At 40.6% G+C, this 144,179-nt stretch overlaps 4 protein-coding genes and 1 non-coding gene across 7 annotated transcripts; 3 read left to right on the forward strand and 2 right to left on the reverse strand.

The window, feature by feature from the left end:
- Positions 1 to 27,604: 27,604 nt before the first annotated feature.
- On the forward strand, positions 27,605 to 40,772 carry cbx1a (chromobox homolog 1a (HP1 beta homolog Drosophila)). Its single transcript, XM_070847394.1, has 6 exons — positions 27,605 to 28,055; positions 28,204 to 28,257; positions 35,425 to 35,686; positions 35,934 to 36,105; positions 36,201 to 36,295; positions 36,964 to 40,772. Exons 1-6 carry the CDS (start codon positions 27,605 to 27,607, stop codon positions 37,112 to 37,114), a joined length of 1,185 nt encoding a protein of 394 aa, XP_070703495.1. The 3' UTR covers positions 37,115 to 40,772.
- Positions 40,773 to 51,839: 11,067 nt separating this feature from the next.
- On the reverse strand, positions 51,840 to 63,037 carry nfe2l1a (nfe2 like bZIP transcription factor 1a). The gene is made up of 9 exons (XM_070848282.1): positions 62,962 to 63,037; positions 62,581 to 62,929; positions 61,810 to 62,004; positions 56,539 to 56,724; positions 55,613 to 55,678; positions 55,396 to 55,530; positions 55,096 to 55,267; positions 54,027 to 54,713; positions 51,840 to 52,940 (listed from the first exon to the last, which is right to left on the reverse strand). The coding sequence occupies exons 2-9, from the start codon at positions 62,860 to 62,862 to the stop codon at positions 51,964 to 51,966; spliced, it is 2,700 nt and encodes an 899-aa protein (XP_070704383.1). The 5' UTR covers positions 62,863 to 62,929; positions 62,962 to 63,037; the 3' UTR covers positions 51,840 to 51,963.
- A 7,811-nt stretch (positions 63,038 to 70,848) lies between these two features.
- On the reverse strand, positions 70,849 to 74,051 carry praf2 (PRA1 domain family, member 2). Its single transcript, XM_070848285.1, has 3 exons — positions 73,870 to 74,051; positions 72,698 to 72,915; positions 70,849 to 71,697 (listed from the first exon to the last, which is right to left on the reverse strand). Exons 1-3 carry the CDS (start codon positions 74,046 to 74,048, stop codon positions 71,558 to 71,560), a joined length of 537 nt encoding a protein of 178 aa, XP_070704386.1. The 5' UTR covers positions 74,049 to 74,051; the 3' UTR covers positions 70,849 to 71,557.
- Positions 74,052 to 76,897: 2,846 nt separating this feature from the next.
- On the forward strand, positions 76,898 to 94,599 carry copz2 (COPI coat complex subunit zeta 2). 3 transcript variants are annotated; one of them, XR_011585582.1, is made up of 10 exons: positions 76,898 to 76,958; positions 83,662 to 83,730; positions 84,702 to 84,786; positions 85,629 to 85,720; positions 86,702 to 86,757; positions 87,835 to 87,912; positions 88,020 to 88,071; positions 88,323 to 88,439; positions 88,928 to 88,966; positions 93,337 to 94,599. XR_011585582.1 is itself a non-coding variant. In XM_070848014.1 (10 exons), exons 1-10 carry the CDS (start codon positions 76,941 to 76,943, stop codon positions 93,382 to 93,384), a joined length of 570 nt encoding a protein of 189 aa, XP_070704115.1. In that variant the 5' UTR covers positions 76,898 to 76,940; the 3' UTR covers positions 93,385 to 94,599. The 3 variants fall into 3 exon arrangements, 2 of the variants coding, with proteins under 2 accessions (XP_070704115.1, XP_070704116.1); XM_070848014.1 differs by lacking the exon at positions 88,323 to 88,439 and adding an exon at positions 91,230 to 91,262; XM_070848015.1 differs by lacking the exon at positions 88,323 to 88,439.
- A 1,082-nt stretch (positions 94,600 to 95,681) lies between these two features.
- trnak-cuu (transfer RNA lysine (anticodon CUU)) lies at positions 95,682 to 95,754 on the forward strand. The gene has a single exon. It is a non-coding gene; the product is annotated as a tRNA-Lys (tRNA).
- Positions 95,755 to 144,179: the final 48,425 nt, after the last annotated feature.

The raw sequence follows: 144,179 nt of genomic DNA on the forward strand, positions 1-144,179 counted from the left end.
TCAGATGGACAGACTAACTTTTTTCAGAAGTGTGTGGACAGCTTTACATTGTTTTCAAGAGAAACAGAAAACGCAAGAGGCTTATCTTTACATTTAATCCATAAATTCCTTACGTTTATTTGGATGTTTTGGAAATGAGGATGTGCAGAAAAGGTTTCAGGGCTGCAATCACTTAGCAACAATCATCAGGCATGAGGGAGATGGAGGAAAAGGACAGAAATGTAGTGGGTTCAACAGCAGGGCAACGACTCTCTTCCCATTCTCCATCACACACACACACACACTCACACACACACACACACACACATATACACACACACCCTGGGGGTACGCAGCACAGCATGCTGCCGTGCATTAAGGTGCGAGTGTGTGTGGATGCTAGTGTGCGTCTGTGTGCAGATATACCCAATGAGCACGTTCTGGTAGCTCTGCTTCAAAAAGAGAAGTGAGCATGGAGGGAAAAACTGCACAATACACAGTGTTAGGATACATCCAGTTCCTTTGTATTAACTTCATATTCATCACAGAGAAAACAAGAAGAGGAAGAGAGATGTGATATGTAATGCAAGTGAGTAGATGAAGCCAGAGAAATTCACACATTGACTTTGTATGTGTGGATATGATACATGCAGTACAACTACAAATTACACATCATCATAATGAGCCTATGTATAGTTGATATAACACATTACTGAGCTTTTTGAAATATCAGTGGAGTTTGAATCGAAATGTTCGAAATATAAATAATTGAACAACAGTTGACCTATCAGACTGTAGGAGGAGAAGCATTCCAAAATTGTCTTTAAAACATTTTTCAGAAATAGCACAGTTAATGAATACATTTATGCAAATTTGAGAAAATCTGAGAAACAACATAGGCCGATGCACATACTGATGGATGATGCATTTACAGTTACAGGTGAGAAAATTAAAGCATAGGAGAATGGCCTAATTAGAAAAAGAGGTTGTTCATGACATCATAATAACATAATAATAACAACATAATACCGCATCTGTTAACAAACTGTATGTTCATGAATTATATTCCAGAGATGGCCATATGAATTTTATTCCATGCAACTGTCTGAGTGTATAAATCCAAATTTCCTGTAACTACGTGTTTGCTAAAACCACTGACAACGTACCGATGTCTTATTGGATCTTAACAACGGTTAACACAGGTCTAACTTTGGATTTCTCCACGCACTCCCCCTTTTTTTTTGTCCTCTTCTCAAACAATTCCAAGCATTACTCCTTAAGACAAAGAACACATACTTATCTACATTAGTTAGATAGTTACAGGACATTTGGATATCAACACACACACAGTTGCATGGCATACAATTTTAGACGTATACAAAATGAACTGAAATACATGGACACACACAAACACACAGTAACCATCTCCACAGGGCTAAACGCATGATGTCACGTGTGTTGTCATGGTAACTTGTGAAAGACTGACATGCCCCTAAGCTCTCTCTCTCTCTCTCTCTCCTCTTCCCCTCTCTGTCTTTCTCTCCATCGTCAGGTCACTGTGAGGTCGGCAGGAAAAATGAGCTGCCTCTCAGCCACTGATGAAAATCTCTCTGCTTCTCTCTATCTCTTTCTTTCTTTCTCTCTCTCTCTCTCCCTCTCTCTCCTTCTCTCCATCACTACCAAGTACACCCCCTTGGATTCTTCTTCCTTCCATGCTACTCAAAGAAAAACACATTATTTGAAAATGCAGAAATATTTCATGTGAATCTGGTTTCAATTGTTTTAAATGTGTATAGGATTAAAACTGGGCTAGAAAAATCCAGGTATAAAATGCAAGTGAAGAGCATTGGTTATGTTTTCAGTCAAAAGCATAAAATTGAAAGCAGGCGTCAGTATTCTTGAAAAGCACTTGTTCTTATGATCTGACCACATCAGAAGGCAAAAGTGTAGCATGTACCTGTTGGTCATGCATCATCGTGGGTGGGTGTGATTTGGGTCACTTGGTGCACTTTTAAATATTTAACTTTTTAATCTATGCTGAGTTAAAGTACTGCTGACCTTAACCATAACCCATAATGACATTATTTGTCATTTTTGCTGTTCACCAAGGGCCCAGAAATGATTGCAACCCGCATAACTAAAAAGTTGAGAAAACCCACAATTGAAACTAAATTAAATAACAGTACAATAGTTCAATAGAGTTCTTTTTTTTCAGTACTGACTTTGAGTCTATTCAGCTGCAAATATTTACTTCTAGTAATTTACTACTTTTGGCCCTGCGATTGGCAGTGGATGAATTGACGATGGATGGATGGATGGATGGATGGATGGAATTTAGTTCTTTAAGGGGGCAAGTGGAGACATTGATAGGATGGTGTCACATCTGTTTGTCACACACCTTAACTTCTCTGCTTACTCCTCCTGTTCTCTTCTCTTTAAACAAAACATTTGAGAAGTAGCTAGCTAGCTAGCTAGCGAGGTACATCCAGGTCTTGCCATAGCAAATTGGCTACCTAGCTACCACCAGATGCCAACACTGACTGTATAAAATAAGTCGATGTTGCTTCCTGGTTTGAAAAGTGAAGCCAATGCATAAGTGCCTTCAACCTGCATTTTTTCTAATGGCCAGCAGGGCAGCGCTAAAGGTTGCAAAAAGATGTCCAGAGGTACAGATGTGTGAAAAAATTGCCCTATTTCTCACTTAATTTATTACCTCAGTAAACATTTTCTTAGTGAATTTATGGTCTTCTTCAATACAGTGTCATGTACAGTTTGTAAATTACGGTCCCATTAAGAGTAAAATGGATAATTAAGCAGAGTATATTTTACCTCGAAAAACCCACTGGGCACATTTGCATCCTATTCCAGCTGCAATTTGGTTTTGCTCCGTCCTCAGAGCGACTTGAAATCCCATCGGGAGCATTTCAGAAGAATTTCAGACGCAGAGCATTTTGCCTGGCTGGTTGACTGACTTGTTCAGATTTTGTTGATTTGGTCATTGTCCCATGATTTTCATGCTTCTAACATGAGCAAACAGGCTATGTTTAATTTTTTTTGTGGTTTAAATGTGTTTCTTCAATGTATTTACAGCTGGTTTCACGGTATTAAAAAAAACCCTCTGACTGGTTAACGTCTGGCCTGGTGCCACTGATTATAAGATGATAATGATGTGGTTGTAGAATATATGATTGAAAGTCTGCACGGGGGCCATTCTCTTTGCCATTTGTTTGCCTGAAGGGAGCCAGGCCTGCCTCATATGTTCTGTGCTGCTTGACACGGTCGGGCCACAGCTTCCATCAAAAATAGACCTGGAGCATATCTTTTGCAGAGCAGAGCGCTGAGCTGCTCCTAGTGGGTTTTAAAGCATTAATTAGAGTGGGCACGAGCAGCTTCAGCAGCCATGTCGCAGCCGGAATGCACACAGGCACAGATTTGTTCACAGTTTTGTGAGTTTTAGCCTTTAGGACCAGACTACCTTGTGACTCACCACTCAGAGGCGGTCTTTGTGGAATGAACATCACCTCTGGCTCCAAAAAACCAAGATGGCGACGACCAAAATGCCAAACTTGAGGCATCAGTCCACAAACTAATGGGTGACGTCATAGTGGCTTTGTCCACTTTTTATTGTATAGTATGGATGCGCAATGACAAGCTCTATAATCAAGCCTCTCAGGACAGAACACAAGCTGTGCTTTTATTTCTCATTTTCTATTTGTTTTTAAAGTATAACTGCTACATTACAGTCTAATAAACGAAGTGGTTCGACTGTTTCTATGAAGGCTGGGACGCTATGTTTTTCCACACTGTCACTGCTTCCTGTTAAACATTTTTCAACATAAAAATACAACAGTGTCCTTGACAGCTCAACAATATGGCAGACTACTGTTGAGGCCGTCAGTCTGAATTATTTCCTCCTCAATTCTAAAAACAATCAAGGTTATTATAGAGGTTATAGAGGATAGGATAGATTTGACACATATCAGCATTGCAGTTGTAGTTCTCAGTATAGTCTCAATTCTCAGTGTAGTTCTCAGTTAAGTCTGTCCCTTGTAGAGCTGGTAGAGGTGGCTTGGACATCTGGTCAGGATGCCTCCTGGGCGCCTCCCTTTAGAGGTTTACCAGGCACGTCCCAGTGGGAGGAGACCATTGGGCAGACCCAGAACTCACTAGAGGGATTCTATATCTCATCTGGCCTGGGAATGCCTCAGGATCCCACAGGAGGAACTGGAAAACATTGCTCGGGAGAAGTGCGTCGGAGTGTCCTGCTTGACCTATTGCCGCTGCGACCCGACCCTGGATAAGCTGAAGATAATGGAATGATGGATGGATGGAGGATCTGTAACTCCTGCAGAAAGCAAATTTCCAAGACTGCCTTTTTTTGAAACATGTAACATTACTAAAATCAGGAGCATCCTGTCTTTGAGTGATGCACGCATTTGTTACTTCCAGGTTGGATTATTGCAATTCCTTACTATCAGGCTGCCCCAATAAGTCCTTAAAGACTCTCCAGCTGGTCCAGAAAGCTGCTGCGCATATACTGATGAGAAATCCTTCTTCTCACCTACAAAGCTCTTAATGGTCAGGCTCCGTCATTCCTTAAAGAACTCATAGTACTGTACAACCCCCACTAGAGAAGTGTGAATCCCAGAATGCAGGCCTACTGGTGGTTCCTAAAGAACAGAGAGAGAGAGAGAGAGAGAGAGACAAAGCAAACAGCAACCAAAATAACAGCAACTATAGTACTGACAGCAGGAATAAGACTAATAATGAGCAATATGGTAACAGTGAAAAACATGACAATAGTTAATATGTGAATAATAATATGACTAATATCAGTAAAAAGTGGCAGTGGCTGACGATCTGCAGCAGGAGAACCAGGACCAGGATCCACAGGAATCAGAGAACCACAGCAGGAGAACCAGGACCAGGATCCAGGATTGTACTGGCTTCTCTTCATTGGCTTCCAGTAAAATCTAGAATAGAGTTTAAAATCCTTCTCCTTACTTACAAGGCTCTTAAGGGTCAGGCTCCATCATATCTTAAAGAGCTCATAGTACCCTACTTCCCCACTAGAGCACTACGCTCCCAGAATGCAGGTCTACTGGTGGTTCCCAAAGTCTCCAAAAGTAGTGCAGGTGGCAGAGCTTTCAGCTATCAGGCTCCTCTCCTGTGGAATCTCCTTCCAGTTTGGGTTCGGGGGGCAGACACCCTCTCTACATTTAAGAGTAGACTAAAAACCTTCCATTTTGACAAAGCATATATTTAAGGGCTGGATCAGGCCTTAGACCAGCCCCTAGTTATGCTGCTATAGGCTCAGACTGCCGGGGGACTCCTATGGTGCACTGAGCTCCTCTATTCTCTATCCTCCTCTTCCTCTCCATCATTATGTCTCATGTCAGTCAAATGTCTGCCTCTAACTTGCTATCTTCCCCGGAGCGTTTCTGTGCTTTCTCATCTCTCAGGGTCCTGTGGATCCTGTGGATCCTGTGGATCCTGGTCCTGGCCCTGCTGATGTGGTTCTCTGGTTCCTGTGGATCCTGGTCCTGGTTCTGCTGATGTGGTTCTCGGGTTCCTGTGGATCCTGGTCCTGGTCCTGCTGATGTGGTTGTCCATCAGCCAATGGATGTGCGTCTGTCCAAGGCTACAGCCTGTCCGTCCTTGGGAGCTGGATCTCTCCTTCACTGTGGTGCTCCCGGAGGTTTCTCTTTTCCCACTGGGTTTTTTGAGTTTTTCCTTCCCGAAGAAGGAGGGTCATAAAGGGCAGGTGATGCCTCGGACTGATCCATCGGACTGATCCATTGGCCTCATCGACTGCTGGACTCTTTATTAGATTGTTTGTTCGCTTACACTTCTTGTTTATTTCAGTGAACTTTGTAAAGCACTGTGAGACAACTCTGTTGTGATATTGGGTTATACAAAATAAATTGAATTGAATTGAATTGAATCCACAGGAACCAGAGAGGTGAGAAAAGCACAGAAAGGCTCCGGGGAAGATATCAAGTTAGTAACAGACATTAAAGAGACATGAAGCATCAGGATGGAGAGGAAGAGGAGGAGAGAGGAGCCCAGTGCATCATGGGAGTCCCCGGGCGGTCTAAGCCTATAGCAGCATAACTAGGGGCTGGTCCAAGGCCTGAGCCAGCCCTAAACTATAGACTTCATCACAAAGGAAAGTTTTTAGTCTACTCTTAGATGTAGAGAGGGTGTCTGCCCCCCAAACCCAAACTGGAAGGAGATTCCACAGGAGAGTAGCCTGATAGCTGAAAGCTGAGTTAAAAATGGCTGTAATTTTACATGCTGCAAGTTTAAAGAGATCATCAACTGAATTAGTCAAGAGTTAATAATGATAATAATACACACACACACAGCCAGTCTCACGATACATCCAGACTCCAACACACTTTGGGAACACACAAAACCTAATACCCTGAAATACACTTTAAAAAATATAATATATAAATGAATTTTGCTTTTGCTAAAGCAACCACTTCTATCTTTCTAACCATCAATTAAGGCAGAGGAAAGAAAAGGAACTGAAAAAGGCACAGAGAAATTGCAGGACACGAAAGATAGACCTTGATGAACTGCACGCACAGGAGCTAAGACATCAGGCAAAAAAAAGCTGTGTCACAAAGATAATTAATTTGAAGAACCAGCTGGAGGATATCGTCAAGAGCAAACACTACAGGCAGAGAGAATTGGAAAAACGTGAGAGGAGCAAAAAAATCAAGTTTGTTCAGTTGGAAAGAGAGGAAAGGCTGCTGCAATGGCAAACTGAACAAGCAGAAAGGTTCAGGAAGCTCCAGATACCCTAAACAGATTGTAAGGAACAAACTGGCAGTAATAAAGAAGGAGCAGACTACCAGGACAGCTCTGAGGGAGGAAAGGATATTAGTTAAGGACGTGGCTAAGAGATGTGCTCAACTGGCAAAGCAGCAGAAATAAGAAATGGAGAAGAAGGCTGCAGTGCTTCAGTCTATTTCTGACCACAGATTGACTAAGATCCAGGAAAAAGAGCTGATGGAAAAGGTTGAGCGTCAGAGCAGCGTGGACTGGCTTCAGGCTCAGAAAGAGACAAGTTGTTTCTGGGAAATGAAAAATCTCAGGATCAGAAGACCAGAGAGGACAGAATCAAAGTAGATGACTTCAGTGCCACTCTGATAGCTGAAAAACGTGCTTGCCTTCAGCAGGTGAAGGTGAAGAATGGAGAACAGATTGCTGTGAGGGAAAAACACCTCCATCAGGATGATCAGCGTGAGCTTAAGAAACGCCACAAGCTGATGCTCAGCTATAAAGAGACCAATACCATCACCCTGAGGATTACAACAAACTGGAGTTTAAATATGAAGAGACCAGGGTGATGGACCTGTGACAGACATGTCTCCCTTGTGCATCTGCTATGTCTAAGCTCTAGCATTTCCCCCAATCACTCCGCTTCCCATCCATTTGAAATGCAGTCAACCAGTGCGAACACATGCAGGTTAGGTCAAATGGAAACTTATTTAACTTGTGAAATTATTAAAATGAAATTAAACAATGATAATAAATAAAATGGATAAAGAACGCGTGTCACCCAGTGTCAACTGGAATTGGCTCCGACCTTCTAGTGACCATCTAAGGATGAATGGTATCGATAAACCAAGGATGGACAAACAAGTACAGTTTTGGTTCTTTTTGGATTTTCACAGACCTATTAGAAATCTGTTTGTTAGAATAAAACCACTTTTCTGTAAATTTCTAAAAATCCTACGAGACTTTTTATACCTTTTCTAAGAAAAACGTTTGGTTCTTGTAGGATTATCACAGCCCTTTTGAAAATCTGACTATATGTGTCTCCATCTTTGATCAGATGCATGTAGTGGTTTTAAATAAGTGTGAACAACACTTAAGGAATTTTCCTGAAGACTTTTGAATATATGCTATAATGGGTCTGTTAAAGATTAATCTCTTAAAGATCCCGTCCACATGTGCTCTGCATACATATAAAATGGTCTGCTTGAACTACTAACTTACATCTAATATGTTTTTGCAGGGACAATATTTGCTTTGATGCCAACACAATACCTGCCGTTATTTTTGACACCAAAATCTAAGGACACTGTTCTGGGACTATGTCTCACGCTCACACAAGATTGCTTGATTGAAACTCACTTGTCCCAAAATGTATTTGCATTTTTGATCAATGATATATCATTATCAAGGGCTTTAATGCATAATCAGAATGACAGATGAATAGAGGCTATTTTATTTGACTTACTTTTGTAAAAACAACAATAATAATGATAATAAGTTTTAAAACTGTCCTTTTTATTGATGATATTGAGGCTGCAGCTTCAGATGTCTTGGCCTAACAATAACACCAGGTTCAACTAATGTATTCATCGTGGTTTGAATTGTTTTCATTTTATCATAGAGTAAATCATCTAACTCCTAAGACACATAATGGCTTCCATCATGTATATGATTTTTTTTTTCATATCAAAGAAAAAACGGATCTTATCCATAATGCAATGTATGTTGGGAGGTATATGTGGGTAAAGGATCCATTGGACACTTAGTCAAGTGAACTAATTCTAAAACCATTTAAACTTTAAAATGACAAACATGTCTAATTATACTGCATTAATGATAGAAGAAAAGGTTTTGGTCTTTGGTTGGGAATGCAACCACAAAAGTTAACACAACTTTCTGGCTTTATAATGAATCACAGATGAAGATTCAATGGGACTCTCCCACTTCTGTTGACACAAGAGGCTGGTTTCATTTGTTGTGCCAAGTTTCTAAGGTCTGACAACTTGTACTTGTTATTTAAAGCCAAGCATCTTCTTTTGTTCTTAATCTGTAACATACTCAAACAAGTCTGCAAAAATACTTTGTTACAGCATCAAACAGGAAATGTAATTTATTGTTTCCCATCCTGAAAAGTGCTTTATTATTCTTACTGATTATATCTAATTGATCGTACTGCTAATAGGAAGGAGAGGAGAGACAGACAGAGGGAATGGCAAAAGATGAGAGAAGAGACAAAATGAATGGTTCCCCTAGATACACAGTCCCTCTTAATTCTCTGTTTGCAGCTGCATGGTCAAGGTTCAAGTCAAGTGTGTGTGTACACTGCGTGCACAATTATTAGGCAAGTTGTATTTTTGAGGATACATTTTGTTATTGTACAACTACAGTGCTCTTGGTCAATCCAAAATGTTAACAAACCCTCAAACCTGAACATTTAAGTAGTAAAAGTGAAGTTTTGGCTTTCTTAAGAGAATATCTATACGTACACCATTATTAGGCAACTATTAGTGTGCAGAATTATTATGCAACTAAATGAAAAACAAAGATTTTCCCATCTCACTTGTTTATTTTCACCTGTTAAAGTGAGAATAATAAACAAACTCAAAATTTACAAATAAACATTTCTGAAATTTAAAAAAAAAAAACCCTCAGTGACCAATATAGCCACCCTTCTTTTCAATAACAGTCGCAAGCCTTCCATTCACGGAGTCAGTCAGTTTCTTGATCTGGTCAGAATCAACTTTTTGTGCAGCCGCAACCACAGCCTCCCAGACACTGTTCAGAGAGGTGTACTGTTTACCTTCACTGTAAATTTCCTGCTTAAGAAGGGCCCAAAAGTTCTCAATAGGGTTTAAGTCAGGTGAAGAAGGGGGCCATGTCATTAGTTTTTCATCTTTAAGGCCTTTACTGGCCAGCCACGCAGTGGAGTACTTTGATGCGTGTGATGGAGCGTTGTCTTGCATAAAAATCAAAGTCTTCTTGAAAGATGCAGACTTTTTCCTGTACCACTGCTTGAAGAAAGTGTCTTCTAGAAATTGGCAGTAGGTCTGAGAGTTGATTTTGAGTCCATTTTCAACCCGAAAAGGTCCAACTAGCTCATCTTTAATAATACCTGCCCATACCAGTACCCCACCTCCACCTTGCTGGCGTCTGAGTCGAAGTGGAGCTCTGTGTCCGTTACTGATCCAACCACGGGTCCATCCATCTGGTCCGTCAAGAGTCACTCTCATCTCATCAGTCCACAAAACCTTTGAAAAATCTGTCTTCAGATATTTCTTGGCCCATTCTTGATGTTTCAACTTATGTGTCTTGTTCAGAGGTGGTCGGTTTTCAGCCTTTCTTATCTTGGCCATGTCTCTGAGAACTGAACACCTCGTACTTCTTGACACTCCAGGTAGGTTGGAGTTGTGGAATATGGCAGCACTGGAGGATAATGGGTTCCTGGTAGCTTCACGTTTGATTCTTCTCAAATCTTTGGTGGTTAATTTGCGTCTTTTCTTCTCAACACGTTTCCTGCGACCTTGCTGACTATTTGCAACAAAACGTTTGATGGTTCTGTGATCACGCCCCAATATCTTAGATATTTCAAGAGTGCTGCATCCCTCTGAAAGACTTTTTACAATATTTGACTTTTCAGAGTCAGTTAAATCTCTTTTTTGGCCCATTTTTCCTGAGGAGAAGAATCTGCCTAATAATTATGCACACCTTGATATAGGGTGTTGATCTCCTTAGGCCACACCCTCCCTCGTTACACAAATACACATCACCTGATATGCATTAAATCCAATAAGCATTCAAGTTTATACAGCTTGGAGTTGGAAATTATGGATAAAATGATGATATGGTCAAAATAATCACTTGCCTAATAATTGTGCACACAGTGTATGAATGTGTGTGTGTGTGTGTGTGTGTGCGCATAGGCAAATGTTTGTTGAATATAGAGACACACTATATATAATACACACCATTACACATGTCAATATTCATAGCACCTCTCTCACACGCACAGAATGTGTTGTGTGTTGTGGTGAGCTGATGGTGCAAATGATGTTTTGATGGTCAAACTGGTTCTTAATATTGATCACACTGTTAGAGGTCAAATATGGGCAATTGACTGAGTGTGTGTGTGTGTGTTTATTAAAGGTTATACATCATGTCATGCAGTGGTTCCTCAAGTGCTATTGTCTGAGGTATTTGTACTTTACTTGACTATTTCCATTTTATGCTGCTTTATACTTCTACTTCATTATGTATTCAATCTTCAATCATTACTATTATTATTATTATTATTATTGTTGTTGTTGTTTTGCCCTTCAACCAACTTAGGTCCACGTAGACATTTTGTTTACTGTACAATCAACACGCGCAGCACCCTTTATACATCATTAGTTGTTTTACTACTTCAGCTACAACATGTAGTTGCAGCATGCAAAGATTTCAAGACATTTTAACTGTATTTGCAGTATAGGGTCATTCTTTTCTAGTTATACTTGCAACGCTCTAATTACACATTGTTGATAATTGCGTACTTATACTGTGCATTTACTGTACAACATTTTGAATGGGGGACTTTGACGTATAGTGAAGTATTTTTAGCATCATGGTACTAATACTTTGTTGTAAATAAACAGTCTTACAGAAACCTCTGAAGTTTATTTTCCTTTGTTAAGAAATATTTAACTCAGAGGACAGACTGGAGCTGTGCTCCGCTGCACCCCCTGCTGCCTGACAATGACACCACACCTATCTGCTGTCACTAATGCTACAAGCTGGAACTTGCAGGAAAAGGTAACATGATACACACACACTCACCCACACACACACACATAGGCATTCATCAAGAGGAAAAGGGAACAAGAAAGCTATTTGAATTTAATAAACGTTCACTCATATTTACTTATTATATTTATATTATTTATGTATTTAATGAGTGTGTTGTGTGTTAAGTTAAAGTATGTCCACATTACGTACTTTGTAAAATGTCAGTAAGTGTGTGTGTGGGTGTGCGTGTGTGATGGCCTAGTTTTTCTGCAAAAATGAATAAAATGTTCTACATTATTACGTCTATTACATAATAATTGTGCTATAATAAATAACAAATTCTAAAGAAATTAACGAAAACATTGCACTATTGTAATTTGGTTGATTATCTTTTCATTCATTAGAAGTTTTTTCATAAAATAAAAGCATTAAAAGACTTTATGATATAGTATAGGTATAGTATATTTTTTTTTGGGGGGGGGGGGGGGGGGGGGGGGCAGATTTTACCTTCCACTGAGCATGATGGAAATAAATCCATGTACTTACCATGAGTCAATATACATCATATTTTCAAAAGTTACCACAAAGTACTTTTTGTGAATGAAATCAAGTGTGTGTATTTCCACACATTTCATATGGCAGCGGTAACCCTTTAATCAGGTTGTTTTATAGTGTGAAAATCCCTTGCTGATTTTCTGGTACTGTTACATACAGCACCAGCAGTTATTTAATGCTCAGCATTCTCACTGATTTTATTACCTCAGAGCACAGCCTCTAACACATGTTACATGCTGTGGTGTTCAGCATTCAAAAACAGGTACTCAAGGCATGTGAGCAGGAATAAAGAGTCTTTTAGCAGTGGTAGTAGTGGCGTTATTACTAAAATAATTCTGATAGTTGTTAAGTACTGTAATTGCTAGTGGTGAGAGTAATGGTATTTAACAGCATTAACTTTATATTCCATTCTGTGGTGATTCACTGTAGAATGGAAGATAAACTGGCTCCCAAGTCCCATCTGGTGGCTAATAGCAGCACTGCAGTCACAAGGCATGACATCACGTGTCAGTATCACCATAGAGCTTGAAAAAAGTAAGGGAACAAAATAACAACTACAATCATAATAATCATAAATACAATTGGAAAAAGAAAATGTCATCCTGCTTGTGCTGTGCACCACTATCAATATACAAAACAACCGGTACCCAGGAGTTTCAGCAGTATATGTTTTTGAACGAGAGATGATAATGTTATGTAGTGTATATGGTGTTATATAGTGGTAATGTGCTTTACTAGTGAATACATCACCAGAAACACACACACTGTCCAAGTCATGATAAATGTCAGTATAATAAAGATGAAATCCAGTTCATGGCATAATGGATTCTGCATGATTTCAATCAAATGTTAAAGTGATTCTTCCATATGTTCACATGAAACTTGTCTTTACCAATAGTAGTTTTATTATATTATGACAAAATACAAATCTTTTTAGTTATTGTTTACCTTTTTAAGGACATAATTCTTTTTTCAGGTTGACCTCTGTCTTCTCTGATCATCTGTGAACAACAAAGCATACAAGCAAACAGACCTCCACTGGTGTTCTTACTTAAAACAGTCATTATGGCTCATAACTAATTGTTTAGGATCATATTTAAGAGCAATTCTTGGATTTTGCCCAGATTTTGTGAAGGGGCAGACTTTCTCCTAAAATCTGCACCTTTTCCATTTGGCCACATGATGGCAGGCTGGTAGCATATATGTTTTCTTCCAGCCAAATGTCAGCAGAATCATTGGCTTTGGGAAGTGCTAAAGAAGTACACTTTATTGTATTGTATTTATTGGATTACACTGATGTATTATTACAGAACTTTTATTCAATCCCCCCCATACAGAGCTTATGCTAATTTAAATTGTAATATTGAGTATTCAAGACATAATGAATGCTAAGTGTTGGCAGATACACTGTTGCCCAAAAAGTTGGAATAAAAGGTTTTTTACCTCTTCTCGTGAAATGATTGTGACAATGTGATTTATTCTTGATAAATAAAGTGTATATCTTTGCAACTTTATTGATCAAACTCTTCCAAACATATCACAGTGAAACTTAAACCACAATTAACCTTTGCAAACTGTGTATTCAGGCTTTAACAAAATTGGGGGTATTGAACAATAATTCCAACTTTATGGGCAACAGTGTATAAGGGCATTAATGTGCAATATTTAGTTCAACAACTCCTATGAAGACATATTATTACAATCACATTTTAATGTATTGTTATTCATTATCTGTGTATGCAGGAGTCTCCACTCGTGGGTGTCCTCAGAAGCAGTTAACATTTGGCCACCTGTCCCAAATAAATAGATGGGAAGCATTTCGCCTCCTCCCCCTGACCTCATCTTCCTCTGATAAACCTAAATACAGTATAGCCACTCAGCATTCAAGGTTCACTTATATCCCAATGAAATGAAAGTCCCTTCATGCGAAGGTACACATAGAACATGCTGTATATACAGGTAATTAAGTTTAGAATGGACCAATATACAGTTACATACAAATGTACACCCAGGAAATATTTCTTTTGTGATTTTTTGGAATTTGCATCTTGGGGAATGTAAGTGACAGAAAAAGGCATAGTGATGATTATCTTCACATTAAAAGGTCAACATCTGGGAAACACTGTCCTTCAACCTCAATGCAATTCTGTGTTCTCAGCCTCCCCCTGTCCCCCAACTCTGCTTGCTCAGAACACGGCCCGTCCGTTAAGCAGCAGCTTGATCCACGGTGCTGAGATGAAGTCAGTTCACTGTAAAGATGTGTGCACAAAAAGTCTCTAATTTCCTATTACGTGGACAGCACGAGTCCCATTTCCACCATCTCGCAACGAGCAGCCAGGGCCTAGCTGGGTTAGCTTGGCTCTCACTTAATCTCTCTGTCCCCTCTCCTCTGGGGGCAACACACCTCCAACTGCAGTGTTTGTGTTATGATTGTGCCAAAGTCCGCTTCTCATAATCTAAACTGAAAAATATAATAGCTTGGAACAAAAATGTTGCAATGTTTGTAACTGCATATGGAATTTTTTTTAGCATTGGTTTGTGTTGTCATTAGTAGCATTAAAGATACGATGTTAGTGGTTAGCTGGGGCAGCATTACTTCATCTTCTATTAAGATTCAGACTGTACGCAACAGTGGCTCACTGTTGCCCCTGAGGTACAAAGAGGTATTATGAGACAGGTTGTTGGCTAGCTGATTAGCATACGAAATTTGGTAGATTTCCCCAAAACTCAGTACGCAGATGTCTATGACATGATGCAGTTATTTCACATTCTGTTGGTACTGTTTGTTGATTTTTGAATGTTCTGAACTAAAATTCCAGCTGCATCTTACATATTGTATCTTTAACCAGACAGGACAGACCAGGAGTGTTATTGACCTCACAGAGAGATGTGTGATTATCATCCATGGACCAATGAAACGCAACACCATGTCTGCTTATGATGTGACTGAAGAGAAACAAATAAAAGGAAAATAACATTGGGGGCATGTGGGGAATATAATATTTGTGAAGAATATAGTGTTACTATTCCAAGAGTGAAGAATATAGTATTAGTGAAGAATATAGTGTTATTACTCATAGTGCCTTATTTTGTACCTTATTCACTGCTTTGTATTAACAGGGACAGACACATATTGCTTAAATGTATTGCTATAGAGTTGGCCAACTTCATAATGTTAAAGACAGGATACAAGCACTGATCCCAGGTTCTGAAGGGTTAGACACATGAGAGCAAAGAGAAGTCTGGCAAGAGGGCACACAGCTTACATGCACCACACTAACAACTCCATATAAGGGAGCTCCAAGGACAAGAGATGCTCTCTCTGAATGCCACTATCGTAGAAGTTAGACAAGATAGACACACTAGGGATAGGTTGCACTGAAGGATGATCATGCATGAGACCAGAATAGGGAGGGTACTTTTTCCCAGATTCGGCTTTACTGGATTGGAGGTGGTGATGCCAAGAGGCTGGGACCAGCCAACAAGGGAGAGCCAAGTCTAAACCATGGTCTCCCCCCACCTAATCTAAACCAATCACAATTTTCCGAGAACAGACTGGTCTATGGCCATGGCCATGCTTATGTTTTATTCTTACAAACATTAAAACACCTTAAATGAGAGAAGTTGCCTGTCTTCATTCGAAAGAAATGAACACGACAGGCACTGATGAAAACCACTGTGAGGCTATATCAGATATTTCCACTGATGGGATGTATGATAATATGTTATATAATAAGAATATTTTAGATACTTATGTTTACTTAAGTATCTCCATTTTCTGCCCCTTTATACTGGGAACTGTTGCACTAAATGCTGGAGTGCATTTATTTGACAGCAATAGAAATTGCAAGATCAAGAAAGACATTTTTTTTTATTTCTGGCTATGTGGAGTAAAATTTTTACTCAGGCTCTTAATTATCAGAAAATAGTCAATAGTAGGAAAAGGTTCAGTACACAGGTGAGCTGTCAGGAGATTTGAGTAAGACTTTTGTCAGTATTTTTTCCATTTGTGTTGTCATTACCATTAAGTCATGAACTAAATTGACAAAATTAACACTGGTTAGCAGCTTTGTAAAGTTATATTCGAGCTTTACTTGAGCACAGTAATGCTTTGAGCAAAATGCTAATGGTACGCTGCTCATTGTGGAATAACACTCATGCACAAAAAACATCACAAATTCAATTCAATTCAATTCAATTTTATTTGTATAGCCCAATATCACAACAGAGTGTCTCATAGTGCTTTACAAAGTTCACTGAAATAAACAAGTGTAAGCGAACAAACAATCTAATAAAGAGTCCAGCAGTCGATGAGGCCAGTGGATCAGTCCGATGGATCAGTCCGAGGCATCACCTGCCCTTTATGACCCTCCTTCTTCGGGAAGGAAAAACTCAAAAAACCCAGTGGGAAAAGAGAAACCTCCGGGAGCACCACAGTGAAGGAGAGATCCAGCTCCCAAGGACGGACAGGCTGTAGCCTTGGACAGACGCACATCCATTGGCTGGTGGAGAACCACATCAGCGGGGCCAGGACCAGGATCCATAGGAACCAGGGAACCACATCAGCAGAACCAGGACCAGGATCCACAGGAACCAGAGAACCACATCAGCGGGACCGGGACCAGGACCCACAGGAACCAGAGAACCACATCAGCAGGGCCAGGACCAGGATCCACAGGATCCACAGGAACCTGAGAGATGAGAAAGCACAGAAAATTCTGCCCATTCAAACTTTGCCTGCATGATGGATTAGACCCTCGAAACTGACACAGACAGTGAACCCACTGTTAATACTATATTGCAATTGCAGAACCCAAATTATGTAAAATGTCTAACTTGGTGTTGCCCTCTTTTTTGTTTAGTTGAATTATTTGAACAATATCAAAACAAAAAAGATCTATCTATTGTATTTATTTGTACTTTATTAGAAACAACCAGAACATTAAATGATAACATGACATAACATTGTATTTCTCTCAGTTACTGCTTTGCTCTTGCTAGGCCCTATCCTCCTAAATTCCCAAGACTAAAGATACTTTGGGAAGAAACACAGCTTTAGGATGCAAAGCCTGTGTTTGAAGAACAAAGATTGTGGACCCACCACAGAGACTCAGATGGACTCTTCAGTGTCACATCAGAAGTGCAGGTGTGTAGGCTGAAATATTAGTACTACTTTGAGCTACAGTGAACTGTTGCTCCCCAATAACAAACACTGAATCTGAGCAGGAACACTATTCCCTCCCAACTCTTACTCCGGGAACTGTGCTCCCATCCATACAAATTATACAATATTCTCCACAGTATTGTGAATGAGTATCAAATAAAAAACATTTAGATAGATAATTTTTCAAGCTTTTCAAGCAATCCTGAGTGACGCCAACTTCTTCCTGATGTTGGTGTCACTCAGGATTGCTACATCCATCACTACTGCCTTCTTCTGTTGTTTGTCAATCAACTCGATGTCAGGTTGGTTAGCCATCACCAGCTTGTCAGTCTGGATCTGGAAGTCCTAGATGCCATTGTTAACTAGAAACTCTGATATTGCAACAAAATGTTCTTCTGGTGTTAAATTAGAACTTTAAATCAAGTGTTTCATACAGTGGGGCAAAAAAGTATTTAGTCAGCCACCAATTGTGCAAGTTCTCCCACTTAAAAAGATGAGAGGCCTGTAATTTTCATCATAGTTGCACTTCAACTATGAGAGACAAAATGAGAAAAAAAAAATCCAGAAAATCACATTTTCTGATTTTTAAAGAATTTATTTGCAAATTATGGTGGAAAATAAGTATTTGGTCAATAACAAAAGTTCATCTCAATACTTTGTTATATACCCTTTGTTGGCAATGACAGAGGTCAAACGTTTTCTGTAAGTCTTCACAAGGTTTTCACACACTGTTGCTGGTATTTTGGCCCATTCCTCCATGCAGATCTCCTCTAGAGCAGTGATGTTTTGGGGCTGTCGCTGGGCAACACAGACTTTCAACTCCCTCCAAAGATTTTCTATGGGGTTGAGATCTGGAGACTGGCTAGGCCACTCCAGGACCGACGACTGATTTTGACTGAGATTTTGAGTGAAAACCTCCTTCCATCAGCAAGGGCATTGAAGATGAAACGTGGCTGGGTCTTTCAGCATGACAATGATCCAAAACACACCGCCCGGGCAACGAAAGAGTGGCTTCGTAAGAAGCATTTCAAGGTCAGTCTGGCCTGACAGACTGGTGTCTCCTCTATTGTTTTAAGAAGCAGATGTAATATCTTGATTGTAAGAAAGAGAAAGTTCTTGTTTTGTAAACATATTCCTGCTAGATACATGCCTACGCAGACAACACTGACGGCTGGTGGAGACTGACGTACGGACCTTAGCGTCCAATCAAACAATGGTTACGTGTGATATTGTGATACTCTACCCTTTAAAATCTGTTGGAAAACCCAGTTCTTGGCTCCTCTGGCCAGAACCTCCCCCCAAGGTCTGTCACGAGCCCAGCGCTGCCTGAACCCCAGCGTTGTATTGCATTGTATTATTCCACCTGTGAACCTGAATTAAAGGCGCTTCTGAGACCTGACTGAACCCTCCGGCTGATCTGTATATCATGGAAAAGTTTATTTATTTCCATAATTCCATTCAAAAAGTTAAACTTTCATAGATTATAGATTCAGGGCCCACAATTTAAAATGATTTTAAGTATTCATTTGTTTATTTTTACATAATTTGGGCTTCCTCATGAAACCCACGAAAACAGGAATTCAAAAAATTAGAATACTGTGAAGAAATCACCATTTACTTCTCAGTTTTTGCAGAAAAAAAAGAAAGAAATTAGGATCACATCAAATCAATCAAAATATGGTATTTTCAAAACGATATGTCAATCTTCAATACTTGGTTGGGAATCCCTTTGCCTTAATCACTGCCTCGATGCGCCGTGGCATTGATGCAATCAGCCTGTGGCATTGCCTGGGAGTTATGGAAGCCCAGATTTCCTTGATGCTTGCTGTCAGCTCTTCTTTGTTTTTGGGTCAGGTGCCCCTCATTTTCCTCTTGATAATATCCCATAGATTCTCAATGGGGTTTAGGTCCGGTGAGTTGGCTGGCCAGTCAAGCACTGTGATGGCATGGGCATCAAACCAGGTTTTGGTGCTTCTGGCGGTATGGGCAGGGGCCAGGTCCTGCTGGAAGATGAAATCTGCATCTCCATACAGATCCTCAGCAGAAGGAATCATGAAGTCCTCTAAAACATTCTGGTAGACCTCTCTATTTAAGAAAGCAGAGTTTACCAACACCTGCACTGGACATTGCACCCCAAATCATGACTGACTGGATATTTCACACTGGACCTCAAGCAGCTTGAGTTCTGTTCCTCCTCAGATTCTTGAATCTTCTGTTTGATAATACGCTGAAGCCCACGGTCATCTCTTTTGCTGGTGCATCTTCTCCTGCCACATTTTGCCCTTCCACTAGACTTTCCATTGATATGCTTGGACACAGCACTCTGTGACTTACCCATCCTATGGAGGGTATCAATGATGGTCTTCTGGCCAGTTGTCAAGTCTGCAGTCTTCCCCATATTGAACCGAACTGAGACAATTGAACCAAACTGAAGCAATTTAATGACACCTGGGGAAACCTGTGCAGGTGCTTTGAGTTTAGTAGATGATTAGTGTGTGATACTCCACAGTATTCTAATTTTTTGAATTCCTGTTTTCGTGAGTTTCACGAGCTGGAAGCCCAAATTGTATCAAAATAAACAAATAAATACTTGAAATCGTTTAAATTGTGGGCCCTGAATCTATAATCTATGAAAGTTTAACTTTTTGAATGGAATTATGGAAATAAATACACTTTTCCATGATATTCTAATTTTTTGGAAAGGGTCTGTATATATATATATAGTATAACTCATAGTGAGGAGTTTCTAGTACTGTATTATATATAGTACAGTGCATTTCTTTGCATTTTTGCGTTTCAGGCAGGTGTGCAGGAAAGTAGGAATGCTTTCAAAAATATAAAATGTAATTGTTTATTTTTATCAATTTACAAAATGCAAAGTGAAACAGAAGACAAATCTAAACCAAATCAGTATTTGGTTTTGCCTTCAAAACAGCATCAGTTCTCAGCATCAGCATCTTGGAGAACTAACCGCAGATCAAATCCTTCCGTCTCTTCATGTAATGCCAGACAGACTCGATGATGTTGAGATCAGGGCTCTGTGGGGGCCAATTCATCACTTCCAGGAGTTCTTGTTCTTCTTTACGCAGAAGATAGTTCCTAATGACAGCTGATGACCCCAGGAAGCCTGCGGGTCCAGATGGAGTACCTAGGAAGGTGCTCAAGGCATGCGCCCACCAACTCTCACAGGTCTTCACTGACATTTTCAACCTGTCTCTGGAACAAGCTGTCATCCCGCCCTGCCTGAAATCAGCCACAATCATCCCAGTCCCAAAGCAGTCACGTACAGCCAGCCTCAACGACTATCGTCCCATAGCACTCACCCCAATCATCACCAAGTGCTTTGAGAGACTGGTTCTACAGCACATTAAAACCTGTCTCCCTCCCACCCTGGACCCGCACCAGTTTGCCTACCGGGCAAACCGATCCACCGAGGACGCCATAGCCATCGCTCTCCATTCAGCACTGAGCCACCTGCAACACCAGGGGAGCTATGTCAGGATGCTCTTCGTTGACTTCAGTTCAGCGTTTAATACAATAATCCCGGACATTCTGGTCTCCAAGTTATCTAACTTGGGTCTCCCACCACCCGCCTGCGCCTGGATAAAGGACTTCTTTATCAACCGACCCCAGCGCGTGAAACTTGGCCCCCACCTCTCCTCCACCCGCACTCTCAGCACTGGCTCGCCCCAGGGCTGCGTGCTGAGTCCACTACTCTACTCCCTCTACACCTTCGACTGCAGTCCCACCCACCCAGAGAACACCATTGTCAAATTTGCAGATGACACAACAGGGGTGGGGCTGATTTCAGGGGGAAACGAGGCGGCCTACAGAGATGAGGTCCTGCAACTTGCTGGTGTTCAGTGAATAACCTTGCACTGAACATCACAAAAACCAAGGAAATCATCCTGGACTTCAGACGGAACAGTTTCGACCCCGCCCCCTTGTACATCAACGGCGAATGCATAGAGAGGGTCCAGTCCCTCAAGTTCCTCGGCATCCACATCTCCGCAGACCTCTCCTGGACAGAGAACACCACAGCGTTGGTCAAGAAGGCCCAGAAGCGGTTACACTTCCTGAGGGTGCTCAGGAAGGAACATCTGAACACACAGCTGCTGGTGACCTTCTATCTTTCCTCAATTGAGAGCCTGCTGACCTAGTGCGCATGTGCGGAAGTATATGCAGCCTGTTACGATTGCTCCTGCTCGTTTTCTTATTTTTTCTTACTTTTAACTATCTTTTTAATTATTTGTTTTACTTTTTTGCTGGTAATATGTTTTTAAGACGTTCCCTCTCCAATACATGCTGGTGGAGAGAGCTCTTGTCATCTTTTTGCTGTGAAAGTACTACTTTAACTCTGCTGGGTGCAGTAAACATATGGCCGTTGGTAGCCGTTGGTAGCTGTTTTGTCTACACGAGTGATCAGCTGATCGCTCTGAAACCTGCTGGCATCTTGACCACGAGATCTTCAAAAATTCCAGAAGAATTGTGGAGGAAAACACACCGAGGTTGCGGAGGAGAGAGGAACCAGCGGAGGAGAGAAACCAGAAGGAGACAATGGAGGTGTATGGAGGAAAAGATATATAAACCCTGTCTCCCCATCGTTACTATGTGCAACGTGAGATTGCTGGTAAACAAGATGGAGGAGCTAATAGCGTTAGCCTGGAGTCAGATGGAGTACCGGGAGTGTAGTCTGGTGTGCTTTTTGGAGACATGGCTGCATCAGGACATTCCCGACGACAATGTTTCCATTGGTGGCTTCCAAACTGTTTGAGCCAACAGGGATTGCACCAGGAGCGGTAAACGGAAAGGAGGGGGGCTTGCCGTTCTGGTGAACAACAGGTGGTGCAGTCCTGCTCATATTACTATCAAGGAGCGCATCTTCAGCCTGGACATTGAACTGTTTGCTGTTGGTCTTCGTCCACGTTGCCTGCCACGGGAGTTTTCACATGTTGTCATGGTGACTGTTTACATTCTTCCTTCTGCCAACCCAACTTCGGCGTGACGTCATCCACTCCGCCATAGCCAGGGTACAGACTCTACACCTGAGTGCACTCACTGCTATCTCTATTTTCAACCATGTCACCATGGCAAAGGCACTGCCCAACTTCACCCAGTGCGTGAACTGTTCCACCAGAGAGGAGAGGATCCTGAACTCACCTGATTATTATTATTATTATTATTATTATTATTATTATTATTATTATTATATAATACAGCTCCTCACTCGGAGTGTACATGTTGTTATAGATTATTGTTGGTAATGATGGTATTATTTGTATCATTATTATCATTATTATTATTATATAATACAGCTCCTCACTCTGAGTGTACATGTTGTTATATATTATTATTATTATTATTATTATTATTATATGATACAGCTCCTCACTGTGAGACACTACACTGAGTGTACATGTTGTTATATGTTATTGTTGGTGTTAGTAGTAGTGGTAGTAGTATTATTAGTATTATATAGTACATCTCCTCAATCTGAATGTACATGTTGTTAAATATTATTAGTAGTAGTAGTGGTATTATTTGTATTATTATTATTATTACTTTCGTGTTTGAAGTTTATTCTTATTCTTTTGGAGCTGTGTGTAACAAAAAGCAATTTCCCCCTGGGGATTATTAAAGGAATTCTGATTCTGATTCTGATTCTGATTCTGATTCTGATTCTGATACGCTGTCTTGGTGTGGTACTCCAGCTGCACTGAGGCCGACAGGAAGAGACTGTAGAGGGTGGTAAACACGTCGCAGAAGATCATCGGCTGCCCTCTGCCCTCCCTGACTGACATTTACAACTCCCGCTATCTCAGCAGGGCCAGGAACATTACGAGGGACACCACTCATCCCGGTTCCCACCTCTTTGACCTGTTGCCCTCTGGCAGGCACTACAGGTCCAAATAGACTCAGAGACAGTTTCTTTCCCAAAGCTGTTACCTCATTAAACTCAAACCTGCACTGATGTAACCTGCACTGATGTTACCTCATTACTGTATTCCAGCACTGATGTCACTTTCTTGTGCAATATTCTATCCCATACCTGTGCAATATAAACTTCCTCATATCTGTGCAATATCCACGTATTTATACTAGGTTACCACTTTTATATTATTTCTGATGTCACTCTCTTGTGCAATATTCTACCTCATACCTGTGCAATATCCACGAATTTATACTAGGCTACAACTTTTTCTGCTACCTTTTTGTATACTGTGTTTTTTATACTGTGTGCACTTTAAGGAGCTGATCTTTTAATCTCGTTGTACCCAGTAGAATGACAATAAAGGCTTTCTATTCTATTTTATTCTGTATGTTTGGGGTCGTTGTCTTTCTGCAAAATAAATTTGGGGCCAATCAGGCGCCTCCCTGATGGTATTGCATAATGGATCTGCCTGTATTTCTCAGCATTGAGGACACCATTAATCCTGACCATATCCCCAACTCCACATGAACACACACATGAAACTGTATTCCACAACCTCACCTTGGTGGAAGAGTTTGGCTGTTCCTCACCCAGTTTTCAGCCTCCTACACAGCTTCTGTTTCAGTTAATGACTCAACCAGCATATGAAACTGATGATCATCATTAGCACCTGTTTGGTATAATTGGCTATGATCCTATAAAATCCCTCACTTTGTGCAAATGTACCTAGAAGAATTTATGCTACACACCAAATACTGATTTGACTTAGATTTTTCTTCTGTTCGCTCACTTTGTATTTCGTAAATCGATAAAAATACAATTAAACAATTAAATTTCATATTTTTGAAAGCATTCTTAATTTACAGCATTTCTTCACACCTGCCATACATACACGGTACAGCATATACAGTGGATATAAAAAGTCTACACACCCCTGTTAAAATGCCAGGTTTTTGTGATAAATTATTTCAGAACTTTTTCCACCTTTAATGTGACCTATAACCAGTACAACTCAATTGAAAAACAAACTGAAATCTTTTAGGGGGGGAAGTAAACATAAAAAAACAAAAATAATGTGGTTGCACTCAGTCTTTTTGGGTAGGAGTTTATCAGCATGGCACATCTTGGCTTGGCAATATTTGCCCACTCTTCTTTGCAAAAACGCTCCAAATCTGTCAGATTGTGAGGGCATCTCCTGTGCACAGCCCTCTTCAGATCACTCCACAGATTTTCAATTGGATTCAGGTCTGGGCTCTGGCTGGGCCATTCCAAAACTTCAATCTTCTTCTGGTGAAGCCATTCTTTTGTTGATTTGGATGTATGCTTTGGGTCGTTGTCATGCTGAAAGATGAAGTTCCTCTTCATCTTCAGCTTTCTAGCAGAAGCCTAAAGGTTTTGTGCCAACATTGACTGGTATTTGGAACTGTTCATAATTCCCTTCACCTTGACTAAGGCCCTTGTTCCAGAAGCAGCCCAAAACAGCCCCAAAGCATGATGCTGCCTCCACCATGCTTCACTGTGGGTGTGGTGTTCTTTTGGTGATGTGCAGTGTTGTTTTTGCGCCAAACATACCTTTCGGAATTATGGCCAAAAAGTTCAACCTTGGTTTCATCAGACCATAACACATTTTCCTGCATGCTTTTGGGAGACGTCAAGTGTGTTTTTGCAAAATTTAGCCAGGTTTGGATGTTTTTCTTTGTAAGAACAGGCTTCCTTCTTGCCACCCTACCCCATAGCCCTGACATATGAAGAATACAGGGGATTGTTGTCACATGTACTACGCAGCCAGTACTTGCCAGAAATTCCTGCAGCTCCTTTTTGTTGCTGTAGGCCTCTTGGCAGCCTCCCTGACCAGTTTTCTTCTCATCTTTTCATCAATTTTGGAGGGACATCCAGTTCTTGGTAATGTCACTGTTGCGCCATATTTTCTCCACTTGATGATGACTGTCTTGGCAGGTGTGTACTGACTCCTATTTAACATGATTCTGAATGTGATTGGTTAATTCTGAACACAGCCACATCCCCAGGGTGTGCACACTTATGCAACCACATTATTTTAGTTTTTTATTTTTACTTTCCCCCCCTAAAAGATTTCAGTCGTACAGGTTATAGGTCACATTAAAGGTGGAAAAAGTTCTGAAATGATTTATCTTGGTCTAATTTTTTTACATCACAAAAACCTGGCATTTTAACAGGGGTGTGTGGACTTTTTATATCCACTGTAAATATATATGTAGTATATATACACTATATGGACAAAAGTATTTGGACGTCTGCCTTTACACACACATGAACTTTAATGACATCCCATTCTTAATCTGTTGGGTTTAATATGGAGTCGGCCCACCCTTTGCAGCTATAACAGCCTCAACTCTTTCCACAAGGTTTAGGAGTATGTTTATGAATTTTTGACCATCCTTCCAGAAGCGCATTTGTGAGGTCAGGCACTGATGTTGGACGAGAAGGCCTGGCTCTCAGTCTCCGCTCTAATTCATCCCAAAGATGTTCTATCGGGTTGAAGTCAGAACTCTGTGCAGGCCAGTCAAGTTCCTCCACACCAAACTTGCTCATCCATGTCTTTAAGGACCTTGCTTTGTGCACTGGTGCGCAGTCATGTTGGAACAGGAAGGGGCCATCCCCAAACTCTTCCCACAAAGTTGGGAGCATGAAATTGTCCAAAATGTCTTGGTATGCTGAAGCATCAAGAGTCTCTTTCACTGGAACTAAGGGGCCAAGTCCAACCCCTGAAAAGCAACCCCACACCATAACCCCCCCTCCACCAAACTTTACACTTGGCACAATGCAGTCAGGCAAGTACCGTTCTCCTGGCAACTGCCAAACCCAGACTCGTCCATCGGATTGGCAGACGGAGAAGCGTGATTTGTCACTCCAGAGAACACGTCTCCACTGCTCTAGAGTCCAGTGGTGGCTGCTTTACACCACTGCATCCAACGCTTTGCATTGCACTTGGTGATGTAAGGCTTAGATGCAGCTGCTCGGCCATGGAAACTCATTCCATGAAGCTCTCTACGCACTGTTCTTGCTAATCTGAAGGCCACATGAAATTAGGAGGTCTGTAGCTATTGACTCTGCAGAAAGTTGGCGATTTCTGCGCACTGTGCGCCTCAGCATCTGCTGACCCCGCTCCATGATTTTATGTGGCCTACCACTTCGTGGCTGAGTTGCTGTTGTTCCTAAACACTTCCACTTTCTAATAATATCACTTGCAGTTGACGGTGGAATATCCAGCAGGGATGCAATTTCACAAACCGTCTTATTGCAGAGGTGGCATCCTATCACAGTACCACACTTGAAGTCACTGAGCTCTTCAGAATGACCCATTTTGCATCACAAATGTTTGCAAATGGAGACTGCTGTTCCTAGAATTGCGCTCCACTGGACAGAAACCTCAGATGGAATCTGCTGGAGCCGCTCTCCCAGTTTGTAGGTCACAGCTCCCACTGGTCCAATCACCACTGGCAACACTGTTTCCTTTTGTCGTGACTCAGGTCAATAATACAAATGAAACAGGAACTGTGCAAGAGTATTTGAAGACAATATCTATCTGATAAAGTCTGATTTTTCAGATTCCTCTTCCTCAGAAGTGTATCTGTGTGTTTTGTTGGGTCATTTGCCTGTTGAAAAGCAGATTGAGTTGGCTGAACTGATAAAAAGTTATCCAACCTTTTTGGGAACACACCATCAAAAACAAAATCTGATGGAACAGATTCTATCGACTCTGCAAATTTAAGTACATGCTGGATAATAACATTGCTGTACCCTCGATGTCCCCACAATGTTGTGCAGACTTTCACAAAGTAAATGTTGTGACAAAGCCTGATTCCTATCCATTGACTCTTGTTGAGGATTGTATTGACCATGTTTATGCAGCAAAGTTTCCGAGTAAACTTGATCTATTAAAGGGATATTAGGAAGTATCATTAACCCCAAGAGCTCAAAAAATATCTGCATTCATAATACCATATGGCCTATTCTCTTATACAGTGAAAATTCATTTGGTTTAGCTGTTGTCAGCAAACTTTTGGAAATATTACAGCTTTGCTGTGTTCTGCTCCAGTTCTGTTAGCTTCTCCACTGGATTAGACTTTCAAGCTTCATGTGGCTGCAAGCCATATTGGAACAGGTGCTGTACACCTACAAAGTGACAACTTCTTTTCCAGGAAGTTCAACTCCTAACAGCTGAATTATTCAATTATCAAGAGGGAAGCGTTTGCATTAATCTAGGGTTTGTTACACTTCCAAGTTTACCTTGATTCCAGAACCCCAATCAATGTATTTACTGATCAAAACCCACTTATCTTTTTGAACTATATGCAGAAACCAAATCAGAGGCTGATGAAATAGGCTCTGTTTTTGCAGCCTTACAACTTGGACATTAAAGGCAAAAAAGTTTCATGTCTATGAATCAGAGGAAGAATGAGGCATACGCTGAGAAGAACATCCTGCCTACAGTGAAGCATGGCGGTGGCTCAGTGATGCTCTGGAGCTGCTTTGCCTCTTCTGGCATTGGAAACCTGCAGGGTTTGGAGGGCAAGATGGATTCAGTCAAGTATAAGGAAATCCTGGGAGAAAGCGTCATGCTGTCTGTGAGGAAGCTGAAGCCTGAGCGTCATTGGACCTTCCAAAAGGACAATGAAGAGTCCTGGAAGATAGTAGAGTGGTCGTCACAGTTGCCTGACTTGAATCTCATAGAAAATCTCTGGTGGAACTTGAAGAAGGCGATTGAAGCAAGCAAACCCAAGAATATTAGAGAGCTGGAGGTTATTGCCCATGAGGAATGGGTTCAGATTCCTCAGAAACTCAGAACTGAGAACCTGATGTCTGGCTATGCAGCACGTTTGCAGCAAAAAGGTGCTCTACTAAGTACTAAAGATGCTTATCAAGAAGGGGCTGAATAATTTGGAGACTGCAGTAGTCTTTTAAAGTGACTTTTCATAGTCAATTTGGAGAAACCACCTGTAATATTAGTTGTGTTGAGCTATTTTGTGCTATTGTGTAGGCAGGCTGCAGGTGTGGAGCTTCGGGGCAGACCAAGCAGTGTCTCCGTCTCTTCGTAATAAGTCTAGATCATGTTGGACTTGATATATTTAGGCTATTTCAAACCAATCTTGGTGTTTACTAAGGGGCTAGCATGCAGCTGCTTGTTGTATAAGATTCTATTGAATCTTATACAACAGAGAAGCAAGCGTAGCTTCTTAGCCTAGCTTCTCAGCCATAACTAGCTTGGTGGCATAGAGCTAGAAGGGCATGTTTCTGCAAGCAGGATTTAATTGGCCCACTGCAGCTCTACCTCTTTTTTTTTTTTTTTTTTACAATGACAAGAGAAGGGGCTTGTACAGACTCTGCAAGAACAAAGCTGCGAGAAAAAAATGACGTCATTCTTTTCTCGCAGCCCTGGTTTGGGAGTTCTTGCAGCTTGTTCTCGACACATCATCTGGACAGAACTTTTTTCTCGTGTATTGTGTGATTGGTCAGAAATTTTAAGTGGGCGTGGTTAGTGCGGAAAAGCGGAAATATTGTCATTCCCACGCCCGACGTGTGCTACAGTGAGAGGGCCCTATGAGGACTTCCCAGGAGTTCTGCACTTGAGTTTCCCGTGAAGTATGAAATGTCCTGGCCAGAACGAACTTTGTTCTTGTTCTTGCCACCTCTAGAACACTAACACATTTTTCTTTAAGTTGTTATTAGCACGGGTGCTAATATGTATGTATGTATGGGTCCATGTCGTAACAGCAGCAATTGTTGTATTACCAAAGGTGGAAGGTAACTGAACTGAATTTCCATGGTCTTACCTAGTAATAAAATATTTCTATTTTAACTTAATTTAGTATGCAAAATGTTATTCGGTGTACTGTAATTTAGTACCATTAGCTGTTGTAACTTCATTTCCCACAATGCTTTGGCCACCATATCCACTGACGTAACGTCCGGTGGTGCTGTTGGCGGGCAGAACGGGATCGGTGCTGGTTGTTAGCGGCGCTGGGGCTATTGTTTTATCCAGCAGCGAAGCACATTAAGAGAAAGTCAGTCCAAAGCGCGCCGCTCAGGCCGTGGGTAGTTTTTTTTTTGTCGCCACGGACACGTCTTCAGGTTGTTACACGTCTACAACAAACGGTCAAATAACTGTTTTTACTCGGGCCTACCGTAACTCCACACCAGCGCTCCCAAGCATTCTCTGTTAAGGTAAGGCTCATGTTAGCCAGCTAGCTGTTGAGGGAAAACACGCCAGCCATGTTGCCCTCTCGTTTTAGGGGCAAGGCCGCTCGGCTCGTCTCCGTCCTCAGGTGGTGGTCAGTTGTAAGATAATGTGGCCAAATCAAGTTCAACGAAATTGGCAGAACTTACATTTGCATTTGTCTATTATTTATTGTAACGCACGAGGCTACATGCGCGTGCTGGTATACTGCTAAGAACGATGTGCAGCACGGTGGCTTCCACACTTCCATCAATCAGTGTACAGACACCTTCATTTACTGTACTGTTATTCTCAAATTGTTGTCCGACATGCCCACGTGTGCAAAGTTGCAGGCACCACAGTGTGTGCACTTCTGCGAATGCATGCACACACACTGTTTGCAGGGAGGCATGAAGGGGGCGTTTTTCTCTTGCTGCTTGAGCTAGTTGAACGACACAACACATGCCGTCAGATGTTGGATTTGCAAAATGAGCGGTATTGATCTCTCACTCATTGTTGACTCTTATTGTGACTGTTATAAGTTAGCAGAAAGAGATGCACACTGGACTCTGCAGAGGTAAACTTGTTACATTTGGAGAACAACCAATGTTCCCTGCTATGGGACTTGCATGAAAAGAACTTTGTTGATTGACACAAGTAACGTTGGCAATAGTAGCTGTAGTTGTTGCCTCATACTTCATTATGAGGAAAATAAGGGGGTGATGTGGTCTGGAACCCCAACTCCATCCCTATCCCCAAAAAACATGAGCACAAGTTGTCCCTCTCTGAGTAAAATGTGAATATATAAATTTAAATAATATAACATGCTTTGAAAACCTTGTGCTAATTACAGAAGCAAAACTATGCATTCAAGTTTTGAAAGACCCTCCTCCTGGCAGTGGTCTGGTCCACTGGTTACCACCTCCCACATTAGGGAGCAGTGCAAGTGTCTGTAAAGAGAAGAAGCTCAGTGTGCCAGTGGTGTCTGGCCTCCGGTAAGTAGCTACTTCAAATAGGTTAACTTAAAACAAAGAATGTGTCGGACATGAATTGTCTTCTTGTGAAGCTCAGAGGAGTTTTCAGAGATTTAAAGATTTGTGTGGCTGAGGTTGGTAGCAGGCCTGGCATTGTCATTTTAGGGAGAGGCCACTTTGGATTTTGTTAAATACAAATTAATTGGGGCATCATGGGTAAAATGTAGGGCATCAAGGTGAAGATCAAGTGATTAGAATTACTGTGAGTGATATTACGTTCTATCAGGACAAAACCGTATAAAACCAACAATTCGGAATTGACATAACACATTTAACATGAATATATATGAACACGAATAACATTCAGCAGAACATGGAAGACATTTTGTATTATTGGATATTACAATGTGTCGATATGAAGTAAAAATAAATTTCATTTAAAAAGTATTTAAACATGATAAATAATTACAATTAAGTGCTCTCAGTAGGGTGTAGATCTCTGCCAGGCGATCTCTGCTATGCCTAACCTGACCTAAACCTCTTAACCCCTTAACTTTAGTCAGAACACATCAGGTATGGTATTAATCTGGAAGTGCTCAGGTTCAAAACGAGCTAACATCAATAAAATTAAATATTTCTTATTCATGACAATGGTGAATGTAGTTAGCTTGCCATGCTAGAGGCAAGGCTCCTTGAATTATAAGTGTTGCTCTGCACCATGGATCACCCAGCCCTAAGTAATGTCCAGGTAAAGTTCAAAACACATGTATGCTTGCACTGTCTAGTCGCTTGTGTTTATCACATATCATTTGATAACTAGTGAGTTGATATTAAATTAACGGGACACTATTTTTTTCACTATAACAGAGAAATCTAGCACTACTGTTGATCTCCAGCGTGATGACATACACTGAGAAACCTGAATGTACTCACTGTATGCATGTAGTTTTAAATGTGGAACTCTACATTTTTTAAGAGCACAATGTTCAAAACAGGGCATGCCCATCTGTCCATGTGAGTAGTTAATTTTAGAAGGGGCATTCACTGGCCATTTGGCTGTGGTATAATTCCTGCAGTAGGAGCGGTCCTCTACTGGCCAGTGTTGGTGGTTTGACCCCCCCACCACCTGCATCTCCAAATTGCCCTTGGTGTCTTTGTATAATGCCAAGAATAAAATTAATACCAAGGTTTAATTAAGGGGGTTGAATGTAAGCCCAAGAGCCAGAATTTGAGTAACATGTAAAATTGATTGTTTAGCTTAGCAAGCTGCCTTATATTTCATGTGGTACGTTGTAATGAGTTAGCGTTTTTGTAAAGGTTACAAGCTTTATATGACTGTCGTATTCAAGTAAATGTATAACGATAACACATTTAGCAAGCGATTCATCATTATATTTTGTCAAATTTCCAAGAGATGGAATATTTCCAAATATTTTATTTTGACTATCATGTTTGCTGGTTCTGTCTTTCTTTCTGGTGGTTGCATTTGAATGATTTGGCTTTCTGAGTTGGTTCTTGTCACTGCTGCAGCACACAATTTTAATTTGGATAAAGTATGACTTTAAATGGCCTTAACAGTGGTTTTGTCTGCAGGGTTAACCTATTAACTCAAAATTGTGTATATTTCATTTTGTTGAAAAGTTGGTTTAATTAACGGTGAAATTCTGTATCCTTTCTATGGTCAGAAAATGTCCTAAAGATCAACAATGCCTTAGTTCATCTCTTCATTACTTTTGACATCCCTACCCTTTCTATGAAGACATAAAACTTTTAAAATGGGTCACCAACTACTCAGTTGGTACTCACTGGTCCTTTATTATTATCCAGACAGGTTTTTCTTTTATTGACCCTACCATCATTAATATCGTTGTGGTGGACAAAAAATGGAAACACGTGCCAGTGTAACAAATTGAATCGGATAAGGCTGAAACCAAGTCATGATAGCATCAGTACCTGTGCTGATGTGCATGTGCTTGTAGTTCTTTCATGGGAGATGTAGATTTTTCTGTGCTCATTCTGTGTGCTGCATTTAGTAAGAGACACTACTGCAACAGAGCCTTGCCCAAGCATGACATTGTGACTTAAGCTCTCTTTAGTTAGGTTTCATGCCAAAATTGCTGCTGCAATGGAACCACTCAGCAGACATTCTCTAGTTGTAATAGTCAAAGGCTCTCACTGTGTTTGTCAGAGGCAGTCCTTTGAATGGCAAAGCTCTTTATCTGGTGACCCCTCCTCCTTTCTTTCCCTGTACACTCAGGTTTCAGTATCTTTTCTCTCACTGGTCTAAGGAGGAGGAGTTATACCACAGACAAACAGCCAGTTCTGTGGATGCCCTGAAGTGTGGCTCTAATGCCCATTCTAAAATTAATTACCCACACGGCCAACTTGGCATGCTCGACTTGGAACTGGTTGTTGTGCCTGTGAAAGAAAGTTGCATATTTCCTCCATCATCAATCTGGGCATCAACAGTAGCACATTTTCTCCCACTCTGTCAAATACCCGTGTAACGTGTAAACCTGTATAAAGTGGACCACGATGTTGCATAGTGGTAGGTGATCTGTGGTGCGGTGCTGTGCAAGCAACTACAAGTAGATCTTAACAACATGTAAACTTTGAGATTAGCGAGAAAGTTGTTAGGAGAGACCTGTGAATGCTGGAGCAGAACTAGTGTAAGTTTAGAAGTACAGTTGGTGATTAGCCGCTGCAATGACAAATATAGCAAAATGAACTGGATTCAGATGACAGCAGCAAAAACGCTTGCAGTAACAGCAGCAACCAGGAATTTGACAACACAATTAATGCAATGCGTCAGGACATCTGGGCAGAGGGTTATATTTTAGAGAATTATTTCCTGTAGCCTCTGATTAAGATCCATGGACAGCTGAATATATCTATATTCAAAATGTTAACACTGACTCCTAATTGTTGATTCCATAGTGTTTTGTCTTCATACAATGTATTATCACTTATTATAACTGAACCACTGGTTTTGTCCTTGATGCACTTGGCTGCAATTCCCCAATTAATTTCTGTTTATCAAAGGCCAAAGTGGCCTTGACACATAAAAAGACTTAATATCAGGCCTTATATCGTCAGTGTTGTACTATTTTGCAACTTTTTTCAATTCAGTTTATTTTGTATAGCCCAATATCACAACAGAGTTGTCTCACAGTGCTTTACAAAGTTCACTGAAATAAACAATGGTTTATTGAGGGATTTGATGCATAGGCTTCCTTGTTTTCCTTGTCCTGGGCCTTAGCACAGCGGTATTACTATGGTTAAAGACGAGGCAGTTACACATTTCTGTATGTGCGTCAGAATTGCTGCTGCTGATCAAATCACCAGTTAAAGACATTTAGCATCATTTCAGTTTTAATGCAGTTTTGGCCACCTCATTGGGCCTTTAATTTTCTCTATTCAAGCAGATCATTCCAATATTACACGCTGAACTGGTATATAAGTCAGCACGGTGGTGTGGTGGTTAGCACTGTTACCAGCAAGAAGGTTCCAGGTTTGAATACATTTTTTGAACCTGGGGTCTTTCTGTGAGTTTGCATGTTGTTCTCATGCCTGTGTGGCTTTTCTCCGGGTACTTCGGCTTTCTCCCACAGTCCAAAGACATGCAGGTTAGGTTAATTGGTCACTCCAAATTGCCCGTAGGTGTGAATGGTTACATACATTCAATTAACAAGTGGTTTAAAATAACCATACGGTTCCTGGTTATCAATCAATCAATCTTTATTTATATAGCGCCAGTTCACAACAGCGTTATCTCAAGATGCTTTACATGAAGAGCAGGTCCAGACCAAACTCTTTAACTAAGAGAGACCCAACAATTCAGGAATTCAGAATTCAAGAATCCCCACATGAGCAGCATCAGATATTATATTAGGCAACAGTGGCAGGAAAAACTCCCCTTTAACGGGGAGAAACCTCAAACAGAACCAGGCTCAGAGGTGGGCGGATTTCTGTCGGGGTCTGTGTTGGGTGGGGGTAGAACAGAGAGAGGGAGAGACAGACAGACAAAACAAACAGCAACTATAGTACTGACAGCAGGAATAAGACTAATAATGAGCAATATGGTAACAGTGAAAAACATGACAATAGTCAATATATGAATAATAGCACGACTAATATCCGTAAAAACTGTCAGTGGCTGACTATCAGCAGCAGTGACTCATGAAGCCAGAGAACCACAGCAGGAGAACCAGGACCAGGATCCACAGGAACCTGAGAGATGAGAAAAGCACAGAAAGGCTCCGGGGAAGATACCAAGTTAGTAACAGACATTAAAGAGACATGATGTGTAAGGATGGAGAGGAAGAGGAGGAGAGAGGAGCCCAGTGCACCATGGGAGTCCCCCGGCAGTCTAGGCCTATAGCAGCATAACTAGGGGCTGGCCCAAGGCCTGAGCCAGCCCTAAACTATAGACTTTATCACAAAGGAAGGTTTTTAGTCTACTCTTAAAAGTGGAGAGGGTGTCTGCCCCCCAAACCCAAACTGGAAGGAGGTTCCACAGGAGAGGAGCCTGATAGCTGAAAGCTCTGACTCCTGCACTACTTTAGAGGACTTTAGGAACCACCAGTAGATCTCTTCTCTTAGTTCTCATCAGTACACGAGCAGCAGCGTTCGGACCTGCTGGAGAGTCTTTAAGGACTTATTGGGGCAGCCTGATAATAACGAGTTGCAATAGTCCAACCTAGAAGTGACAAATGCGTGGACAAATGTTTCTGCCTCATTCATAGACAAGATGGGTCTGATTTTAGCAATATTATGTAGATGGAAAAAGGAAGTCCTGGAAATATGTTTTATGTGGGAGTTAAAGGACAAATCCTGATCTTGATTATATTTGATTTTTTTTTTTATTATTTGGAACTTCCATACAAACAAAAATTGCCTAATATGATACACCTCAAGCTAAAAATAAGACAACAGTGAAATTAATATTGTTTCAAAATGAAAGCTTTGAGGTTCCAAATGAGTGAGATAGTGTACACCGTCTAGTCAGTCGATTAATTATTCTGATCATCTTTCTTATTATTATCTGTTATCCTTATGTCATGTTTCTCAGAGGGACCCTCAGCAGACGTCAAGCTGGCGGCCGTTGCAGGAAAGAAGGGCAAGAAGGCTGAGGAGGAGGAACAGCCTGCAGCACCCGCAGCAGTACCAGCAGCACCAGCAACACCACCAGCCGCAGCCACAGCAGCAGCAGCAGCTGCAGCAGCAGCGGCAGAGGAGGAGGAAGAAGAGGAGTATGTGGTGGAGAAGGTTTTGGACCGCAGAGTGATGAAGGGCAAAACTGAGTTTCTGCTGAAATGGAAGGGGTTCTCAGAGTGAGTGTGTCTCCACTTAGGTAACACTTGATGTTCTTTCCCCTGACATATTTTTCTCATGTTCATTTGAGGATTAGTTTGGGTGTTTACAAAACTTTTGTTATAAATCCAACATTATGTATGCAAATATCCTTACAAAATGGTATCCGTAAGAGAAAGAAAAAGAATTTTGAATTAATTCAAGTCAGATGATTTTGCATCTTAAACATCTTTCATTCGTGTGTGCTGCCTGCAACCACATTTCCAGTGAGGATAACACATGGGAGCCTGAAGATAACCTGGACTGCCCTGACCTGATCGCAGAGTACATGCAGAAACACAAAGAGAAAGAGGAGAAAAAGAAGGAGGGTAAGAGGAAAGCCACCAGTGAGGCCTCGGGTTTCTCAGAGGAGCGAGGGAGCAAGAAGAAGAAGGAGGAGGTGAGTGGATGCTGAATCCTAACAGTCAGTCAGCATTATCTCCTGTCTGTTTTTTCTTCTATTGTCATGTGTTCTCTTGTTCTTCCTGCCTCCAGGGTGAGAAGGCCAGAGGTTTTGGCAGAGGTCTGCAGCCAGAAAGGATTATTGGAGCTACAGACTCCAGTGGAGAGCTGATGTTCCTCATGAAGTGGTGGGTCTTCATTATCAGTTCATAAAGGTCCAGTGAGATGGCTTTGAGCCATACACATGGCCAAGTAGTGTGGACAAAACATGGGCAGCATGCTTGAAATGATGCTGTTTGCTTGAGCTTCGGTAACACTGTCCAAAGTGAGCATAACTGTGGTGTTTATTTATATGGACCAGCCACAGCAGTGACACACTGATAATGGTGCATCGTAAAATGCAGTGCTTTCAGCCCTATTCTCAACTCTGCAACTTCTACTACTAATGGCAGAGACACTGGAATGTCCACTACTGTTAACAGACAGGTGAAGGTCAGTTGCATTGTCAACAGACAGGTTGTACCACTGCTCTTTACCGGTAGAAAGTAGTGTTTCAAAATGAAAGTGCTGTTCTAGAATTTCACTGCGTAATACTTCTTAGAATTGACCTTCCAATTGGGAACCACTGTCCTTTAGAATGATCTTGGGTGGTTAGCATCAGTTGCTTTGCTTATTGTTGGAACTAGATGAATGTCTTGTTCTCTCTTTTGCTTCTTTTCCCTTTCCCTCCCCTCTGTCCCTTTTTTTGTCTCTCTCCCTCCCCTTTCTTTTCTGCTCTGTCTTTCTGCCATCTGTGTCTTCTGTGTTGCTTTTCCTGCTCGCGTTCTTTAATAGTTTTTCTCTTTAATTAAATCAGGAAGAACTCAGACGAGGCTGATCTCGTCCCAGCCAAGGAGGCCAACGTCAAATGTCCCCAGGTGGTCATTTCATTCTATGAGGAGCGCCTCACCTGGCACTCTTACCCCACAGAGGAAGAGGAGAAGAAAGAGGAGGAGAAAAAAGACTAGATGAATGGAGGAGGCAGAGGAGAAGAAAGGAAGTGTGGAGGTGCAGGGTGGGAAATCAACTATATGCTGGTGAACTGTTGTCCAGGTAATTGATTCTAACAGCCACTTTGGCAGCAAAAGTGGAGAAATCCCAGATCATTGGGATTGCATTGCCAATGTAGCTGACAGAGAAAAGTAGAAGTTTGTTTTCCTGCCCTGCAAGGAGATGGGCATCCTTTCCTCCAAAAGATGCTCCCACCTGTATCTCGACTGTAATTTTTTAATTATTATTTTTAAAGAGGTATGTTGACACTTAGTCTCTTATTTTAATGTTTTTCCTTCACCAAGAACATGTCACTTGAAGGGAGTTGGTGCCTTTGTTCTGCTAGTATTCCTCCTTGGCATCACAAGCCAAATATTTGCGTGAATACAGTGAAATGACTATAAAAGTGTTTGTCCTACATTTGGTGACAGGTGCCTGGTGCTGGAAATGCAGGAATACAATACAAGCTGTCAAGCTACCTCTTAAATGTTGTATTAATGTCAGAGCAAGCTGGCAAGCCATTTTTTGCTCAACTTTACCACCCCCAATCACCGGTCATGACGTAGAAGTCCTGTTTTTAAACAAAATGTTTTGTCTGTTAAGATAGTTGGCAGGTGAATTGTAACAGCTCAGAGCCCAAACTTCCCATTCTGCTTTGTCAGGATACATTGGAGGGAACGTCTTTTGGAAGGGAATTAAATGAGGTAAGGTATTCTGGAGGAGGGAACGAATGGACAGACACCATTCATTTCTTTCAGTATCTTTTTATCTTTGTGCCACCTCAGTTCTCATTCATACTTTTTCCCAATTGAAACTTTCAAATGCCAAATGACGACTGTAAATTTCACTCTGGCATGGACAGATTAACAAAAGAGGGGTTACAGTCTACACGAAAAGACCACCAGTTATTGGCTTTGGCTTTACATGTCCTACCAGCCAATGCAGCAGCCAACCAGCCAGTGTTCAGATGTCCTGCAGTTGTTTGCTAAAACAGTAAAAGCTGATGAACTTTTCTGTCATTCCAGCCATGGATGATGCTGCTGTCCAAAGCTTGTACTTAGCTTCCTGTTTGATTTTTTTAATTCAAATTAATGAACTTGTCTGTATTTTATCCAACTTTAAGTTGAAGGTTTTTGTGCTAATGTAGTGGAAGTTTGGACAAAATCCCTGTTTTTCTGTGAATGTAAAACTGTCCATCTGCCGAATTTTCTGTGAAACAGTCATATGCGTTGTAGATATTAAGGATTATACTAGGATGTTGCAGTCCCCCTAATGTGAGTTAGTCTTGGTCTTTTCTTGAACACAATAATGCCTATCATACACTAGAAGACTTTGAAAAGACTTAATACTGACACCATTTCAGATTTTATAAAGACTGGGGATCTTGCAGGATCAGTATTTGGAAGACTACAGATGGATTCCTTTTTAAGATTATGATTTATGGCTAACAGAAGACAGTAAATTTATGTTTTGCTGTTTATGGTTCGCAAATGGTTTCAGAAAGTCCAAATTTCTCTTTTGCAACAGCTGTTTTGAAGTGAGGGGTTTATCTCTACTTTGACTCGGCAGGGGTTCTACAGACAAATAGTGTCCTCAGGATTGCAAATGTATTGGTTTTAGTAGCAGACATCTTCCTGTTTGGTCCTGGAGAAAGCTATTGGTTGCTGACAATGTTCACGTCATTGAAATTTTCTATTTGCATGAGCCGGAACGTCAAAACTAGAAATGGGCCTTATGATGGCTCGGACTGAGTTTTGTTACGACCTTACACCAAACAAGATGACAGGAGTATGGCACGATTCTAGCATACTTCTCATGGTCGAATTATGACATGGAAAAATTGCAACAGTTAAATTACTTGGTGTAAGACCGTCAAACAGACTAGTCTGTGGAACGAGCTCACCAGCCATTACCAGCTACTATTACTAGCCCACTGTAGGAGGCACGCCAACAAGGCTAGAAAAAATGACAACTTGTAAAAGTAGTGAACCATAGTTGTCCTTTTTAATCTGTAGGTAAGAGGGGCAAAGTGTCAAGAACCAGCTGATCATCATTGAGACAGACGCATTATACAACTCCAAGGATCAATGTTCTTGTCTGAGAATCGAACAGTTTCCACTAATGCCAAATGCAGTCGAAGGTGTGTTAGAGACCAGCTGCCTGGTGCTCAGTTGGAATAACATCCTGCGGACTGTTGGCCTTTCTATACAGTTTCCTTTCACTGATGTAACCCTACCAGAGCAATGGTAACAAGCTTTTCTGATGGGTTATTATCAAACATGTTTCCTTGGGAAATAAAGATCCAGGGTGAACCAAAAGTTAACAGTCGCATACTGAATTAACCGGTGTTGGACAAGCCACAACCAGCCACATGTCTGTAACTTGTCGGTTGTAGTTTGTACACATCTTTTCTGCCTGCCACGGTGTCATGAAACCTGCCAACAAACTTGTCTGGCCAATAGTGAAAGTGGCTTGTTCATTCTTATGCTCCTGCTACTTTGGCTGGTAGATGGAAGTTTCCTGATCCGGGTCACTCAATAGATACATACTCTAACAAACTGAGATGGTGAGCTAAGATTCACTGCTAATGGAGGAGGTGTTTGAAAGTATGTTTAGAATAATCATTTCCACTCTTTGTTTTTAACCTTCACACACTCAGACACACACTTTTTGTTTTATTTTAGGCTGTATTATTTTAGCTTGCACTGGCTGGGCAACACTCAAGACATGATCATTCAGTATTTTTAGAGTATTTCTTGGTTCCTCTTACTTACAGACCGTCCTATGTTTAAGATGCGTTTTTACATTTCCATAAATAAAACGGGATAGATCTTTGATTAAGATGGCCGCTTAATATGGGAGGTCTGTCTCTGTTTTTTTTCTCTGCTACCTAATGTTTCCTTGTCTTTTATGTGTTGAATGTAGCCCGGCTGTGCTTATTTCTATGTATACTGTATTGAAGCTAGCATAGTAGCTTCCTCTGTTAGCAGACCCGGTTTAGCTAGTTCCAATTCCCTTTCTCTGAACTGTTTACTTTGGATTACCTCTTGCTGACTTTAAAGAGAATTTAATTCTTCAAATATCTTTTCTTTATTGTATTTCAACTTCATTCAGTTCCAGCAGTTGTTTTTTTGCGTCACAACCAAAATTCACGCAAAACCTCAACCCACCAATATGAGTGATGCTGGCTGCTGGTTTTAATAAGTACTGTAAGTAAGTTGGCTTAGCTGTGAATAGTTTCTCACATTTGAAGTCTAACCTCTCTTACTCTGAAATAACTGTGCTAATGCTGTTACTACTCTATCAGTATCTGTATGCTGGGTCTAAGCCTACTGCTTGTACCTGTATTTTCACACCATTAAATATATAATTTAACAAGGTTGCTGAAAGATATTATGTGAAACATCTGGCCGTGTGATGTTTCTTCACTGTAAACATCAGTATTACAAGTCAAATGTCTGGTATTGACAGGAAAGGATTTAATTAGCTGCACCAGGGTCTGCCAATTAGCTCTTCTATCATATCTCTGAAACTTCTGTGTATTTAGTGGATTAGCTTGTGTTGTCCTGTTGCATGTATATTGTTTATTGGTCATGGCTGTCTGTTTTGGACAATAAAGGTTTTTCGTTTTCATAAGTGTTTCTCACTTAACACTTTTTGTATTTTAATGGCACAAAAATATATGAGAGGCTGCCCCCAGCTGAGGTGGTGTAGCGTTGGATGTCTGTGGGGACAAAGGACTGTCTGTACTGCTCAGAGCCGTCCACTGCAGCAGCTCCTGTCAGGCTGTGGTGAGGAGGGTGGCTGACGTTGTCCTTGATGGCCTGCAATGCTCTGTGTGCATCCCTCCACCTTCTCCAGTGAATCCAGGCTCCTACCCAGCACTTGTCCAGCCGCCTGGTGTTCTCAGCTGTCGTGCTGCCTCCCCAGCAGCCTGCAGCATAAAACGGTACACTTGTAACCCTCAGCTAGTAGAACATGTGCAACATTTCACTGCAGACATCAAAGGACCTGAGCCTCCTGAGGAAAAATAGCCTGTGGCTCTGTCCCTTTCTGTAGAGGGCATCAGTATTCACAGACCGGTCTGGTTTGTTGTACAGGTGCACACCAACGTGTTCATAGGATCGCACCATCTTGATGTCCTTAGATGTGTGACTGGGTGAGGTGGGTGCTCAGACCTTCATGAACATGTCCAGGAACACCTCTACTCCCCTCCCTGTCTCTTCCACACACACACGGTATAATAGCTGTGTCGTCATAATATTTCTGGCAGCACTGGGAGTTCTATTTCCAAAGTGAACAGGAGAGACATGTCCTCAGCCTGACTTACTGTGGCAGTCCTGTCAGGTAATCACTGATCCAGGAAGTGAAGGAGGGATCTCTCACCCCCCCCCCATTCTTTCACTTGATGAAATATGTCAGTCTTGATTTTGTTACTTGAACACCACATAGCTGAGTTATAATGAAATGTTTGTATTTGATGAACCTGTGTCATAACACCTCAAAATACGTTTGAAACTAATGGAATATTATAACCCTCATAATATGTAGAATTTATTGCATGGCTGTTACATTCGATGAGACTGGTTTTAGTTAGGTGGGCGTAATATTTGGACAGAGTGGGAGAAAGGGGGTGATTTGAGGGGGTGGGGGGTGATTCTGTAAGTGTGAAATACATTCACATCGTGCAGATCTTGTTAAACACGGCGGCACTGATGAACAGAAAGCACATCAGTGTTGTCATCAATGAGGCTTGCGGTACATTTTATTTCACCATACTAGGCTTTGTTTCACAGGCGAACAAGATATTGTTTTGCCTTCACCGATATGAACAGTTTGTTATATGCAGCTTCTTCACTCTCATTTTCATTCATCTCTTATATATCGTGGTAAGGTATGTTTTTTTCTCCAGAGAGAGCCAAGTTGCTTCCTTTGGGCGTGGTTCTCTCGTGAGATCTGGCAACACTAAGATGGGCTCATTGTGTCCTCTTTGAGTTTGACAGTTACACAGACTGGACATTAACTGCTCCAACCTGCTGCTGTGATATGTTGGCTGTCTCCCTCTCCATTCTTGTTTCTCCAGGTGGGTTTTTTTGGCCGAGCCAGGTGACAAGGGACTTGAAGTATTCAAGACAGGGCAATGTAAAAGCATCAGTTAATATCTCCATCTCTGCTTGAGACACAGTGGGCTGGAAAAAATGAGCAAATTAGACTTGGTATGTTGGCCCAGAGTCAGGGCCTGGTCTATGTCGACGCCTACATTTCTTAGGGAGGGACTTTACTGACAAGGTAGGAGACACAAGACCATTAAAAGGAAAAACTAGATAGAAACGAAGACTTCTGTTTCCTCTGCGTTGAGCTTTAAAAAATGGTTTTTATAACATTTAATATAATTTAGCTACACTATATTGCCAAAAGTATTGGCTCACCTGCCTTGACTCGCATATGAACTTTAGTGACATCCCATTCTTAATCCATAGGGTTTAATATGACGTTGGTCCACCCTTTGCAGCTATAACAGGTTCAACTCTTCTGGGAAGGCTTTCCACAAGGTTTAGGAGTGTGTTTATGGGAATTTTTGACCATTCCTCCAGAAGCACATTTGTGAGGTCACACACTGATGTTGGACAAGAAGGCCTGGCTCTCAGTCTCCACTCTAATTCATCCCAAAGGTGTTCTAGCAGGTTGAGGTCAGGACTCTGTGCAGGCCAGTCAAGTTCATCCACACCAAACTCTCATCTATGTCTTTATGGACCTTGCTCATGTTGAACAGGAAGGGGCCATCCCCAAACTGTTCCCACAAAGTTGTCCAAAATGTCTTGGTATGCTGAAGCATTCAGAGTTCCTTTCACTGGAACTAAGGGGCCAAGCCCAGCTCCCGAAAAACAACCCCACATCATAATCCCCCCTCCACCAAACTTTACACTTGGCACAATGCAGTCAGACAAGTACTGTTCTCCTGGCAACCGCCAAACCCAAACTCGTCCATCAGATCGCCAGATGGTGAAGCGTGATTCGTCACTCCAGAGAACACGTCTCCACTGCTCTAGAGTCCAGTGGTGGCTGCTTTACACCACTGCATCCGACGCTTTGCATTGCACTTGGTGATGTATGGCTCAGCATCTGCAGACCCCGCTCCGTCATTTTACGTGGCCTACCACTTCGTGGCTGAGTTGCTGTTGTTCCCAATCGCTTCCACTTTGTTATAATACCACTGACAGTTGACTGTGGAATATTTAGGAGCGAGGAAATTTCACGACTGGACTTATTGCACAGGTGGCATCCTATCACAGTGCCACGCTGGAATTCACTGAGCTCCTGAGAGCGACCCATTCTTTCACAAATGTTTGTAGAAACAGTCTGCATGCCTTGGTGCTTGATTTTATACACCTGTGGCCATGGAAGTGATTGGAACACCTGATTTCAATTATTTGGATGGGTGAGTGAATACTTTTGGCAATATAGTGTATATTATGATGTTGACATGAGATGATTGACTGCTAGAGCACCAGTGTACACTGTGATAGTCATGTCTTTCCCCAAGAAAGGGAAATTGGGACACCAAAAAAAGTAAAGAAAGAAAGCCAATGGAAACACAACGGCTGATGTTTCCTTTCAAAAGTAAGGTGAGCACAACTTTCCCTCAACTCAACTTTGGAGCGATATTTTCCAGATTACGCAACAGCTGTCAGTCTCAAACAGTCCTGGCATCGTCACACCACTGAATATAATCCTCCTGTTTAAAATGAGTATCTCTGAATGTAATTCACTCTGACTGACAACCATCTGTTACTGCACGTTGACATGAGACATGGGTGTTCTGCTCTCGGTTTAAATGGCACATAACAAGCAATTTGAAGGTGTATACCACCACCTACTGTACAGGAGTTCGTAACATCATCAACATCACATCATTTCACCCTATTCCTAATATTAATGAACAACGTTTCTGCTGTATGCACCCATACCTGGCCAGACAGCCTTTTGGAGATAGATTTACCTGAATAAACACCAATTTCTGTACTTACTTTTGTGTTCTTAGACCTGTCTGTGAAGATTTTAAGATGACTGTGATTACCGTTCTTAAGGTGATCACTGTCACTGTTTCAGCTCCTCCTATATTGCTAAGGCAGAGACAAAGACACTAAACCCCCTTTTGTTATATAACCTGAAGCAATGTTATAAACAAAAGGCATTTTCGAACATTGCTAAAAATGTTAACGTTTTGCTCTGAATTTCTGTCCCCATGTCTTATAAAACATTAAATCCTGCATTAACTTGTCATTTTCAGAAAAGGTTTAAGTATAAATGTTTCTTTTTCACTCTTAAAATTATTAAAATTTACTATTCAGTATATACATTTTTTAAAATTATTTGTTTGTCCATCCATCACAGAAGGGCTGGCATCTGTCCTTAAATAGAACCTGGCTGTGGGGCACCAGTGCTAACCACTAATGCCCCCACGGTGTTCTAAAAAGGGAAATGGGAGAAGATGATCACGCTGATCAATCCCGCCGGAGGTGTTTCTCTCTTGCAGTGGTCTGTCCTCCGGTCTTCACCTTCACCTGCGAGCACGTTTTTCAGCCATCAGAGTGGCACTGAACTCGTCTACTTTGATTCTGTTCTCTCTGATCTTCCGAGCCTCAAGTTTTTCATTTTCCAGGAACAACCTGTCATCCTCTTTCTGAGCCTGAAGCCAGTCCACGCTGCTCTGACGCTCAGCCTTTTCCATCAGCTCTTTCTCCTGGATTTTAGTCAATCTGTGGTCAGAAACAGACTGAAGCACTGCAGCCCTCCTCTCCATCTCTTCCTTGTGCTGCTTTGCCACTTCAGCCCAGCTCTTAGCCGCTTCCTTGACTATTATATCTTCCGCCCTCAGAGCTGTCCTGGTAGTCTGCTCCTTCTTTATTACTGCCAGTTTGTTCCTTACAATCTGTTTAGGGTATCTGGAGCTTCCTGAACCTTTCTGCTTGTTCAGTTTGCCATTGCAGCAGCCTTTCCTCTCTTTCCAACTGAACAAACTTGATTTTCTGCTCCTCTGGCCTCAGTTTTTCCAATTCTCTCTGCCTGTAGAGTTTTACTCATGACAATATCCTCCAGCTGGTTCTTCAAATTCATTTTCTTTGACACAGCTTTTTTCCCTTCAATTTCTCTGCGTTTTTCAACAGTTTCTTTTCTTTCATCTGCATTAACTGATAGTCAGCGACAGCGAGGCATTGAAGCTTTCTCTGAAGGGCCTCCTCCTGCTCCTGTCTGAGAGCTTCTACCCGTCGAGGCTCCATCAGTGCTTCATGCTTTCTGTCTTCCTCTTCAGCCATTATTTGTTTTCTGTTGTTCAGTTGAATCAGAGCCTCATTCTCCCTGTCTGTTTGTGCCCTTGAAACTGCACTGACACTCACACTGCCACTCTGGTGAAACTGCTGAATAGGTTTTGTCCTGTCTCTCATATTCCACCACCTCTGCAGCAAATACATTGCAAGCATTGGCATGGTCCTTAACAATAGTAAGCTCCTGCATCTTCAGCCACCGTGCCTTAGTGGTCATTTGACCACTTTAAAATTGCAGCAGGTAAAAGTGAGGCTAATTTTAATCTATTAACATATATTTGATGTAATTATTCACATACTGTTGGGTTGCTTGTGAATTTACCGTTTGGGACCAATGCTCACTGATGCCCAGGCCTGGTGTTGTCCATTAATGGGTAGCATGCAAGCTCCGAAAATGTGTGTAAAAAGTGTAGGCCTTTGCACCACCCATTCTAACTATACAACCTAGTCTCACGGAAGTTTCGTGAAATAGTCACGAAATCTATTCTATGAATTTGTGTCCATGGACATGACATTTCTTCGTTTTTTGTGCACGAATTTCAAAACAGTGTATTTCTTTGGGATTATCTTTTCATGTCTGTTTCACGCCTTTTTTTCCCTATCAGTAGGACTTCTGTTAGACTTAGACTTAGACTTAGACTTCTTTATTTTAAGACCTGGGAGCACAAAAGCTGTGCTCTTATACCTTTTTATATTCATTTTCAAACAACCGCTACATTATTCAACATTTGATGACAAAATTTTATTCTCGTTTTCCTCTGTTTATTTCATCTGTTTGTTTTATCAATCCGCGGAGGTCCGGGGCTCCAGTCAAAAATGGCCAGCCAATTTAAAAGATTTCTCCTTCCATACTGAATAATCATGTTATGTGTCTGTTTTTAATAGCGGAAACGGCTCGACTGTTTCTATGGAGGCAAAGACGCTCCACTTCTCCTCACTATCGCCACTCAACATAAAAACATGGCTGTGTTCTTAACAGCTCAACAGTACGGTGGACTACCCTTGCTGCCAACAGTTTTAATTATTTCCTCCTCGATTCTAAAACTAATCAAGTTCTTTATCAGCTTTTCATAGTGGAAGCGATGAAATGGTCAATGAGGCTTATAATCAATGATAACAGTTCAGGAGAGGGGAAGAACCCTTATAAGGAAATAGCCCTCGATCTGAAAGAGCTGATTATAACCTTCGGCATGAACGCAGGGTTCAGCCTCAAAAGGGCTGAACTCCCTTCCTCTCTGATGGTGAGACAGGACGGAGGGACCGAGAGTGCACATAACTCACTTACTCTTTTTGCCGAGGTCAGGGCTAAGAGAAGAGCTGTCTTTAACGACAGCAACTTGAGGGAGCTCTGCACCAGCGGTTCAAATGGGGGCTTGCAGAGAGCAACTAAAACCAGTGGTAGACCCCATGTCGGTGACAAGGAACACATGACGGGCTGCTGTCTTCTGATGCCCTTTAAAAAGCCAGAGATGGCCGCAGCATGTGTTTTAACAGTAAATAGAGCCAAAGTTCTATCTACTAACAGCTGGAGGAAGGTTAACATGTTCCATTTCTCAGAGTAAGATGGCGTAGTTGACAAGCACACTCTTCTTTCCCCAAACTCTTGGCAATTTCCCTACATAAACTGTTGCGCACCATGTTGTCTTTATTTTGTTTTAAAGATGGATTATATACATGCAGATAGTGACAGATCACCCCGTAAAAGCCTCGCTTCAAATTTCATACCAGGTCATTGCTATGCATCAGTGAGTGGATAAAACACAGCTGGCTAACCAGTAAGTTCAGACTTCTAACATCATCATTTGCAACATGGATAAGAAAAACTGGTAATTGTTCAGTGTTTAAGAAGCCAGAGTGTTTGCTAATGGCATTGTTTGGGCAAGTTACTTCAATGCTCTACCACCCAAGCTATGAATTTGCAGTTGTCAAAAAGAACACGTGGGTATAGTTTTCTTTTTATCAGGCAGACCCATCAAGATGTCAAGGCTGGGTCAGTGAGAGAGCTGCGGCAGAGGAGGACATGGATGCTGTTGTGTCACTTTCATATGCAGTCTGTCACTTTACACTTGTGAGACATTATTATGTTGCTTTATTTTAATATGAAAATTTGTAAAAAAAATAATTCATTCATAATTAATTGTCTTTTCTACTCTAAACAGGACTATAATTTATAAAATGGGCATTATACTGTATTGAATACATTAAGCTCAATTCAAAGGTTGCACTCAAATGCAGACTCCTGAAAGCCAAAGGAGTGTTTTAAACAGGGTTTGTATTGTATGAGAGGGGTATGACTGATGAGGAGATTCCAAGCAGTGGAAAACAGGGCAGGCAGAGGAGAAGACTGGGAGGCAGCGGAAGGCAGAGCAACCGGCAGAGGCTGGATATCCCAGAATCCTAACGTGAGAGGAGCTGACAGATGACGAGGATCCAGAGTGTGGTGTGTGTAGCTGGTAAGGACAGAGGACTTGCTGCACAGGAGACAAAAGGTAAGTATTACTGGTATAAACTACAAGATTGGCTGTAGCGTCTGTGCCCCTGGGAGACAACTGACAAATTGGCGATGAGTGGAGTGCTGAGCGGGGGTCAAGTACTGTGTATGTTGGTTGATTGGTTGATTGGTGTGCAGCTGAATGGCTCTCAGCTGAGTGATCCTCCAGAGAGAAGCTGGCAGCTCCGCCAATAAACACACATACAGGAGACACAAGGGAGGAGGGAGAACAGGAAAAGAGGGAGATGAGACCGAACCATAACAGAATAAGACTTGCAACTAGGTACTGATACCATAAAATGATGGTCCAACAATCAAAGTCCAGGTAGTTACTCCAAGACACAAATTCAAATGATGTGATTCAAATTCATTTTTTTTTTGTATGTGTGAGCAACTAAAGACATTCTACTGTTTCCTGGATCATTTTGGCATTATCTCTGCATTATCTCTCTACGTCTCTTGGCCCCATCAAATTCATTTGAATTGTGGATATTCTGTTGGACACATGGTGTTTCAAGTTTCATACTTTTGTAATAGGCACACTTTTACTAGAATAAAGGATCTGTATACTCCCTCGCTGTAAATTAGATATGAATATGCAGCATATGGAGCCACTACTGAAAAGGAATAAAAAAAAAAAAAAAACAGAAATAAATCGGCCTCCAGAACAAAGTGGCAGCATCTGTCACTTTGATCTGGAGGACATAATTTCAGGACATTATGTGGAAGTTAAATTGTAATTTTTTTTCAAATTATTTCTAACTGAATAAAATTAGTTTGTTTCAGCAGGGGCAACACATTTATAAATTATTAACAAATGATAGGTAGGATGGGTAGAAGTGTAAGCAGAAGAAGTAGGATTCATGAATGTGTGTAGACACCAGAGAAGGAACTCAACAGACTCCAATGAAATACATTGTTGTTGTTTTTTAATATTAAAGAAGATGAGGTCCCAAGTCGTCGAATACCAGCGAGCACATTGGGCATTCACAAAATATAAACACCAATAAACGATTAATACGATCTTGTTCCATCAGTGGTGGTGATGGGCACACAGGTCATTATATGATAAAAAAGGCAGACAGTCCTCTGTGTCTCTTTGCTGTACAGATATCTGCAAGGGACAGGCATATATACAGTAATTTAATTCTAAAATGAGGTATCCACCATGTGAAACTCTTAATACCCACTCTGACGAGTTCTTGGCATAAATAATCCAACATTACAAATCAATGTTTAAATAGCATGATCTTCTGGCTGTGTTCATTTCTGAGAAATTCTAAATTTACTTTGCCAACATCACACAAATTATTTATTACTAGCTTGACATTATCAAAACTACTACTTCTGAAGAGAAAACTTTCTCAACCACAAACAAGAATATTGAAGATTTAGGTCAAATCTGTAAATATGTTCTGGCATCAAGAGATCAAATAGCAACCATGTTTAATTCCTTATGTGTACTTATAGCTCAGCCTGTCCTCATACTGAAAACGACAATATCATCATTTTTTTCAAAGGGACTAAAACAACCAATATTTACATAATCGATCTAGTGGCCATATTAATTATGACGAGAACAAAGGAGGAAGCCAGATCATGTCATCAGGCAGGAGGCCAGGGTGGAAGGATGAGTCAAACACATGACTCTCACCAAGGAGGCTGCTGTTTGTGTCCTGTGTGAAACAAAAAGTCAATGTTGACTTATTTCAAAGTCAAATTACGCACGTTACATCTTCTGTCACTTCCGTCAAGTGTCTAAATCTAATCAAGGCAGTACCTAAACCTAACCAAATTATAATTGTTTCACAATGTTAAGTTCTGTTTGTATGTAACTTACATCATTTACAGATGCACTCAAAAGTGTTGAGCCTCGATTGCAAATTAGGTGTATTGGCAACCTGTACAAACGTTCAACTGTGTTCAATGAACAGCTCAAACAAGAACAACTGAAATAGCTCGACACAGCTAATATTACAGTTGGTTTCTCCAAATTCAACACAATATGACACTTATTCAATTCAATTCAAATATTCAACTTCCTGAATAGAATCCTACATCAAGGTGTTGGTTCAAGCAAAATCAGGCCCTTGATTAGTTGCATCAGGTTTGCTTGAGACAGAACACATCAAATACCCAGACTGGCTGGGGGGGGGGTTATTCACACTGATGTTCGGTTGCATGTTAGAAATATGGGTAAGTCAAGAGAATTGTCATATAAGTTAAGAGAGGAGATGACTGCTTTGCACAAAGAGGGAATAGGATACAAAAAGATAGCAAAACTGCATCTTCCCAGAGATACTGTTGGACGCATAGTTCACAAGGTCAAAGCTCAAGCAACACTGGCTGCACTACTTGGGCGTGCTAGAGAGAGAGGAAGCTATCAACAGCTGCCACCAGATCTCTGAGGAAGCAGGTGGCCAAAAACTCTAAAGTGACTCAAAAAGACCTGCAGCAAGACCTGGTGGCAGCAGGCACTGAGGTTTCAGTTTCTACAGTAAAGGCCATACTAAACGCTGAAGGCAACTGTACTTGTAGCTTGTCCCCATCCGTCACACATAAAGGGCCCTGAAAATGCTCATATGTGTTGTGTGGAAACCCTAATTCTGTCGTTTCAGTATGAGGACATATTGAATAGTTTCATCAGAAGTTCTATGGAGTTGTGTGTTTCCGTGCGATGTGCACAACGACCACAGGAACAATCACAGCTCAGCCTCGAGGTTGGAGAAATGTTGGAATCCAGGTTTATCAATGTATCAATTAAAGGTACATTGACATACATTTTGACCTGTCAGTCTTGGAAGCTTAACAACTTACCTCAGTTGTTGTCTGGTGGGATTTTAGCTTAAGCTACAAGGAAAATAGATTCCTACATATTGTTTGAAGTAGACAGTATTTCACAGTCCACAGTTCCATAGACACAAAGATATGTAAAAACAGAAAATATCTGTTGAAGGCATGGATAAAACCTATTGCATTGCTTTCAGTTCACCACAAAAAGTCATTCCTTAGTCACATTGGTAACAGATTGTTGTCAGGTTGTTACAATCTCAAATCAAATCAAAAAAGTCTTATTTTGCCTTCTACTCCCCCCACACTTGAAGCCAGTACACGAGGTGAGGGAGATTTCCTGAAAATCAGCAATCCGACAGCCATGCCAGTTTCCTGCAGTGAGTGGCCAGGTGTGCACAGGTGGGAAAAGTGGTGAGGAGGGTGTGGAGTTCCCTATCCACCAAATTCTTCATCCCTTCATATTCTGATCCCAAGTCTTAAGCCTGCTGGCATGCTGCACCCCTGCTAGCTCAAGGGGGCGTCCTTCCTGACAGCCAGGACCCAGCCTGCTATCAATGTGTTGGCTTGTTTAACTCAAGAGTTTCAAGTCTCCGAGGTAGTCTCTGGGCTGATGTAGGACAAAGCAGAATTACACATGGGCCCTGGTCCCAGGGTGTCTATCATCCATTGTTTTCATTCCACCATGTAGTAGGTCAGAATTGTTTGTTGACGGGTGACTGTCACTCAGGAGGCGTGTCATCCACCGATGAGAAGATTGGTGGCTCCTCCAGTCTGCGTGGAACTGCACCCCAAATTGCTCCCAGAGCTGTGCATCAGTGTGTGAGTGTGTGTGTGAATAAGTGAATGTTGTGTTAAAGCACTCTGACTGGTCAAAAAGACTAGAAAGGCACAAAAAAAGAGTGCAGCAGAGCAACACATCCTGCAGTAAATGATCATGACAGTCACCTTCTGCTGATAACTTCTCTTTCTCCCGTCTTGATTTCCTGTCCATCCAGCCATACACCCATTCTTTAAATAAAACCATCTTAGTGAGGGGTATCTGTTTTGAGTGTTTGAGGGTTTCGTGGTACCATATCGCACCTTCCATTGACACCACACACCAATTCCTGTGTTCCCTCATATTCACCAGTGTTTTCCAGGTTTTGTGGTTTCGATCACACTGCTTTTAAGGAACTTCATCACCGTTCCTACATTTTCTGATGGCTTATCCACCTCCTCACTTTTTCTTGTCCCTCTGTTTCTTGCTGTATTTTGTCACTGCCTGTTGTTGCCGTGAAATCAACCTGATGCTACCATTGGGCTCAAAATGAAGCAGGTATTCCATTGCATCAAGCGGCCTCCCCTCCTCGTCCCTCAGCCTGGAAAAGACTTCCTGGTACAACGTACCCAGTTGGTGCTTCATTTCCTGGAGATTCCTCAGGGCTTCCTGTTTCTCTCGGAGCAGCCGTGAACGGTAGCGCCTCAAACCTGACAGATCATTCTTCAGTCCCAGCACTACGTCCAGTTTCCTCTTCCTGCAGTTCTGGGCAGCTATCTTGTTCTTACCACGGCGCCGTATGTCTCTGATGAGGGAAAGCTGATCATCATTGAGTTGGCAAGTGGCCAGTAGGTTATTAAACTCCTCCACTGGCAGATTAACAATCAGCTCATTGGAGAAAGGGACTCCCAGGGCTTGTGCACGCCGTTCATCCCGGCCCCACATTTTACTCTCGGAGATATGTCTGGAAGAGGTGTGGTGGTAAGGCTTGGCACTGTCATGTCGAGAGGATTTGGTGTGTTTGGTGGGGATCTTGCCCCAGGATGGAGCAGAGGCAGGTGACCGGGGCTGGTTGTATGTGTGATCGTGGCCAACATGCTCCAGATGAGGAAACCCATTAAACAGCTTGTGATCCCCATAGTTGGTAGGGAAGGGTTTCATAACATCTTCAGGGTACCCTCCTCCTACTGCCCCCATCTCTTCTTCGTCCATCTCCTCCTGCTTTATGGTCACCTCCACTTCCATATCTGAATCCGCTAATCCTTCCTCATCATCTTCGTCCTCATCTTCAGTGATGTGACTTCCCACAGCTGACAGATAGGAAGAGGAGGAGGAGGAGGAGGAATAAGAGGAGGCCTCAGAAGCACACGGAGAAGCAGGACTGTGGCTGAAATTCAGAGAAAGACCAGAGTCTGAGTCTGCCGCATTCTCGCCATCTAAGAGAAAGAAAAGATAGTAGACACTTGAATTTAGTATTGGTGTGCTATTAAAAGAAAGGAACATAGTTACACTTTATTTAATATGTAATAATCTCATTTTTTGCATATATTTGTTAAATATTTTTTCTTGTGTTGTATCTTTTTTTTTGTTCTATTTATTGTATCTGATACTTTAAGTCAAGTACTGGAGGGGGCAACAAAGTATGTAACTGCACAATGCAGAGTATGTGACAATTAAAAACTATGTAGGAATGTAGGAAGTCGCATTGTGGAAACAGGTGAAAAACATAAAGATAGAAGCTACAGATCACAGTGTACCTGGTGATTGATACAGAAGACAGTGAGATTAAAGGGATACTTTGCTGATTTTCATGCAGCTTTGTATGATACTATGTGGGAGGTGTGCACAAATGAACAATGTTTAACTTTCCTCTGTGTTGCCTGCACTGAGAGCTCCCTGCTCATCATCCAATTCATTGTCCGCATCATCTGGCAGACATTTACTGGCTCCAGGGCTGCTGTTCTATTGAATAACCGTGTTACCAGTAAAATTACAGTAATAATTTCATTGTGAGTCAATTACACAATAGCCATAAATAAATGTCTGAGCTGGATGATGAGCAGGGAGCTACACTGTTCCTGTAAAGTGGGGTAGGTCTTTATTCACTGTTACAATCAATTAAAAAGAAAAAGCAGCATACCTTCAGTAACTAGCGTAGCATTGAAGCGTTAAGATCATTACACTTCTTGTTTATTTCAGTGAACTTTGTAAAGCACTGTGAGACAACTCTGTTGTGATATTGGGCTATACAAAATAAATTGAATTGAATCAGTTAATGATCGATGTGCTGTTATTCTCCTAATGCTAGCTCAAAATCTAGAAACGTATATCTCTTTCTAACCTCTCCAGCTAAAGAGAGTCACTGTTACATGTGTCCCAGGCTCAACGTTTAACCATGACTAGCTCGAAATCCACAAAACCAGCCTGTAAGTGAGGAACATATGAAATGAGTGCATTACAGTTAATGGAGCACAGCCATACAGTTGTTGAAGCTGAATTGGCCAGCCTCCTCATTTAATTACCTTCCTGATGACATCTTAGTTGGCCCTGATCATCTGTCACCACCATGCCAGAAGCTGACTGGTCATCATCTCTGCCAGTTTCTTGTCGGGCTAGTTCATGGTTAAGGCAACCCTCCTCTTCCAGCCTAGCTGCCATCTCAGGACTGAATCCTTCCAGCAGCGCCAAGTCCAACAATCTCATCTCATCCATGATGGCAGCATCCTCTAAGAGACCACTGAGTAGGCTTGGGAGATCATCTTCATCCTCAACATCCTCCTCCTCGTCAGTCACAAAGACGCTGGAGGGAGATGTCAGAAGGTCTTGGTTCAAACCATTCCCCTCAGGAGATGGGGTGACACTCGAAGGTGCCAAGTCACGTGAATGAAAGCTAACATCAAAGCTAGGAAGGTTTTCAGGGTAGGGAGCATTCTGTGAAGCCGGACTACTTTCTATGGTATCCACAAGATCTTGTGTTAGCAGATTTATGCTGAAGGTACTCAGGTTATCTTCTGCATTTAGTCCCAGGCAGAATTCTTCTGAGGGATCTTCTGCAAGCAGATCTCTGTGGTCTGGAGGACAATGTAAGGGATTCACATTAGAGTTGTTGAAAGTGTTCCTTGCTGAACTTTGGTCATCCAATTCTGCAGTGGGAGTGAGTGGAAGCAGCGCTGGCTCTAGCTCTAACTGGCTGGTAGGCTGCAGCAAACCTAAAGACAAAGAGTGGACACGCTTGAGTGGGGGAAAAGATTTGGGCATGGTAAGAATTGCAAGACCTTTGGTACAATAATTCATGGAACATTAAGATAATAAAAACAACATTATCATGGTCTTATAGCAATTTTTGAATCTTATTCAACAGTTTTAAAAGGCGTGTGGGACATCATTAGAACTCCTATATCTTTATGTAAATCCCCAACATGTCGCCCTTCAACAGAAGAGGATTAAACATGAATATATTTGTGTTGATGAGCTTCTCAAGAAAAAATATCAACAAAATTTCCAATTTACTTCTTTCCAAAGCCTTCAACCACATCATGTGATTGTTCAACAGATTGAAGAATTCTTACAAGAACTTCTGAATGGAATTACCGTGCTGCAAGGGAGTCTCCAGTAGAAGGACCTCCTGATCAGCCTCTGTTACATCATTGTCATCGTTGTTACAGTATTGCTGTGGAGCTTCAAACTTAACACCCCGAAGAGTCCTAGTTGCTCCTGAATTACAGGTGTGGTCAAATGAAGCCATCATGTCAGCATCTGTGTTCTGGAAGAGAAGTTTAAAAAGTTTATTAAGATTTTTGCTTGATTGATTGATTTGGTTTACTCATCTCATGATTTCACGTTATTTTATTTTGCAGGATGTTATTTCATCTCATTTCATTTCCCAGTCACCTCAGGCTCCATGATAGCCAACAGGTCCTGCCAGTGGAGCTCCAGGTCTAAGGAAGGGTTACTTGTCAGTATAATAGGCTCCATGCCTCGGGGCTGATGCTCCAGGTCTCCTCCTCTGCCGTCAGCATCACTTACCTGAGGGACAGGAAAAATGCTGGGTACTCTTCAAGATCAAGGACACAACAGGGGGAACTGACGAGAAAAGAAGAGACTGTACCTGTTGTTCATCTGTGAAGGGAAAGGTTTCCTCCAACAGCCTCAAACACTCCTGGAGGGAGACAGTCTGAAAAAAGAGAGAGGAAGAGAGGAAGACAAAGACAGGGTGGGAGGTTTAAAGAGAAAAGAAAACAAGCATTTGACTGTAACACTAATTTTGACCAGCAGATTGACTTTCCGTCTTTCCATTTTCTCCAGTCACAAATCAGACAATTCTAAATTCTGACCTGCAAGTGCATTGTGGGAAAGGTGAATTTTTTCACAGGGCAAGCTTCTTTCAAGATCTGCCCTAACAACAAACAGTGTTTCAACATGTGCTATGCATATTTGATATCTTAAAGGCTGTTCTGAAATATGTCAGAAGCTGAACTGAAATAAGCTCATTGTTCACACTTTCATTTCAACTAGCACGTTTCTCTCCCTCTCTCACACACACACACACATATATCTGTGCATGCTAGAAAGTGCATCGTGGGTGTAACAGGCACCCTGTGGTGCAGCTGCTTAAGTGTGTCATCCATACTTTACTTTTTTGCTGAGCTGGCAACAACCCAGCATTTGAAGATGAAGCATCCAGCTCTGATTCCAAGCATGACAGACGCTTTGACCACCTCATCTAACACTCATACAGTGTTACGTTCAGTATACATTATACTAACACAGGATTTTGGTAACTATGAAAGGCTTAGCTGGATCCAAATATACTTCTTCTGACTTTGTCAGAAGGACAGGTCTAAAGGGGTTTAGAACTGTTCAGATATGCCCATTCAGTTAAACTGACAGTTTAGTAATTCAGTCATTTCTACCTGTCACAATTTTCATTTTAACTCAAAGTTACTTCAGAATTTTACCATCTCCAAATGAGAAAAAAAAAAAAACAAATACTGTAGCACAATATCATAAGGATGAAATTATAAGAAATCTTACCTGGTCTACTTCATTCTGTGTTTGCTCTCTGTTGTTTGCATAGTTGTAGGAACCTTCTGGTTGTCCTCCTCCCTCAGCCCTCCTGTAACGCCTAGCCAGGTATCCCTCATCCTCCTCATCCTCCTCTTCTTCCTCCCCTCTTTCATCCTGAGCACCATTTTGATGAAGTTCATGATGTGTTCCTTCCTGTTTGGAGGGACAGAAAAAAGAATGATCTATCATAACTATATATTACACTGCAGGGTCTGGGGATTAATGTGTTACGTTGAGTACTGTATAGTTTCTGTAAAACAGTTTAGCCAGTTTAGTGTCTTAAATCACTGATTCTACTGGATTTTGACCCAAGAACCTTGCGTTTAAAGTAGATGTAACTATATACTATGGATCCTCTGGCTTTGTTCTGCTCAGTCTCATGATACATGGTTTAAAAGCAGAATTCATTCAAAAGTCACATATTACCTGTGACATCTTTGGGTGTTTAGGGTCTCTGCTGGTTGCCTGGCAACAGGCACAAGAATAGTATCAATCTTCTCAATTAAGCATATTTTGCCAAAATGTGAAACTAGTGGAATAAGCTCTGAACTACTGGTTTCATTATATTTTGAACCTAAGACCATCTACATGTAAAGCAGAAGTGATAAGCACTACAATATGAAACATTTGACCTAGCTGTAAACAAGGGTGCCTTCAAAATTGCAAAGAAAAATCCAGTGTTTGATGATTGATATTGTGTCTGTATTGTATTGTGAATATTCAGCTTTCATTTATAATGAAATAATAAATATTAAAAGAGCATTTTTTTTTTTACAATTACTTTTTTTTTACAGCATTCAACAACTACAGATCCCATGAGGCTTTGGCAATGTGCCAGTGGGCAGGCCTCATGGGACATGTTTTGGAATTGATGGAGACTTGATTAAGAGAGGTTCGGTTTGGACACATTTTAGCGGGTAGTGTTTTTATATGCACCAATTATCTTAAAGGTACACACAGGAGAAAATGTTGAGATTTTTATGTGAACTACGTTAAATGCTAAAACACAGAAAAAAGCTTCTTTCATTCTTATTGTGACACCATATTATCTTTATGCAGCCATAAGAAAGGCAGAGAGATTTAACAGAAATAATGTGAGAAGAGGTAACATATCACCATGCTAACCACTACAGTAGTATAATGCTATACTGCCTTCTATACTACCAGTTTGTACAGAACATAAAGACTGCTGTTTCACCCAGAGACAGGCTGCCAGGCTCAGAATAACTTTAACCTTCTCCTGACCTGGATGGGGGCTTACAGACAAACCCAGACACCCTCAACAGCTGGCTAGACACGACAAATATGTGGCTTTGAACATATATGGGTCAACAAGAAAATGTAGACCTGACTTCACTGGGTGAGTCCAAATGACCAAGACCAAGTTTGAATCATGCTCATTTTGTTGACCACAAAAAAAGATTGAAGCATTTTGACATTATCTGCAACAGTCTTCGTACACTTTACTGAGGGACTGACGGACTCAGGATGGATGATAGCTCATGATGCCCTCTCGACATCTCGAGGGGTGAGAACTTGAGCAAAGTGCAATTAATGGTTAACTGTGCAGTCTTAATCCACTCAGCAATTGTGGAAGAATACCACTGGGCATTTGCACTCCGATGCCAGCCTTTCCAACTAAATATTCCAGGAACCATGGAGCCATAGCAAACAACAGTAAGCTAAGGCAAGGAGGAGGGAGCGGGGAGTGATGATACTGGCTACATCCTAAGGTAAATGCTGGAGTGGAGTTTGGGCTTTAGAAGTCCAGTGTGAGCAGCCGTAGCAAATGACAGCATAGTTTTCAGGTGCGCTGTGTAGCAGCAGGCATCGAGGTAAAGGAGCCGGTTTTTGAAAACATCTCCATTGTGCATTTTAATTTAATACAGAAATAGGCTCTGCACGTAGCTGTGCCTGTGGTTCAAAATATATGTGCACATGTGTGCATCAAACTGTGTGTATACTGAATATATCTGAATGTACATTTTCTGGCCTATCAGATCAATAAACAGGCTGGTTTTTCTGCAAAATAGCATATGTTAAGAGCAGATGTTTTTTAAAGTTAGAGCCCTGCTAAAGCATTGCATTGATGCAAGCTGCATACTGCTGCATAACATACATAAGCTGTTCATTGGTTTGCATGAGTGCCTCTGATTCTTTTCATATGTGTGTGTGTGTGTGCATGTGTGTGTGTGTGTGTGTGTGTGTGTGTGTGTGTGTGTGTGTGTGTGTGTGTGTGTGTGTGTGTGTGCGCGCGCGCGTGTTGATGCAGTAAACAGGTGGGATTGCAAAACGGAGGGATGTGTCAGAACGCAAGAGGCCAGCGATCAGGTTTCAAAACAAGTCGGTCGGTCACAAGGCCAGGAAGCTAATAAAGTGTGTGTGTGACTGTTTGTGTACATATGCACCGACTGACACATGAGAATAATTCAAAAACACAGTTGTATTTGCATTCAGTTTGATGGAGAGTAGGTAGCATGTACTTTAGCTCTTTAAGTGTTCTCTGAGTGTGTGCGTGGGTGTGTGTGAGTGTATGTGAGGCTGCCATGCAGATGGCTATATAGGTGTCCAACATATTCTAAAATTACACTGAAATACTAAAATCCAGTAGAGTCAGAGTTTTTCTCATTTGTGTTCCCTCTCTGCTCTTTATCACTGAATAAGGTTTAACGATTGGCAGCCTCTATCTAATACATGTGGTACTGTCACTGTATAAAATAATGATTGCTTTCTCTAATAATTACTTTCTCATCAAATCATTGTAAAGTGCGTCATCTATGAAATATCAGTGTGGTTTCCAGTGGGGTAAGTTAAGCCTCTCTTTATAAACGTCAAAACAAAAAAAAAATTTAATGCACCAAATCAAATAAGTACCAAACACTTCCATCAAACCCGAGTGTGAGGTCCTAAAGTGAGGTGATTCAGTACTGTGGGTTAATTCAACACACTTGTACATAGGGTGTAATTGGTGTATAATTTATGACAATATGCCACAGAAATCAAATTACAGGAGACCCACTGTTACTCTGATGTTACTCTCTAATCCTGATGCACTGCCCCACAAGACTGTTACTCACAGTCTGTGTGTGTGTGTGTGTGTGTGTGTGTGTGTGTGTGTGTGTGTACATGTTCGGACTGGACATGCAGGCCAGTCTGTGAGCTATATATACATTGTACAGTCTGTCCTGTGTGTTGTGTCTGAGTGTGTCTTATGAAGTCTTTGAGACTTTTGTGTGTGATCCAGTGATGGAACTTGTTTATTTGGCCCAACCCAGTAGCGTACATGCCTTAAGCCTGTCTTACAGGCCGAAGCTTGACCTGGCATGTCTGAGGTGTTTCCATTAATAAATGTTGCTCAAAGTTCATGCAGGCATAAACATGAAGTCAGCGTTGTCACACAGATCAGATGATCATTAGCTGATTGCTGATTAGCTGATTTTTGTTAGATAAATGACTCAACAAACACAAATGTAAAAACAGCAAGTTGTGATTTCAGAAGGAGCTGTTTCCACACTACCTTTCCACTAAACAGACACTTCAAGCTGCTTTAAAGCAGTCTCAATTTTTGGCCTGCCCAGGTCAGCCAAAAAAGCTTTAAAAAACTGATGTGTCCTTATGAAGTTGTTGTGGCAGATGTGTTAGCAAACTGCTTATTAAGCAGACACTTGATAAATATAAGTCCAATAACTCACTCTCTTTTAGCTCTCTTTTGTTCTCCGTCGAATCCTGAGATATAAAATATCTATAAAATATCTGGCAGTTGCTTAAAGTTCCAGTTCCCTGAAAACACCTTCTTGCTGCAGACATTCAGAGAGCGCTGAGAGTGAACTGAAACATTAAAGCTGCAGACTTATTCCAATCCGATACCAGTGTTTAACCAATACGCTGTGCGCCTCTCTGTGTCAAAGAGACAGGGATCATTCTTTTAAATAAATAAATAAATCCGGTCATGGATGTGTGGCTACGTTGTAAGCAAGGAGGGCTGCCACTAGGCAAGGTCTCAGCTGGAATAAGCTAATACAGAGTAGTGTGGAAGTGTTTCTGTTCAGAGGTCTGATCAAAGTGAGTCTAGCAGTGTGCTGTTGAGTGCACATTCATAGATATAAACAAGTGAACTGAACTGCATATGTTGGCAGCTGTATGGAACCAGGATACTGAGGTGTTAACACTAGGAATGACCGGCTACAGGCTACTGTGTGTGTGTGTATGTGTATTTAAAAGGTGTATTCTCTCCAGTAGGGTGTTTCTACTGTATTGCAACTGTACTGAGCGTATTGCTTCATCTTCCTACTGAGGTCAGTTGCGGTGAGTTGAGGTTTCCGAGTGACTCATCTAGATCTGACTCATTATCTCACATGACATCACACTCACTTTTAGTGACAGTCAAATACAAAAACAGTCATGTAAATTATACTTTATATATAAATGAATAATTACAATACAGTGGCTTGTGGAGCTGTTTTACTGAAAACATCTGTCCACTGGTGCCGAAAACAATGCTATGAAAGTTGTGAGACTGAGCCAAAACAGTTCAGCTGTGGGCAGAAATCTCTAAGGGATAACATATATTGCACATAGCCATTTGATTCTTATTGTTTATAGCCACTTAAAGTGCCTGTAGCTGAAATTCTGTTATACAGTAGATGTATGTATGTATATAAGTATATGTAGCAGCTCTTGTTAGCTACTTGGAGTGTACAGTATATATAATCCTTAGAATATATGCCCTTCAGTGTTTCCATTCATTCTTCTTGATATAAGGCAATACATCTCATAGTGAAACGGTTTTGGCTTTTGTCTTTAAGCTCTTGCAGTAGTTGTAAAAACCTGTCAAACTGTGCATGAACAAGTTCTTTTCCTCTAGGTCTCACAGGGTTATGTCATGGACAGAAGGTGACAGAGATTGCTCATCTGAACTAAATATAACCCTGAACTGAACTCTGAAGAAATGTGTGACCTAGTAACATACAGTAATAACATAAACATTTGTGTATGCTTTTTGGTAGTTAGACCTCAGCTTCGTTTCCATTAAAACCTGCTGCATCTCCAAAATTTCAATATCTAGGCCTAAATGAAAAGGTTCCTACATTGGAATTATGTCAGATAATCCTATTAGGTAGTTTCAGTCTTGGCTGAACCATGAAGATTCTTGACCAAATCTCCCAATTCTGATGCTGCTCAAGAACAAATTAAAAGTAATCCTGAATGTTCTTAAACGGACTGTGAATGAAACTTTACCTCTTTATCCTCCTCCTTCTCCTCTTCCTCCTCTTCTTCCTGCAGCCCAACTCTGGATCCTACAGACGGAACCGTTTGGTTTCTCTCCACAAGAGCAGGGGTTCTCTCCAGTGGGGAGGGCTGGTCTGAAAGTCCCACAGGGAGAGGGTCTGACTGCCGTTGGACCAGCCATGCCTCCAGCTCTGCACGAGGAACCTGTGGAGAAAGGTATGAACATTTTCAAAATTTAGATTTTGAAGTATTTATAACTTAGTGGTATTCCAACAGATGCACATAACATTTAGTGGCGGAGGGGGGGGGCTTAAATCAAAAACACATGGTGTAAAATATTGCAAAATTTGGAACTGTAACAACTTTTTAGCAGCAAGGAATACTCAATAAAATGTGGGAAAGCAAAGGTATTAGACTCCTTAAAGAACATCCAACCAATAACCCATATATCCATCAATTGTCTATACCACTTATCCTTCAGGGTCGCCGGGGGGCTGGAATCCAACCAATAATTAATTACTTAATGCAGTCCCCTATCAATGTCTCTACATAAAGGAATAGATTGACATTTTAGGAAATACACTTGTTCGCTTTCTTGCTGAGTGTTTGATGAAAAGATCACCACCACTCTCATGTCTGTACGAACAAACATGAAGCTACAGCCAGCAGCTGGTTAGCTTAGCTTCATAAAGACTAGAAATGGGGGAAACAAGACTTCCTGAATGTGATCATATGGATAAAGATATGACTAGATAGGTGAAGATAGACATATTTTCCTACCTGCAGTCTGTCCAGAGATCGGACCCAGCCTAGCAGCCTTCGTGCTGTGAAGAACCCATCCAGATCTACACTCTTGGGGTGCAGGCTATGGCCATCCTCCAGGCGGTTGCGAAGGTTGTGGAACTCAGTCTGCATCAGCGCTGAGGTCGGACCCCGGATCATCTCGTGCCAGGAGGGAAGCAGGTAAGACTCCAGTCCCACATCAATCCTCACTCCACATAAGCTGAGCAGGATGGCCACCTGGATGAGGCCTTCCGTGAAGTATTTCTTTAGGTACAGCATGGTCTCTGGTACATCAGAGACGTGTAAAGGGTCCAGGATTCAGCTCAGTCACCACCACAGCGAGTGCCTCTTCTGTTGTAGTCCCTAGAATATCAAGACAGGGCACAGTTCCACCCACCTTCTCAGTGTCAAAGTGAAGAAGATGTATTGATGGAACTCTACGCTCATCCAGGCTGAGTGTTCCCGTTCTTAAAGGCTTGCCCAAAAAGTCTTGGTCCTCATAACTTCATAATAGTTCTTCCTGTGAATTAAGTTTATAACTTTAGACTTCACACAGTTACTTCTGACACACAAGGCTATACAACATGTATTTTTGATGTCATGTATATGACAATGTATATTATGTACAGTATATGCTCCAACACCTGTAAATAGACTCAGATGTGTAAAATCAGTGCAGTTCCCCCTTAAGATGTTACATCACATTTGTTCAATCCAAACACAAACTGAAGTGTTAAAATATGTCAAGCTAGCCCTTGTTTCCCGTCTTGATGCTAAGCTAAGCTAACCGACTGCTGGCAGTAGCTTTTTATTTGACACACTGACATAAGAGTGGAATTGATTTTCTGATTTAACTTTCAGCAAGAAACTGAATAAGTATTGTAAAGTCATGTTTTACATGTTGTACTTTAACGTAAAGGATCTCACTGCTATTTCTATTACCTAAACATCTGCTCTTACTTGAGCTATAACTAGCAACTACAATATACTTTCAGCTTTGTTGCTCTTGTCTCCCTTGTTGTCTGGTTATGTGTAAGTACACAAGAGCAGTGGAAAAACCAAAGTCAAATTCCTTGTATGGGTTCGCATACTAGATCAATAAAGTTGGTTCTGACTTTTGACTTTGGAACTATTACTACTGTTGCTTTAATTGCTAACAGTTATTGCTAATTTCTAAAAGTATTTCTACCACACCACAATAACACTGTCACCACTGTACTGGTGGCATTGTCAACACTAATCTCGCATTGTCAGTGTGGCCTGACCTGCAGAGAGGCGGCACTTGAGAGGTTTGACAGTTTGTGTGAGGAGATAAGAACAACAGATATGCAGACAGGGCAGGGCTGGGCCGTCCCTCTTGGTAACTTCCATATTCTTCTAGAAAGGCTTTGGTAACCACCTGCCTGCCCTGCACTGCCTCTCTGCAGCCACATGATGTAATCGCCAGCGTCTGCCTGGAAAACCCCCCTCCCTGTCTCCTCCCTCCTGCCTCATACTGGGTTTACTTTTCATTCTATGGTGACCCATTGATAGAAGCTGCAGTGGAACAGCTGACTATAGCTGGAGCCTGAAAACTTTTTCAGTGCCATAAGACCCAGTGATAAAAATAACTAACTATACCATACACTCGTACATGCTTTTACAAGTATAATCTTGTGCTGTGGGGTCTAGAAGGAATTAGGCTCTTAGTATTGTTACATGCCAACACAATCTGCTGTTACATTGGGGTAGGTGGGTACAGCATTATATGATGCATCTGACAATTCTCATGTTTTTCTTTGTTTTCTATTCTTATGTTTTTGCCTGCTTACATTTTGTATATTGTATTTAATTCTTTCATTAGACTACATTAGTGTAGTCTAATAGTTGACTGTGTTGATTAATGTGCTGCTATTACACGCGTTAGATCATTACTATTATATATCGTATCATATAAGCACTTTATTGTTGTAGTTGGTGAAGGTTACATATTATATAATAAATATCAGTGGGTAGCATGAAATTAAAGCACTCAAGTAAAGTAAAAGTGTCTCAGATTTGTAACTATGTCCATTTCCATACTTTAATAAGTGGACTTGGTTCCACTCCAGTGGTGGTCAGGTCCTGTGATACACAACCAGGCAACTAAAGAGTGGAATGGAAAGTGCCTACTTGAGATGAATTATTATCTGCATCATTATCATTATTATTATTATTATTAATGATGGTAGTAGCAGTATTACTGTTATCATTCCTTGGTGACTGATGCTATGTTGTTTTCCTCTCTGAGTGTAAATGATCTGTCTGTGGATCAGCCGGAGCAACAGGTTACACAATATTTTCATCACTCTGTGACACTGAGCCGACACATTAGTGACAGAAACACTGCGCTAAATGCACTATGTCTATAGAAAGCAGGCAGCAGGTTGCTGTCCGTAAATCCGCGTGAAACTCAGTCACAGTGTGGAACACACAGACGATTTGACAGGAATATCACAGAGCCACACCACTATCACACACTACCAGATCACCCCTGGGCTGGAGGGACTCTCTAAAGGCTGCTGGAAGAATATTACAACGTGAGAGTCTTACCAGAGCTCGGCAGAGTTTCGGTCTCCTTCTGTCAGTCACACTGCCGCAGCTTCAGCTGGTGTCCTGACCAGCCGGGGAGGGAGGGGCCTTTATAAAGACACGCCCCGTGATGACGTGCCATAATAACTCCGCCCTGGAAAAAAAAAAGTTGTTGTGTGTGGATGTTAGGAGGAGTCAGTGTTAGTGTGTTTGGAAGCAAACGTGTGTGTGAGGCTAAATTTATTGATGTGTGTGTGAGTGATTCAAAAATAACCTTTATTGAACTTGGAGAGAGAGAACATCAGATCACAAAAACATGAACCATTGTGTTTGTTCTGTCTCCTATCTATGACAAACATTGTGATAAAGAATAGAAAAAAACAAGTTCCTACTTACTTACTACTTACTTACTACTTACACATATATATTTTATATAACTTTATATTTTTCTCATATTTCTATATTTGTATTTATTTCTATATTTTCTTTTATTCTTGTCCTCCCTTGTTTTTGCACTACTTCTTTTACTGACACTATTTCTGCACTTTTTCTGTCTCCTCTGTTGGTGTAAAAAGTAAATTTCCCCAGTGTGAGTTAATAAAGTCTCTCTTATCTTATCTCTTATCTCACATTAAGTACCATTAACACACTGTAAAAATACTCCATTACAAGCAAAAGTGCTGCATTCGAAATCCTACATGAGTGAAAGTACGAGCGTATTATCATCTTCATGTGGTTAACACATCAGCAGCAAAAGTACAGAGTTTTCGTCAGCTTCAATCGAACAGTTCTTGTATTGAAGAATTCTTATAGAATAATCAACAATACCAAAAATACAACAGTCCCATGAACAAGGATAGTGTCCCTCTGTCCGCCATATATTCAATGCCTTGGTCTGGGTCTTTGGATTATTACTGCATGACTACAAATATGTGCCTTTATCATTTCATCTCCAATATCATCGCTGTTTTCTAATGAATGATGAGAGTGAGAAAGCACCAGTGATAAAAGAATAAGGAGTTGGTGATTAGAATAAAAATGGTATTTTTCATGGGTTTTTTTTTTTTTTCCAAACAGGAGAGAGAGGGTTTAGCTGAATATAGCAGATCTATATATAAAAACATAAATACTGAAACACATTAGGGCATCATCAGAATAGTTTGTTCACTTTCTTCACGTGTACAAAGAGCTTCTCTAAATTCATTCAGGGCTGAAATCTTTTGACATCAAAGCCTGGTGATTTTCACCGATTGATCTTTATTTATATAACTCCAATTCATGACATATGTTATCTCAAGACTCTTTTCATATACAGCAGGAATTCAAGAATACCCACATGAGCAAGCACTTGGCATCAATTGCAAGGCCGAACGGCCCTATTATGGGGCTCTTACATGATATCTCTTCATTAAATCTCACATAATTATCCCATACTTATGACTTGTCAAAATCAAAGTTCAAAATTTTACTCAAGAAATGAAATGTAGAGACTAACCACCTCATGTTACATGACTGAACTGTCACATTTACTGTAGGTTATGTGATGACAGCTGAACCATTCATTAGATGAAGACCACGAGATGCAGTTTAAATTTCAGAAGAGCTAGTAAGTTGACCTTTGAGCTTACACCACTTTGTACCACGACAATAATAATAACATCTCCATGAATACCTAAGTCAGACCAACATGCTGCTGTGGTCAGAGAAGAGTCTGGTCTTCTTAATTACAACAGAGTAAGCCTTTATTATCCCTTTAAAAGTTCTGTAGGTGGGCTAACTTTTTTTAAAAAATAGCTTTTGTCATATTTGCTGCAACTGTTACTATATCCTGTCAGTAGTACCTGACACAGGGAATCTGTGAAAACGCTCAAATTCCTTTGGCTCCTCCTAGTGCTCCTAATGGCATTTGTAAGAATCTACCACGCTTGAATGAAAACAAGTTATCAGAGCCAGGAGGAATCTATTACACATTGTCAATCACTGCTCAGTAAAGCTCAAAATCTTCTGCGGCATCTTGAGGAGGAGCTCTGGAAGATATCTGCATATGTCCATTCTAGGGTGAGCAGGAGCCAGGCTGTTCACACCACAAGTGTGTTTCTCTGTGCAGGTCAACAAGTAATTCTGCTCCTTTGTTCTTTATCAATTACACGTGGAGCTGATCTTGATCAATAACCTCGTGAATTTGTAAGGTAAAGTATCTGTCTCCACCTCTCTGTCTGCTTGTGTATGTGCGCCGTCTCTCTCGCTTTCTGTTTAGACACAATTGACAAATATGTGGAATAAGTACGTAATTTAAAAAAAAAAACACACAATTACAGACAATAACCAACTTGTAATAAATATAAACATATATAGTGGATGGGCTTTTAAATTTCATTCTATGCAGGAGGAAAAAAATCAGGAATTGAACCTCCAGGATAATAGCAACCTCCCAGGAGCTGTCTCCTGCCTGCTGCCTGGAGCTCCACGGCCAGCTAGACATCTGCAGTGGTGCCGTTGTGCATGTCACTGTGGTTAGCCTGTGTGTGCATGACAGCCTGCTCTGAGGGGAGGAGCGTGGGGGGGCAGAACTGAAAGGCGCCGCAGAGGGTGGGGGGGAGGGACACGGAAGTTGTACTCAAATTCTGAGGCAAATTCCACGACTGTTGTTCGAACTTGTCTGCAAATAAACAGCATTATGGTTAGGGAAAGTTTACTGTTCATAGGATTTAATATGTATAATGTTTATATTGAATTCAATTTAGTAAATGAATCCACAGTTAAAACAAATTGCATGAATTCCAATACCTGCAGTTTGTGCCTCTCCTGTAGGCTATTACAAACAGGCTTGTAATCTTGTCACAATGCTGGCTGTCTAGTAAAAATAGTTGGCTAGCAAGTCCATGCACACCAAAGTACAGCATACTACTTTAAATTTAGAAATGTTTCAAATAATTTTAATTAACAGCTTTTAGCAAAACAAACAAGACATAGTGTTGGTGATTCAAAATGCAAACGTTTAGCTGAATGGAAGGCAATACTGAACATTCAGGATGAGTTAACTGTGCATCATTATGCAAGAATGTTCTCTCTGTTTACATTCTAGTAATTCAGCGAATACATATGAGTTTAGAAAGTTTTTTCCGCTCAGATTGAAGGGTTCTTCCTGACTTGTGCTTAGTAACGCAGGGTCAAGACAACCCTCGAACAGGACAGGCTGCTCTGGAGACCACAGACATGTAACAAACAGAAGGGGGACATGTTCAAGCACCTAATGGCCACAAGCATGTCAGCTAAATGTCTCAAACATAACTGTACAAAGCAGATTTCAAAACTACCATGGCACATACACAATAAGTATATCAAACCACTTCACTGGGTTATTTTTTCAGCAGAGCGCTGATGCTAACATGGTCTTCATTAGCCAACAATGTAATTAATACTCAAAAATGCATACATAAAAACAAACCATCTGCAATTTAAGAAAAGCTTTGGCGACAAAGACATGTTATGGCGACAGAAGCCTCCTTACATCCAGCTTCACCAGCTGTCTGGGAATCCAGCCAAGGAATGAAAATGATACAGAAGGAACCCCAGTTTGCACAATGTCTGAATAGTGGAGGCAAGGTTACCACATACAGAAGTTCACGACAGGTTTCTCATGTCATTATGTAAAACATAGCAATACAATACGCAGGTCCCATAACAGACTGGAAGTATACAAGAAAGCAAATTTATCAAATACCTTCACTCAGCTTTTCTTGTACAAAAGGACTTCCTATAAAATTGCTGAAAATCCATTCCTTAATATTAAATATTAATATCATTATTTTTTTTTTAAATCAAATTTTCCTTAGCTCATAAGAACAACACAGTAAGGTCTTTTTATATGCTCCTTCATAGAACAGCTGTACAAACACCAGGTCTATAAAGCAGGGAATTAACCATGTGCTATATATTACAATGCAGTGGTGTTTGAAATGGTCTAATGTGTTCAGATTTATGGAAGCGGAGGTTTCTACCCCCTTTTTAATACTGGTTTCGTTGATGGGGATTGTGGACTTTTCAGACAACAGCAGCTGTAATTACATGAAAAAAGGATATATTATGAATATGGAAATGGAAAATAGTGCACAAATCCATCTAGCAGATAAAGCCTTAACCTAATGGTGGCGCTAGAGGACATGTCAGGGTATTAATAGAGTCAGTGGGTATTCTCCTCTAGGCGCCATGGATGTCTGAGCCAAACTGCATGGCAATCCATCCAATAATTGCTAAGATATTTCTGGCTGGACCAAAGTGGGGGACTAACCAGCCATCTAACAGAGCCACCAAACTGGCAAATTACAAGGGGGACATTGCAAACTACAGTTACCACAAGTGTTGGCACTATGATCAACAAACTTTATTGGTTAGTGGTTATTCATCGGTAACAAAGATTTATGTTATACAGGAATTGAGAATAAATTCTATGTTATCCATTTGCTCCAGCACTGGAAGACTGGGCAACTCCCACTGACCAGCAGTGGAGGACTGGAATGGGCAGATGTGTGGGTGAAGCCTTTAATTCTGGATAAATGCAGGTTTAGAAATGTGGTTACTGAAAGGATTAGTTTATAGGGACAGGGAATTTGTTTCCTTCACGTTTGCTCCTAATTCTATTCTGCTTGGTCTCGAATTAAAGGAGTTGATAAGATCTGTTCTTCATGTAAAACCTCCCATTGCATCGAACATCATATCAGCATTTAAGTCACTTTTCAATGCAACACTGAGAAAAAGGAATTCACTTAAAGTCAGTTCAATATCAACACTTTGGTTTTCCACAGTTATACGCAAGTTGAGACCCTGGAGGGGGTCACATAGTAGTAAGGAACTGAAACTGATGAGGAAATCAGGTGGAGTGGGGGTGTTTTTGGATATTTTGAGAAAGAGTTTTGTAATGTTTATGTGAAAAAGTCACACTTTTACAAGAAAAAGTTTAGAATCAAGATTAGAGTTGTAATTGTCTGAGAAGAATTAGCAATATTAGGTTTAAAACAGTAAAAAAGCCATTCCATTATGAGATAACTTTGTAATTCTATGAGAAGGTAAATGGTCTGTATTTGTATGGTGCCACTCAGAGCACTTTGACATCACATCCTCATTCACCCATTCACACATCATTCATTCAGGAGGAATCTAAGTTGGAGGAGACTGTTCTTTCACACACTGAAGCTGCTTCAGGAGCAGGTTGGGGTTCAGTGTCTTGCCCAAGGACACTTCGACATGCTGACTCATAGTAGCTGGGGATCGAACCGCCAACCTTCCGATCGATGACGACCCACTGTACCTCTGCCAATAATAACAATATTGATAACAAGTCATGATATTCTATACTACAGCCATAATTTTACAAGAAAAAGTTGTAGAATTTGGGTAATTAGGTTGTATTTTTACATAATAATAATTACATAAGATTATAAAATAACCACCAGATAATATAATCAAACGTGGAAAATTGTAAGATGAAGTCAGACGATTCAGGATAAATTTGTACTTTCATTAAGAAAAAAGTTATAATATTAGAAGAATGAACTCATAATGTTTGAATACTCTGCCCTAGTAAACAGGTCGCTCAGATTTAACATGTCAAATGAGAGATGTGGACAGACTTGGGTTATGGTTTCCTTATATCAACACGCACTCAATTCTCAAAGTGCATATTAGAAAGATACTGAAATGAAACCGATTGCATAATGTGGGCATCCACAACTCAATGAGTTTTGAAGTCTCAGCTTGAGCACAGCACATATTACAACTTTTTCTTCTCAAATTACAAAATTGTTCTCACAATGTTATTATTTTTGATAGCAAATTACTACTATTTCCAAAATGTCACAGCTTTTTCTTGCACAATTATGACATTGTCAGCGTGATAGCTCTGTAAGCATTGAGAGAAATTGCAGATCAGTGTTTAAATAACAGTGTGTAGGGAGGGTCGATGGGTAGATACACAATGTCATATCAAGGCTAAAAGTGAATATGTCCATATGGCTACGACGCTGCACACTTACAGTATGTGGTGCAAAGGCAGAAATGTGTCATGTCAAAAGAAATGAAACACAACAATGTGTGCGTAAAGTGCAAAAACACACCAGGTGATTTCCTATTTGTTTGTTATAATAATTTCTATGCATTTCATCTGTTCTTTCCAAATGGACCACAGAACAGCTCTCTTCCTTTGTTGTTCTTCATGACAAACCAAAGCAACCCCTTTTGTTCCTGGCATTTTCTCTCTACAACATTTTCCTTTTTATTATTCCTTCTGCTCTGTAACAATTCTCTCCTTCTGCTATGTTTTTCTTCCCTTTTCCCATTTCACACCCACTTCCCATCCTTCTCACTTTCCATTTTCCTTAGATGGAACCTTAACAATTCCCCAGCCCTGCACACCTCTTCTTCTTTTCTAAGATCCAGCCTCCTGTTCCTGTCCAAGGGCCTCTAGCAGGAGTCCCATGGGTGTCCTCTTCAGACCAATGCTCTCCAGTTTGTTCTCCATCTTGTTCTTCAGGCTGCGCGTCCTCACCGACGCATGGACCAAAACCACTGTGGAGGAGTGACAGGCACAGAGGGAAGGAATGAAGTGCTTGTTACACAGCAAGTAGGTAAAGGTTCATTAACTGAGCTGACACAGTTAAGTCATTTCTCAAATACTGGCCATGTCCTGATTTATACTAGATTTATACTACAGAGAGAACCACACCTTAATCTGGATCAAGATCATATTAGAGATGCCGTTATCCCTGTTTTATGAATATATTTCATCATATTGTACTAAGAGGCTCCCTATTTGGTGACCTGCAGTGTTCATTTGCTGTTAATACAAGTGTTTATGTTGTCTTGATGTGATGCACATTTCCACTAACAGTGCTGTGGAAAAGTTCAGCAGCAGTCATGTCACACTCGCCACTCTGCCGCTTCCAGTTCTCTGACAGAAATACTGTTTTCATTCATTATTTTCCATCTCTTCCACTTTGCCGTTTTCTTGACCACTGTTTCATCAAACTCAACATTTCCTGCACAGGTATTTTACAATAACAGTGACAATGTAGCTTACTGAAATTGAAATTTAAATGAACATTATCCCAATTAGATATTTTCTTCTTTTTATGTCATTAGAAGTATTCACGGTTGCACGCGTTCACAGTGTTGATACTGCACAATACTTAACAAACACTGCTCACAATGCACAACTCCATTGTATCAAGATCCCAGCAGAAATATCAGAGATGGATCTCTCAAACCAAAACTGTGTGCATGGCTGGATAATTACCCCTACAGGGAACTCAGAAAATGTGTTTTTGATATGGTTTAAGTGAGTGTTTATCTTAATGTAAAATATGGTGTAAATCCATGTTTGGAGATGACAAGTACAGTCCATGCTGCCCAGTCTTATGCACTAACTGGGCTGGTTCCCAAAACTAATGTCTACAGGCAAATGGGCAAGCTCAATTTCATGCATTGGTGGAAGTTCCGTGTATGTGTGTGTGTGTGTGTGTGTGTGTGTGTGTGTGTGTGTGTGTGTGCATGTGTGTCTCTGTCTCACTCAGTATAGGGAAGGCTATGCCAAACAGGAACACGGCCACGCCTCCCAGTGCAGATATGAAGAAGTAACTAGCCAAAAGAATGGCAAACACAGCAATTGATGGGTGGTTTCTACGGAAACGGCGAATGGGAGCTTGGTTCTCGGCGGCCCACACAAAGCCCAGGAAAAACAGGGTGACCACTATGGCCCCGACACACATCTGGAGGGGCTGGACATACCTGACAGAAAGGAGACATTAACAAACACACATGAAGTGCTGGAAATACCTGGTGACATGAAACTATGGTTGTAGAGACATGGTTTAAGTGGTAGAGGGAAAAGACTGCTGGGTGCTGGTGATACTCAAATCCCATTAGCACAGCCAAACAATGACTGTGTCCAACTAACATTGTGTATCCACAGCTTCATATTTCTTGTTCCTCTGTGACTTCAAGCGTCATTGTTCCATTGGCTTTGCTCCATTTGAGGTTTCCACCTGGTGATCTTTACTGCATTGTGACCATTTCTGAGGGTGCTGTGTTTAAGCATACATTTTACATTCAGAAGTCAGACCCTCAAATTAAATGGAGTAAATGCTGCGTAAATGCAAAGTGGCTCTGGATGCAGCGCTGGCGGGATTTGGAATCATGGGATTTGTTGACAATAAGAAAAATACAGAATAAAGCCACTCTGATTATCCAATCCACTCTGTAGATTACCGAGTGTGTTGTTCCACTCCAGTGGGGTTCTCTTCACACTGACAGAATATACATTTTATTTTTGTGTCACAATTGTATCAGCATCTCAGAACTCTTGACTTTGACATCCCACTCTCATGTCAGCGTGAGGACATAACAGAAATAGAAATGATGTCGATTGTTAAACTGGGTGGAACTCCTTTAATCTGAGTTGTGCCCTGATGAATATCAGATGTCTTCTGATCAGAGAGGCAGCACTGAGGCTGGAGTGAATAAAGACAGAAAGACTGGGAGGAAAAAAGAAATCCTCATTCTGATCTTAATCAGTTCAAACTTGGTGGAGTCTGAGTCGTGCCCACTCTCTCTGCTGCTGCTGCTGCTGCATGCACTGAACAGATGAAAATCACAGCTCACAGTGTTTACTAAAGACCCCCACTATAATCACGAGAGAGAGGGGGGGGCTGATTGTGACCACGTCATTAAAATGAAACTTACCCCACTATGAGCAGGAGGCCCAGCGCGGACAGGAGATAGTTGCTCTGGTAGTACAGCAGGTTGTTGATGATGCGGTTGTTCCAGCGGTCGAGGTCCCGCACGTCGGGCAGAGCGAAGCGGGCCGAGCTCAGCAGGAAATCATCCAGGCTCCGGAGGGGTGGCGGCTGCACGCCTGCCATCTTTCCTAAACGATAATAAACTTGCTTTCCCAGAATGCAACGCGCGGAGAAGGGAAGGGGGGGCGCAAGGGGCGGGGGTGGGGGGTGTCGCTCGCTCAGTTTGTGACGAGGCGCGTGCCCGAGCATCGAGAACGCGTGCAGTTCTGTTTGTGTGACTTCATTTTAAGTTATTTGTTCACTGAATATCAGAAGTAGTTATCCTCACAAGCCTCATGACATGCATCATAAAAGTATCTGTTCACACTCATTAGTGTTCTCCACCATGTGAGCACTGGGTTGGACTTTGCCTTCATTACTGCCCTAATTATGCGTGGCTTGATTCAACAAATTGCTTCACTTTAGTCCATATTGACACGACATCATGCAGTTGCGCCCATTTGTCGGCTGCACACCCATGATGAAAATCTCCTGTTATGTGTCAAAGGTGCTCTTGTGACAGTTGAGGCTATTTGTCGTGTTCAACAAACCAGTTTTAAGATTATTTGAGCTTTGTGACACGGCACGTTGCCCTGCTTGAAGTAGCTATTAAAAGATGGGTTCACTATTCTTAAAGGGGTGGACATGCACTAATACTCAGGTAAAACAATGCTCATTTGGTATAAAGGATCCCAAAGTGCCCAAAGAGATGCTTTTCTACATGTCTTGGTGAAGAATTGTGATGAATTGATTAGTTACTGTTGCCTTTCCATCAGCTTGACCCAGTTTGACCATACTCCTCTTGCCATTTCTGCTCAGAGATCTGCTGCTCACTGGACATTTTCTCTTTTTGACACCATTCTCTCTTCCAACTTCAGGTTGTGTGTGAAAATCACTTCAGTCTCCGAAGTATTCAAATCAGCCCATCTGGCACCAACAACCATGACGAAGACTGATTTGATATTTGCATTTACAGTTGAACAGTAAATCACACTTTAATCTTTAACAAAAAAACGGATGCCGGAATGGTCAAAATCTCGTTAGTCATGATCACGAGTTAATTATCTCGTAATCATAAGAAAACAACTCTTGGTTTTCTCAAGATAATGAGAAATGCATCATAAATGTTTCCCAGGAGAAAACATTTATTTGCCACCTGTTATCCTGAGATTCTGAGATAATTCATATGTGATTGATCTCACCAGTGTACAGAGCTTCTGAAGAGTCACAGTCACATTTATTTCAGATCTACTACCTACATCATATTGTTTCTGCATTCTCCCTGATCCAACACTCACATAGTAGAGAAAAGACAGATGATGTGACGCTTCATAGGGTCCCCCCATGATATCTTTTTTTGGTTTTACAAGACGTTGTATAGGGGAAAATAAAAGAGGAGTACTTCAATTTGCCATGTATTGTTGTACTTTAATATATTTTGATGAGAAGTATTTTTTTATTGGGTATATCATATAAGGTAAAACATACTCAATGTTAGTGATGGTGTTACTAACTGGTAGGTTAGTGTTCTAGGGTTAAAAGGCCGAGCTGGAACAGTAACCAGCCGCTGCCTGTGATCACAGCTGCGGCTGCTCTGCCTTGTCTGTGGAAGTCAACATATCATTTGGTAACCATCATGTAATCTCCAGTGAAATGCAAAAAAGCCTTTGCGATCCTGAAGAACAAAAATAAACACACTGAAAATGGATGCTTGCTTTGCTACCATGGTGCCCAGCATAATGACCCCCCAAACAAGCCTTTTGTCATTCTAAGAGATGATGCAGGATGACCACCATGTCACATGGCCAGATCCTCTCTAAGGTGCTGGAAGCATCAAAAAATGCAAACTGATAAATAGTGTTGATGCATGCTGTGATGAAGGTCTACTAGGCCGAAAGCTTAAAATGGTTCACTGCATAGATGTACGTGCTCAAACACTTTTTTCATCAGTTTGTATTTTTCATCAGTTGTCATTCCAAGAGATCAAAGGGTCTGGAGCGCTGCTCTGTTTGATCCGGGTGCTACCTGATTGGCCAAAATGCCCCTCTGATTAGTTCAAATGCTGCTCTGCCATGCCCTTGAGGCAAAATGAGCCCTGAAGTGGTGTATCAATTGGGTCAGTGCTCATTGTTACTGAGTGCTGGTGTTGTGCCAAATTGTGCTCCCCCATCGATTTGCATTTGCCATATGCTGGTCCCATTTACCACTGCGAAACAATTAGTTTTCTAAAAGCTCTGATACAGCCACCTTTGGACTTTATAATATGGAGGTAGCAGAAAATAAAACGTAATTTGAACAGCTTGCATCAGCCACAGAACATTTTAATGGATATGGTGTTATATCATCAATGCACAGTTCTTTTAATCCTGGCAGGAGCCAGTCCTGTGATCATTCAACCATCTCAGTGACATGAACACTTGCAAGTCCGTGGAAATCCGTCCCATGTCTGCCATCCACTGTGTGATGTGAACCACCAACAAAACCTGAAATCACCTGCAATGCTTGGTGTGTTTGGGTGTGTCATTTATGGCAGGCGTATTTGGGATTCATTCCGTGTGTGTGTTCATGGTAATGAAAGTCACCCAGAGCAACCTGCGGCTCATTGATGTGGTGCTAATAATAGGCTAATAATGATTAACTATATCTGGCCTCACAGCTATTTTTTTATGGGATTTGTTGAATATACTAAAATAAAACAAACATCAGAACATCACAGCCTCGTCCTTTTACACAGTGAACACATATACAATAGAAACACCTCGCTTAACTTTAGAACACAGTGGCCAAAGACTTTTATTGTGAAAGGCCATAGACCGAAAGGAGGAGGAGTGTCGGGAGCGCGCGGTGCTGTAGTCTCTGTATTTCTATCCGGTTGATTGCTGCGGGAGCGGGAGCGCGCGCAAAAGGCAGCAGCGATCTCGGTGTGACAGCTCAGAGCTGTCCACGTCAACACACCGAGCGAGCGCGGCGGCAGCGATGGACTCCACGTCTCTGGTGAGCCTCTCCGCCGCTTCACCGGGCACCGCGACCCGCACCTTCAGTTTGGAGGTCGGGGTTCGGTGCTCGGCAGTTTCTCTACTGTTTTCTCTACTGTTTTTATTGGCCTGCGGGACATTTGTTGCATTATGGCAGTTTCAGTGGTGGGCAACACTGGAGAAGAGGGAGGGAGGGGAGAGAGAGGGGGGGGGGATTGGCTGCAAATTGCTCAAAAATCAGAAAGAGGTTTTATTTTCTTCTTGAATTCCTAAATGTGAGTGTTATCCCGATCAGGTCGTCACGTTCTGTGAGTGCTGACGCGCAGGCCTGATCTAAGCTTAGTGTTTGATGCAGCCAGCGCGTTTAAAAGCCAGTTTCCCCCCCTCTTACGTGTGTAAAAATAGTACAGATTGTGCTGGTTGCAGTGCGACAACTTATTAGGGTGTTAACTTAACTCCACTACAATAGACAGGTTGAGCCACAGCTGTTACCTACTTATCCACGCAGAGTCCGGCGCAGAGCGCAACAGGACAGCGCCACCGTAAAGAAGCCAAAGCTTCAGGTCCTGCAGGATCGTTTGTGGAGAGACACAATCCGGCCTCTGTCACGTTAGGAGAAGTGCTGTGTGAGAGTGCGCGCTCAGTCAAAGCAGGGCTGCGTGTTGAAATGTCTGCTTGTGTTCAGCATATGTGCACAGTTCGGTTGACGTGTAGAGCAGAGTAGGTGCCACGTCCACCGTTCCCTCTCTCTCTCTCTCTCTCTCTCTCCCTCTCTCTCTCTCTCCCCCTCTCTCTTGATTTGCCTCGCGCACCATTTATTCAGCCTCACCCTCACACTCGTTCATCTCCATCGTTTCTTACATTTATTCAAATTGTCTCAACTGGCTGTTTTAAAAGTCTCATTCTTTTTTTTTTTTTCACTCGTTCTTAGAGCTCAAAAGTAACGAAGTACATTTACTCAAATACTGGCTTTCAAAGTAGCCTACTTTACTCGAGTTGTTCCAATTAATGCTTCCTATACTCCACTAATACTGTACCCTTCATCCCACTACATGCATTTGACAGTTTTAGTTACTAATCACCTTGAATTATAATATTTCATAGACAAAATACATGATTGACCTTTATTTTATTCTTATTTAACCCCCAGCAGTGTAAAGCAATGCTGGGAGTTTTGGTTAGAATGACTAAGTAATTTAACCCAAATATTGCGTAATGTAAAAAAAAAAAAAGTACTTTATTTGAACGGTCTGTGATGCGTCTTTGACTCATCTAATATTTGACATACATAACCTATAATCATCTTATAAATTTGATACGCAGTTATAGATTCATTTAACAGTACTTGACTGTAAAGCTAAAAGTAGCTACAACTCGACCAACTGCAATGTCAAATTCTACACACACACACACACACACACATTCACACTCACACACACACAAACATTACTTCTATGTCAACACTAGTAACAATTATGAAACCTTGTACACTAACACTTGGATGGGCCTCATTTCTGCACAAGAACTGATACTATGAGTATATTTTCCTATCAATACTTTACTTTTAACAGGATATTTTCACACTGTGGCATGATTACTTTTAATGAGGTTTACTGAAGTTACAACAAATACCTTTTTTCACCACCGATATAGAGCACTTAAAAACATCTGCACCACAGCCAATAGTAAAATGCTGCTGCCATATTAAAACATTAATAATAACACTCCAATAATGGAATATATGATAATTTGACACTGCATCTGCACAATGAGTACATATACTTAAAAGAGCATTATGTAAAAGTTTGCCACACACACAAAAAAATAAATCCTCCCACCCTTCTCTTCCCCTAATAAGCCAAGCAATGTACATGTAAAAATGTGTAACGACTTAAGGTTCATTTTATAAAACAGGTTTTCCCAATGAAATGAAAGTAGCAGCCCCTTCATGCCACACGCACATAGAACATACTGTATATACAGAGATAAATACATTTAGAGTAGAACAGGATCAAATATGAGATAAAATAAAAACAATATAACGTTATTAATACACACACACACACACATATACACTCGCTTGCAACCATTGGAACGTAAACAGCAGCTACAGGAGACTGATGATAATATAGTCTCCATCGTCACATGAAAAGTTCAACATTTGTTCATCAACTTTGACTGCATTTGAGCACCAGGCATCATTCACAGAGTCCTATCTTACCAGAGTCCTGTACTCTGCAGGTGTGAACACGGTCTACCCATCAAGAGCAGTGGCTTCATCTTGGGCCCTTTGATGAAGTCAGGTCCACTGCTCTTAATCGAAACCCCACGTTTCATTTCCAATTTCTATGGGCGAATATATGACACACCACCCACTGTGTGTTTGGTTCGGTTGGATGCTGTGGGCAGTGATCATTTCAAAATCCGGTGCTCGTTCGCCAAACCAAAATAATAGATTAAAACAAACCTTTCGCAAAGTTTCAAGTAGATTCAGCAGCTGCACATTGAAGGTTTTTCGGTATGGTTCGTGTTTTGTTATTTTGCTGCACTAAAGATCCAACGTTAGCTGTTATTTGGGACAGTGCTTCTTTTTTATCTCGTGTTGGACAGAAGGCAAACTGGACACTACTGGACACTATTCACTCTGGCAACTGACATGCAAAATGGAATTACGAGACAGCACTGGCTAACTGGTTAGCATGCTGACTTTAGTAGATATCTCTGTAACACAGTACATACACATCTTTGACATAACATCAATACTGTTATTTCTCCACACTGTGTTGATATGTTTAGTTAATTTCCAAATGTTTTAAACTAAAATTTTGAACAACTCTTACATATTATACATTTAAAGCAACACTATCTAACTTGAAAGATGAAGTGGCACAATCCTGCTCTTGAAAAGTTGCATTGATGAGATATAAAAGGCACCACTGGTTAATTCAGTCAACTCAGGGCTTTTGCCTCTAAAGTCTCTGGCATAACCACTAGCATACAGTTGCACTCAAAATTATTCCACCCCCGTTGTAATTTAGGTGTATTGGCAAGATTTATACACTTTCAGCCATGTTCAATGAACAATTTGAACAAGAGCAATTGAAATTGTTCAACACAACTAATATTACGGGTAGTTTCTTCAAATCCAAGACAAAATGCCACTTTTAATGACTACAACAGACTCAAAATTATTCAACCCTTTCTCGACAAGCATCTTTAGTACTTAGTAGAGCACCCTTTTGCTGTTATGACCTGCTGCAAACGTGATGCACAGCTAGACACAAGGTTCTGACAGCATTCCAGAAGAATCTTAGCCCATTCCTTATGGGCAACAGCATCCGGCTCTCTAATATTCTTGAATTTGCGTTCTGCATTCGCTTTCTTCAAATCCCATCAGAGGTTTTGTATGGGATTCAAGTCAACCGACTGCAACGGCCACTCTAGTATCTTCCTGGACTTTTTCTGAAGCCAAGCCTTGGTGGACTTTGAGGTATGCTTGGGATCACTGTCCTGTTGGAAGGTCCAATGACGCCCAAGCTTCAGCTTCCTCACAGACAGCACGACTTTTTCTCCTAGGATGTCCTGATACTTGATTGAATCCATCTTGCCCTCCAAATGCTGCAGGATTCCAGTGCCAGAAGAAGCAAAGGAGCTCCAGAGCATCACTGAGCCACCGCCATGCTTCACTGTAGGCAGGTTGTTCTTCTCAGCGTCTGCCTCATTCTTCCTCCTCCGGACATACTGCTGATCCATAGACCTGAAAAGTTTGAGCAAGTTCTTTAGCATTTTACTTTAGAAACTGAACCCTCAGTGTCTGCTGCCACCAGGTTACCTTTAGCTCATAGCTACTGCTCACTTGGCTCAGAGGCTGTACTTTGTGCTAATAGGTTAGCTCAGTCAGTTGGCGTACACAGATTTAAGAGTTGCAGATCTCTCTCATTCTTTGGCTCAGTAACTGCAACTCAAATTTAGCTGTAATTTCTCTGCCATTCCTGTGCAACTAGCATGCTAGCTCTAGAAAAGTCTACCTAGCTTTGTGGAAGAGTGTCCATGGGTAGGTGGGTACATAAGTAGACAGACAGGTCGGCCTGTGACAGCTACAGACATCAGATTTGCTGTCAGACTGTTGTGATAATTTCAGCAAATCTAACGAAAACTGCATTCAAAATATTACTTAAAGGGATACTTTAAGCAGTATTGCACATCTATAAAATTTAAAGACTCTCAAGGAACAAATTTAAATAAAGAATGGTCAATATCTGTTAAGCAGAAGCTGTAATATCCTGACTCCTTAGAGAAAAGCTCAAAAAACATTGTATCTTATCCTGCCCATAACGCAACTCAATGGCTACTTCTTCTCGATAACGTGGGTTTATAACGTAAACCTTTTGTTATAAAGTTTTAGTCTCTAAGTCCAAGCTTGGATAACCCTGATGACATTGTAAGGGTTTTTTTTGTTTCAACGGTTTTATAAGTAATGATGAGGAATAAATATTTGCTCATCATCATCATGCAAACAACATCGAATATCAAAAATCAATTGAACTCGAAAAAACTCACGTTATTTACATTTTTCAAACGGATGAGAGATCAGGGTTTGTTCAGTTAAAAAAGGTATCACTACTGACAAAAACCAATGTAATCCACTTGTTGCCGTATAACTTTATGCATTCATGTGCTGGTGAGAAAATCAGCTATGTGTGTCAATCTTCCTACTACACTTTTGGAAAGAAAGCAAGTTTCCCAGAATGTCAAACAATTAATTTAAGACATGAAATTTGTTCCTCTCCCTCAGGAAGAATAGGCCTAATGTTTCTAACTTTGGCTCTATTTCTTGCTTGTTCTAAGCCTGTACCAAATTACACCTTCATTAGTTTTGAAGAGATCCAAAAGCTTGCTAATGCTGGAAAGTATGGTTTTCATCTACTATATAGGCTTGCTAGAATATAATAACTTAGTTAGCAAAAAAATGCTAGTGTGAATGCCATTTTTTTGCATCATATAACATGCTGTTGTGCAGGTCATTGCTAGAGAAACTGACATTGAACAGGTCTCCACTGCTGTCAGTTATTCTTAATAACACCATCAGCTCAATTGCTTTAAATTGTCCTGTAATTACACCAAGTCCTTAAAAATTGTTGAGAAATCTGCTGAGGCCAAATTGCAAGAAGCTTTGGTGTTGTTTTTAGCAAACCGTCTCCATCTAAATTAGTCTTCTGGTTTTGTCTTAATCTATGACCTACTTATAAACATGCACACTGGAGAAAATTGCTATGTTTAAACCAAACAGCCAGTTTTTACATTTTAGGCATTTAGCTGTCATGTTGAGCCAGAGTAACCAACAGTGAGCCAAATAAGACTTTATCTGAGGCTGTTGGTCTGTATCACATTTGACTAAGCAGTTATATCGACACAATATTCATTTCATTTAACAGATTAGCAGAGAACACAAAGCTCCAAACAATGTATAGTCCCCTCTAATTTGCCCAATACTTTCAATTCAATCCTTTGTTATCTGACATCTACCACATACTGCCAAATTCATATATTAGCTGTTTATTTCAAGTAAGTGATTTTAGTGATTAGGTTTATTCAACATCATCCATCATGTTATGTAAAGAACTGGTCCCCTGAGGATAGGGCAGGACCTGGATCAGCAGCTGGTTGCACCAGCTGGTTCCACCAGGAAGTCCACACTTAGTCTAGTTATAGTGTACAGTAAGTGTTTAGATTTCAATTGAAATGTAAACAGCTTGCACCACACTAACTCATTCTTACATAGAGACTAGTCATACTCAAGCCTTACCTACTGAGCATATCTGGCTGGACAGCTGACTGAACTAAATTAAATAAATATAAATAAACTAAATGACCAAACATTTGTATAATAGCATGCTATGCTACCATACAAACCATCCAGAGCGATGAGTAGAATAAGTTAAGACAGTTTTTTGAACATTTTAAATGATGCATTGTTTACATCCATGTTTGCCAGCTAGCAGTATCTAATAAAGATATATTCTTTTTAGTTTCATATTCTCGTGAAAGTGGTATTTTCTTCAAGTGATCACAAAAACGTTATTTCGCAGTGAAGAGAAATCATTTTGTGTTATTATTTAGTGATTTCTAGACACAAAGTTAAGTTCACTATGAATAAAGATCACAAACGAACACTGTAAATTGTTATCATCCCTTCAAGTTTAAAATGAAGGATGGTTGATCCTAATATATCTTCCTCCTCATCACCATCTTCATCCCCCTGCTCACTGTAACCATGGTAATGCAATTTGTGAATATTGGACAATGGATATTATAAGTTCCTGGTCTAAGTTCTGTGATACACTCTGACTGTGAATCTATGCTAGTCAGTGCATAACAGAACTTTGTCCCGGCCCTGAAAACTCTTCACAGGGATGGAATGAAACAAAACAAAACGAGAAGAGATTATACAAACTGTGAATGTGGCCTGGGGTCGAATGTAAAAACTGGTTTGACTGGGCGGCTCATCTATAAACAGAAGTCAGTGTACAACCGTCTTTCTGGGAAAGCAGGATTTATATGTATACTAATAAAGGTTGATACAAAGCACTGGCCAGGTGTAGGAGGAATAGCTTTGCCTGTGTCTGTGGCATTATGGAGTAGACCTCTCCCAGTCTTAGATGTTCCCCTGAGGTGACTCAGCAAAGATAAAATATTCAAGATGTTTCTGTTTATTGTTGCAGGAACCCTCCCTCTATACAGTGAAAGCTGTTTTCATTCTTGACAATGACGGCAACAGACTTCTGTCAAAGGTAAGGTTAAAAGGCCATGCAGTACTAGTGATGTTACACTTCGTAGCCCATTAACTGCAAATTATATCTTACTTTGCTGCTGACGATCCAAAGCATACAAAGCACATTTCATTTTATTAATTGGAAAAGATAACATGTAGGGCGCATTTATTTGTAGTCCTAAACCCCACATTGTTCAATATGAGAATGCCTATCCAGACCTCAATGTTTCAAATTGCGAACCCCTGAAAGAGGGTTTTATAACTCTTCTTAAATGAATAGTTAGACATTTTGGGAAATCTGCTTATTTGCTTCATTGCTGAAAGTTAGATGAGAAGATATCACTCTCATGTCAAGTAAATATGAAGCCATGACACTAACTATTTAGCTTAGCTTAGCACAAAGGCCAGAAACAGGGACACTGCAAGCTTGGCTGTAACAAAATTTGAGTTTCCAGTGACTCCTTCACAATAAATACATACCCCTTCACAATAAAAAGTCACACAATATTCCACCAGTTGGAGGAAATGTTTATTAGCAGTAACCCAAAAGAGCACTCCACCAATTCAGCATTACACAGACATTTAATTTAAAAAAAAAAGATCAAAATCAATGCAGAACCAGAGACGTCATGTTTTTGATTCCATGCATTCATCTTCTTTGTAAAATCCACAATGCATTACCCAACATGCAACTTGGCCAGACAATTTGGCAAGTGAGTCAGGTGTGTTATGCTAGTAGTGTTGCCTCAAGCTGCTTGCAGAGCTGAGAAGCAGGCTACCACAAATGTTATCTAAAACAGGGTTTGATTTTATGAAAACTAAGGATTAGCCTATAATTTCTAATGGACAAAATCATTCACACCACTCAGTACATTTACACTTACACAGGACCATATTAATTAGGAGTAGCCCCAAAGAGAATGAAACTCTAAACCCAGCAGTGTGAGTGTCCAATTTAATGCATTGTGTTTTATTTCCTGTGTGTTTCAGTACTATGACAGTGACCTTTACCCCTCCATGAAGGAACAGAAGAATTTTGAGAGGAACATTTTCAACAAAACACATAAAGCAGACAGTAAGCTCTTCTGGTTGTCTCTGTTCTTGTGTCTGCTGCATGTAAAGTGTGTTTTACATTAGCCTGGTTTCTATTACTGAGCCTAACCATGCCTAAGTATTTCTATTAACTTTTAAACCAACTGCTTTGTGTGACATTGCGGAATAAGTTTCATTTTCATGGGAAGTTTCACACAGTTGACACCTGAGTCCTTGCTCCTGGCCTCCTTATCACCCACCCAGTATATTCCTCCTTTTGTTCTAAACTCCTCCTTCATTCCTCTTTTTCTCCTTTTCTTTCTTCTCTTTCTTCTCCCCTGTCATGCTATATCCCCTCTCCTCCCCTCCACCCTCACCCTCCCTTTGTCCCACTCTCCCCTTCCTTAAAGCATCCCCTCACTACCTATTTCTCTTACCCCTCCGTGTCTTCCTTCCCTTCCTTCTAATTCAACATCTACTCACTTTTTCCTCTTTTCCCTCATATCCTCCCTCCCTGTCTCTCTATTGAGTTTCTGTGTTATTTTAATTTTTCTTCTCTCCTATCATATTGCTTTTCCTTCTGTCACCTCCCTCCTTGCCTTTCTTCATCTTTTCTATTTCCTCCTCCCTTTCTCATCTCCTCCCATCCTCCCTTTCTCCTTCTCATTCCTTCCTCCCTCCCTGTGTCCTTACCTGTCTCTTTTTATTTATTCATTTCTCTTTCATCATTTTCTTCCTCAAGCCTCCCTGCATGAATGAAACCTGTGATAAATCGTGTAGTTTTAGATTCTATGGGGAGAAAAAGTCATGATGAAAATAAAAGAGAGGTGTGTCTATCAGTCTTTTTATCCCTGACCCATCCTTCTGTCCTTTGTCTCTCTGTAGATGAGATAGCTTTCCTGGAGGGGATGACCATCGTCTATAAGAGCAGTATAGATCTCTTCTTCTACGTGGTGGGAAGTCCTCAGGAGAACGAGGTGGGGTGAATTTAGCTCTCTCTGACAGATAAGAAAATAGAATAATAAAATCAAAATTAAAGGGATGGGGCATCATCTCAAACCCAGATTGTATGTTATGTTCAGCTGCAGATTTTGTTTTTTTTGGAAAAGGTTCAGTCTTTTCCCAAAACAGCTCGGCACTGTAGTTTTCAGTAGTCACTCACACTGGTAGAAACCCTTGTTGGGAACTATATTTTCAGGTGCTTACTAATACATGTTTGGTGCAGCAGGACTTTGTATGTGGAACTCAGTCAAAAGAAATGGAAAAAATAAAAACAATTTTTGGTTAATAAGAAAAAAAAAATCATCACCAGTCTTATCCTGCAATTTGTATCTCATTTTGGGGGCTGTTTCATTGTGGTGTGAAAAGGCTGTCCCATGGATCATCTAAATATACAATAGAATAAAGAATACAAGGATTCAATCACCCCTTATACTGACCAAATATATGAACATGCGCATCAACCCCATAGTTAAAGTCCTTTAAGTCCTAAATGAAGAGGTACCTGTGATGTTATTTTGTAATATTTAAGGGGTTTGATGTGTAAAAATATTACATCCATGATCCATACAGAAAACCATTGAAATGCCCCCAATGCATTATAAAGTAATCTAACTCTAAATAAGGGGTAAACATATGTATACCTGAATACCTCTTATTAAATCATGAATTTGCACCTGAAAATATTTCAGACCCCTAATACAACCCCTACAGTAACCAACCCCATAATCTGTTAGTACTGTATTTTCAGTTTGCTTTGCTGCTCCAGTCAAAATGATTTAATGCAGAAGCATGACTCCAAATGTAAGCTAATGACCAATCTGTCTTTGTTTGGATGTGTAGAGCCAACAGTTTGCTAACACTATAACGGACTACGAGTGTAACTTTATTTGAATAATGTACTTAATAGCATCAAGTGCTATTATCTAAAAACTGTACTCTTTTTTTCTCTTCACTAGCTGATGCTAATGTCAGTACTAAACTGCCTGTTTGAGTCCCTCAGTCAGATCCTCAGGTATGTTCTCCATGAAGAAAGCATGAATGAATAAATACATTGCTCTTTGATGTTTGCCAGTTTCAGTGATGTTGCTGGAGTGACAATCACATTTTTACATACACATGCACACACAGGCATCAAACCACCGATAAAGCCTCTCAGGCAGACAATGAGCCTCCATGTTTGATTTGATGTTCAATTCATTGCCAGTGTCCATTTTCACCCGTAAGACAATCATCATTTAATTTGAAGAATCGCATTAGACAAACAAGATAGCTGAATGACGACACAATGACTCATTTTTATTCAACATTTTAGAAAGCATTAAGATTAGTTTGCAAAGCTGTGTGTGTGTGTGTGTATTGCACACCAGGATCCCTCACTGTTGACTGCAACATTATCAGCCAAACAGTGGTGGATGTGGTTGCTATGGGAACAGATGCAGTAGTAATGCAGAGCGTGAGCGATGGAGACAGGAAGAGATTATATTATACAGTATGAAAGATTACAGGCAATTCTACTTTGCACAGTGCAATATGTAAATGTACAGATTTTAGCATTAGAGTATCGGTGACTCGGCCTCCGCATTTATTCTATACCTGAATAGCAAACGTTCTTCATGCGGGCCAGTTCGTTATGTTTGGACAATGGTATGTATTCTTTACACATTCTTAGGAAACACATATGGTTGTGTCCTGCCAGTTACACCTGTTAAATTTTAATGAATGAATTAGAATTTAGTCTGTACCAATCTACCAATTCAGTCCAGAAATGCACAGAAATGGTACATGGATAAATGAAATATTGTTCTTCGGGAAGTAGTTCCACTCTAGAGATACCAACTCTGTGTGCTACCAGTCTTTGTGTTAAGCTAAGTCTCCTGGCTCCAGCATTGATCTTCTCATCATAATTTGTGACACTAAAGCAGATAATTGCATCTCCCAAAATATTACACTGTTGCTTAAAGTTAACTTAAAGCTATACAACATTGCAACTTTTGGGGCGGAAATGAACTCGTCTTCAAAATGTGTGTGGTTTTACGGGGGATCCAGAGTATCTATGATCTGATGGGTGATTGTTGTGTTTTTTTTGCAGGAAGAATGTTGAGCGGAGGTGTTTACTGGACAACATGGAAGGAGTGTTTCTGGTTGTGGATGAAATTATTGATGGAGGGTAAGAGAGAAATAGTAATGTTTGGTCTATGAAATAACCCCAGAAATACTCCTAGTCCTACTTCCGCTGTACTCTTTTCCTGATTGGTTGCTTTGTCTCGTTGACAGGGTGATTCTGGAGAGTGACCCCCAGCAGGTCCTACAGAAGGTCAACTACAGGGTAAGATGATGGTTCCATCATCCCCAGTTACCAATCAGATCAGTGTATTCATCGATTTGAATCATTGGAAAATTAAATGTAAAAGAAATGTTATATTGTAAAAGACTCAGCATTTGTTTGGCTTGTTCAGAAATAGAATTACTCATCCTGCAGCCCCTCAAAGCTTTTCTTATCGGCTTCTTGCCCACTCTTACCTGCTTTACTTGTCTTTCTCTCCTTCTCCCTGTTTCTCTTCTTCTGACTGGTATCAGCTAATGTCTGAGCCAGCCTATGGCTTCGTCCTGTTTGATTACATCACCGGTAACCTAGAGGGACAAACAGACAAGAGCCAGCCGCTGTAGACAGACAGACAGACAAACAGACAGAGGGTGAGCGAGAGAGAAAGCGAGAGAAATTGAAAGATAGTAAAGTGGAGAGTGAGAATGAATGAATGAGAGTGATTTAGAGACAGTGAAGGGACGAAGGAGGGATGGACAAGACAGATAAGGTAAATGCACGGTGAGAAAGCATGTTGACTAACAGAGAATAAGCCTGGAAGTCCTCTATATTTTCAACCTTTGATCTGCTGGTGTCACCAGAGGAAAAGTCATTATGCTTTACCCTCTGGGGACCATGATTGTCTGTGCAAACTGTCATGGCAATACATATGATAGTTGTCGAGGTATTTAGACCAAAATGATGACAGGGCTATAAATTCTAATCTTTAACCAACACAATTTGACTGTCACTGATCTACAGTATGTAATGGTGTTTGTAAAGTTCAAATAACATTTGCAGTGCTCTTCTTCTGTGTTGTGTGTGTGCATCAACTATTTTGCGTGACTTTGACACACTGTGCTGTTATTTTGTTTTACAGGCAGATGAAAACGCATTATCTGAACAAAGCGTTGCCCAGGTAATACACGCATGCATACAAATGACACTGATAGAATTGTATACACATGCACATACATATGGATAGACCCCACTCACTTACACACATGTGGCGAGTGCACTAATACACACATGCAGATGCACGCACATGTACAGAGACACACAAACTGTAGACAGCAACAGGTTCTGCTGCACTATAGATCAGATTGAACTTTGGCCCGCGACACGTCCCCACCCTTTTCTGGGGGAAAGCAAATGACACTCACCGTAGACTTTGATTTAAAATAACGGAACAAAACGTCAATAGAAAACCACCTGAATTTTATTGAGTCTCCAAGTAAATTACCAATAAAATCTATTACTTTTCTGGCCTGCTCTACCAACAGCATGCTAGCTAGCAGCAGCTCTGTGCTCTGAGAACTATTGTTATGTTATAGCCCTTAAGTTAAGGTTAGTTGGCTTACTGAGCTCCAACCAGTGTCTGTTAGTGGCCTAAAACTAATACAGGTCCATGTATGAGCACTAACAGGCTCACTGCCACTGTCCCTCCCTTACATGTGCTATGACTGACAAGCGTCTGTGCTGGTAACATTAGTCTACATCTGTAAGTATTACATTTTCTGAAAATGAAATAAGTTTGGATTTGTGTCCCTAAAATAAGATAAACCAAGGATTAAGAAACACAGATGACTCGTTTGTCACACTGGCTAATAAGTGGAGCAGCGGCCAACACACGAGCATATAGCGTGTAGCCTGGAGCCATAAAAATCCTCTGTCAGGATCTGTATCAGGACATGATGGGGGTTTTAATCGGAGAATTGCAATTTGGGATTAAATCCTGGCGCAACCAACTCCATAGCATCTCCTTGACAGTCCATCATTAATTCAAATTGTATACGAGTCTATTTTTCTTTCTTGTATCTGCCAAAACTGGGAATGTATCACGTTGTGTTGTTGAAAGACATCTTCGGTTTGTGATCATGTTGTGCAGGCATTTTAGCAAATATTTGATCAATTTTTTTCAAAATAATATAAAATGTTAAGGACTGGCAGAGCTGGATAAGAATGTGAGAATTTCTTTAAATGCCAAGCACTTCCACAAAAGGCCAGCTCAGACAGCCGTGTTATTATGCTGTCGTTAATCATGATGATTAGTCGCAATGCGTTGAACAAAGATTTAACTTGGAGTTTCAGAGGTAGTATTAAGCCTCGGTGCTCTGTGTTTAAGGATAAAACAACAGCTATGGCTACAACACAAAGTAAGCTACTAGGAAATAATGCAGCAGTTAACTAAGGGCCATTTAATCAGAGTTTGACATTTCAGGAAATAACTTGCTGTCTTTCACAGAAGTTGGATAAGAATGTTGATGCCACTCTCATGTCTGTGTGGTAAACATGAAGCTACAGCTTCTTAGGTTAGCAGAAAGACAGGAAACAGCCAGCCTGACTTTGATTTCAAAAACTGTAAAGTGTAAAAACAGTGCTCTGATCTGTCTCTCAGGAACACGGTAAATATGGATGTTTCCTAAAATGTTGCACTGTTCCTTTCATCCTACATGTGTAAGGATCAATCGAAAATAAAAACACAAATATAACCTCATCGATACATGTAGATATAGTCATATATATACGCATGAATACTCTGCATACACGACACTACCTCATTTCTACACTGTTATTAACATGTAAATCTTACAGCTGCTTTTCTCTGATACCATTAGCTTCTGGTATAATTCCCAAACAGTCTGCTAAGTCATGCTGACTTCATGGCAAAAACCGAGTGGTTTCTGACAGGATGATAGGTAGCAGTTTGACATATGTCTGAAAATCACCACACTGCATGCTAATGCCGTTGCTCACCCTGCATGTTAAGGTAGCAGCTAGCTTGGCTTAAACTCCTGCTCACCGGGCAGCACTAATAGGCTCAGCTGTGAATGAATGGATTGATGGATAAATAAATGGATTAACATCCTCTAAAGCGCTTTCTAAACACAGGGCAGATGTAAAACAGTGAGCTCTACAGCTCTAAAGATGTGATCTGTTTCAATAGGTCCTGCAGCTTTTTATTGCAGCTGTTTCCAAGTGTTTTTCTGATGTGCTTGCTTCTGTCTTAAGGCGCTCTGATGTCTTCTTGCTGGTGTGCAGGAATGAACACATGCATGTACATGTTTCTGTGCTTACTTGTTGAAGTGTGTGCGTGTGTGTGTGTGTGTGTGTGTGTGTGTGTGTGTGTGTGTGTGCTGATACGTTACGCTTTTCTTTATCTGTTGCTTTAACCCTAACAGCACATATCAGAGAAACTGGCTCTGACTACTGAAGTAAGTCTCTACTAACTTCACACTATAACACTATAACGGCTTATTCTACTGTAACACTGCATGCCACACTGTAATAATGCTCCACCATAACATGATATAGTCAATAGCGAACTACTGAGAGATTGATTTAGAATTGTGGATGGAGTTTCTTCCTTATTTATATGATGGTATCCAGTCAAATCCCTCTAAAAGCTAAAAATTAATGAAGGGTTATTGTAAATTTATCTGTTGTAGGACAAATAAAGGAATATTTTGTAAATATCTTATCTTTATTAGCTATGTGGAGATCTACAGATATGTTATTAGACTGATCGATGCTAAGACCTATTTACTGTCAATCATTTCCAAACTTTTATGTTAGTATCCTTTCGTCTTGTTCAGATTCCCTAATTTTATTTAGATCAGGCATTTTAGGACCCCAAGGATGAGTGTAATTTCCCTAGAGGGACAGTGAAGTGTATTCTATCATGTAGTATGATACTGTGTGTCATAATGCTACAGTCTCAGGAATATAGTGGTGTGTACATGTCAAGTTTTTGTCTTGTTCTCACCCACATTACAGAGTTAAATGCTGTGCAACTATACAATCCAGTGCAGTATACAGTATTATAACATTCTATAGAACTGCCTAACGTGAAAAAGCATATTCAGTTGTAACAAAGACACCAAGACAAGTAAAGTACTTCACACTGTAGTAAGCAATGCTATATACCACAACACTGTGTACAGTAAGTAGCATTAAATGGATGACAGCAGCCCTAGAACTCTGCATGGGCCTAATATGACTTCATTTCCCAGAATCCCACATGGCAGTGAATGTTACCTAAGCCTCATGTGCCCCCTGCTGTTGAAATGGGGAACAACATCATTAGTGCATTCTTCACAAACAGTGGAAAGTTAAAACCAAGTGGAAGAGAGGAAAAAATTTAAAAAGTTCAATGAACTCCAGAGTCTTCTTCGTATTTTAGATTTGACTGATGCGGTGTGAACATACCCTCCCTACTCTCACGCTTGTCTGGCTTTCTAAGCCATCAGTTTGAAAACAACTAGTTCTGAAAAATTCTGAACTTTTATTCAATCCTGTGGGGATGATTAGTTCAGTTATGTGTTACTAAAATCAAAGTCACCAGGCGTGAGACTATATAAAAATGAAGCTGACAATATTTAGACATGGCCCATATTTACTGAGCTTTCAATAAATTTGCTTTTTAACATTTCACTACAAACATGTTTTAACATTTTCTAAAGCCTGTAGCACACATTTGTTGACGTATCCTGCTGGCACCACTATAAATATATTGTTCCTTTTGTAGAGGTTATACATTCAGGTATTGCAATTATTACTGAAAGCAATCTGATGTTGGAAATTGGCTGCATTTTTATCGTAATTAATTACAGTACATGTAGGCCTGCGATTTATGGTATCTGATGCATACAAATATGGAACATCAGGTGATAAGTATCCCTGTATCAACATGAAAGTCTCCACGCTGGTCCTGCCGTCTATACATGTACTCAGCCTGACCTCTAATGGGCAAAAAGTAGTACTGCAACACCATAGAAATTACCCCACCATATAGTTTTGTCATCAAAATATAAATTACATAAAAAAACAAGTAAGTTATCAAACATGTATTTCAGTTTCTCTCTCTCTTGAGCTGAGCATGAAATTACAGAAGAATAAGAACATGGTTGTGATGTAACTATGCATGGTGACATAATAATGACATAGAGAATTACAAGTTCTTTAAAACATTTAGGTGTGTGAAAGCCTAGCCAGTCCAATTGTATTCAGAACTAGATGTGTGCACAGTACAAACTCCATCTGCCGATGCACACTGATCAGCTCTGCTGTACATACTGTAAGGTCGTTGTGATGGCACAGTTCATTAGTTATTCTGAGTTATGTGATGCATTCTGACCTATGAAGGAGCTCCATTCAGCACCACAGTGTAGCTCAACTCCTGTATACAGACTCTTTCACTATCTAGGTTAACTTATAAATATGCCATTCTAAACATCATGCTACATTATACATGCATATGAGTTTTTGTTCTTTCTTTATGTTTTCTAGGTTCTGCAGTCAGCCAAGGAGCAGATCAAATGGTCCATACTGAAATGATTTGGACCAGAAGAGATTGGTTTCAAGTCCCAAACCTATTTTTTATAGTAACTGTTTAAGGGTAGGGTTACCACAAGCCTGCTGACCGATAGGCTGCTTTATATATCAATTTAACAGTAATAGGATTTTGTGTCTATGTGTGATGGCATTTTGCTACATTGTGTGTGACATGTACGTAATTTATTTGGTTTGAGAGTGATGTTAGTCATACTCGTGTAGAGATGTCATGTGACACATGTTCTGTATAAGGCTGGCCAGTTATCAAGCCTGTACCAAACGAATCAGTTACAGAAGCCTAGTAAGCGATCAGTGATCTGTTACTTTTATTTTGGTGGGATCGCCCACTCTCATTCACTCAAAGCAGAATATGACTGCAGATTTTCTTATTTAACATTGAAGTGAAAGTGCACACTTTAAAAGATGGTGTTTTATAGATGAAGAGTGTTTCCTCCAAACATTTTTCCAAAATCATTTACATTAGTTACACATGCTAATGGTTTTGGAACAATGTTTGACACCAACATTTTAGAAAATACCCTAGCGTGAGTCCTGTAAACTCTTATGTGTTAGTATAAATTATTGTCATTCATGTCAATCCAGGGATAGTCTGGAGAATAAGTAACAAACACTACTGCAGCACTATCTAATCAATTTTAAGCTAAAACACTCACAGAACAAGAAAAATTGTGTTCATTCATTTGAACCAAGTGATTTACCGAGGGTTGTGTTAAATTCACACACTCTGACATCTTTTGTGCACTGAACTACTCAGTTCGATGAAGTTTGTTACTCTGACTCCCTAAACACCATTAGTGTGTGTTGCAAGTCTTATTTAAAGACTTTAAAAGGAATGCAATGACTCTTCATGACACTAAACAAATGTTTGTAAGAGGCAATATGTTACTGTTGCACTGTCAGTACAAAACATGGAATTCCCTCATGAAGGAAAATGAATGTCTGTACATATAATTCGTGTATAGAACCAAAGGGACCTTTAAAGAATACTTTACAAAGAATAATGTCTATTTTCTGAGAGCAAGATGTTGATAGATGTGAAATATTTTCTTAGTTGAAAAGAAGAAAAAAGCCAAAGACAAACTTAGAATTATTTTGTTTACATGTGCTGTTAAACAAACTGCCATTTTGTCTAATATGGGGCATTTTGTCTGTCTGCCATTTGTAAAACTGATAATAAAACTTTATATTTGTCCTGCATTTATTCATCATTATATAACTTCTTATGTATGTTGTTTGATTTTTACATTTATTCTTAATCAAAGACGTGTTAAACTTTCTGTTGAAAGTTTGAAAACCGTGTAAAATATCACACATTTGTCCGCAGTGAGTGTATTATCCAGCAGAATTTGAGTGTTCGACCCCACTGAATATTAATGAGCTTATGATGATAAGGGGGTGTGGTCAGGGATGTTACTGGTAGAAACCGAGCGACGTCAGGAGACACGTGTCTGTTCTCCTGCAGCCAATGATTCGTTCTGGTTTTATTTCCAACTAATGTGATTGGTTTGCTGCCTCATCCTCCTGCAACTGATCCCAGAACACCCCCAAAATAGCCTACATGAAATCACATTAAAGATAAAGACTATTTAATATTTAGAGTAAAAAGTGCTACTTAACGTGTCGGCAGGTTAGATACATTTATTTATAATTAAAATGTCTATCAGTAAGTATTATTAATAATACCTAGAAATGATAAAATAATATATTATAAGTATATAAGTTAATATTAGTTCTCTATGCTCGACTTCAATATTCAAAAATGGTTTCATTCAATTTGTGTGTTGAGGTGGTGTAATAATATAATATAATATGATAGAATTGTAAGGAGAAATGAATCAAGTGATCACCCTGATAAAGTATTCTGAAGATATTGCTGATTAAATCAATGCTATGTAAGGACTGAGACACAGCCACAGTATGTCCATACATGACGTCTCTACTGGATCGAGACTTGAGGCTACATTTGACTTGACATTTGATGTTATGTTATATATTATTTGAGTTATGTTATGTTATTTGAGTACTATTTGAGTTATGTTATGTTATATACTATTTGAGTTATGTTATGTTATATACTATTTGAGTTATGCAGCTTTCCTTCCGCTCTAATTGTGAGGCAGTGGCCCACAAACGAAGCTCTAACAACCTTGCATCTACGGGAGTGATCTGCATGTTTCATGTAGATGAAAAACGGAGAAAAATATATTGAAAGAAAAAAAGAAAACACAGTCTACGTCTCTCATACGTCACAAAATTCGTCTTTGTTTCAGACTTCCGCAGCCCGGCTAGCTCAGTCGGTAGAGCATGAGACTCTTAATCTCAGGGTCGTGGGTTCGAGCCCCACGTTGGGCGTTCCCTTTTAATGACCATGGAAGACTGATGCCGGTGATCTATAATGAAAATTGACTTCAACAGTGAAATAATATTGAACTCCTCAAGGTCTCCGTATCCTAACCAATCAAGCCTGCAGTACAGAAAGGTTCTGAGGGCAGTTTCTAATTAACATACAGACACTGAAATATACTGAAGGTGCACAATATTATGAGTTGTGTATTTACTAATTTATGTCCCAAGTAATTACCAATTTATTTATTGATTGACAAATAATTCATTTTCGTCCGGAAGACTTCCATCAGTCCTGAATCAAAGTCATACAAATATAAGAATGGAACATGTTTCTGTGAGCATGCATCATGCATGTTTCAGTAATGCATCATTACTGACAAGGATACCTGCTTTACCTGATATTGTAAATACATGTGTGTGCTGTCAGTCCCACAGACAGGCAGACAGACAGACAGGCAGACAGATTTAATTTATGCAGACTTGGAAGTTATCACGTTGCCCTCTGGTGGCCAAAAGCTGTCATAGCAACCCCTAATGTGAATTTATGAAGAGGACAGTCAACATCATCATTAGGGAATTATAACGAAGAAAGTCAAGTCACATCAGGGCTGGGCGTGACAGCAGTCAGGGGTTAAAGAAGAGGAGGGGGGGGTTCCTCTCTACGTCAACACTTTAATGCACTACGTTCACACACTTTTTTTCAGTATCATATCAGTAATTGGAATAGCAGGAAATAAGCACAAAAATAAGCTATGAAATCATCATGAATCTTAGTTTCCCCTTGTATTACATGACTCCTGTGAATATATAAAATATAACAGCTTGTTCAGTGTTTACTGAGCGCTGGGCAAAACAGGCCATTAGTATTATTTCTGTCTGTCTGCCATTTTTCATCTCTTCAGCGGAATGGATTTCTAAGTCACTTGCCACACATATGTCATGATTCATTTGCTAAACCTGTTTCCATTGCACTCCACAGGTGGATGGAGTTGAACTTACTGTCCTGCAGGAAAACAAACCTGTTGTCCTCAGAAGCGTTCAGAGGCTTGCAGCAGAGAAGCTTCCCCAAAGCATGACGCTGCCGCCACTGTGTTTCACATTAGAGATGTTGTGTTTATGATTATTTGCAGAAAACATGCCATGTAGTCTTGGTCTAATCAGACCATAGAGGCTTCTTCCATCTCATATCAGAGTTCCTTGTGATAACCTGTAGCTGAGCTGTCATGCGTGTCTGTGCATGATGTGTGGATCAGCATGTGATGTAAAAGCTCTTTGACTAGTTGAAATGACTAGAAAGGCGCTATACAAATACAGACCATTTACACAGAAGACACAGTGAAATCTGCATTTCACCCATGCTAAGCATCAGGAGCAGAATTTACCATACAGCATACATGCTTAGGCGGTGGGAGGTTTTACAAAGTGTCATTGTCTTTTGACTATTTGTGGTTGCTTTCAGTACCATTATTATTTTTTACATGGTCTTTGTCTTAATAAATCGCATGACTTGAGTTTTTTTTTTTTAATTTGGTGTTCAAATAATAATGTGGGTCAGTGGTGGAGGACTGTTCGCAACATAAAGCCAACCAATACAGAACAATACCACAATGCAAACGGCCAGGACTACATCTGGCTTGTATGGATTGTTTAATCAGTGTTTCTTTAGATACCGTCTCACTAGAAAAAAGTGTTAATGTGTAATAACCCAAACCCTCTTGTTCATGCCAGTGGCACGCCTCATTGTTTGTCCTGGCTTTGCAGTTTATTTCTACAAAAAAGCAAGAAACAAATACTAGCATTAAAATAGTCCACCTTCCACCATAAAAGTCCTTCACTAGACTCAACTCAAGTAAGATGATTCCCCTAAATTTCTGTTCTTCTGTCACTTCAATCCAGCTTCTAGGACTCAATTCATACACAGATAGACAGGTGATCACAGAGTGTGTTAACAGTGTGAATGGGATGTGAACAAACTGGTTAACAGTCAACCAGTGTTAGTAGTCCAGTAGTTCAGGAGGTTAGGATAGACTGTTGGTTAGCTTACGCTATTATTATTATTAGACCTTCCCTCTACAACTACCAGCAGGCCGAGCAGGGCAAATCATTTATCAAACATATATAAGACCTTCTAGATGGAAAGCAGAAGGTTGTTAAGGATAAAACTTTCAGAAGGTAAATTCTCTCTGACCCCTGTTGCTGTAATGGAACCCCTAGTCTTCCAAAGAATCCCTGAAGAACAATTTCATCAAAAAAGGGTTCTTCACAAGCAAAGGGTTCAGGTAGAATGTCAGCCCTCAGATAGAACCCTTTTGGAACCCTTAGTGCAGCTATAGTTATATTACAATCAACTGGAACCCTTTGAGTGACTTTCACTAAACTATATGTGTGACTTCTGTTGCCTTCAAATGAGGTCGTATTTACTGTGTTCATAATGAGAGTCCATATGAACGCAGCAGTCTTCCTAATGAATTGTAACATTTTGTTTGTAGAAATGGTGGTGGCTGTGGATATATATTATAATTTCACTTTTTGTATATACAGAGTTTTTCTTAGTAATGCCTGAGGAGAGTGCTGACCTTCCCAACGGCCTCACATTTCGTGCATTAACCTTATTTTACCCGCTCACAGGGTGGTTAAATGGTTGCCAACAGTAATGGTGCTTTAGAAGAAGCAAAGAATGACAAGAGAACAGCGAAGAGTCTGTTGGCATCCATATTGCCAAGGAGCATTGTCCACTATTGGTGAATGCAGAGCATTTGGTGTACTCGACTTGTCCAAACTACCACATGCTCACTAGTTCCACTTGAAGGCATCATTCTAAACCCAACTGACCGCAACCATAATGATTTAGCTGTGTCTCATTAAAGGGTGTGCAGTCATTTATTTTATATTTGATACTTTGTAGAGATCTCTCACTTTTTCTGTTGATCAGTTTCTAAAAAGTTATAATGAATCTATTTTTGATTTAGTGTCATAAAACAATAAAACATGAAACTTCCATATTGTATGTTTTATTTTTATGCACTGTAGGAAAAGCAGTCTGAACATTGTAAATGCTTCTCCGTGTGCTTTTGTGAATTGGGGATCATCTCTCTTGTTGTACTGCCTTGTAACAGCCATAGAGAGTCCTGCAGAAATACAGAAAAATGGAAAATATACTCTCAGAGAATAAATAGAGAGGGGTGGGAGGACTGTAGTGTAATGACTTGGCTTTTAACTTGGTGCTGACTAAACAGAAAGAAGTAGGTCGTCATCATCATCATCATTACTGTCATCTTTGTCAGATGTCTGGAGTTCATCAGGGCAGGTGAATAGGCTGAGCTGTTTGTGTTTGTGTGTCTGTATGTTTGGTGGGTTGTACGACCACATGCCAATCAAATGTCACGGGCAGGACTGTGATCTGGTTTTGCAAGTCTGAGTTTGCTCTTTTCCAACAGGACGGTGACAACGCTTTCCTTTAGTTTGAAAGACACTGGGCTTTCTGGTACACCGTTTCTCTGTCCTGCTTCGCCTGCTCCTCTGTATGCTTTACAGTTTATATACTGCACCCAAAGAGCAACACAGCCTGCCACTGGCTCAGAGGAATTAACATGCAGCCGTTGATTGGCCAGGCCTTTGACAGTGACAGATTGGCCTCCTGCTGATTGGGTAATTAACTTGTGATGCCAGCGAATGTGGGCTGGGCGAGAGAATGGGAGAGCGAGGGTGAGAGAGGAAAAGAGAGAGAGAGAGAGAGGGAGGGAGGGACAGACAGGGAGAGTGGCATAGTATGTGTTGAAAAGAGAGAGAGTGGGAGGGATGAAAATGACTAAGATACCCAGCAGAGAGAGAGAGAGAGAGAGAGAGAGAGAGAGAGAGAGAGAGAGAGTAAAGCAGTGCCTGTGTGTGTGTGTAGAGAGAGAGAGGGGGGGGGGTCATCTTAAACAAAGTCATTTCTTGCTGTAGTATAAATAAAGTGATTGAATTACAGTGCCGTTTACTGTCCAGTTGCAGTTTGTTTGATTTTAGGTGAGAAATGGTGGAAAATATCCAAGAAAGAAAGCAATGAAAACACATCTACACAGACTCAACTTTGCAAACTACAACTACTTGTTAAATAGAACATTTCCAGTTTCAGTTTGGTTGAGTTTTGCTATTCCAATGAGTAATCGCCTCTCCCCATTATTGTAATATCCTGGTATTATTCCAGTCCAATCTTGGCATGTATGTCTGTGGCATAACATATCTCAGTATTAGTGAAGACATACAACTGGGTGTAATGTTGACTATCAGCTATGGTGCCGTGGTAGTTAGATACTCTCATGTGCCCTTGAAGACGGGCCTTCAAATAATAAGACTGCTACTAGTGCTAAGTAACTAACACAAGTAACTTTCAAGACCAGAAACATTGCAATGTGCCTCACAAAAGAAATAAGCCATGCATGTATAACTTTACTTTCATGACTTTGTCAATGAGTGACATGTAATGAGTAACTGATTATTTACCACAAACATCTCCAGAGATAAGATATGCCAAAACAAATCCCCAAAAACTGAAGACTATGACTAAAAGCTGAGAAACTAGACATGCACTTATCACACCAGCCTAAGATCAGCACACACGGGCAACTTAGCTAGCAGCAATGCTGCTGACATGGAGAACGGTCCATTTGGCCACTCTCTGTATGACTACATGTTCTGGCTAAAAGAGTCAAGGCAACATTAGACAAAATGATTTTACAATGCAAGTGGGGTGTCATGGCTGATGAAATGCTGTAGGACCTCTCGTGAGTGATTGTCCTGTCTGTGTTGCTGTGATATTGTAATGTCTTGTAGCATGACATTAAGCTTTACTCCTAAAGCCATGGTGTAGCATTACGAGTGTCTCCATGACGTTTTAGCTTTCCATTAGGCTTGTCTCTGCATGGCCAAATGTTCTGCCTGCAAACCGTCACCTTTAATGTGATGTGGAAATGTAATTATGTTATTTTTCTACTGCAGGCTCCAGCTGGAAGCCTGGCTGTAAAAATTAATTAGCACCTTCAAAACGCCAAGCCTCCAACACCATAAGGAGTCGAGTGACAGCAAAAGAGTCACTGCCAACAACAGCCGGCAGCCACGGCCTCCAGAAACCTCCAGAGATCTCCAGAGAGACTGAGAGACTCCCCAAAAATATGAAAACCCCAAGAGACCCCATATAAACTGAAACCCTACTTGACAGAATAGTTGGACCTTTTGGCAAATAGGCTTATTAGCCTTCTTACCGAAAGTTAAATGAGAAGATTGATACCACTCTTGTGTTCTTATGGTAAATATTTCGCTGGAGCCAGCAGATGGTTAGCTTAGCTTAGCAAAAAGACTTAAAACAGGGAGAAACAGTGAGCCTTGCTCTGTCCAAAGGTAACAAACCCTACCAGCAGCTCTAAAGGTCATTAATTAACATGTTATGTCTCGTTTGCTTAATATCCGTACAAGAACCAAAGAGTAACACACAATTTGCTACTTTAAGGGGTGTTATGAGACAGACTATTTCTTGGCCAGGACCAGTAACTTCCTGGAGTCTTTCTCCTGGGCACAACCCCCCCCCCCCCCTATAAATGGTGAGTTTGGTTTTTGCCAGTCTTTATTGTAAAACCAAGCTGGCCAGTTGCTGGGTCAAACCATATATTTATAGTGCAGACACAAGAGCGACATCAGTCGTTTCATCGAACTCATTGGCTATTTTCATCTTTGATAAAATCTTCAGAAACTTCTTAAAACATCTTTAACTCTGGAAACTTGTGAAAGCCTTCAGATAACTCTAAAACCTCATAATATTTTCATAAAAAGCCTCTGGAAAACAGTTTTGAAATGTCATAGAGATTCCAACAAAATGCTGAACTCCAGTGACCTCCAAAAAAGATTTACCAGACCGAGAACCCTCTGACAACTGATCCAGCACGGTGTGCCCAAGCAGGCCAAAATTGGGCCCCGTCGCCGAACTCTCATCATTCTTCATTTAGCAGTGAAAAGAGAAACGCAACACATGGCCTTTATGCTGCCGGGCTGAACGCCTCCCTTTCAAATAAATACAAACTAAATAAATATAACTCAGGGCTTGGCTAGAGCAAGCCGAGGGGCCACCATCTGGCCAAAGATCTGTGACCTAAAAGATGAATCACTCAACATTCAAACACCATCCCACCCTCCCCAAACAAGTACACACCATACTGTACAAAACTCCACACTGTTGGCTTATTTGGATTTGTTTCCACTAACGTTATAGTAAAGTTTAGGATCAAATATGGAGTTTAAACTTTATCTTACACTGTACTTTAAACCCGTACACCCACCTTGTCCAAATCCTAAGTGTAATTCTAAATGGAAGTCTTAATTTTATTGGCTCTGTTATACTTGGTGGGACATTTTAAATCCAAATCAAAAATGGGTTACACACATGCACACACATACACACACATACACACACACATGCACACGCACGCACACACACACACACACACACACACATTATAAATGATGCCCTTGTGCTTGAAAAAACAAACGGGTTCCTTGCAGAATCTCAGAGCTCTGATTGGGAAACACAAAACCAGCCAACAGAAAAACACACAGCCACAATTAGCAACAGAAAAACCATTTATCCCAGTGTGAAGATAAACATATAGAGACAAGTTAGTGAAAATAAAGGAGAGAGAACGTGGGGTGGGGGTGATAAAGTCAGAAAGAGGGTAGTGCTTGAGAGGAACTATAACTTTTAAGTCTCTTAGAATCTAATGTCCTTCAAGACCAAATCCCAGTACCGTAGCTGCATCTGATTATCTTCTGTAAATTCAGAAATGGCTAGTATTTAGTACTGATGTAAATTAAAAACTAAAAACTGAAAACAGTTATGAATGCTATGTAGAGAGTCCAACTTTCAGATCTGAAACACTTTGTTTTGCTGTGTTATTCTCTTCATAACTAAAGCAAAACAACTGAAATTTATATTTTTGTTTTACAGCAATTGAAAGCCACATTTTGCAGTTCCTATAGTTAAAATGGTGAATAGCTTTCTTTAACAACTTTATCGATATCAAAATCATCTACAGTGTGTATGTAGTCCATGCACAGATTCAATAATGATACAGTTGATTTTTATTATCGCTGATTCACAACATTTAAAGCTTTTATAAGTGGATTATTAATAAAGTAGCAGTTGTGTATTTTTGCCACTTAGACACTTCCTCCTTTTAACCACCAGGTGATGCAAAAAAACTGTTTACAGCCAAAGACAACAGTCGCTATTCTCTGTGTATGTGTGTGTGTGTGTGTGTGCGCCGCAGTAACTGTGTACTACAAGGTTTCTATTACTTACATACCCTTTACACAGAAACACAGCAGTCTAGGCCACAGTCTATAATGTTTTATAAAGAAGTCTATTTGTTCTTCTATGTGTCAGAATTTACATGATGTTTTGTCCTCAGGCTTGTATATTTGCATATTTATCAAAAAATGATTGGAAATGAGCGAGACCTAAATATGATTATCTTTTTCCGCCTAAATGATAAATTAAGCAATTAATCAGTCAGAAATGGGAACTTTATTAATTTTACACATAAATAGCTGTAATATGGATTATAGGTAACTAACATATTAAACTGTGACGTGATTGTAATGGGTCATCCTATGCATAATATATATCAGTACGGTATGTGATAATTTTTTTTGTCTCTTTTATGCCTTTTTAATACTTGGCCTGGGAGGAATATCAGATTCTAGCAACTAGCATGCTGGACCAAGTCTGGCTCATGTACAGTTATTTTTCTGTTGACCAATAAGCTATAACAATAATTAAAAGGTCAGTTTACTTTGGGGTTCACAGTTGTATAAATGTCTGACCAAATAATCCCAATTATGTCACAGTCTTCAATTCCGATGCTTCAGTTTCAAGCATTATTACTTGATTTGTCCACCGAAACAGGACTATTATAGGACTACAGTTGAACTGATACCTTCCTCTTATCTAATCTTTATACAACGTGTGTGTGTGAGTGATTTATGGAGAATTGGTAAAATTCATCATTGCAATGTTGTTACCATGATGTTGCTATGTGTTGTCGAGACGACCATAGCACCTTTGTCAGCTTTGATCAGTGCACGCACACACACACACACACACACACACACACACTCACACACAGAGTCTTTCAAATGCTTGACTGTCATAGGCCAACACGTACACATTCACTCGCACACAGTTGTCTGAATGGCTGTCAGTTCTGCTTGTCTAAAAAGACCAAAGGGTGCCCAGGACAACGGGGGAGTGACAGGCCTCTCTGATTGGTCATGGCAGACTTTGACTGACATGCGATGGCAGCTGGGTTGAGTGTGTGGGAGCCGCCTCATAGTTAAGTGTGGTGTTAGTGTGGTGTTAGTGTGGTGTTAGTGTATTGTGTGTTGCGCTGTTGTTGCTGAGCAGCGTAGACGAGACAGGGTAATAAAATCACAATGTGACAAGTCTCTAAAACAGACCATCTAAACATATTTGACAAATCAGTTTTACAATCAAAGTTAAAACAACATTAAGACTTTCTACCATGGTCAAATTAAATCTACAGTGCAGGCGAGTTACGTCTCAGTGCTTAGAATCTTTTCAATCTGTTGAACAACAACAAACATACTCAGCTTCAGCTGCTTTTGGTGCTCACACTTTAGTCTGATACCGACCTTCAGTTTATGTGCTTAAGCTGGCTCTGATTTGAACTTCAATCCCTCCTCCTCGCTCTCTCTCTCTCTCTCTCTGCCTAACTCACCCCACGTTAAGGGGGAGTTTTCCCTTACCACTGCCAGCTAATGCCTGATGCTTGTTCATGTGGGGATTGTTGAAAACCTAATTTTGAAATCTTGAATCGTTGGGTCTCTCTCTAAATGAAAGAGTTCGGTCTAGACCTGCTCTTTACGGAAAGTGTCTTGAGATAACACTGGCACAATACAGATAAAGATAGATAGATAGATAGATAGATAGATAGATAGATAGATAGATAGATAGATAGATAGATAGATAGATAGATAGATAGATAGATAGATAGATAGATAGATAGATAGATAGATAGATAGATAGATAGATGCCCTAGGCGAACTGTCAATCATCAGGAAAAAGCTCCTCTTAATGTAACTCATCCTAAAACCACAGTATATAGTTTATATTTAGTTTTTATATTGCTGTTTTTGCACAGATTAAACACAAAATAGTAACTGGTGAGTCATTTTCAACTTCTGTACCGACAGGTGATTCTCAGAAAGAAAGCAACGCGTTTCTCACAGGTCTCTAACTATTTTTGAGCCATTATTCTTGAACTTTAAACGACAATAGCTATTAGTTTACACAAGTGTTGTTGTTTCTCATTAATTATGCATGCTCAAAAATCTAATTCTACACTAACACTCCTTCCCAGCTACATGCTATGACTTTTGACTTCACTGTGGGTTTCTGCTATGCAGAGCAACATAATTTATTCATCTGTATTCACCACGCAACATGTAATGATGACGATGATGTGCAATGAAGATAATGACTTTATTTCTATAGAACGTTTCCCAACAAAGTTACAAAGCAAAAAGTAATGACATCTTTTGATACATGAGAATATTATAAACACAAAGATTAACCTGAGCAGGTCCAAATGATAATGATGATGATAGTGATGATGGTCGCTCTTGACAGTGTGATGGGCAAATCTGTGCATATTTGTGTGTGGGACAAAGTGACCACCATGTGTGCACTGTGTGTATGTGTGTGTGTGTGTGTGTGTAATTTATGAGCAAAATGCAGCTAATTGCAACCACTTGTTAAAGGCTGGAGTCTGCATCTCTTCTCATGTCATATTACACACGCACACACACACCCACACATACACACACACACATATTCCCAGCGTAAACGAAAGACCTATAATTAACCTACAACTCTTTGAGAGTCATATCACGCACACATACACACATGGACACACACTCACACCACCATGTTCAAGCTAATCATGAGCCGGTGTTCATTTATAATCAATCTCAGATGCTTGACATCAGCAGTAAATAAACAGCCCTGTGTGTGTGCGTGTGTGTGTGTTTCCATATGTCTGGTGTGGAATGGGAAGCAGGAAAGTAGTCCCGGCATCTATCCATCACTTTGACCGTGCTGCAATCCACGTGCCGTGATTTGCCTACTCAATCTGTGTGTGTACTATGTGTGTGTCCTCTGATTGGTTGTAATGTTTAACACATGGCTGCATGGTAAAGTTCACTTTCCCACCAAGACGCGCAATCATACAAGATTATGTTAAAAATGTTCACATTCAGAAATATCTTAGTATGACCAGCTGTCCACAGCTGATCACTGCGGAGCAGTTTGCAGGTGAAGTGTCTTGTTCAGGGGCATCGAGTGCTGACAGTTAGCACGACTCAATACTTGTGACAATCACAAGTAGTCTGAGGAGTTACAGATGCAGCCCTTCAAGCGAATGCATTGAACTCCATCACACCAAATGCCAAACTCTTCCCATGCATATGCAGACAGAATTCAACTTGTCAACGTGTCAACAACACCACCGGGCTCTTTTACAGCCCAATGTAAGACTTTCTAATGGCCTACAGGCTGTAATTTGCATCCTGAAGTGTGCGTTGGTACATTTGTTTGGCGTTGTGGGGCAGCGTCACAGGCAAGTGCAGCATGAGAGGGGTGACAGTGAACCAGTCGGTAAAGCGGTGGTATGACACATGAGCAATTTATCACTTATGAATCTATTGATTAGGGCAGCTTTTAAAAGGAAAACACGTGGTTTATCACAGTTTTGTTGTTATTGATCCTCATATTAGGATGACATAATAGAGATGACTCTAACCTTTACATTTGAAATAGTAGGCAAATAGGTTATTCATCTTAAAAGCCACAGTACTCAGACAGTTTGTGAAAATTAGTTAGAATTGATCTTTTGGTAGAATGAAAGCTTCAGTATTAGCTCAAACAACAGCAGTTATGAATGACTATATAAAAATGCATACACACCTTACATAACTTTTTATTTACAACTAAATCACCAGTATCTCACTCTCTCTCTCTCTCTCTCTCTCTCTCTCTCTCTCTCTCTCTCTCTCTCTCTATTTTCTCCTCCATCCATTCATTCCCAGATGGGCAGATTGTCTTGGTGCTTGCCCTCCGGTCACATTTGACCTGGAAGTGCTGTGATTGGTCCAAAGGTCACACGGCTGGCTTCTTATTGGTGGAGAGGTCATTCCATTGGCCTCCATAGGTCCCACCCCCATCCATCATTGTCACCATGGCTTCTGTTGACATCATTATTAAAAGTCAGTGTGTGTGTGTGTGTGTTAATTCCTGAATGTGAATGTGTGTATATATAAGTATGTGGCTTTTTTGAAGCAGGGAATCATCTACTGACTTGTCATCATGTCTTTTTCACTGAGCATGTCGGCTGTGCAAGTTGTTGTACTGCGTGGTCGTGTACCTCCCTGTTTTTGAGACTAGTCACCCTTTGCACATGCAGAGCTTTCCTTTTCCAGATGGATCACTTTGAAGGATTTTGTTTGTCTGTTTGATTGTTTTTCTCAATTATTCAAATACAAAAGGTCAAATAGGCTTATTAGTTCATACAATGTAGTTCTTTACAATACAACTGTGAACATGACTGCCACAAATACTGATAACAGCAAATAAACTGTAAATAAATTGAAAAAGATGACTGATTTTAAATAGCCGATCGAATCATTTCTGAAACAGGAGATCTGAAAAATCTACATTTGAGTAAATAATATTTTACTAACAGCACCAAAGTTACAGGATACAGTTTACAGGATATTCAAGCTTCGTTTCATTAGAATGCATGTGTTATTCCAAATCCTTGACTTCTTCTTCTACAGTGATGGATAAAGGCAATAAAATATGTCCATGAATAGATATGAGTTTACACTAAATTATCAGTACAATTCTTTCTCCGCACTGAGGAGGTGTACAGTCTATGGAATCTGTCCAGTAACACTTGTTGACCTTTTGCTTCTGCACAGAATGTACACTGTACACAGCAGCTGTGTAAAACAAAGGCTTGATTTTGACTCCATCCTTATTGCAGATGTTTAAAAGGGTTTTCTCATACTCTAAAGCGAGAACCTTAAGTGTGAATCTCATGTTCATGCTCATGTTTTGAATGATTTAAGTTATTGCCCTTAGTTGCATTTATGGGAAATGTGAATGCTACCGACATTTAGACAACAACTTTATGCAGTCACTACAGTTTGAGTTTGTCCCTTTTCTGTTCCCACGCAGCACCTTTGGGATGAACTGAAGGCAAATATGGAGGTGCAGATGTCTGGGAGACGCAGACAATGTAGCATCAGTTAAGTTTTATATCACGGCAGTCTCAGTCGAGACAACAGTTTAAGCCACAACATGTTGAATACCACTGTAATAATCACAAGCTCACTACAGTTCATAACAAATCTTCTGACAGCATCCACTTTGGAAACCGACAGCTGTCCAAAATGTCTGACCTGCCAGAGTGTTGATCATGTTGTTGATTGCTGAATCAGCTGAATCATCAGGTGTCGTAACCCCCTCATACTGCTTGTTAATCTGATCTGCTCAATTCTAGAGTTAGCCGGGGAAGACCAATTCAGGGTTAAAACTGGGCTTCATCTGTACAGTGTGTGGTGGACGGCCCACAACTGGAAGAGTCCAGGCTGTTATACAGCAGATTAATGTTCACGATGAAGGAATGACATGTTCAATCACATATGGATGTAATATTTGAGTGTCCTCATACTTTGTTAGTGTCCACATGCGAAATGTCATTGTACATAAAGGCTCATTTCATTTCATACTTGCAGTCCACTGTACTTGGATTTACTTTCATACTGGAGGATTCTGCAGGATGATGTCACCGTCAGCCCCAAGTCTCATTTAATCAGACAGAAGCAGCGCAAACACACCGCTGAGGGAGTAGAGAGGCAGCCTGTCTTCCTGGGAGGAAGCTTCCAAACTGGGCTACATTCTGGGAATTAATGGCTAATTAAACTGGCGGCCTTCTGTCTGTGTGTACTCATGTGTGTATACAATCATTTTGTAAGTGGGTGTGTCTACAAACATAAATGACTGTACTCCCTCATTTTGTCCATGTCTGTATAAGACCATATCCTGTCAGTTTGTTTGTTTGTGTGGATGAGGGGGTTTTCGTGCCAACCAAAGCATAAACCATTGGTTCTCCACCCTGGGGAGGAACCTCACGAGGACTCCAAAGATAATTAATATGATGAGTAAAAAACACATTTTTGCTACACAGAATTAGATTCTTTTTTCAAATGTTTCTTTAATCTTTCCTTTTTACTTGTGAAATATCTAACTAGCTAACCCTAACATAACTCCTTCACCTTGTCTAAAAGGGATCATCTCCTCTTCAAGCTGAACTAGACGTGCATGCAGGTATACCATTGTCCAAGCACCAGACGCACAGCCAAAGGCAACTTGGGGCAAGTAGGAGGCCAAGAACATTGCTGAATATGGATTTAACAGGTGGTTTACATGCTCTCTTACAGTGTACACCTGCCCCATCAGCCCCAAAACTATTCTCAGTAAACCATTGCAGAATGTTGAAGTGTCTCCTAGTTTAGTTACTGCACAAACAAATAAATATTAAGAATGAATTAATTCATTACACACCTGAACCAAATCGCAGCATGACGTGTGAGTATGTTATGGTCCCATAATTGAATGAAACTGAAAGAAATAGATAGAAGTTTATGAATGAAGTAGAAGCTGACTGACAGAAATTATGAATTCTATGTGAATCAATAGATCACATAATTATGAAGGAGAAAAAATGGTGCAAAATGAAAATAACCTACTCTAACCTAAATCTTGACCAACTAACTAATAATATTGTAAAATACAATTTAGTATCACGTGTTGCACACAAACATCAGTACCTGCTTTATTCTAATATTACAGAGGACAATATGACTTACTGAGCAGGTTTGGGGAAAAATGTGATGTTGCTTAAAACTCTTCTTGTAGTGTTGCAGCTACTATTACCCCCCCAGGCTGCTACAGTTAGTGAAACACAAATGTTTCTTATTTAAAGGCTTAAAAAAGATCAATTAAAAAGATGAACAAGCTCCTTAAGAGAATAGATCCATTTATCCATTTGAAGAATGAACACACATAGGAACACAAGGCTCAAATGGATGTGGTAGCAATTGTATAGTGGTACAGAATCAATATGTACTTTGAATCTGCTTATCACACACACACACACACACACACACACACATACACAGTCAATCTGTCAAACACACACCCACGCCACCCTATCATTGTCAGTGTTACATGAAGCCAATCCGTTAACATGTCACAATCAGGACTGATGAATTTGTGTGTGAGCATGTGTGTGTGTGTGTGTGTGACCTCCAGATTAGCAATAATTATCTCCTCACATCACACAGTTTATCGTGGTTCCTGTGTAGAGTTTTTAGTTTTGCTTCAGTGTCCACGAGCAGATTGTGGTAGCTGTGGAAGTTAAGAATCACTGTTAGTATTAAGAAGAGGAATTTAGTGAGTAGAGAAATGAACACATACTACTGTAACTACACCAAATCTGCCAGTTACATATATTACAGAGAATGAACATTTAAAAATCGCTTAAATGGTTGTCATAGAATGTAATCAGCAGTCATAAGATATCTAACTAACAAGTCAGATAGATAAGTTATGTAGATATGCTGAAAGCAAAGTGGGCCTTACACATGCACGCTAAGTCAATAGAGTTAATTGGACGCACCAAAACTTAAATGTCGATCATGTTTCAACTCGAGAAAAACAGCTCTAAATCCTGGGGCTTTCTGAATCTGCCTCATAAATCCACAAAGCCAAGAGGAAGCCCCTTGAGCCCCAAGTGGTCATGTTTGTATGAATTAAGCAAGGTGAACTTGGTTTTCAATCTCAACGCGTCTTTATCGTCCATTTTTGTTGTCAGTTGTTTGGCAGCAACATTCTCATCAGTTTAAACACTACCAAACATATCGCTTACTCACATTTGCATATCAAAAAAGGCACTAATGAGTTCCATTTGAAGCCAACAATGAAATGTTTGCAGCCATTGTTCCTCAGATGCTGAAGACCTCCAAACTGGCCGCCAGATGGTTTAATGTCACCTGAGCCACATTTTTATAATATCCTTCACTGTGTCCATTCAGTCTGCTTGTTTTATTGCACTTTTCTTACTGTCTGCCTTTCTCTGCTTCTCCTCTTTTCTTTTTTCTGTCTCTCTTCCATTCTCACAAATGCCCCCCCCCACCCCCGCTATGTTGCCAACTTCCCACAATGTTGAGCATAGCAGGGAAGCACAACACCCACAGTGCATCACTTTCACGGCTCCACGCGTCATTTTAGTGTCACATTTATCTATGTGTGTATGTCAGGTGGTACCTAGCCAGATCAGACCCCAGTGGGTCCATGTCCCTTGACACACACACACACACACACACACATGCACACACATCACTCACACTCACACACGCATACACACACACCACGCTAACAGAGCTCTGCCAGCTGCCCTACTCTTCTACAGGGAATTGAATATACTTCTACCACCAGCTGAGCTCAAAGAGAGAGAGAGAGAGAGTTAAAGAAAGAGAAAGAGACACAAAGAGAGAGAGAGAGAGAGAGAGAGGGAGAGAATACGCGTCTGCCCATGAGGAGGCAAGCTCACAGTCGATAAAGTGTGTATTCGCACACACATGGTGCGTGTGTGCTTGTGATCACCTTTACGTGTAGGAGCATACTTGTGAAGTCCCATGTGCCTGTGCCTGTGCCTATGTGTGTGTGAGTGTGAGTGGGGGGGGGGGTTGAGGTCGTTCCAGGGGGTTAGTTTGATTAATGCCCACCCCACCATCACTCCACCTTCTCCCTGAACAGAAAAAAACAAAACACAAAGAGAGAGAGAGAGGGAGAGGGAGAGAGCGAGAGAGGGAGAGAGCGAGAGAGAGAGAGAGAGAGAGAGAGAGGTTAACAGCTGTCGGTGCTCTCTCTCTCCCCCCCCTCTCTATCTCTCTTCTTTTCTTGTGGGCCCCACATTCTGTCAGAGCTGATTGATAGCCAAGACAATGATTGGACAGAAATATAGAGAGAGAGAGACAGTGAGAGAGAAAAGCAAAGTGGTGAACAGAGAGAGAGAGAAAGGGGGAGTTGGGGTGGGGGAAGGTGAGGGAAAGAGAGAGAAAAAGAGAGAGAACTAACTAACCAATCAGACTGCTGGAAATGGGTCGATTAACCAATGACAGGGAAAAGAGGATGGTTGAGCAAGAGTGTGGGTGGAGTTTGATCGCTCCCTGAGGCACAAAGGAGGATGGAGAGAGAGACAGGGAGAGAGAGGGCGTGGAGGTGGGGAGGGAGGGGGGGGTCCTTGTCAGGTTTTTTCAGTCCCATATGTCAATCCAACATCAGTAAATCTCTCTCTCTGTTCATTGTTTGTGTCAGTGTTGCATGTGTGTGTACATGTGTGTGTGAGTGTGCATTGCCACAATGCTGTGAGGTAGGGCAAGTGGATATTTGAATAGCGAATCTGCTTCATATGTCTCAACTTGAAACACTACTCCTTCGCAGTCCTGCTGAAGCCATTTTGCCCTAATAAATGAATAGATTTAAATGAATGAAAAATTTCACACTTAATTTCATACAAATCTAAACTGAAGTAGAATTCATTATAATTCAATCAAAATTATAATTCATTATAATTTGATTAAAATATGAATAAATTCTATCAATCTGAATATCAATCTCTCTCCCCCCCCCCCCCCCCCCCCTCTCTCTCTCTCTCTCTATCTCTCTCTATATATATATATATATATATAAAGGTAAATAGTGATAGAGCAGAGAGTTACTTGGAGTTGAGTTGGAATTTAATATAGTGATTTTATGAATACTGAATCAAAGAAGTAAATACTAATTTATTAGTATGCAAACATAAACCGTTAATTAACTACATTAAAAAGATGGTGAATTAAATTAGACTTTTTTAAAACAAATTATTATTGTATTATGGCATAAATATGTGCAAAATTATTACTCATTAAGGTAAATAATTATTGTAGTCATATGTAGAAAATTATTAAAATACTTTATGACCCAATAGGCAAGTGAACTAAGTCTGTTCATGTTTTTCCATGTGAATTAATTGTGTGAATCAACTTAATGTGTTAAAGTTCGTCCTGGAAAAGCTTAACTTAACGTCCGTTTAAACTCTTTCACAGAGGAATGAAAACTATGACATGCTATTGAAATTTTTTTTTGTCAAATAAATTAATTAAATAAATTATGTCTCTCATATACAAATTCCCCAATTAAAAAACACACAGATACCACACATTAAACAATTAACCATAATAGCAAAAGTGAAATATAAATTAAAAACCAGTGATGCTTTCATGACGAACAACATTAAAGGGAAGTGCTATCACACACGCCAAAAAAAAGAATGCCCTTGGTTGATACAACCTGTCCCTGTCAAATAAAGAGAAGGTAGATGATGATGGACTAGAGGGTAAAAGGTGGTGCAATCATAATTGTTTCAAAACCAATCATATGTAAATTCAAGAGTACACAGAGAAAATTTAGAGTAATGTTTTTAGAGGTGTAAAACATGGTGGTGTATGGGTAACACGGTTCACAGATTTTTCAGAAGTGACTTTCATTTTTTAAAATTACTTTTGCATTATAAAATTCCACACTCTTGGTGAGAAGAGGAGCTGAGGTACTGACTTGCTAAACCGATTTTGATATCAACGTGGAATTAAACTTTGACTTTTTCGTTCTTATATTTATCTATTTAATGGCAATTTGCATTTTCCACTTGATTCGTTTTGGTGCAGATCAGATTTCTCCGTGTCTCCAAGGCTGTGCCAAGAACACACACACAAACACACACACACACACACACACACATCACACACACACACAGACACACACAACCACATGCATGCACCCACATTTTGCAATGTGCTGTTCGTATTGAGATGGAGAGCAGGCACACATGCAGAGGGGCCTTGCTGATTGGGGGGATGTTACGCTGGTGGCGCCATGCTGTATGCCTCCCTAACCTTTCCTCTGCTCTCTCTCTCTCTCTCTCTCTCTCTCTCTTGCTCTCTCTATCTCTTACACACACCCACATATAGATGCTCTTTGTCGTTCTACTTCCCTCACAGACATATGAAGATGTTCAAACACACACACAAACTGAGTTGGTGTTGTTCAGTAAATGTGACTGAAAGGTGTGTGTGGAGACCAGAGTTTAAGCAGGGAACACTGAATGTCCTGGTCCTACAAACACATTTAAGGCTGTGTGCAAACTCTCGTGTTCCAAGTATCAAAATTCAAAATTCAAATTTTGTACATTTCCATCAACGAAGCATTGACGAAGACACCAAGGACAGTGACAGTGCACCAGAGACAAGTCCATACTGTATTATAACACTGTAATTTATGCACTAACCGTGTGCCTTGGCAATTATCATACAAGAAATTCATTAACGGGAAATAATGGGGTTGGGGTTAGGCACTGACAGATGTCACTAACACCGTGGCTAGAATAGTAAGGCCGATTTCAAATGACTTGTGAGCAATGGCATGAACTCAAGAAAACCGGATGAAAATATTGTTCTACGGGTAATTGCTTTTCTTTTTGGCATCTAAAATTAGAGGATTATGTCATTAGGACTTTGTTCAGACAGACCGTATCACTTTGTGAAAAAAAGCAGCTCTCACACTCATGTCATCCGATGCAGTGGGGGTGCAGGCACAGAGGATTCTGCCATAGAGAGGCAAAATCATCTGGCAAAAAAGTTGAATTTGGCCATAACGCAATTTGACATAATGTGGCAAAAGTCTACTTTGGCCTAACCTAATGCATGCGAGCACAAATTCCAAGAGTTTAATCTATAACCATCAATCAATAAATCAATCTTTATTTATATAGCACCAATTCAGTGTTATCTCAAGGCACTTTCCATAAATAGCAGGTCCAGACCAAACTCTTTAACTAAGAGAGACCCAATGATTCCGGAATTCAGGAATTAAGGATTCAAGAATCCCCACATGAGCACAGAGACACCTGAAGTACAAGATCAGAGAGGCTAAGGAGGAATATAGGAAGAAGTTGGAGCGGAAACTCCAGCAAAATAACAACAGAGGGATGGAGAGGGATGAGAACAATCACTGGTTTTAAGTCAGCTGGTAACAGTGGAGTTGAAGGCAGTGTGGAATGGGCCAATGAACTTAATCTGTTCTTTAACAGATTTGATGCCCAGGCCCCTGCACTCCCTACAGACACTACCATCAACACCTCGATTGTTCTGCCCCCAACAACACCTACTCCACTCTCTCCCCCTCACCCTCCTTACAGCCTCTCATCTTCAAGGGAAGGCCACCCTCTCACCTCTATCCCCACCCCCTCACCCCCATCGTCAGTGACCATCACAGCTGAAGATGTTAGAAGACAGCTGGGGAAACTTCACTCTGGCAAGGCTGCAGGCCCTGGTGGTGTCAGCCCCAGGGTGCTCAAAACCTGTGCCATCCAGCTCTGTGGAGTTCTTCAGCATGTCTTCAACATGAGCCTGAGTCTGCAGAGGGTCCCGGTGATGTGGAAGACGTCCTGCCTAGTTCCTGTGCCAAAGAAGCCGCGCCCTGGTGACTCTAAGGACTACAGACCTGTGGCGCTGACCTCCCACATCATGAAGACCCTGGAGAGACTCATCTTGGAGCCCGTGGTCAAATCATTTTTGGACCCCCTACAGTTTGCCTACCAGCCCCAACTTGGAGTTGAGGATGCCATCATCTACCTGCTTGACCGCGTCTACACTCACCTGGACAAGACGGCGAGCACTGTGAGAGTCATGTTTTTTGACTTCTCCAGTGCTTTCAACACCATCAGCCCAGGTCTACTGGGTGAGAAGATGTCAGCGATGCAGGTGGACCCCGCCATCATGTCCTCAGTTGTGGACTATCTGACGGGCAGACCACAGTATGTGCGCCTGAAACGCTGTGTGTCAGACAGAGTGGTCAGCAACACCGGGGCCCCACAGGGGACTGTCCTCTCTCCTTTCCTCTTCACCCTCTACACCACGACTTCAACTACTGCACGGAGACCTGTCATCTCCAGAAGTTTTCTGATGACTCGGCGGTGGTTGGATGTATCGTATGTATCAGCAAGGGTGATGAGGTCGAGTACAGGGCTGTTGTGGACAACTTTGTCACATGGTGTGAGCAGAACCATCTACAGCTCAATGTGACAAAGACAAAGGAACTGGTGGTGGATCTGAGGAGGACCAAGGTGCTGGTGACCCCTGTTTTCATTCAGGGGGTCAGTGTGGACATTGTTGAGTATTATAAGTACTTGGGGGTACACATTGATAACAAACTGGACTGGGGGAGGAACACTGATGCCCTTTATAGGAAGGGCCAGAGCCGTCTCTATTTTCTGAGGCGGTTGAGGTCCTTCAACATCTGCAGGACTATGCTCAGGATGTTCTATGAGTCTGTGGTAGCCAGTGCTATCTTCAATGCTGTGGTATGCTGAGGCAGCAGGCTGAGGGTAGAGGATGTCAATAGACTGAACAGACTGATCCGCAGGGCCAGTGACGTTGTAGGAGTGAAGCTCGACTCTCTGACGGTGATGTCAGAGAGGAGAATGCTTCACAAAGTGGGAGCTATTTTGGACAATGTGTCCAACCCACTCCATGAAGTGCTGGTTAGATATAGGAGTTCTTTCAGTGACAGACTAATTGTACCACGATGCACTACAGAGCGCCACAGGAAATCATTCCTGCCTGTGGCCATTAATTTATACAACTCCTCACTCTGAGTGTACATGTTGTTGTATGGTGTTACTATTATTACTATTATATGATTCAGCTCCTCACTGTGTGTACATGTTGTTGTATATATTATATTATTATTATTATCATCATCATTATTATTATTATCATTATTGTTATAATGTATATAATACATCTCCTCATTCTGAGTGTACATGTTGTTATATATTATTGTTGGTAGTAGTAGTAGTGAACTTTGTAAAGCACTATGAGACACTCTATTGTGATATTGGGCTATACAAATAAAATTGAATTGAATTGAATTGAATAGTAGTAGTATTAGTATTATATAATACATCTCACTCTGAAGGTACACGTTGTTATATATTATTATTAGTAGTAGTGGTATTATTTGTATTATCATTATTATTATTATAATATGGTACAGCGCCTCACTCTGAGTGTACATGTTGTTATATATTATTGTTGGTAGTAGTAGTAGTAGTAGTAGTGGTAGTATTATTAGTATTATATAATACATTTTCTCACTCTGAGTGTACATGTTGTTATATATTAATGTTGGTAGTAGTAGTAGTGGTAGTAGTATTATTGGTATTATATAGTACAGCGCCTTACTATGATTGTGCATGTTGTTATATATTTTTATTAGTAGTATTATTATTAGTAGTGGTATTATTGTTATTATTATTATTATTATAAGACTCTGGACTCACCTGGTGCAGTAATTTACCTCTGTGTAATAATTTGTAATAATGATTTTTAATACATCTTTTTTTTATTCATACTTTTATATATCTATATTTTACTTTGTGTTTGAAGTGTATTCTTATTCTTTTGGAGCTGTGTGTAACAAAAAGCAATTTCCCCCTGGGGATTATTAAAGTAATTCTGATTCTGATTCTGATGAGCAGCATCAGATAATATATTAGGCAACAGTGGCAGGAAAAACTCCCCTTTCTGTCGGGGTCCATGTTCATAACATGAACAAGGTAATTCTACTTTATCCTGTGATGGACGATCAAATAATTTCTCACCTGGTAAATCCTTCCTCATAACCGCAATGCAGTGGTGGTCATGGATTCAATCCTCAAAGACCACATCTTTGTGTTGGAGTCACGTTGAGTTGTCTGTACAGCCACTAATGTAGAGGTGCTCAAGTGTAACACTAGGGCTCCACCTGCACTGGGAACTGGAGGGAGAATTATCAAGAAGAATAACAAACTAGCAAAGTATGTAGCACTATTAGCAGAATCACAAACTGATGCTGAAAGCTGAGGAATACTGTATGTAGGATAGGTTGAGACACAATGAAATGAACAAGCACACGAAAACAAGACTTTTGCCACCTGTTTGCCACTAAGACACTCATTAGAGAAGAGGTGTTGTGTCAAGTCACTTGAGTTGAACAGAGATTTGAGTCACGATTCTGATGACTCTGGACTTGATTCAACAAAATCAAAAAAGACTTGACTTGACGTTAACACTAATGACTCATGACTTCACTTGGACCTACTGACTTTCCAAACCCAGAGGTTATATTTCTGTTATTAAAACAGTAGCCAATCATGAGAGCAGGAGCCTGTGAAGACCATTAAACTTCTGTCTTGTTCATAGTCTAAAGCGGTTATACATCCATGTGTTTCATTGGTGCAAGTTGTTCCTTCTTAACCTCAGGAGGAGTAGAGCTTATACTGTATGTGTGTGTGTCATCTGGGAAAAGACAGAACAAAGACACTTTTCAACCAGATTTGTGATCTGGCCAATGACGATGCATATATAGAGTAAATGAAGATTAAGTCACATCTGGAGTTCATCCAGATATGAGTATTTAAGTGTAAATACACAGAAGATATTGGTTTTACAGTGAGCTTAGTAGGATCAGTTTTGTTGGCACCTAGCTGTTATAAGGCCCTTTGGTTTAAACCACACGTGTCGACTTCCCCAAACAGTATGCAGTCTCTATATTTCTTGAGTCCTGAAGTATTGACAGAGTGTGTGCGGCAGTGCCTGGCTGTAAATGTGTGAGACTGTTTGAAGGTGAAGCCATTTGAACAAACAGCATCCATCCTCTCAATGAAGCATGAAAAATATTTTTTAAACTAGAAGAGCTGTTATTTCACGCTTTAGGGTGTCATACTGGGTACTGAAGTGTTTCATTCTCACAGTCTTTATTGCGTTGCTGTGTTTTCTTTTCCTTCAGACACCGCAGGGTCTCTGGATGGAAATTCACACTTTGCATTCTCATAATTTCTCATCCACAGACAACCAAGGTCAACATGAGAAGCAGGTCAATCACCAATACTACAAGAAAACAATTATAGCAGGTCATAGGTCACTGAAGCATGAATGGGAATGGAAGAAATATTTTTTATGTGCTACAGTAATCATGGCTTTCACAGGTAAAATTAATAAAAATAAAGAACTGCACTTATACACACACACATGCGCACCCACACACACACACACACACCCTATTAAGCCAAGTAATAAAAGTTACAAGCCGATAATCAATTATTCCCAAATTAATGAATATCCTGTCTTGTTGGAACACACCCACCCATGCAGCACAGCACAAATAAAACTCACACACACATGCACACACACTCACACAGAGCCTACATTGTGTGTCAGTGCTGTCTGTTTGACTTATTTTGCTTGGTTTAATGAGAAATATCACATTACTACACATACTGTAAGCAGTGAAGACTGGATGGAAAGCAGGCTGAAGAATGTCTGAGAAACTGAACCCAGACCTGCACCAGTTTTACTTCTCACACACATGAGCAGCAGTGGTAGCAGTCACAGTGCTTAGAACTGTAGACTGGTGGTTGTAGCGGGGGATATAGGACAGCTTCAAGACACCATATAACCCATGAAAACCATAAGTTCAATATAGCAATTGGTGTTTCATAGTAGTAGATGAAGCACAAGATGACTTGTACTAGAGGCAGTACCAGACATAGTACAAGTTACAGAGGGAACAGTAGTAGAAATAGTAATGGTTGTACTATTATTGGTAGCATTAGCAAAACTAGCAACATGCAAGGTGTAGTAAACAGTCATCGTCTGAATAAAATAGCCAGGGGCAGAGTGAGACTCACTTTCAGCCAGCTGTAGTAGTTGTACAATATAGGGTGGTTGAGGTGGTCTTTTTTTTTTGTAGTAAGTAGAAACGGCTGGATAGTTTAGATGTAAGTAAAAATCTAAATCCTGTTGTCTCCCCAAAGTCTCACCAAAGTTTGACCTGAAATGCATGTTCCTGTCTTGATATATTCAGGTTCCCAATGCTGTGATTGCAACTATCTTTCACAATTTTTGTGACACTTTAAACGGACAAAATCACATTATAAAAAGTTTGGTTTCTAAAATCTTCGACTTCTAACTGAGGTCCAGAGTGTGTGAGAGAGAGAGACAGAGAGAGAGAGACAGAGAGAGAGAGCGTATTCTATACTTGAATTTAGTGACCTCAGTTCTGCTAGAAGATGATTGTGATGATGATGTTTGTGGCAGTACTTTACTTAAAGGTACGCCCCAAACAGCTGAGAGAGAGTATGCTGATCATGACTCCTCAATATAGTCTGAGGCAGCAGCTGAACTGAGTACCTTCAAGCTGTGTGCTGTTAGGTGTGTGTGTCTGTACGTGCGACTGTGTGTGTGTGTGTGTGTGTGTTTGTCCATTGCTTGCTACACAGACACACAAAGACACAGACACACGCACACACAACCCTGTCCCATCCCTGGAGCTTGTGTTGCTGGAGGCCCCCTCTGGTGCTGCTAAGTGAGTCCTGAGTGAGACTGATGGGGGTCAGGACCCCCATACTCACACACAGTCACACATACACAGTGATGTACACACTCACAATACTTTGTTAAGCATTTCAAATGTGGACAGAGACACTAACACACACACACACACACACAGCACCAGAGTGCTTACCCTGAGGCAGTACAGTGTCAGACTCCCCCCCAACCCAGAGCTGCAGCTGTGCCAACTCTACACGCACTCACATGCACACTCTCTCCTTCAGAGTGAATGCTGAGTCTTCTGTGTGTGTGTATCTCCACACAGACATGTTATTGTTTGTGCGTGTGTGTGTGTGTGTGTGTGTGTGTGTTTTATCTATACTGCAAGTATATGTATGCAAATCTGAATGTGCAATGTTTCTGTGTGTCTGTTTGAGTGTATGTGGAAACGGTCATAAACTCACCAGGCAGGACAAACAAAAAGCCTCATGTCTCCCTGCGGCACTCTCTTCTCTCCTCCTTTTCCTATTGTGCTTTCATCTATTTTATTGTCTCTTTTTCATCCTTGTCACGTCTGTTTTATCTTCTTCAGCTACAAACAGGCAGAGAGAGAGAGAGATGGATGAATGGATACAGAGCTAGAGGGAGAAAGATAGATGTGATTTTACTCACCACCGCTACTCAGCTGTGATTCACGTTTTTATTTTCAGTTATGTGCATCTTGTAATTCTTATCGTGTAGACAGACACATAGCTATAGCTGTACACAATACAAACAACACAATATGTTACGCAATATCAGACAATAGCACAAATATGCAACTCCAGCAGCCATGTGTGACCAAATAATAGTATATATGTATGAGTATAAAGAATCAATATTAATATTAATATATAATAGAGAGATTATGGATTATATAAGGATATATATACATATATACACACACACACACACACACACAACTGAGAAACTGAGAATAATTTACTGACAATCACAGACAAATAGAATATAAATAAATACGAATAAAAGATTAAATACAATATCCTCAGTAGCTTGTTGTTGTTAAAGGAATCTAGCTTTATAAAGAACAGTCTACTCTGTACTTACTTGCAGAGGGCATTTGCGTGTGATATGTGTGCTCCTGTCCTGATATGTTCAGGTTCCCAATGTTGTGATTACATCTGTCTTTCAAAATTTTGGGGAGTTGATAAACTATACATTTTTGAGGAATTTAGAGTGTGACAAACCCCAAAACCAATCTTAGACTTTCAAAATGGCAAACCCCCATAATGGTTTTAAATTTACTTATAGGTACAATTATATTTAGTGTGTTGTAAAATGCTCCAAGTGTGTGCAGCACTAAAAGCATTTTTTTCCCAAATTATGTGTTTGCATGCAGGACTAAGACCATCAGACAATCACTTGAATGAATAGAATAATTACTATAGAGCCAATTTAATAGAACGGTAATATATGATGGCAAGTTGCCATTAACAGTACAATGGGGAGTGTTTAGTTGCCTTACAGCAAGAAGGTTCTGAGCTTGAACCTGTCGGCCGGCTGGGGCCCTACTGTGGATTTTGCATGTTCTTCTTGTGCTTGGATGGGTTCTCTCCGGGTAGTCTGGCTTCCTCCCACAGTCCAAAGACATCCAGGTGAGGTTTACTGGTGACTCTAAATTGCCTGTGAGTGTGAATATGAGCATGAATGGTTATCTGTCTCTATGTGCTGGCCCTGTGATTGACTGACAACCAGTCCAGTGTGCCCAGCCTCACGCCTATTGTCAACTGGGACTGGCTCAAGCCCCCCTGCCACCTGTAATGATAAGCTATAATGGATAATGAATGAATGAATGAAATTGTCATTGAGAACAGAAACCAATGCCTGTCCCATCTTACTGTTAGAGACAGTATAATTGTATATTGCAGTTTATTACAGGCTTGTAATAGGATTTCAGTGCAGTGTAAGCAAAGCAAAACATAACTGTATCATCCGCGTAAAGATGGGCAATGCAATTTGTAAAGGATGTAATATTGTTAATACAAGTTGTAAACAAGATGAGACACAATACTGAACCTTGTAGAACCTCTGGCAGTGGTAAAAATACAGAACAATCATTTCCCAATATTACACATTGATGTTTATGAGACAGATCTTTCTGAAACCATTTATAGGACTTATTATCAAAACCAATTTCACATAGTCTCCATAGGAGTACAACATGTACAACAGCATCAAATGCTTTTGTTAAGCCAACAAAGAGGGCAGCACAAAATTTCCCTTTGTCAATAGCATTTATAACATTGCTACCAACCAAGGTAACAGCAGGGACAATACTATGTTAATCTCTGGAAAACAGATTGATGTGAAATTTAGCACAGAATTTCTTGAGAGGAATCATGTGGCATGATTTTTAACTAACATCTCTAGGACTTAAGCAAGGCAGGATAGCTTTTAAATCGGCCGATAGTTATAAAGATCATTCCTGTTACGATCCTTATACAGTGGGACTTCATGCGCTGATTTCCAGACATGAGGAAAGAGAGAAAAAGAGAGATTTAGAGATTAGAAAGATATGTAATTTGGTCAGCAATTAATGTTGCACAGAGCTTTAATAAAATAAAGATCCAGTTTATCGTCTCCAGTTGCTTTCCTGCAATCAATAGCTTGAAGTACCTCCTTAACAACAGACAGACTGAGGGCTGTAGGGTCAACTGAGAGGTACGATTTGAGGTCCACACATGAGCCAACAGCTTAAGAGAAGATTGGGGAACATCATGTAAAACTGATTCCCTGCACCAGTAAAATAAACACGAAAGCATAGCAGATCTCTTATGTCTTGTTTACTTAACAGTCATTAAATGTAACATAAGAAGGAATAGATATAGAGGACTTGTTTGTATTCACGCTTCCCAAAATTTTGACAGGTCTGTAAAAGAGCTACAGATAAATTCTGTCTAATAATTGGTCTTCACTTTTCTTAGAAGGCACTTACAGTACAGTGCAAAAGTTTTAGGCAGGTGTGAAGAAATGCTACAAAGTAAGAATGCTTTCAAAAGTGTAAAATTTTAATTTTTATCAACTTACAAAACACAAAGTGAGCGAATGGAAGAAAAATCTAAATCAATACAGCATCAAATCTTCTAGGTACACTTGCACACAGTTTTTGAAGGACCTCGGCAGATAGGTTGTTCCAAACATCTTGGAGAACCAACCACAGATTGTCTGTGGATGTCGGCTGCCTCAAATTCTTCTCTTCTGTCTTTTCATGTGATCCCAGACAGACTTGATGATGTTGAGATCAGGGCTTCCAGGACTCCTTGTTCGACTTGACGCTGAAGATAGTAATGACATTGGCTGTATGTTCAGAGCACCTGCTGCCATTTTTCCTGTTTTCATTCATAGTTGAGTCGCTTGGCTATGTCTCCACATCAGAGGTATGGCGTTTTGGCCGCATTTCTTCCATGAGGACCATTTCTGTCCAGACTTCTCCAGACCTGTTTTTGAAAGCATTCTTTTTTTACAGCATTTCTTCACACCTGCCTAAGACCTTTGCACAGCACTGTATTTCCTAATTGTCTAAAGGTCAGTCAATGTGCTGCTTCACCAGTATGCCTTGCTAGAGCCCAATTTCACATATATAATCCCACCACTCCTTCTTCTAATTCTGTATTTTCTGTGTAGTTATGTGATGAAACCTCAGAGTTCTGTATACTCTATTTAAGCCAGGTTTTTCTATCAGAACCAGAATATTGGGGTCAGTCCGTGATACAATATTTTTCATTTGATCTAATTTAAACTTATCACACAGACTTCTGATATTTAAATGCATCAACCCAAAGCCATTTTTGCCCAGCGTCACAGGAAAGCTTGCTCACAATTGGTTACCTGGAGCTTTTGTTTAGGGATTGGGTTTTATTATTATCAATATTTCTGGGATGTTTAACACTAGAGCAGGGAGAAGAGAGTTAGTTAGTTACTGGTGGTTCCTAAAGTCCTCAAAAGTAGTGCAGTCCTAGTCCTACGGTCAGTACTATAGTTGCTGTTATTATTTTTGTTTGTTTTATCTCTCTCTCTTTCTGTGTCCAACCTCCACCCAACATTTTAATTCCTGAATCGTTGGGTCTCTCTTAGTTAAAGAGTTTGGTCTAGACTTGCTCTTTATGGAAAGCATCCTGAGATAACGCTGTTATGAATTGGCGCTATATAAATATAGATTGATTGATTGATAGATTGATTGATAAAAACTGCAACTCAAGCTGGGAAAATTTGCTGTAAATTTTTGGCAGAGGGTCTGACGGAGAAACACAAACGCGCAAATGATGCCAAACATTTAATCAGACTGGCATCTGAGTTAAATGACTAATTGCATATTTTTCAAGCTCAAGAAACAAATGGAATCATTTGCAACTCACTAAAGATGCAATCTTCAATGCTTCACCTGATTATAATATGCATATAACCCTAGCAGATCTGTGAGAATGGCCCAATGCATATCCAGAATCACTGCTGCTGACCACCATATCTGATCCCCTCCACCAGCCCGCCATTCCACGCATCGGACACCACCCTGCGAAAATGCACAATAGGCCATTACTCTAGTGGCAGAGAAAGGAGGATAAAATGGTGCTGCTCCCCCTTAGCCATGGCATGAGCCCAACCCCACTTGGCACTGAATGCCTCACAATGTCTCTGCAACTCCAGATTTGGGGATCTGAACTCCCTTACGATCGATGTTCGCCACCGCAACCAACTGACCCACGTTCAACTGCTGTTTACATGGAACCCCTCTCCACTTCGGCAGTTCTCAGTTCTCATTTGAATACTTGCTGCTACCACTATGATGTGCTCCCATGATGGCTCAACCTGGGCCCCCAGGAATTTTGAATGAAAGTATATATAGAATACAGATAGAAGGTGTGTGTTTGTGATTTTGGCCTATACAAACAACTTGACTTTATTTAGGCTCATCTAAATCTAACCCAATGTCCTTGGGATGAACTTTATGCTGTTTCCCTCACAGCCACAGTTAAATGATTCAAATGTATAATATAAACATGAAATTGTGATTGTTATACTCTCTTCATGTAATTAAGAGAACAAAACCATGGAACTTGTAGGTCAATACCTGCCCACATAGCATTAATCCAGCCCTATTAGCAATGACAAGGGGGTAAAATGCTAATATTGTTACCAATACTGTTATGCCATTTGTCTGTTGGGACATCAATAGTCTGCCAAGCTGTCGATTTTTGTCTCCCTTTCTCAATTAGTTTCCTTCTATAATCTCTGCCAGTAATCCATTGATACCTTATATTATTTTTAAGTAAGTTAATACAGCAAGAAAAAAGAGACTAGAGATGAAAATAAACATGGGGCAGTCCCAAATGGGGCTACATTTGATGGGTGTACAGTGTAAGGGGCTAATACAAATGGAATTTGTCTATTGGATGAAACTACTTTATATGGATCTTACGTTCTGGTGTCCATATACTTTTGGGCATATAATGTACCTTTATATTTGTGCCTTCTATTGTCTCCACACCTCCTCTGTTAAGAAATACAATTACTGATATGTTTATGTTGGGCCATTTATTAGAGTGCATCCTTTGTCTGCTAACTGTAGCTGTGAGTTTCTTTCTCTAATTCACCTCCCACCCCCCTCTCTCTCTCTCAATATGTAATATTGTTACATATTCATTATACCACTTATGTTTGGAAGCATTGATGGTCCCTCCTTTCGTCCCTCATTCTGATTTACAATATCATTACTAATACATTTACGTAATTAGTTATCCACCTACATGTCAATTTCTCCTCTCCACTTGGAGGACTTTGAAGAGAGAATCATTGATTGGCAACAGACATCAATGCAGAAGACACAGATCAATAGTTCACAAATGGACAGCTTGGATTAGGCAGAGGCCAGATTTTACACACACAACCTTAATCTTAGCAGTTTCTTCAGTCTTATTCATAAATATTGTCAAACCTCATAGGGATGGAGTTTCTCACATTTATTCATACAGCTGTCAGATGCTCTTGAAGTTCTTGTAAACATTTCCTCACAAAATGATGCACACTCCAGTACACTTTGGTAGCAACACAATTATGTTCATCTAAACTGCTGAAAGAGAAATGTTTATTTAGTAAAACTTTAAAAAATGCCACCATTTTACTAAACAGCACCAAACACAAAACATAATTTAGGCAGGGGGGAATGTTGTGACCTGCGCTAAATAAAAAGTCAGGGCTTAACAGAGTCATCAGGATTCATCTGCAGGGGGCCCTGAAGGCCTTTTCCAAATTTCATGGCAATCCATGTAATCGTTGTTGAGATATTTCAGTCTAGACCAAAGTGGTGAACAAACTGACCAATCAACATCACCATCGCTGAGGCCCAGCTGCTAGCATAGTAGTTAAGAATAGACATTTAGGTAAGGTTTGGCAAAAGTTCTGTTTTCAAATATTAATTGCAGGTCTGAAGGAAACTGGGATAAAAATCGAATGTCACTACCCACCACTGTTGTCACACTGCTTTTTACTGTTATCAAAGACTGCAGTCTACAGTGTAGTTCAGAAATGATCTGCCCTTTCATACAGAAATGAATTCAGAAATGCTCATGTTCAGTTTTAGCTCTGTTCATATACACACTCCCTCTCTCTTGAACACATTGCTTGTGTGCTTTCTCTCTGTCTCTCTGCTCTCACTCTCTCTTTCCCTTTTCAGTGAGTCGGTTAAGTGATGTTTACATAGATATCATTCAATTAATATTCATTCCTGTTAGCAACAGCAGTTAACCAAAGCCAGGCAGCCTTCAACGTGCATCCAGCCCTGGTCAGGAGTAGAGTGGGTGGTGTGTATTGGTCTGAATGGGGGATTAAGGTTACCCATTTAAGATACTATTAAGATGGCATAAACAAAGGAGGAGAAAAACTGCTACAGCAGGAAAGAAGTGTTTTCTTGTACGGATGGCAAAGTTGGTTGGTAGGTCAGCTCCCGCACAACTTGATGGACTGGCATAAAATTAAGCACATACCAACATTCCCATCAGCTTCATTGTACCTTGTGTTCAGTGACAGTTAGCAATTATCAGGCTGCTCCTGGCTCAGAGTATCCTCCAAGAGACCTCCGTTTGTTTTGTTTTTTATTTATATTTTTGTCATTGCTTTGGATTATGACTAATGTCAAATTAACAACATTACCATTTGCCATAGATGTACTTGTCAGCAAGTGTTAGCATACAACCATGCTAATCATATTTACAATATATGTGAACTATAGCTCAAAGAATATCTGCAAAAACCATGACTGTAGTCTCCTAGTCTTATTTTATTTTCAGGGTTCTCTGAGTTTGCAGAATATAGTCAGGGTTAACCATAACATCTAGAAATGTAGATTATATATGTTCAGTGTCATTACTGTTAAGTTTTGAAATGTACATTACAAATATTTTGTTATTCCTCCTCTCCACTGAATGTCTAACTACATTTCTATCTGTCTCTTTCTCTGTATCTCTTAGTTTAGTGTCTTTCTCTGTCGCTTCCCCATGTCTGTGTCTTTCTCTCTGTTTTTCTCTGTCCATCACTCTGTCTCTCTCTCTCTCCCTGTCTCTGTCTCTACCTGTCTGTCCCCTCCTCACTGTCTCCCCCTGTCTGCCGCTCCCTGTCTATCTCTCTCTGTCTCCCCCAGGATGCAGACGGTGTGTTAGGTAGCTAATGGCTGGAGGCTTTTTATTCCTCCCAACCTTTAATGTGGTACACACACACACACACACACACACACAGATGGACACTACACACCAAATCCCGCTGTGACATCATGATGGAGTGTCAGGTGCTGCTGGCTAATTTCTGCCTCAACGTGTGTGTGCAGAGGTAGAGTGGATGGGTATGAATACTAAACAGCCAGCTAATGATATCTATTTTGTGTGTGTGGGTGTGTGTGTGTGTGTGCAGTAGCTAGCAAATGATATCTATTTTCTTAGTGAACAAGCCCACTGTGTATGTCTGCAGAGGCAACTGCTGTTTCCACCTCTCCTGCTGACTGCACACGGACACATACACCACATACACACACATGAACGTATTGTGAGGTACAGTACACATAGCACCATAAACATTTATCCTGCTCCCACAATGCATTTAGGAAGTATAAAATGGCTGGGGCTTTAAATTAATCATGGTAAGATTCTAGTTTGCACAAGGTATTTTCTTTTGTTTTTGTTATTTTAACAATATATTGGAGGAAACAGAACAGCCACATCTTCTTGCAGCCATTGCAACACCCACATCTAAACATAACAACAACAACAAGATAAGATAAGATGAGATAAGATAAGATAGATTTTATTTATCCCACATCGGGGAAATTCACTTGTTACAGCAACAGAAGAGACAGAAAAGGTGCAGAAACAAAGTGTCAGTAACAGAAGTAGTGCAAAATATAAAGAAATAAATTCAAATATAGAATGTATACATGTGTGTATCGCACAGTAGTAAAAAAAAAAAAAAAAGAGTAGTGACAAAGTGCAGGTAGCGGCTGTGGCTTGGAGATGTATGTAACACTGTTGTTAAACAGTCTGACAGCAGTGGGGATGAACGACCTGCGGTAACGTTCCTTCGCACACAGTGCAGTCTGCTGCTGAAGGAGCTGCTCAGGGCCCCCACAGTCTCATGCAGGGGGTGAGAGGTGTTGTCCATGATGGATGTCAGCTTGGCTAAGATCCTTCTCTCACCCACCTCAGCGGACAGTCCGGGATGAAGGCAGCCCACCTGATCAGTCTGTTGAGCCTCCTCCTGTCCATATCCGTGCTGCCCCCTCCCCAGCAGACCACAGCATAGAAGACAACCAAAGCTACCAAAGTGTCATAAAAAAAAGTCCTGAGCAGTCTCCTGCACACTTCAAAGGGTCTCAGCCTTCCTGCAGCAGGTGGAGGTGTTGTCAGTCCAGTTGTCATTGGGATGACCTGTGAAAATTTGTAAGCCAAATGACACGGTTCCTCTGACTGACACTTACACTGCAAATACAGAAATGTGCTGCAAATACAAAAAAAAAGGTGTTTCTCTAGTGGACACTCTGACACTGAACATGGCTTGGACAAGCTGGTTGTTGCTACGGTTTGTGACTCATATAGTTATTGAAGCCAAATTGGGCCTGTGTATCATCCGGTGATGTTTATGTTGTGGATTGACTTTTGCTACGGCTCTACCCTGAAAAATGAAGTGCTGACAGAGCCGAAAAACTGTTATTTTTAGTGATAAGTGAGGAAATGACACATGCATGACCAATACTATCCAGTTCACAATATGTGATGTGTAAGTTCTTTACTTTTTTTAAGCTGAATTTATCTTGTTATCATTGCAATGTTCGGCTCATTATAGCCTATACCTATTCCTGGTCTAATACTGCCTATAGGTTATCAAAATGTTAGAGTTAACTACACAAACCAAGCTTTGCATTTTGCACACAATCAGTGTCATAAAGGCAGGAATGCTTGGATACAGCAGGAACTAGTCTTTCCTCCTATTTTGGGTTGTAAAAAGTATCGTAACAAAACCACAGTAAATCGAGTCTTGGTGAAGTACTTTGTAACATGAATGGCATAATTCTACTTTCAAAATGCACAATTACTGGTTTTAGAGCCTGTAACATAACTGTTTGGGGGATAACTTACACCCACTTCACTCTACCTGCTCAACACCAAACAGCAAACAGACGGTGCATTCAGCTGCTAAAGAGACAGATCTTTTCACGAGTTGGTGGTGACCAAAACAAAAATAAAAACAACAAGGAGAATATATGTTCATTCTTCATGATTTAATCCTTCGAAATGTCAGTTTCTATCAGAGTTTACCACATAGACTTAAGGCAATAATGTGCTTGTTGTCCCCAAACGGCAAAAACAATGAATAGTAATTGATCAAAGTCAGACATCTACATTCTTCTGTATGTAGATACTGTATGTATATGTAAAATACAAAATGTAACTTTTTCATTTATTATAAACATAGTTCTGTTTTTCAATCCTGTGGTTTGAAAAACAATTGAACGCTATGTGGTTTGTTGTAATGCAGCACTGTGTACCGATACTCCGGGTTGGTGTATGTAAGTGAGCAGGCTATGTTTCCCACTGTTCCTTGAGTTTCGAAGGATCTGTCTGGCTTCCTCACAATTTTTTCCCATACAACAATTTTTTACCATAAAGGAAAGACGGTTTAACAAGAGCATGAGCAGATCTGACATGTAACACTGGATTTTAAAGACCACTGAGGTGTGAATATCTGTGTCAAACCCACTGTATAGTTTTGTCTAGTGTAAAGGAGGGTTTTTCTCAGTTTTACTTTTTGCATCATGATTTCTACAGCTAAGGCTAAATCCATCCGCTGTCTGTCTTTCTCTTTTTCTACTACCCCCCATGTCATGACCTTTAACCTCCCCTACTGATGTCATTGCTTTGGCCTGAGGCAAATTGACCCCCTGGAGGCATGGATACAGCAACCCTCTGTTGTGTGTGTGTGTGTGTGTGTGTGTGTGTGTGTGTGTGTGTGTGTGTGTGTGTGTGTGTGTGCCTCAGATGTGTACATGTTGTTCTGTAGGAGTTGTGCATGTGTGTGTGTTCAGTGTGTGTGTAAGTCCTTGCTCTGTGTGTGGCCCTGTGTTTTGCCCATTTATGCACAGGACCTGCTGCTGTCTCATAATCAGATTGTAATACATGTAATGAAATTATCTGAATTCTATTCCAGATTATGACTGATGGAGCACAAAATCAGTCTTTCTCTTACACACACACACACACACACACACAAACACAGAAATGCACACATGCACAATAGGATTCTCTATCTCTTCTCATTTCTCATGATCTCTCTCAAATCTATATAGTGTCATGCACACACACACACAGACAAATGTACCAAAGTTCGGGCAGATGCATAAAAACACACACACACTCACGCTTCTCAGGATGCCGTTCATCACTGTGGCAACAGCAGCAGGCTGGGAGGATGACCTTTCACCCCTCAGGAGGTCAGGTCCCAGGGGTCGGCATGGCAACGATCCCTGTTGTTTGAAAAGGAAGACATGTGGGCATCTGGCTTGAAACAAGGAAGGTCTGTCTGCAGTGTGTTTGCATATATGTGCATTTATCTCATACATATAAAGCAACATTATGTAGCTTACTCTATGTATAGTTTAATGTTACTGCCCTCATTGTGGGCTGTGTGTTACCAACCCTCAGCATATACCTTAGCTTTTCCCCTGCCAGCCTGGAAATCCTGAGTGTATGTTTGACTGCTGCTGTCATTAGAATTGCTTTACACTACACTGATCTGTCTGTGAGTCATGCATTTCTGTCCTTACCTGTGTTAGTGAGCCATTACACCTGGAGGCTGCCTAGTTTGTTGGTCACTGAGCAGGTTCACTGGAGCAGTTGAGGGCTAAGGGGCTCGCTCAAAATCATCTCAGGACAATTCTGCCATCTATTTTGCAGTCTGGGGTCCAGGGATGGAACCGTCTAACTTCCAGTCACAAGCCTCGTGCCCTTTTGTAAAAGCATCTTAAGGGAAGAGTTCTGGATATGGAAAAAGATGAGAAAGAGGGAGAAAGAGAGAAAAGCAGAAAAGACTGGTGACTTCAAGTTGGAAATGAACAGTCCTCCCCTGTTTAAGTCCAGTGTGTTGTAGACTCATCCATCTACCCAACCTCCTCCCCATGCTGGCTTTGTCTACCTGACTACCTTCTTTTCTCTCATCATAATTCCTACCGCCGATGAAGGTTTTGTCACTTGAACATAAACATATGCTCATTTTGTTCTTTTTCAGAAGACAGTCCCGCTGCACAGGGTGTAGAAAAAGCATACTGTCACAACTAGTTGGCAGCACAAGGCAGATTATTAGACTGGGGTGCAGTCACAAGCCTAAAACTGAGACCTGAATCTTGATGGTAAAGACCCGACCAGACTAACAACATTAGTTTCATTTATTTCATTGCAACCTTACCACTACAAAAATGATGATATTGGGCGATTCTGCTAAATCCTGGGATCATGTCAGTGTATGTGATGTGGCTCTCTGGTTCCTGTGGATCCTGGTCCTGGTTCTGCTGATGTGGTTCTCGGGTTCCTGTGGATCCTGGTCCTGGTCCTGCTGGTGTGGTTCTCCATCAGCCAATGGATGTGCGTTTTGAATTGAATTGAATTGAATTGAATTGAATTGAATTGAATTGAATTGAATTGAATTGAATCGAATTGAATTGAATTGAATGTGGTTTATGTACATTACGTGACAAAGAAAACATGAATTGCAGGTCTGCCAGGGGACACAAACTGCAGTCTTCAAAGGCTGACATGCTACATGCCCATCTGCCTGTCCCAAATGAGCTACATATAGAGTACTCTGTTTCCTGCATTTGTAGTGAACATCATAAATAATGAAATGAAGACTCGCCTAATGCAGACCTAACATGATACTGAGCTGGTGTATCCACTTGCAGCACATGACAGAATTAGCACAGTCAGAGAGAAAAAGAGAGACATTTTTATGTAAATAACTTACAAATAACAAAACTGCCAGAATAAAACTCACTGCTGGTAGGATTTTTTGTCAGGTCATCTTTATGAAAGTGATTTTAATCTCAATGACACTTGGTAAAATATGGTTAAATAAATATTATTTGACTCCACAGTAAAAAGGCCTTCTGCATCCACAATAAAAGGCTCAACCTCTTTTTCCGTATTGTTCAGTTTTTTGGATTGACAGCACTGCTTCAGTCTGTACTGCTCCAGCACCCTATGTGTCCTGCCAGCTGTCCGTCACATCAGTTCCCACCAATGACCCTTTCCCATAACCCCTTCCTCCTACACACATACCACACACACACACACACAGACACACACACACACACACTACCACATGCACAGAAAGACAGAGAGAGAGATGGAAAGAGAGGGAGAGAGACTATTTTACTAAAATGGTGTCAGTGTTAGAAGTATCAATCAAGACAGACAGGATTTACACAAATAACCACACACAAACACACACACACACACACTCACACACACACAAATACATTCACAGCTGCACACTCTGTCTCTGTCTCTTTCTGTCATGCACCCATGCAGACATATAATCACTCCCACCACCACCAAATACACAAAACACACACACACACAGTGCCTCTCTATCCCTTTCTCTCTCACACACACACAGAAGCAGCCAGTGTGAATATGAGTGATGGTTGCAGTTCGTGTCTATCCATTACAGCGGTCTGGCTGTAGACAGGTGAGCAGGCTGATACATGAGCAGGGCTTTATCTGCACTCACCGACTCCCTATGCCGTTTCATTCAGCACTCCCCACCCCCCACACATACACACCCCACCCCCACCCCCACCTCACACACACACACACACGCCCCCAACACACACCGCCATCTCCCTCTCCGCAAAGAAAGGAGATTTTAAAAATTTAGGCACAATTCAAATGTAATTTCCTAATCAGTTTTATATTAATGGTAGATGAGGGAGAGACACAACTCGGGTGCTATCTTCCTTCCACCATGGTGCGATCACTCACTGTTTCTTTAATTGGTAATCATACACACGCAGCAGGTGAGGAGCTTGTTTCTCAAAAATATATTTATGTGTGCAGTTCAAAAAAATTAATTAAAAGAAGTTAATTACCTTAAATTCATAATTCAAGTTAAAGTATAGTGTGCTTTCAAATACAGGGCTTGAAGGCAGGATGAAGAAGTGGCTATATTTGTTGGGTGTCACCTTTTTAAATGATCCATATGTCATACTGAAACCAGACTTTTCATTAGATCATTTTTAACAAATTAGCTTTACTTTAAACTGCTCTGGCAAAAAGCTGCCTCTATTATCATTGCGCATCTTAGAGGGGTTTAATTTGCACACAATTCTACAATTTAGAATGTTCCTCTTGTGTAAACGGCTCCTATATGACAAAATATTTTTATTGATCTATAATGAGAGTGAAATTGTCAGAGGAGGTATATGAATAACTAGAATTGTTATTGTAAATGTATATCCACAAATAGGTCGAAACAGCAGAAATAAACTAGTGTGTAGACTAGTGTAAGAGAGTGTGAGGCTTTTTTTTTGCATTTATTCCAAAGCTAAACTACGAACAAATCCATCCAGTTAAAAGCAGAGAAAACTACTTTGCAAGTTCATTCAAGTCGGTTTAAAAAGTGCATGACATAGCGAACCCACAGTAATCCCACCTCTTTCTCATCTTGCACCAGTCTGTCATTATTATTCATAACGTGCAGTTGAGTTGCAGCCTAATAACAATAATACTGCTTATAATCCTTTATTTCTTGACAAGCTCTTTGCGACCACCCGAGAAGATAAATATACACATTTTGTGCAGTAATGTTCCGTAAGTAACTGGTGATGCAGGATGACATCACCAAAACTGTGTAAAGAATGTGATAGCTGCCGGTATGTACAAGTTCATCGTTATCTATCTCGGCTCATTGTAATAAGTCAGTGTGGGGATGTACAGAACAGGAAGTAAAAGGCAACAATGTATCTTTTTGGCAATGTGCCATTTTGGTGTGATAGTGGAAACTGGGTTCTATTGGTTCTGCAAAACTTGATTATGTGCACATGGTATAACATGTTAATTGGTGAGCTTTAGAGGTGCTTGTAGACACATTTTATTACTTTTGGATAGACGCATTCTAGCTGTTTCCAGTCTGTATACAGTCATTCACCTAAGTTGACCAGCTGCGGGCTGTGGTTTCAGTTTTACAGAACAAAAATTTGGTTTACTAATCTACTCATCTTACTCTCAGCAAGAGGATAAACTATTCCTTCAATGTCTTTTTTTCCTTGATGTATTAATTAATGTACATTACATCACGTTTGTTGTTGTCGATGGAAATAATCTAACCTCTGAAAGCTTCACTATGCTCTTGTTTTGTCCATTTCAAAATGACTTTGTGACTAATTCAAACAAAGTATGAGTTTTACAATCCCAGAGAGAAGAAGGAAAGAGACATGAAGAGGAGAGAATCATTAATCTAAGTCAGTATAAAGAAAGGGATGAAAGACTGACAGAGAGAGGGAGGGACATCAAGGATTAGAAAGAGAAAAGGGGAGTGAAGGGTTAAGAGTGAGGTCGAGAGCAAGTAAAGTGAACTGACAAAGTAAAATGTTAACACACATATAACACATGTAGACACACACACACACATACACACACACAGGTCTGTGCAGTGTCAGGTTTTGGCACATACACTCCTGTTTTCGTGTAATGGATGGCAGTGTCACACACCAAGTGCTGTTTAACTTCAACCGCTCTGTACAGGACAGAATAAGTGTGTGTGCGTGTGTGTGTGTGTGTGTGTGTTATATCCATCCATCACACCTGAATAGCGCTGATTGCTGACAGGAATTGCCCATGGCCCTCTTGCTTCCTGATTGGTCAGTCCCTGCAGGCTACTGGTGTGCACTTGGGTTAAATTGTAAAACTAAAAATCCTAAGTAGATGAAAACGTCTTTTCAAAAATTGTAAGTCAAACAGTTACCACTAGATGCCACTAGGGGAAGTCAACATGGAAAGACACCTTATGGATATTAACACTTAGGAGTGAGGAGGACGTGAGGATGGCTGTTAGTTGTCTCTAACAGTGTAACTGTGTAACTAGTTTCATGTATTTTAGCTGAAGAAATACTTCATTTACACGTTTTAAAGGGCAGGCTCTGTAACATTGGAGAAACTTACAAGAGTAACTAGAGTATTTAAGTATCCAACCAAATAATCCCTGCTGTGGCTGTGGCTCGGAGGTAGAGTGGGTCGTACCTCAGTTGGAAGGTCGGCTGGTTCGATCCCCGGCTATGAGTCAGCATGTCGAAGTTGAATGTCCTTGAGCAAGACACTAAACCCCAACTTGCTCCTGAAGCAGCTTCAGTGTGTGAATGTGTGTGAAAGAATAGTCTCCTCAAACTTAGATTCCTCCTGAATGAATGATGTGTGAATGTAATGTAAAAGTTCTTTGAATAGTCAAAATGACTAAAGAGGCGTTATACAAAATACAGACCATTTACCATTTGCCCCTCCCTTCAGGACTCTTTCCAGAGTCACTTTCCCAAACCACATGAACCTAAACTGCCTGACTACTCTTGGAGGATGAGTCCACAATAGCGACAGACTGGCCAAATTTTGGCTGGACTTTCACAGCTATTCTTCTGCTAGCTAACTAGCTCGCTAGCTTTAGCAATAAGTCTGCCTATTATGCCTATCAGAGCCTTGTGGAGAACTCATGTGAAATGAGTGCATGAGCAAAAAGCATGCAAGTAGGTAGGTACTGAGGTAAACGGGCAGGTCGGCCGTCCAATAGATGGGCTTATTACAAGCATTATTACAAGATTTTTTTGAAAATATTCATTGATGCTGTCAGGCTGGCATGAGAATTTCACTATATAATTTATTGTGAATATAACACAAAATAGTTGTAAAGTAAGTTGCATACCCTGCCTTTACGTGGCCGCTCAGACAACTTCTGTCATTCTATTGTTGTACTATAAACCCATAAAAGAGAAATGCCAAGTCATCATGACTACTGTATCAATAACATGTGCATAACATAATTGGCCAAATGTTTGCTAAAATGCAAGTGTAGGGCGATTAAAGGCAGTAGATGTCAATCTCTATATTGTAACACATTAACACTTGTAGTGAGGACAAAACAATGAAATACATAGCATTTTCACATTCATAATGTACAGGCCAAAAAATCTAAATCAGTGCAGCAGAACCAATCTTTCTTGTAAAAACTTAAAAAGTAAGATGCCTACACTTTGTCTACATTACCCACAATGCAACGTGATGTCTGTTGACCAGATGTCAATGATGTTGTAGAGTAGTAGCTGGTCCCCCCTCGTAATGAGGGTTTAGCAAGCTATTCAGTTGTAGTGGAGGGGCTGGGGTGTATAGTTTGACCATGTCCTGGATGTTGGCTTGGCTTGACCCATTCACAACATGGTAGACAAGTACCAACGAAGCAGTGTCATTCACGCAGCCACCTGTAGCCGATGCAGAGTGCAGTGGAACAGTGTGATGTGGGAGGACGTGGGTAGACATTCACAGAGAGATGTCAGCCAGGCACACAGAGATTTGTGCTGCCACTGAAACTCATTTCCTTCTAACTCTGCCACCAGATTGTTTTACTTTTTTTTTACAGTAGTCTTCAGCTCGACTGATGGTAGCTCAAGGACATTCATAAGACTTAGGTCCTTCTGGAGAAAGTAAAGGCCTCCGACTATTACCATTTCAAGAAACAAGACACAACTGATGAAAATGATTAACTTGTTAAATGAAGTAACTAGAAATTTCAGGTTGATCTGACGTCAAACTAACAGATTGTAAAGTGTAACAACTCAATAACGGTTTTCAGAAAAAGTGCTCTGTGTCTTTTGGTCAGAATGCATCCATCCATCCATCCATTATTTATACTGCTTATCCGTCAGGGTCGCAGGGGAGCTGGATCCAATCCCAGCTGACTTTGGGTGAGTGTGGGGGTACACCCTGGACTGGTCGCCAGCCAACCACAGGGCCAACATATAGAGACAGACAACCACTCACACTCACAGCTACGGGCAATTAGGCTCACCAATTAACCTGCATGTCTTTGGAGTGTGGGAGGAAGCCGGAGTACCCGGAGAAAACCCACATGCAAACTCCACACAGAAAGACAACAGGTTCAAACCGGGATTCGATCCTGGAACCTTCTTGCTGTGAGGCAACAGTGCTAACCACCGCTGCCTGGTCAGAATGCATTAAATTGAAAATAAAATGCATGAAAAATTGGGCACAAAGGGGTTAATTATTTTTGACAATACACACAAACACCAAGTGAAAGCATGAAATATTACAATCATTTGGAACAAGCAACACACACACACACACACACACACATTGACCTGAACCCGACTGTTGCCTGGACAAACTACACAAATGTACTTCTGCGTGATGTTGCCTAAAGGAATCTCATTACCATAATAATTTATGTTGGTAATTGTCTGTGTTTCTCCTCTGCACTATGGTCATTTTTTGTGTCAGACACTGTGACCTTTGACCTTTTCTTTGATTACTTTCATATTTTGATTATTAAACTTGCACTATGTTATAGTTTAATTGACTTAATGGATCAATTTTGTTGATAATGATAATGATTTAATGTTTTTAACAATTCACACTTGATTACAAAATTCTCTCATCAATCAACATGCAGCTCAGCACAATAGTTATTCTCACATCTACAATGTAAACAAAAACCAAGACTCCATTACAACAGGAAGAGTAGCACCTCTTCACTGTCATTCGGCAGGTTTTATTTTTGTAAAATAATCCCAGTAATGCATAACATGTACATGTTCACATGCATGTCTAGGATAGCTACAGATAAAGATATACAGTAGAGTCTTCCCATCCATGTCCTCTTTATGTCTTCTCTTGGCCCCCTTTCTTTCATGCATTCATGATTTTCTGTCATACTTCATGGACTAATCTGTAGAGCTGTATAAAAGGCCTTGCTGTAGCTGTTGACACTGTGAATGTCACTACAGTGTCTGACAAACCTGCAGTTCCTTACTTCCTCTTCCCTTGCAAGGAAACTTAACATAACATAACAAATCAACCAGTCTTATTCATTCTCATTAATAAATGTCTCAATAAAACGCTCACTGAAAATTTATTTAATTTGCTTCTAATCCTACAATTCACTCCAGCATTATTAAAGTTGTTCATGGTTATGTTTGGGCATCGGCAGCTCTTGATTAAGGTCAAGGAAGATGAATAGTGATAAGATTCACATTTAATGGACCAAAATCCATTCAATGTCTAAGCTGTCACACTGAGATAGTCCTACATGTGGCACCCTCCTGCTATCTGTGGAAAACTGTTGTATACTGGATGTAGAGTCATTCTAAGAACATACTTCTTTCTTACCATCAGAGCTCTTTACTTTTATATGGAGATTTTATTGAACAATTTGGTCTTAGAGGTAAGACACGTTTCCATAAATGTTTAGAAATAATATCAATGTTCAGCAAGACAGACAATCACATTGTATATTCTTTAGACTCCCAATGTAACTTTATCAATTTAACAATTTCTATATACCATACAACAGGTATTGTAACAGCATCTACTCTTGTAACGAGAAAACAAACAAAAAAAATACCCATACACATATCCCATCATGTATGTTATTTCATACACAGTACGTTACAGCTTGCACTTTCATAAATTCTTATCACAGTATAACATTTAAAAATGCATTTCATGTGGTTGATTTTACATCAAACACGATCACATCATGCAAATACATAGTTTTCTTTCTTTTTAGTCAAAAAACGCTATATTCTTAAAACATTATATTATATTATATTATATTATATTATATTATATTATATTATATTATATTATATTATATTATATTATATTATATTATAATCCATGTCATTGAGCCAGGTCTATTGTTATGCAAACCACATCAGGAGTGCTTGTGTGTGCACGTGTGTGTGTGTGTGTGTGTCAGATAGCATGTAATGAATTCATTAGCTAGCATTTATTAACTGGTCATTTGCATAAGGCTACAAAGACAAAGCCGGTCAGCCAACAGAGATTTGATTTACATAAACGAGTGGAGTGTGTTTGTGTGTGCGCGTGTGTGCACAGGATTTTTCGTGCATGCATGCTGGTGCTTGTGTGTGCATGCATGAGGAACAGAGTAGAGAAATCAGGGATGAGTCTGAGGGAGAGAGAGAGAGAGAGAGAGAGAGATCTAAATCTCAATATGCTGCACATCCTTCCTACGTGTGTCTGTGTGTGTCTTATATTTCACCGTTATCCATACTACTGTAATATTCATTCATATGATTGTTTATCTTATAGTGTGTTTTTATTCATTTATTTAACACTGAACACTTTGGAATTCCTTATGAATCTAATAAGTTATATCAGTGTTTCAAACTATAATTATGGAATTCTACTGCAAATTCTACTGCAAGTCAGACTTGTGAGATAGTAAATCACAAAGTTACTAATTCTCTCATTATTTTGACTTGCCACAAACGCCTCATCTATTTTCTTTCTTATTGTTATTATTTTTCTGCATCCAATTGACATTTAAGTAAACTTTTGTTCATTTTGAGCATCACAACCCTTCATATGAAAATTATTTGACACAACTGCCACTGAAGCTTCTGCCACCAACCTACTACAATGGAGATTATTATTTCAAAGGTGCAGTTTAAAGCTGGAGTGCAGGACCCTTGCCAAACAAGTTCACACAATGATGATTAAGCCAATCACTGCCAAGTAAATCTCACCGTATTTCACACACAGTACAATGGAGTTTTTAAATCTGGTGTCTGTGGCGACATCCCTGCACTGGTACATGGGAAGTGATGCATTTTATGTCAACCAGCAATGACAGAGTTTATGGGGTTAGAAATCACAGCAACAGAGCTGGCAGAACCTATGGTGGAAATTCTAAGAAGAGTCCGAATAAAGTTTCTGATGCTCCAGTCAAAAAAGAAACTCTTGCATCCAGATGTTTTACAAAAAAAAAAAAGAAAACGATCAACAGCAGGAGCTGTAGGCATACGTCATAAGCAATGTAATTACTTCCACTGTCAGAAAGGGGGAGACAGAAGCTCCACACTGCACTGAAAATAGCATTGAAAAATTAAAAAATTATGGTCTGAGACTTTTGTAATTTGTCTTCTGATATCCACATGATATCATGTCTGAGTAAAAACAAGTGTCTCTAAAACAGAAGAACAGCTAAGACCGAGAAAGAAAAGAGACGGTGACTTGATGAGAACAAATGGGAGGCTCAGAGACTGATAACAGGAACAATACATCATAATAGCCGTCAGCACAGTCAGGAGAAACTGATGAGAAAATGAGCAGTTATGCATCTCACAACTTCACTGCGAGCTGTAAGGACGTGTCTCTGCTCTGATATCCTTGAAGAGATTATTCTCTTCTCTCTACAGTAAGTATGTCATTCACAGATGGACAGGCTGAAGGTTGAACCGTGTGTTGTGGGCTTTGGTGATTCTTGCATCACCAGGTTCAAACGAGCATAAAACACAAACATGAACCAATGTGTACAAAGTGCATGGATCTGCACTATGGACCTGTGTTTTATGCCTGTGAGTTCCCTGCAACCACACTGTGTTCAGTAGTTCACTTGTTGCCAAGCAGGTGGAACAACTCTGTTGATGGCAACGTCAGTCTGTGGTCATTTCACCACTTAAGTCCACATTAAAATGTCTCAAAAGCAACTGGTTCGATAGTCCAATTTGGTACAGACATTCCTGTTCCCCAGATGATGAAAATCCTATCAACTATAGTCAGTAATTAGTGGCTATAGTCAGTGTCCCCAGACTTTTCTTTTAGTGCCTCCATGAGGTTATTACTCAAGTTTATGATGAAATGCCTCCAAAACACTAAACTGATTATTCGCATATTGTCATTCTGGCCTTAGCATTAAACACTGAGCACCACTGTGCTGTACAGCCTCACAGTAGCATGGCTATAGACTTTGCTGTTGCCCAGTGGTGAGCTGAAAGTCAGCAATCATCTTGATTCAAAACTTTTAATATTTATCTGTGTATGGTATTTTTCATTTTTTTCATCCAATTCATGGACATCCAGAAAGGAGAGAGAGAGTCAAGTCAAAAATCAAGTGTACATTCTTTTGCTAATGCTAAAACATTTTCAACTCACCTAGACACAGCTTGGGCTCAGTTATTGCCAACCAAAGCAAATTTGCATCTCTTGTCAGTATTTCACAGTGAAATGTGTATGACTGATATGACTGGCTACAATAAAGCTTTCCATGTCTCTTTTATTACAAGATCACTTCATTTGTTTTAGCCCTGAGGGTCGTGAGCATCTTTCCAAAGTGCTTGAAGTGAGCTGGCATCTCTCAGTCCAGCGCAAGGGGTGGTGGAAAGGGTTAAGACGACCAGGCAGTCTTCACTTTAATCTTCATAATGGAAGCTAAAGAGGACTAATGATACCTTCTCTCTCCTCCTCCCATGCCTCCCTCCATCCCTTTCCCCTTCCCCATTTCCACACCTCCATCCTTAACCCCCTGACCCTCCCTTCCTTACTGCCTCTCTCTCTTTTTCTCCCATTCATCCCACTCTCTCTGTCCTTCATCACTCCACCCTTCCCTCCATTCTTGCCTCTGTTCCCTCCTTTCTCCACCTTTCTATTAGCATCCCTCCATCCCTTCTCTCCTCCGACACAGTCAGGCGTTACCACGGTGACAAATGGATCCTCGCATGCCGCAGTGTTGCTTTGTGTATGTGCGCGTACCTGATGTAGGGTGTGGATTTCTAGCTAAGTATCATGGGTATATGTGTGGTCTATATGTGTCTATATCTATCGAGGCATGTGTGTGCATGAGAGAAGGTATAGTTATGTATGGTGTGTGTGTGTGTGTGTGTGTGTGTTCCTGTGTGTGTGTGTGTGTGTGTGTGTGTGTGTGTGTGTGTGACAGAGAGAGAGAGAGAGGGCTGTAGCTCTGTGACAGTGACTGATAGCCAGTCGTGGTAAACGATGCAGAACTTTCTTTAATAGGAGCTACAAGAGGTGGTTAAAAATCCTGCCTAATGGAGAAATATGAGAGAGTGAGAGGGAGGGATGGAGGAAGATGGGGGTAGGTAGATAGAGTAAGAGAGTGAAAGAAATGATAGGGAGAGAGACAGATAAGGAGAGATGCAGCAAAGGTAAGGAGAGGAGAGAGGGAGGAAGAGATGCCATCAGAAGAGAAGGGAAGGGTATTAAAGCAGGAGACGGGGGAAAGGATAGGTAGAGGACACGTATTTGATACCAGAGTATCTGTGGCCCTGTGATATCATGAGCACTTCGAAGTGAGCACCAGAGTTTGTGGTTTTTTTGGACATATGTGATTGTTTTAGAAAAACTGAAATAAGTTAAAAGATTAATATATTTTTATTGCATTTTTAAACAAGACTTAGACCTACAGTCACACTGGCTGTACTGTGAGGAACTGCTGATTAGAACTTTGACCTGCTTATAGCACAGTTCGGGTAATCACCAAAGTTATTGAATTTCATTTTGAGACATGAATGGATGTGAATGCGTGTTCCAAATTTCATGCCAAATCTTATCCAGCTGCTTACATTTCACTCAAAACCAGTTATGGGTAACTTCATGGTAATGCTACAGGAGAAGTGACCATCAAGTCAGTAGCCGTCATCCTCGGGAAACCATGACCAGAGCTGAGGACTAAATGGCTCAGTGGCACACACATGACATAACACGTGTCATGACAATCACAATGTACATTGTCTGGTACATTGTGCCTGATACAAATACATAAACTGACTGCACCAAATCCACAATAAGGGTGAGCCTTTGTTCTTAAAGAAATGAGAGGAGATTGGATAAAACATCTTTGTCTCACACCAAAGTCTCACATAAAAAAATAACAACAACAAATACAAGAGAAAAAGCATATAATCAAATACTAGGTTCTTATTAGCCCCATGTCTCCTCTCTATCATCTGTGACCATCAGTTCTCCTTTCTCCTTTTCTTTAACATGATTACATCATCAGCCAGTCTACTGCTGCATGCCCATAGCAGGGACCTAATGAAGGCACCAACTAAAGACCGTAGTTGCACAACCATTACCCATCATTACCCAGCTCGCACTGCGGACTTTGATTCAAGCATGTGGCTAGCTTCAGTGGTGGCACGGTTTGGTATGAGCTTTGCCTTGGTGACCTGAGAGTGTGAGACAGAACCTGACAGTATGAGTCTCAAG

The sequence above is a fragment of the Pempheris klunzingeri genome, chromosome 17 (genome assembly GCF_042242105.1).
Source record: "Pempheris klunzingeri isolate RE-2024b chromosome 17, fPemKlu1.hap1, whole genome shotgun sequence".
In the NCBI taxonomy this organism is placed as follows: Eukaryota; Metazoa; Chordata; class Actinopteri; order Acropomatiformes; family Pempheridae; genus Pempheris; species Pempheris klunzingeri.

Coding starts and splice junctions, on each gene's coding strand:
- nfe2l1a (XM_070848282.1), bottom strand. CDS start 62,862: ATGCTGTACCTAAAGAAATACTTCACGGAAGGCCTCATCCAGGTGGCC. Junction 62,005..62,580: donor GATCTCTGGACAGACTGCAG/GTAGGAAAATAT, acceptor CTTTCTCCACAG/GTTCCTCGTGCAGAGCTGGA. Junction 55,531..55,612: donor CCTTCACAGATGAACAACAG/GTACAGTCTCTT, acceptor CCTGTCCCTCAG/GTAAGTGATGCTGACGGCAG.
- cbx1a (XM_070847394.1), top strand. CDS start 27,605: ATGAATCAGAGGAAGAATGAGGCATACGCTGAGAAGAACATCCTGCCT. Junction 36,106..36,200: donor GCAAGAAGAAGAAGGAGGAG/GTGAGTGGATGC, acceptor TCCTGCCTCCAG/GGTGAGAAGGCCAGAGGTTT. Junction 36,296..36,963: donor CTGATGTTCCTCATGAAGTG/GTGGGTCTTCAT, acceptor TAATTAAATCAG/GAAGAACTCAGACGAGGCTG.
- praf2 (XM_070848285.1), bottom strand. CDS start 74,048: ATGGCAGGCGTGCAGCCGCCACCCCTCCGGAGCCTGGATGATTTCCTG. Junction 72,916..73,869: donor GGCCTCCTGCTCATAGTGGG/GTAAGTTTCATT, acceptor CCTTTCTGTCAG/GTATGTCCAGCCCCTCCAGA. Junction 71,698..72,697: donor CATAGCCTTCCCTATACTGA/GTGAGACAGAGA, acceptor ACTCCTCCACAG/TGGTTTTGGTCCATGCGTCG.
- copz2 (XM_070848014.1), top strand. Junction 87,913..88,019: donor GATGAAATTATTGATGGAGG/GTAAGAGAGAAA, acceptor TCTCGTTGACAG/GGTGATTCTGGAGAGTGACC. Junction 88,072..88,927: donor TACAGAAGGTCAACTACAGG/GTAAGATGATGG, acceptor TTTGTTTTACAG/GCAGATGAAAACGCATTATC.